The sequence below is a fragment of the Barbatula barbatula genome (assembly GCF_947034865.1).
Source record: "Barbatula barbatula genome assembly, chromosome: 23".
Classification (NCBI taxonomy): Eukaryota; Metazoa; Chordata; class Actinopteri; order Cypriniformes; family Nemacheilidae; genus Barbatula; species Barbatula barbatula.
In genome coordinates, this window is record NC_136786.1 from 10,870,346 (window position 1) to 11,013,102 (window position 142,757).

Consider the following 142,757-nt stretch of genomic DNA (forward strand, 5'->3'; position numbering starts at 1 on the left):
GCATGACCCTGTGTGTTCCATTACACAGGCATGTGTGGTATATATCAGTCTGTCAGAGCAGCAGATTATATATGTGAAGGTACTTTACTTGAGCAGGCACATGTTTACACAGATCTCACATTTCCTGTCCCAGGTCTCCGGGATTTCCGTAGTTCCTGAGCCGTTAGTTTCTGGATCCTGTAACCATTGTAACAGGCTATTCTTCATCACACATAGTCGCTTCTCCCTTCCTTTCTGAGCAGAGAAGGGACCCATGGGCAGATAGTTACCAAACACCCAAAGATTCTACCAGAGAGAGAGAGAGAAAGATTGAATGGCAGCAAGACACAGATTAATATGAAAACCACTGGGAGACAAATACTGGAATTTACTTATTTTATGTGTTGCATTAATATTGGTAAGTAGATACGTTTTTGTTTTTCTAAAACTATAAGTTTAAATGGCATTAATTTGTGGTTTTATATATATATACATACAAACGTATATTTTCTTAAAAAACACATTGGCCTGTATTCAAATTAGTCCTGCACCTTTACAACTCTGACACATAAAACACATAAAGTAAAGGGACGCAGAACAATTCATGAAAATGTAATCGGATTTATTTTATTTATTCTGTTAACCGCGTTAACTGTTGCCATCTATATTTATCCCATGAAAGCTTCAAGTTGAAGTCATGAGATCTTCATCCTCGCGCTTAAGTTTCTCTACGAAAGAACCTATCTGGAACCGGTAAGACATTTTATTTTAATACACATTTAAATTCATATTTCAGCAAACATATGTATAAACATGATAAATATATCACAGTTCGACGGGAAAAAGAGGTATAGGTACAGAGACGAGTTACAAAACTACAATTGCATCGATTAAACTTTACACGCAACTCTACATTTTACCTATAGGAGTCGCACTTGTTACATTGTTACTCTTCATCAGCTCACCAATCAAACTCAATTGATTTATACCGTTACACATCTCACATATACTAACAGTAATAACAATCGGTAGATCAGCAACGTTTCTTTTTAGGAAAACATGTTCTGCCTGGACATGCTGGAAAATCACTACCATTTAAAATAGCAAAGGATGTGTAAGATGTTTTTTCTCTCTGTGAATCTTATGAATAAATTGATTGTGGTATAATATTTGATCTTTCATCTAAAGCACTTCCTTTTGTGTCATACATATATTCCCTCTTATTTAAATACAGTGGTTATGTTACATATGTAGGTAAATTCACTAGACTACTTTTCGTAAAGACAAACCAACCACTGCCCTGCTGCCTGCATGAGTCAATTGAGTGGGTTGTGGGTGTAGCGTCACGCGCTAAGAGGGGCGGGTGGGTGAATGTAGAGCAGAGAGCGAGCGAGATCGTGCGTGTGCGTGTGCACGGATATCACACTCCGCGTTGCGCATTTCACACGATCTGAGTTCAGAAAGCGATCTGACGCTTGACAAACAGCTAGCGGGTCACGCATGCACCGCAATACTCGTTTAGGAATTCGCACAACGACGTTGGTAGCAAACATCACGCGGACGAACATTATGTGGGCATCACTTCACGGCGCGTGCAACTCGACTAAACTCTGAGGGGTGTAGCATCCCACCCCCCGGGACACGCCTGGACCCCAACATAACAGGTCGCGTTTTACAGCATCGTTCGGTGCGAAAGTAGTTTGTTTTGCGCGCACCGTTTGCCCAACATCTCACCACGGCCTCTGAAGTTGTCTTGTTTCGTTCCGTTTCCTGAACCGACATTTCCATCTGTTCTCTGGACGAAACAACGCTTTAGGATGCCAGATCAAATAGCGGTGTCGGAGTTTCTGTCGGAAGCAACGGAGGATTACAACTCTCCCACCACGTCCAGTTTCACCACACGACTGCAGAGCTGTAGGAACACCGTCAGCGTGTTGGAGGAGGTTAGAGACTGCTTTTCTCATTTGTTTACCTTTTGTGCATCTGTTTACATTAGTGTAGCATCTGATACATTCACACAATACATTAAAACGAGGCATATGCAAACTACTATGGTCTATTGCACCTGTTTTTGATCATCTCATCTGTTTATATACTTAGAACCTGTTTACTTTTCTTTCTTTACATTGCAATTAGCATTAGAATTGTACTCTTGTTTACATTGTGTGTTAGTACAATTGTTTACATTGGTACTTTGAATGACTGTAATGCGTCTGTTTGTGTAACAGCAAAGCGTATTTTACGTTTGTGCATTGCATGTTTACTTTGGTACTTGTGTTTGAACATTGCATCTGTTTACATGGCTGGATTCAAGTAACGGATTGCAGATTGTTTACGTGGCTCGGTGAATGAATGCATTGCATCTCTTTGTCATGTATAAATTGTATTAATTCTGTGTTGCATTACAATATCTGAAATCTGAGAGGCGAGAAACAACAGTCTGCAGTGTGGGTTGCAGTTTTGCTCAGCCAGCTGGTCTGGCTTCTGATTCCACTGATGAATCATTTGGTGGATGACCCATCTTGGAGAGTCTTTTCCGGGACGAAGCCGAGTGTTTTTAAGATGAACAACAACTGATGTACAAAACGCTTGATTCATTATTGGTAAAATAGGGATGCACCGAAATTACAATTCTTGGCCCAAGCGGAATAAAAACGAAGGACTTTGCAAAATATTGTGGTGATCTCAAGGTTGGACTCCTGCAATGCTCTTCTTGCTGGTCTTCCTGCAAATGCTATTAAACCACTTTAGCTGGTTCAGAATGCAGCAGCACGCCTCGTCTTCCTACAGCCCCCTCATGTGACACCACTTTTCTTTTCTCTCCACTGGCTACCGGTAGAAGCCCGGATCAGATTCAAGTCACTGATGCTTGCCTACAGTACTTTAACTGGATCTGCACCGGCATACTTTCACACCCTACTACACTCCATCAAGAACCCTGCGTTTAGGGAGTTGTAGTGCCTTCTCGTAAATGCTCATTCTCCTTCACAACTCCTTCCTGGTGGAACGTTCTTCCTAACTCGGTCCGGTCAACCACATCTCTCACAACATTCAAAAGACTACTTAAGAGAACATGGCTTTTTGTATTTCTTCTATTTATTTAGCCAATTTTGTCACTATTGCATAAACTGAATTGTCAAAATGTGCTTTTTATATTTTGTCTGGCTTTTCAATGTAATACGATATAACTTAAAATAAAATTGAGCAAAACACGTATGCTCAATTCATACAAAATATTGAGCCCTCTACCCTCTTGAATAGTCTATATTAGGCCTATGACTGACTGCTGAAAGAATGTACTGTACTCTGTAGCCCTACAACGAAACACTTAATTAAAAAGTGTCATTCAACATTATGAGCTTAAAATATCAATAAACGAAAACTCTCTGATTATTATAGGCCACGTTGGATTTAAAAGGATTTAAAGGGGTGATGAATTAAGACGTGCATTTTAACCCAGGCTTTTGCTATATAAGAGGTAGGCGTATTCAAGCGAACATCCTGTATGTGTCAGAACTGAAAACGCCCTTGTTAATGAAATGACGACTGTTATTGACATCTGGCCCAGCGATCGCGAGGGCCTGGAATGCACCTATTTATCATAGATGATGTTGAACAGCGCCTCCACAGAAGAATATCAACGACTACTTCTCTAGCCCCGCCCACTGTTTCACGAATGACGTACTGTAACACACGTGGCGCGGAACAGCAATAAACATGCAATTGAAAAGATCTCTAAATATTGTGCACTGCCTGGTTGTGGATGAACACAGTCGCTGCACAACCTTCCTTTGGTTTCAGACATTAGGAATGCGTGGTTAAAGGTTATTTTTAAAGACGTTCCACTTCTGGATTTGCTGCGACACTAAAATTAAAAAGCAGTGCTGTTCATTCAATATTGAATCCGACAGGAATGGCGCAGGAATCTTGTGCGAGTAAAACATATTCGTACTATGCGTCACTATTGCATTGTTAGAAAAACAAACAGCGGACAGTCAATGTCCGCTAATGTCCGATTCACAACGTAATGACTCATTTCAATCGATTCATTGTTTTGAAACAATTCTATATCGAACACTGAACCCACGAGACTCACCGTCTGAACCCATCAAATCACTCACTCAAAACACATCAGACGTGGTTAGTAAGATAAAGTATTTCAAGTTTATTTATGACATGAATGTGTAGTAATGTTACTTCTCTGGCCGGGCAAGTAAAATGCTCTCTCATTTGCCCATACAAAACATTCACTTGTCCCGGACAAGCGGATAATGTCGAGCCCTGCAATGTGTAGTAAAGTACATGTATAATATTTTGTAAGTTGGCACGACCAACTGAGAAAGGGAAAATGAGTCTAGAGCCCTGTCCATGCAAGCAATTCTGACTGACAACCATTTCAGTTCACTTCTCTCACCCAAACTCCGCCCACAAAATATGACTGTCACTGTTCTCAGAACATACTTTGACAAGTGAAGTGCATGGAATTGTGCTACCACTATATGATGTCAAAGGATATTGCGAGTGGCGGGGCTATGTAGATAGGTTACCGACCGTTAAAGATGTTTCCTTCAAAAATGTACTCTTTGTGCTGTGTGTATCTCTCTCTCTCTGCGCTGCTTGCTGCTTGATCATATCACACGTTATCTTCAAATTTTTGGTTGTCGAACATTCGGTGCATCCCTAGGTGAAAAGGAAGTTGCACTCTGCCCTGCATATAGACATGTGACACTTTTAAATGCAAATCGGCACAGGGACTTACTGTGGTTTTTGTGGCCGGCCAATCATTACATTGCACTTTGCACATGGTGTAGTTACCAGCAAGAAAACTTTTTATTTCGTTTCTTATGACACCTTTTGTTTACCTCAACCCTACTGATGATGTCACTTGACTTTAGTTGTCTTAAGATTTGTTTGCATGCCTGTCTTAAAGGTCCAGTGCGAATTGCAACCAACAACACCCCCATTTCTAAGCACTATCGTGGCTTGGCATTTAATGATGAAGAAATGCTCTTAAATATTACTGCAAAAACGTTGGAAACAACTGAAAGAGAACTTAAGAAACGGTTAGCTAAGGTTCAGAGAATGTTTCCTGGGCTTCTGAACTACACATAATACAGAAACTGGTAAAATCTAAATATAATATAGACTTTGTAACAACTAAATATTGACTGTATATGTGGATACATCTGTCATGTAGCACTTGGAGCACCATGGTATCTTTGACTCAGAATGGAGCACCACACTTCTGTACCACTTCTGCTCAAATTTACAAGACAGGAACCTGTTCTTGCAATTATTTGAAGACAAAGTAATGAAATACCACTCTGTTCAACCTTCCCTTTTTAAAGGAGGCTAAAGATGGACATTTTCCAAATATTGGAGAAGCTTGGGGTGGATGTATACAGTTTCTTATATAAAGGAAAACAGAATGATGAATTGTAAATGACAGGTAAGGTAAATGACTAACGCAGTGAGCACTGTCTTGACAAGATGTTTTAATAACATGACATAGTAAACTATATCCAACGGGCAAACGCACCAGATTATTGTCCAAGTCTTTCATTGTGTCAGCCTGAATCCCAAGCCCTTAATGTTGACATTGGAGATGAGGAAATTCCAGATGGAGCCAAGCTGCCAGTTGAGTTAGTCATGTCATCTGGGCTACATTGAAGAATTGAACTGTTTTTATGCCAAGGCTTGCAGGTGGTTTTCAACTTAGCATGTCTGCTCTCCAAACAATCAATGACATTGTGTGAAAATGATCTCTTGTCCCTGTAGGGCAGCCAGAATTTTTCAGTCCAAACACAGTCAGGCCCAATATATTACGTTCCACAGTTCAGCAGTGAACAGCAGTTTGTTTTAAGTAAAAATAGTGTACACACTGACGGTTTACTTTATATTGACTATATCTTATAAGCTTCAAAACATGGTCACTAACTATGGTTGTTGTAACGAAACAGTTCTTTTGTAATCCATGGAAAGAACAACACGAGGTTGACTAAATAATACATGGATCATTTTCATTTTTAATGATCTTGCGTACATTGTCTTTATGGGAGCAGTCATGTGTCAATTGGTGCATTACATTTGGAACATTTGTTGTGTTTCTGGTGTTGCATTGATGTGGTGTGCCAACATGTAGCACGCTGATGTTAAAGCTGCATGAAGGGATGTTGTGCTGAAAGCTTCCAGCTTGTTCTGATGCTTCGCTCTGTTATGTAACTCAAAGCCGCCAAACTCTGAGACATAGCGAGGAGACTGCAAGCAAGAGGGGAAAACAACAGTAACACAAAAATGTGAGGGCAGATGGACAAGGACTGATCGAGATTGGTCGACGTGAGGGGAATCAGCTGTACGTATGGGCTTCGGCAGCATTGGGCATGCGTGCCAACATTGGCACTACAATGGGCCGAGCAATTAATAGTCAATGTATTTGTTTTGTTGTTGTTTGTTTTAGAAAAGTTTAACCATGCCACGCTAGCTCTGCAGCCTGATTTATTTAGTTATAAGAAGTATAGAAGGCAAACACCCAAACTGCAAAATGGAATGAATGGAAAATTAATTCATTCAATTCGATCGTCCCCTTGAGTCCCTACATTAAGCATCTGCAACGGGTCTGCAAGCTTTAATGTGTTGGTCAGTTGCATCTGCGCTTGCACAAAGTCTGTTGCTGAGAATTTCAGAGAAATCGAGTGAGTGTGGGGGAGGATGGAAGCGAGGTCTGGCAGCAGAGATCTGCTTCTCATCCAGATTAAGCCTGCATGTTCAGCAGCATACTAGCGTAAACACAGTTTAGCACTGGTGTAGTGTTATATATCGAATGGCCTAATGGTTTCAGCCAGAGCAGATAGACTTCCAGTTGAATGACTCACGCAATTAAGTCACTGTCACGCATGCATGCAGACAGATAGGTCACATGATTCTTCTTACCTCATGTTGTATGGGTGCAGAGAGGGAGACTGGACGCTAATCGGCACAGACAGTGCTGCACTATGGATGTCCTCTCAGCCTCATGCTGTCTTTGTCTCTTAATGCCGTGTATCAGAAGGTTTCAGCAAAAGACAACAATTGTGTTAAAACATTTTAAGAGAGATTTCTGTTGCCATTTTTGAGGTCAGCATACATTTTTTTTTCTGTTGGTCCCAGTCCAAGAGATTTTTTACCATCCACACTATGTAGTCCTGTTCTCGTGCTTATTTTTGTCTGGACCAAATAAGAAAAAATACATTGAGTTCTGGTTAGCTTAGCATTCACACTGACATTTTAACAGCAAACCTGAAGACGCCGAACCTAACAGCAAAAGTACAAAGTTGCAATGTGATTGGACAGCTTTTATGATGTATGTTTTGTTACAGACCTTACCAGACATCCAAAACAATGCTGTGTGCTGGGTTATAAGTGCTTAATGTAGAGATGAACCGATATATCGGCCATTCATCTGTATCCGTTGATAAAAGCAATTTTTCACACTATCGGCCGACACAGGGCCGATATATCCTGTCAGTTAAAAGATAACAGGAAAACGCAATGAATTTGTGTTCTGTATATAGAAAATGTTAAGAAACATGATGTTCAATATTAATAGTCGTTATATGAATGAATAGCTTTCAGAAAGATAAGACGTTTATTCATTTAACCAGAAGAATCGGCAGTTATCACTCTGAATTATCGGCATCGGTGGAGAAATGTAGTATCAGTGCATCTCTAGCTTAATGTATTGGTAACACAATAAGGTGCTATTTGTTAAAAATGTGTTAATGTTTTAGCTAACATGAACTAACAATGAACAATACTCCTACAGCCTTTATTAATATTAATTAATGTCTTTTCAGCATTTACTAATACATTACTAAAAGCAAATATTATCACTCTTAATGCACCATGAACTAACATGAATGACTGTATTGACATGAACAAACATTGACAAGGATTAACAAATACTGTAAAACTCATTTGTTCATTGTTAACTAATGTTCTGCATTTACTAATGTAGCACCTTATTGTAAAGGCGTATCAATGTATGTCTGCGGATATGATGACATTCTTACCAAGCCAATAACTCAAAGACCTCTTAAAGTGTTGCAGTCAAAACAGTGCCAGAATGTCCTCCATAACATGCAGAAACACAGACCGAATAAACACTCGCTTGATTTTCAGGGTCATGATTTGGTTCATTTAAATGGTCCATGTTGCCTTCATATTTCAATCGAACCGCAACAGATTTTTTTTTAAATCGGAACAAACTGTGCACACACCCTATAGAAAGAAAATAACAGTGAATGAAAACTCCAAAGGGTCAAGATATTGTTTTGTCAACTCTAACATTGGCCCTGCAGTCAGTGGTTCAACTGTATAGTTGAGTTCTTGAAACGGCACTATACATTTTAGTTCTTGTAGTTGTTTGTAAAGTTTTTACTTTATAGAATATGGTATACTGAACTACACGGTATACTTTAACATATTTCAGTCAGGGTTGCAGTTGCTTGTAGGTCAATGCTTGCATTTTTACTGTTGCAGCTCTAATATTGTGTGGAGTTCGGTTTCTTCTTGTAGACAGTCAGATTTAAAAACCAATTCAGGTTTATGTACAGTGTGAACCAAAGAGAGCATCTCATTTTATGTCAGTTCATGCTGGTCTTTCTCTAGCTTCTCGTTTCGAAAGATGTTTAGCTAACCAAACTAACATTTAACCCACTGACATCTGTTGTGTTGGCAGACATCAACACATCTGTAGCTAATGCAAGGTTTTTCAGAAAAGTGTTAGCTAATCCATCATGTCTGTGGAGAGTCAGATAACAGTGAATGGAAACTAGTACATGTCATGAGATGACATGTACTAGTTCATTCAATATCATTTGACTCGTTCAGTAAAGGGCGTAATCATTAAATACATTCAACCAATAAAAACGCACCAACACTGCTCACACTGGGACACTATTGGCTCTAGGGATGTCCCGATCATATTTTTTGTGTCCCCGATCCAATCAGAGTCTTTTAATTTAAAGTGTCTGCTGATCCGAGTCCCGATTCGATACTTATATTTTCCTTGTGCTAGGTGCTCACTCCAGGTATATTAAGGTTATTCAAATATTACTCTTGCATTATGCTAAAACTAATAGCCTAACATTTGCTACAATATGTTAATGTTTTTGTTTATCTTATTTAAATAGCAGGATAAGATAACACATTTATAGGGTCCACTTTATCAAGGAACTATAGTTAAAATCCTTTTATTGCTTTTTTAATGCTATTATTTATATTGATCTCATGAGACAGAATAACAGCGCTTCATTCAACTCTGCCTAAACTAAAACACTCGACACAATACTGCAAGTTCACTTTGTGGAATTCACATATCATTGAACTTTAACTTTCTAAATGAAGTAAAATCAGCCTCTCGTTCGTGATAGCGCACAGCCACTAATGCTTCTTATCTGTGTCATCTCGCAGTAATCCATCCGCTTTTTTGAGGATTTGGTATTAAATCGTTGTTATTGAATGAAGCTCTGTTTAGCTAATGCTAAAGACATCTCGCATAAACATTTCTTCAATAATGAATGCAAGCATGTTACATACATGATTCTATCTTTAATTTATAATATAACTAATTTAATCACTTCTATAATCAGAGAAGCACAGCGCTGGTTTCTTTTGGCTTATGTTATATTTCACGTTCATCAGCTTGCGTTAGCAGATAAGTTAACGCTGCACGTTGACTGGCTCTGGCTGTTGTCACATTTATTTCTGCTGTCTGATTGGCTGTAAGATGAATCCATATCGAGTCAAGAACTTAAGACCGTTATCAATATAAATTTTGTTGCGATTCAATTATATGATATTGTTTATCGGCTCAGCACTAAATATAGCTCTGTTTCAAAGGAACTTGGGCAGACATTAATTGTACTGTAAAAAAAATCTGTCAATGTTGTTCAAGACTAGATATTTTTATACTAGAAGATATTTTGAGAAATTTCTCTGTGGTTTTGTGTGCACACAATGGAATTCAATGGGGGCCAATGTTTGGTCAATTAATTTGTCTTAAATTGTGACACAGATTATGATGTTGTAGAATGTATGACGTAGTATTTCTGTGCTTGATACACTCCCCCAGCACTCCAACTTGATATGGAAAGTTTTTTATAAGTCAAACAGGGATCCTATTCCTTTCATTGGGCAATTCTCCCGGAAAAGCACACCCAAGGCAAGGTGAAAACAATAGCCTGCCCACTCGCCAATCCACGAGCGATAGGAAGAACCGTTTATCGAGATTGGCTGCTCTGTGCAATACTCTTGCTATAGTTGAGCTGTGTTTGTTTGTTCATGGCATTTCAGTGATGGATGTTATATAAACTGTGGATATAACACTGGATTTGGAGATTGTTTGAATCTGACAGATGGCGCGGTCGCCGGACATGTGTCTGTGTTGTTGCCAATCGCAGCGTACGTGCATAATGTAAAAAACACGAAGGGATTATAGCGATGATGTATTGTGTGCTCGTCTTTTTCCGGGAATAATTGTACAGCTGTATCTATCTTTTATAAATTTGATCAAACTCAAAGCACACACATAATAAACTCTCTCTGGCGTGAGGAAAAGCCAGAGCTGCATGCATTGCAATCTCTCTTGCACAAAGAAATGCGCTATACGCATTTCTAATAATAATTTGCAACATATATTGGCAACAGCCAACTATCGTCTAAGGAATCAGCAATGATCGATATGCATCGTCAATCAGAACAACCTTTACTGCTGTCTTGTACCATAAACTTGGCAGCTTATTAAAAAAAGGACTTGCTATTGTTGTTTTTGGACACATTGTCATTGTTAGAAGAAATGTAAAACCAGATAATTATCTTATTCTCAGTTGAACTTTTATGTCGGAAGGTTGTACCGTTTTGTGTTTTGAACCTGTTGTTGTTCAGTGCATGCTTACAAGATGCATGCTTCTTCTACAGCAATGTCATACTCGTTTCAACAGACTTGCCTTTTGCTCTCATAGCCCGAACATTAAACATTAGCATTGCTAATAGGACCGAACGTTTCACTTTTCATTGCCATCTCTTAAAGCATTGGCTTAGTTTTTCAGCATCCTGGGCTGCTCATCTTCTGCTGTTTTGGCGTAACATGAAAAGTCAGATTTATGAATCTCCTCCCTGGCTGGCTGCCTCCTCATGCCTCTACGGACTAAATCAAAACCACATGTTGAATTCAGGAGGCCACCATGCGCACGAAGCAGTGACTGTAGGTGACCTGGATTTTGAGCGTGGGGGACTGAGATCACATGGCACGGTCTTTCTGCTTGTAAGAAAAGCTACGGCAAGGCGTATTGTGCTCCTATCTCAAACAATATGCCGCCCCTTGAGGGACTTGGCCCATTTAAAGAATTCATTCTTATCGCGAGGTGAAATGAAATGTATTCTTGTGGGGCCGTTATTGTTTTGTGTAGTTTAATGCTAGCTCTGTATGAAGCCACCAGATGTTTGAGTATTACGGCTTTAATTTATGGCCCCTGACCCTGTAAAGACCAGGCAGAATTCCAGCTTTTATGTGGAATTGTGGAGCTGAACCGGTGAAACGGAAGATATAGGAAAACGTTTTACAGAACATTTAGAGAAGAGGCTCATCATTTTCGATTGCCAGTAAATGCCTTATGGGTGAAAATAATGTGCATCCAGTTAAACTCCACAGTGTTTAAAGACAATCTCTTGACGCTTGATACAAAAACAGTATATGCAAACATGGACGGTTGGTGTGACATGCTTAGATCCCTATAAACCATGAACAAATCTTTGGGCTTCTTACCCTCTCTCTCTCTCTCTCTCTCTCCCTCTCTTATACACACACAAACGCATACACACTTATCTCACGCAGCTGAGCTGCTTTGACACCCATATCTCCCAAAGTATCAAAACTTCACTTCAGCACTTTTATGAAGACATCCTCCTGAAAGCACTTAGGAACACAGCATCTCTCGCTCGCTTTCTCTTTGTCTCTCGCTCTTTCTGAGGACAGCTGTCTTTTAGCAAAGTCATTCTTCTGTGTTGGCAGGGTAAATTATGCAGAGGTACAGAGTGAATATTTAATGCTGTAACCTGAGGGCTGGAACAGGCCCACATGAGTCTCCAACGCCTTCACTGCATCGGCCGGGGCTCTTCCACAATGTACTTGAGTGATTTGGGAGTCGTTTTCCGGAATGGAGAACCTACAAATATCTAAGATGGCAATATCACAAGAAAATCGATTTTCACAAACTTGAAAGAGGCCAAACACCCAATGTCTAATGAAAGATGTAGGATTTTTATCATGTAGTATTATTTTTCCATTTTCCAGAAGGGCAATTGTGAAGTACTGTTAAATGGTCCTCTGATAATCTGTTTATGTCATATAAAGGTTGTAGTAGCTTAAAAGCTTTGCTTCGCATCCATTTGACCCTTTTATGAATATTTGTATGTGTACATTACTCTTATATGAAGTTCTATTCATGAGAAGCTGAATGAAACTGTAGTTGTAAAAAAGGTAAAGCAAAACATTCAAGCGAGATCGAAACCGATAACACATATTTTCTCTCCACGATCAAGCTGGGTCTCATGTTTAGAACAGATTCAGGTCCATACTTGATCGTTTGTGATGCGTCCCAATGTAGACAAGACTCTAATTTACTGATATGTATAATCTTATCAGTTAATGAACTGGTGAGATCAAGTTGTGTCACAAGCCGATAACAATTACATGGCTTGTTAAACCTCTCTTTATAGACGTTTGACAGCTTTTGCTGTCATATTGATAAATAAACAAATTATGTCTGTTGATCTCAGCATCAATTCACACTTTGTGAATGATGAAAATCTCCTTGTGTTTGTTTATCCGGGCATGACTCTCAATCCATTTATGAACAGTCCATACTGTTCAGTGTACTGCCCGCTGTTATTGTGGCTTTCGCAAACAAAAGAGCGACCAGACAAGATCTTGAGATAGGGCACGCTGAAAATAATCCACATCCTTTCCTGGAAGTACGTGATGTCAATAATCTGTAAAAAGAGTCTGATGAAATGGCACGCCCACCCATACTGTTTCCTCATTCCTCTTTAAGTTTCCCTATTACTGGACCACACGTCTCAAGTTAAATGCTTACTATCATATGCTGTTTTGGTACATTGGGAAACACAAAAGAAGATGAAGAATCAGTGGTTTGACCTTTCAGTAGCTGTCCATAGAAATAAAGGGGCCATAGGAACATTCCCTCTAATGGCATGCGCCTATCCCACTAGCTTGTAAAAGCCCATGGAAACGCATTCAGACCTTAGTTGGAATGTTATGAAAGCAGATCCATCATGAGAGAGAAGATACGACCGTGCTGTCCAAGCATTATAGACAACAGTAGGGTTACATATGTTCGCATGAACAACGGCCCTCTGAAGCCTTCAGCAGACAGGCACCCACCTCCATAAACTTGCAGATGCGCAGAGCTGGAGGTCCGTCAGGGTGGCAGGCGGTCCAATGGTGATGAGTGGAGCGTGGCTGCCCTCCAAACTTCACAGCTGTGTTCTGGTCTTTTCACAGTCTCTGCCAATACTACGTGCTGGATAAAAACAGACCCTTGTCTGTGTGATGGAGAGAGCGAGGGATTTCACACATCCTGAGGTGAGCGCAACTGATGTGGTCCACTGGTGCTTGTTTAAAGTAGACGAGGTATTTGTTTAAGCGTTGTCATTACTCATGTGCAGCCTATAACAGATGCTGTCATCTATTGGTGTTGGAGTGGAAACTAATTCAACAAGATTTTACATGCCTGTGCACAATCCACCACAATGGTTCTAGGATGTGCTGGATGAATGGAAGGGCATTGTTATGCTGTTGCTAGGGTGTTCTCCAAGTATTTGGTAAGGTGTTGAGGTGACGTTCCTATCTCATTGGGTGTCCTTTTAAAAAAACTATGCCTTTCAATTACATTGCTTCTACATTGTAATAACGTTTTCAGGATGTTTCAGTGTGGATTTCAAATTCGATTTCACTCTTCTCCTCTTCTTAACCAACGACTCACTCCACCCTTCCCCCCTCCCTTCACGTTTTCGCTATAGGGTTGGGCCGATAGATGATGCCATCGTCCATCGCTGAACGCTGATAGACATGATGTAGAAATGGCTCATTCTAAGGAACTAATAACATAACGCTTCATTTGATATAGTCTTCATAGACCTCTAAAGACATAGTTATGTGTATTATTTTGCCTTTCTGTCAATGGACCTTCCAAAACAGTTACACATTGGACCTTTAAAGACACCATGAAGTGAAACGGCTTCTGAAATTTAAATTTTGTTTTGGGGCGGGGCTTTATTTTGCCCTTCTCTTTCTGGTTGGTTTGTTGTAAGTTGGCCTGGAGGGGAGGGTTAAAAATGCCTGGCCGTTGGACAGTCAGTATAGACCTACCTCTTTTTTTTCATGTGCTGAAGAGTTGTCGTTGAGAGGGGGAGAGGATCTTAACGTTAAAGATTAAAGATTACAAGTGCAAAATAATTTAAAACAAACAATGGTGTGCACGGATAAATCATTTATAATAATCACTGCAACACTGTGTAAAACTCTTAGTGGTCCTGTTATATTGCTTGGTGACTTTGTGTTCTTTCAATCAATGCTTTTTATCATTCATTTGGTTTATCACTGAAGATCGTCTCTGGTAATGTGTTTATTGATGCTGAATTGCAAGATAGGCCAGAACACTGTTTCCAGAAATCATTATGAAGATCTCATCTCACTAACTTTGAAAGGAAACATTACCTTTTTGTGCTAAGGATAATGTGTTATCTATTGTGAAGCGATAACATTGTTCTGTGCCTAAATTGTGTCGAAAAAGTTGAATTGTGTGTGTGTGTGTGTGTGTGAGAGACCATCATTTGAGAGTGACGCAGTATCGGTGTGTCAGCCGCCTCACAGATGGTCGTCTCTATCGTCCAGGCAACCGTGCAACTCAACAACTCCCTCATGTCTGTGTCATTCCACACCACATGCTCCTTACGGCATTCCAGAAGCAGACTGAATCCTCCAGCCACGCTGGAGCCGCACTGTCATGAAAGCCAACAGACGCTATTGTTGCATTTACATTTTACACGAATGCATTTGGCACTTTGATAAGCTTGTGTGTTTCATGTTTTCTAACTTCATTTATGTAAATTTTTCGAATTCGAATTTTGCTTAAACTTATTTAACTGTGTAAACACACTTTAGGAGGATCTCCTGACAGAAATGCATAATATACATAACTATATATATATATATATATATATATATATATATATAAGACCTTAAATAATTAAGCGTTGTTTTTATTACCTTAAAATGCGCTATTTCCATCTACATACACTGCGGTCCCCTTTCATGGAATTCACAATTAGGGGTGTAAATCGGACTGTTCATCACGATACGATGTGATATCGATTGTCTCTGCCAGCGTAGCAATTTTGGACGACACCTTAGAAATGTCTGCTATACGATTTGATTGGAGTCATTTCATTTATGTTTAGACATTACTTTCCTAGTTTACACAAGCATTTTTAACAACTCACGAAAGCAAACTAGATAAGTAAGGATGAACATTTAATTAAACTTAAAAAATTGCACATTTACAACAATAAACAACAATTTTACAACAATAAACTGCAATGTTGCGGATAAGATTTTGTAGAACAGTGGCGCCGGATGACGTCATAGGCTAACTAACATATTTGTGACGTCTTCGCACAGTTTTGTGTGTAGCAACTTCAGACCCATTTTCCTACTGAATGAAAGGTGAGGTTAATCCAATAAGACGTCGAGTTCGGATTTATGCGCGTCTACGCAAAAGCGGGAAAAAAGTATATAGCGGAAACACGGATGTAACAAAAAATACATTTGTATACGTGAGGAATAGGAAGGAGAGTGTTTAAATAAAGGTACCTCATATCGATATTTTATTTGTGTATCATCGTATCATTAGAAATTGAACTGATGCATCGATCCATATCGATGTATTGTTACACCCATATTCACCTTGTTGTTTTCTACAGTAGCACTAAATGGATAAACTGCTCTACAGATTGCGTTTCCTAAATCTACTTTGGCATAGAAGTGAAAATGTGATGATTTTAGTCGTCCATGTTTCCGGACACGTAATGTAAAGCAACCAGTTACACTTACATTTTCACATGTGGTTTATAGGTAGGTTTATCTATTTTTTTAGCCACCCCGTTTTGTTCAATAAGCATCATTCACTCAGCGTGTGGGGAGCGATGTTGTGTGTGGGTGTGCCAGATTCATTTAAATACACAGCGTATTTAAAGTTGTTTTTTGATGATATCATTGCTGAATTTATCCTCTTGAGACGCATTGCTTCAAAATCATCTTTAATGAAATGCTGTTTGTTTGTGATGGACTTTTTTTTTTTTAGATGACTAGAACATTAAACGGAAAACAACCTAAATCTCGTATTAAGTCAAATTCGCAAGTCTTCTTTAAAGTTGTTTAATGTTTGATCGCGTTGGCTTGCTTGCTTGCTTGCGAAACCCCAGACTGAATCGTTAATGTGCTGCTATTTTAGTGTCGGGATGTAAGTGCTCATTATTTTTCAGCTCGACTTGAATAAAGTAAAATGTGCCTGACACACTGTCAATGAAGCAAACTATTTTAAGAACACAACACACACCTCCCTATCATTTCCCCTCTCTCCTCACTTCATTACATACCTCATGATTTGTTTCTGAGGCACGATTTCATATCCGTTTTGTTTCGGTGATATGAGGCGCCGCCGTGCTGTTTTTGGCTTTTTGCCTAACATGACTGCAGGTTTGACCGTAGGGACAGATGTGATGAACTGAATTATTGATGAGTTGAGCGTCCTACGTTCATTAAAGTGTTTTCTTTTAGCACGGCCTCAAGCTGATGTCAAAGGGAGATCAGCGTGTTTTCTTACTTCCTGTCTTCATGTAATGCTGCGAAAAGCTCGAAATAGCTGCTACACAGATCGGTCCTCCTAAAGGTCTTATCATCTATGCTTACCATTTTCGCGATTCTGTTAGCATATAAGAGTGCTAACAGAATGGCAATCCCTGAAAGCCCATTTGTGAAAATGCCAGAGGTCAAAACTGTCAGAGTAGCGTAAGCTTTAGCTGCGACAGCACTGCATTAGAGCTCGAATGATAGAGAGACAAACAGAGATAAAGTCAGACATGCGTGCAATGCTTAATCAGGGTTTGACACGTTTAGACTGCCATTTCATAATGCACACGTGCGCATTCTTATCTGTCCTTAAAACAAGAGTTCACAAAAAATGCAAATTCTGTCATTATTCACATGCCCTTTTTCGGTCCAAACCTGCAGCCGTTTTCCATAGAACAACAATTGATAGCGATCACGTCACATCTGTCAAGTTATGGAAAATACTAAAACGTAATTAAACAAAAAGCGTGACCTTTAGTCACTTAGTATTAGGTTATACATCAATTCATAGGTCAAACGTGAATGTATCACCATTCGATATGAATAGACATTGATGCATTCAAAATTAAGAAAATTATGAAAAAAATCAAGATTATAGGGAATGACAACATTCAAGACGAAAGGTCTAAGTAAAGTTCTTCTACGCAAGTGATTATAACCAATAAGATCTCAAGTTATTATTGATGTGTTGCCATATTTAAGTTTAGCACTGATATGAATTTGTTGTAGGGCTCCACGATAATGGGACAAATAATAATCACAGTCATCTTGCAAAAAATATCGCGGTTAATAATCTTGGATATTCTGCTTAAAAAATGAACAGTTTCATAGCTTATTAGAACAATGTTTTGTGCTTCCTATCAACACATTAGTATCGCAAAGAATATGCTCCAATGCATCACGGGAGGCAGAAATCTTCACCACAATTAAAAACGGATTAATTGTGCATCCCTTGTTATTTCTGTGGTTTCAGTTTTGCTAAATGACTCGCTGCAGTTGTTTGTATTACTTTAATGTTGGATTTTATGATGGATGTAAGTGGTGTTTTTTTTGTGTTTATCCTATGTATGGGCAAGGTTTTTGTAATTTATATTTGTGGCTGAACTATTCTTTTAAACGTATCATGTTGTATGAACGATTATGATGCTTTTAGCATTTGTTCTTTTTAGAGCTTAATAGTCATTGTGTCTATGAACTGGCGTTATATGGAACAGATCTGCGTGAAGATCCCCCATAAGGGGATTAAGGAGGAATTTGACGAGGTATGTGAAGAAGGGGAACACTGAGGGATGTAGGAAATGCATACAGGGAGATCAGGAAGTAAAATCTACACTGCTGTCACTAAGCCGAGATTTCAGTAGGGGTTGGCGCGAAGGGGAAGGTCATAATCCGTGGGATCCATTTGAATACTTGTGTAACCTGCAGCGGTGTCAGCTGAACAGCTGTGCTTTTGTGTGCGTGCACATGCTTATGGAACAGGGATTATTAGTAGCACCCCATGAGCCGGAGAGATCTACAGATCATGATAGCGACTCCAACATCCGTAGTGAAGAAAGAAGGTGACAGGGTTCGGCCTAAAGGTTCGGCGCGTTGTCCTTGATCCCATATTCTGCCAACCAGATGCTCCCCACAGCTGGATAAACTGAAGCCATTTGTGATAGAAACCAAACATTGTTCATTTTATTATGTGCATGCAAACACCACTGGAGGTGTTGATTTTGGCAGTGTTGGAGAAATCACTCTGCCAAGTCTTCATGTGATTTTTCTTGTAATTCATGTGATTTTCATCAAGTTTCTTCGAGTTCCTCTGTTAAGTTGCTCTCAAGGGGGTGATAAATGAATGCCATAGATGGCTGAAATGAAAGGACGGAGCCTGAGGCACTTTCTTTAATATCTGTTTAGTTCAAACACAGCTGAGCGAACCCCCTAGCGTGAAAGCCATTTGCTAGCAGCAGTGATGGTTACAAGGTCATATTTTACAAACAGACGTCACAGTTAACGGGAGGCACAGTTTGGAGCTGTCGTCACTTTAATGGTCTAGGTGGCACTTGGTCACCCTAAACCAATCAGACGGTCCGGTTGTTATTTACAGATGTACATTAACTAACATTGACATTACCAACACATTGCGAAGGCAAGCTAACCTTATTATTCCTTAGAGTTCGGTCATGAATTTGTACTATAAACGTTGATGGGTAACTCACCCCGTACCGCTTGTTCAAATGACATCAATGATGCAATGAATCTTTGTTTGCTTGAAGATAGGTTTGTAACTACTCTTGTAAGCATTCACATTTACTCCTGGCAGTTACATATAAAGTGCTGTGATGCCATTTTTCTCCTGATAAAATGGTCACAAAACCACCACTTAAGAAAATGTAAATATTTGAATGTGTGGCATATGGAAAAGGCCAGAATCGACAGAGAGTTGAAATGCTGATTTGAGTAATAACTTGTCTTTTAAATGTGTATTTTAAATATTTAGAGGTTTATCCCTGCAGCTTTGGTTCTGCTCTGTTTAAGAGGCTTATTGGGAAGCTTGAGAGTGTCTCAGACTTAAAACGTCACATCATCCCCAGTTCAAAAGAGGAATGTGAAAACATTTTGTTCTTTTCTTTTGAATCCGACAGACAACACCAGGCAACCTTTTTGCTGGCCAATATGACCAGACCATTGCCTGACGCTGACCCTTACAGGTTTGAAATAGAACCCAGTTACACTTGTAAACCAAGAGTTAGCCTAAAGCCAGAATAAATGTGACCTATATATTTCAAGCTTCGGTATTCTCCTGCGCTTTCTGTAATAGTCTGTAGTATACATTTGTACCACATATTGGTCCTCCTCAGTATAATAGATTCGGTCAGTGGTATAAAGGTTTGGAATTTAGATGCGTTTTCATTGGTCAGGCTGAGGGACCAATTAAACCATAAGATAACCAAAAAGCTGTGTTTAGCTTTTTATAGCCGGTTAGGCTCATATATTTTTTCCATTCACTGCCCGACACTTCACTTTGTACCTTGTCACTTCTACATATTGCTAATCCTTAATTTAACACAATGATAGTTAGATACCTTTTTAAAATAGGGCTGTGCAATAAGTCAAAATATCGCAATATGCATATCGCAATATTTAGCAATAACTGAATCGTTTTAAAATTCAAAAAGTTAAGCTGCTTAAGTAGCAGCAGTAGTAAAATTCGTCCACTTAATAGTTGTCCTACCACTAAAATAATTTTAGTGAGATTATTTTAAGGTTGAAAAACAGCTCGTTGTTGCTAAATTTCAATAATATATGTGAGATTTACATATTACATTTTATTTGTTTATTCTTTTCTTTTTAGGTTGATGATGCAGATAACAGACAGAATGTGTCTGATGTTTGGAAGATGATCAAATAATCAGAAATAATGTAAAATATGTACATGTGTGTTGGTTGTATAATTTTCTGTTTTTAAATATATATTTTACAAACTTGATATATTTTATTCTATCGCACATCGCATTATTTAGCAAATTATTGTATATCACAATTTTCTTTAATATCAAGCAGCCCTCTTGGTGATATATATGAATATTTTGAAAATATTTTAAAACAATTTAAATTGACCACTTTAGAAAAATAAATATTGCATAGTATATCGAATATTGCATTATTTAGCATGCTATTTCATATTGCACTTTTCTTTAAATTCACACAGCCCTACTTTAAATTTAAACAACTTGGTTAAAGAAAAGCGTAGTATTACTAGTAACACTTTACAAAAGGTGTATAAAGACCTTACATAATGATGCGTTATGTTTTTATTACCTTAAAATGAGCTATTTCTATCTACATACATCTCAGCAATTTGCCATGTTTCTACAGTAGCCCTGAACGGACAAACTCTACGGAGCACATTTCATAATACGTTATGTCCTTCGGCAAAGAAGCGCAAGCATTTGTGTTAAGTCATTCCACTGTGGCCGAATGGCTAGCATTTGGTTGGGTTGGGCGATGCAGTTGTAGTTAAATCTTTTGCTGTCTTGTTAACGCTCAGGGCGTATACAGTGTCCGCTAGCGTTAGCGTGGCTCATGTATGAAGAAGGAGAGAATGAGGCTGTTCACCCTGAGGCTCCGTCTGTGTCAGCCTCATGCTGGATTTAGCATCGGGTGGAGACGCTTGTGGTGACTGTCACTCGCCTTGAGGCTTCACCACAGGATCCAGAAGCGCCAGCTTCCTCTGGAAGACAGGGTTGCACAGCCTTGTTTAGTCATCTCCCTTGTGGCCTATGAGGATCATTCATTTGGCCCTTTAAACCTGAACATGATGCTCTGCTTTACTTTCAAAAGTGTCTGTTAATCGACATGATTCTTAGCAATACATTTTTATCTGATTCATGTTATTTTTAATGCTAGACAATGCTTTTGACAATTTAAAAGAATGTTTCTATGATCTTGTAGCTTCAAATAAAAGCTTGAGTTCCTTTTTGAATGCATGCCAAGCTGGAAAATAAATAATGAATGCTGTCCATGAAGGCCCTACAAGTGAGTTTGTACAATTGGCTCTATAACGAAACCAAAGTTCGAGTGGTCAAGGCACAAAAAAAAAGCAAAGGAATAAAAAGAGACATGCTATTTAGGAAATAATGCACATTCTAGTGTGTGTTGCTCTGCACAAGAATTGACTTTAGTTAGAAATGGAACATATACCCCCCTCTCCATTATGCATGGAAAGTTCAAACGAGGGGTATAAAGAGGATGTTACTGGCCTGCCCGCTGCCTTTTTAAAAGCTGTTCTTTTGTCTCTTCCTCTAAACTCATTTTCTGCACATGCACACAGATGCTCGCAGTCCGGAATGCATGCGTTCCTTCATAAAAGCAAAACTATGCCGTGAACGCCCATAACACACAGTCCAGAGGACTTGACCTTGACTTAGGCCTAAACAAAACGTTTTTCTGGTGTTCTTTTGAAGATGGCTGGATGTGATACAGGAGAGAAGAATAATTCACACTATGATATGGATACATGGTTCTTTTATTACATTTTTACATTCTTATGTCAGCGCAGGATGCCTGCATGTTGGATGAGTTCAGAGATATGTGCTTGGGGTGGAGTGGCTTAGGCTTTTGCAGTAAACTTCCTGATTTTGGAAAAGCGGCGTGCTCTCAGATTGTATCCTACATTGCATCAATTCCCATAAACAATGAGTTTCATTTATCTATCAGGTGTGTTGTGAACATAATTAGAAATAATAAATAATATACATAATAAAATAATAATTTTGACTTTAGCGTTTAATTTTCCTCTAAAATGTAAAACACATTCCAGAAAATGTTTTGTATATTACAAATTTATTTAACAGAACAAAGGTATTCGTCCATTCTGCAAAAAGTTGTTATACTGTTGTTATATATATATATATAAATTACATGTTTATAAGTTTATAAAAAAAAAACTGAACTCAACAACATAACAACTGAAACTCAAACTTTTTTATTTCAAGACGGAATTGCCTCCGTTATTTGTATAATAGCGTGTTATAGGTAGTTCATATTAAATAAATAAGAATATTATTATACCTACAGCACCTCAGCTACATAAGTTTCGTTACATTCATTCTGTTTTGAATTCTGCATCCTGTTTGTCATCTACAGTATGTTGCCAGGCGTGGGTTGGTCCGTGTGCTTATTTCCAGTTCGGGAAGGAAATGCCTTCACTGTGTTGACAGGATAAGAGAGAAAGCAGGATACATGTGGCAGTCTTCTCCAGAACTTTGACCCCCAACAGCTTAAACTCTGTGGTCAGCAGCATGTTCTGTGAGGAATGTCATTTGCCCTTGTTTAGCTCATTCTTTATAGAAAACCGCACATTGGCATGTCACAGAGAAATTATGAAATAATAATGTAAAGTCATGTTTTGCTTACTTTTGAGTACACATTTGTCCCCAAAATATGGTTAAGTAGAAACCCACACACAAATCTGTCACCCTCTGGCAGTTGTCAAACTTGTTCGTTGTAAGGCGCATTGTGTGGGTCGCATTGCTTTGTGGCAATACATATTCAGTTATACAATTCTGGAATATCAATTATTTTGGTTGGTGGTATTATTTTTCTGTTTGATTGCACACAATTTATAAGAAATCTCTATATTTCATAAAATGCCACACAACTTGTTGCCCCCTGGACCCATCTTGGGGCCCCCCGTTTAGGAACCACTGCCCTATGGATTCTTCTCTCTTTGAAGATGCTGAAACAAAGGGTTTCAGTTCAGCGTGGCGAGTCAGATTTTGATGAACTGTGAGTTAAACTGGCCCTGTGCCATCACGCGCTCTGTGTTTCCTGTTTGTCGTAACAGAGGCATTACAACAGTGGGGTTTTAATTGCAGCTGTCGCGAGACAGGAATATCATGCCGTACGTCCCATAAACAAACATCTGCTCTTAATTTGATCATAATCCGACTCCGTTATTGATGGTTGAGCATATTTACGAAGTCTCGAAGCAGATGCATTCATTCATCAGGCATTGGTGTGACTTGTACGGGGAAATTGTGGCTTTTGATGAAGTACAGTTGAAACATGATGATTTGAAAAAGAAGAACAGGGTAGAAAGAAGCTATGAAGAGGCATGAGAAGTTAAATGTGCTTATCGATGCAGTTTTAATGAGGAACGAGTCAAGATACCAGTTGCTTTGAAACTTCTAGTTGAATTGTTTCCTGCCTTGTAAAGAGAATGTTCCTGCAAAACACAACTACAGCAACACACCCATGAAAGCTCTGTGTATGTGCCTATGAGCCAATTTTATTTTGTGTACATTGTACTTTTCTGCATTTGGTAGATGCTTTTATTCTAAGCGCCTTGCAGCGCAAACATTTTCATCCGTGCATATTCCCTGCGATTCGAACCCATGACTTGGTGTTGTGTTGCACCATACTCTTCCAGTGGAGCTCTTGGTTATTTCAGTTTCTGGTCAAATGTTGCTGCTTTACATGTTGATTGCAAAACGTTATTGACTCCTCCGTCACATCTGTATCTTCACAGGCATTGGATCAGGACCGAACATCATTGCAGAAGGTCAAGAAGTCAGTTAAAGCCATTTACAACTCCGGCCAAGGTACATGTGCTACCACACAAACACACACGTTGATTTTCCATGTTAAATGGGACTTCCTATAGACTTAATTGTTTTTATGTTGTGCAAACTTGATCCCCTTACCCTAAACCCAACCCTCGCACAAACCTTTCTGCATTTTATCAAATAAACATATTTAGTTTGATTTATAAGATGTTTTCCTCATTCGGACTAAAAGATGTCTCACAAGGTCAAAAACTACTGCTATTATTATCTTATGCATCATTTGGTTTACCAGGAGCAAACATTACACACACAGACTCACAGAATCGCTGGTTTTGTTGATGCTGTATTAGCATAATGCAAATAAGCAGGCTTATCAGATTCTTGTTCTTGCTAGACAATATCATAGATATGATGTTCTGTTATATTTGTAGCGCTTGTAGTACTTTGGAGGCCGTAATGCTGTTAAAACAAATGGCTAGGTTGCAGTTAATCACGTTCACGCTTCCTGTTTACTTCCACCCCCACACACCCACTCACCTCTCTGTCACACACACATATACACATGCACACTGCTCCCAGGTATAAGTGTTTAAAACATCTTCTATTGAACCAAGCAGCAAAGACCCATCAGGTTATAATCACAGAAACCTTGCACAGATGTACAACAATGTAGTGCAGTACAAACGATTTATTTAGCTTTATTTAGGTGGGTTCAATGATTTATTGTGATTAATCACATCCAGAATAAAAGATTGTGGTTACTTAACAACATGTCTGTGCACTTTTCTTGTTTATTTTGTATTTATAAACACATACACATACAAATGTCTAAGAAAAATGAATACATGTTTACATAATAAGAATTATAAGGAAAGATCAATATGCAGTATACATGCAGCTATTTTCTAAATATATACATGTATGTGGACGTGTATGCGTTTACAAATACAAAATTAATATGCAGACATATATTATTATGTAAACACAAACTTTTATTCTGGATGTGATTAATCATGAGTTATCATTGAGCAGTCCTAGCTGCAATTATAGGTTTGATTATCCAGATTTTATTATTTCAGTCATATTTTTAAAGACAGTGGTTTAACATTATGGGATGGGTATACAAAATACCCATATCGATGTCTAGCAGGCTTCCATAAAGCAAATATACAAGGCAGAGGTTATATTAGCTAAATATTTTCCATCATTTACTGAATGTGGTTGATTGAGTCATTTTGATAGATTTTTATTTTGTTGTTTGTTTGCATGCTCAGCTTTTTCTGTTCATCTGTTGTCTTCATAAATAAATAAATAAATACATGATCTAGCTTTCTTTTATTGTTCTGTGAATTGAGCATTCAAATTGAAAATGCGAAGCTCCAAAATGCGCATAAAGCCATCATAAAAAGAATCCATACGGTTAATACATGTCTTACAAAGCTAAACAAAATTGATGTTGTGAGATTATTTAGTCGTGTTTGGATGTAAACATTATAAAACACTCAAAATGGCCGGCTGTAAACTCCACAAATCCTAACTTTCGAATCTTATTGGTTGTCGTCTGTCTCTTGACCACCAAGCTATGGTATTACTGTTCAATAATTGTTCTCCTTGTTGAAATTAGCAGAAAAGGTGTCATAGAGGTAAAGATATTGCTACTTGAAAATGAAAGATTATGAAAACAAGCATATTTTTGAGTTCTACAAATACACAAATAAATCTAGAATTCAAGACCAACTACTATTAAAAGTAATTTTTTAAAGAAATTCAACATCGAATTGGCAAACTACAGAAAGCCGTGAGAGAAGATGTAGATTTTTTACCCGCATGCTTTTCAGAAACATTGCCGCAGTCATGCATGCATTTTTGATCCCTCAGGAGAAATCTCTGAATACCCTGAAAATATTCTTCAGTTAAGCGTTTGTCCATCTCTCACCCTGCCATAAAATCTCAATTAACTGGACGATTTGTTCATGCTTTTATGTTGTGTTTCCTGTCCAGATCACATTCAGAATGAGGAGACGTACGCCCAGGCGCTGGATAAGTTTGGGAGTAACTTCATCAGTCGGGATAATGCGGATCTGGGCACGGCCTTCGTGAAGTTCTCCACTCTGACCAAAGAGCTCTCTGCCCTGCTCAAGAACCTGGTGAGTCCACTTAAAAGCGTATTTATTTTCCAGGCTCCTGAGAATGATGTGGAAGAGGTTTGTTTGAAATGCAATATTTTATTATGTCAAAGCCAAATATAAACTCATTTAAAGCATTGCCGCATTTAAGATCCTCTTAGACCAAACCAGCCTCTGCGAAAGGTGTTAAAGTGTGTGTGTGTGTGTGTTTGCATGCCTGTGTATGTTTCTGTGTGCATCTACACAGGTTGTGGAGTTCTCTGCGTTGGTGTTGGAGGCGGATGTGTGAAAAGTGTGTGTTAGTGGATGTGTGTGATTAAATGGGGCTTCGTAAGCTCTCGGTCTCTCTTCTGGCACAGACATGGAGACAGAGCCATACATTCTGAGTGTAGGAGTTGCGGTAGCTAGTAGCTACAGCGCGTCTCCTTTTCACCCCTCACACGCACACAAACACACGCATTCCTAACTCGCAGTGTGAATGCTGGCGGCCGCTGGGAAGGGAAGTCATATCCGTGTGAGCGGAGGTTGTGTGTTCCAGCCATGCACACCTGCTCAGCGCGTGCTAGAAGAAGAGGGAAAGTGCAGTGCCTTTGGTTTCACTTCACTGTTGGATTTTCTTTTTAGCAGTTTGCTTTTCATCAACCTAGGTTTTTTTTTTCCTCTTTGCAGCACGAACACTATGTGTGGGTACCATAATACAATTATGTTTTGGATGGTAGTACCGTGGCACTTTTGAGCGATTATTGTAAATATTACATTTAAAGGTATCTTGAAACATAACATTTTCAGAGCAATTTCACAGGGAAATGTTTTTGATTTCAAATTTGTTGGCTAACACAGTTTACTGTGGTTACTAGTATTTTGGTGAGAAATTGAATCTGTGGTTGCCATGGCAGTTTTACTTTACGTAAGCTGTGTGTATGGGATATTTCACCGTCGTGTTAATGTACATTTGTGTCATGCTCTCCTGCCAACAACAGCGTCGACATTCCCCGATTCATTTCCTCGTGTCATCATTATATGGGCCGTTTTACAAAATCAGAGTGGGAAACTTCTTGAATTTTTTTTATCTATGCAAATTGTATAATATCAAAGGTACACATTTCCAGTAATTCTGCAGTTTTCATGTTGTGATTTCGTTAAGTATTGGAATATTCTTCTTCTCCCTTGAAATTTAGGGCTTTTGAGTTCGTGACACCCATCTAGCAATTGAAAGTACCCAATAAATTATGGTTTTATATGTATATATTAAGTTTACTGATACTATAAATATTATCCTGGGTTTCAATAGATGATAGAAGGATCTTGGTAAACAACTTCGATTTGAATACTTAAATGCTTTTTAAATGTGTTTTTTTTATGCGGGACATCAGTTTGCACAAATTCTGTAGAAGGGCACATATCCTAACCGTTTCAACTAGCCCCCTCCAGAAGACCACAGCCCCTCTAAAACGCTGATGGTCTAACATCGTCCGATTACACAGCCTCTTGTCTCGTACATAACAGGCTATCAGCATTCACACTGTGTCTGGAAAGTCATGGAGCTGTTGGCTTCGCCCTGTGTGGCTAATTGGTTTCGTCCTGCAGGCCGGGCTTTAAAGAATTCTCCTGCACCATAATTAATCCTCGATAATGTAGAAGAGAGTTAAACGGCATCATTTTGTGTCTTTTGGTCTGTTGTATCTCACCGTTTCACTGAAGAGTTTATTGTCTAGCTGCTTTTAGGCTCTTTTGGCACCGAGCTCTGGTATTTATCACTGAAACAAAAGCCTCCATTTAGAAACGCCGAAGAATATTGAGGCAGAGGAAATGGACGGAAATACTCACTTTATTTACGGTTTAACATCACAATGTGTTCCCATCACAATATTTTGCATTTGTGACAAGCTTCACATCCATATGAAATACTGACTAAATGAAATGTGTCTGCAGACATAGGTTGCATCTTCTTCATGTGAAATAATTGAAACACGAACATACACGCTTGCTGCATCTTGCTATCTACACTTTGACCTCTCAAAAGCATGCAAATCTGCCCCATGACGAATTCGGAGGGAATTTTAGGAATTGACAGTATAAAACTGCTAGTCAAGACTTCTTAAAAATATGGAGTATTAGTTTTCAACATATTTTAACAATTTTCAACAATGAGGTTTAACTTGATTTAGTTTTGCTTTAATGAAAAGAGAATCGTTTAAAGAGAGAGATCCAGGGTATTAAATGTAGTGGTATCTAGTGAGGTTGTAAATTGCAACCAACCCAACCCTCCCTACGGTGGCTGACACAGAACTAAGTTGTCGTCACGTTTTTGCTTCTTTGCTGACGGAGATAACGTATTTACGAAACACGCTCTGTAGAGCAGTTTGTCCGTTTAGGGCTACTGTAGAAAAAACATGGTGAATTCCATTTAAGGGGAACCGCGGTGTATGTAGATAGAAATAGCTCATTCTAAAGTAATAAAAACACAACGTTTCAAGTCTTTATATACACCTGAAGACATTGTTATGGATATTAAATTGCATTTCTGTTACTTGATCCTCCAAAAAACGACACATTGGACCTTTAAGAACACTTATTGGCTTCCCGATCAGCCAAAATGTCTGTATAGGCGCATTTGTACATAAATATTCATGGAATAATGTTTGATATCAGTTTTTAGTCTATCATTATTCATTTGTCTTTTCTTCATATTATGTACATTTCCCATGAGGCCACTGTTCCCATGTCCACATGGGTTATTTGAGTCTTGCCTGTGTGTCCTCTTGGGCGTAAAACATTCATGTCAAGTAATTTGAAAAGATCTGTCCCAAAGCATCAAATGTCAGCAGATGTCTGCCGATCTTGATATATTTGTGTGTCTCTTTCAACAGACCCTCTGTGCTGATGCCTGTACTTGATATGTTTTCTCTTATTTCTCCTGTGCTGTGCTTATGGCGTGCCAAGTGTCATATTAACACTATCGTCTCTGTTTCACCGTCTCTTCCGGCAGCTCCAGAGTCTGAGTCATAATGTGATCTTCACTCTGGACTCTCTGTTAAAAGGCGACCTGAAGGGCGTAAAAGGGGTGAGAAATATTTACCGACCTTCTAGTTGACCGTCTGCCACATGTTGAGAATGATGCGATGAAATGGTCACAATCTTAATTTACCGTTTACTGCTGGAAAGCTAGCTTTCCTCAATGTTTATACATTTAGCACTATTAGAGTTATCGCAGCACTTCTGTCATTAGATCTTTGTTTAACATCTGCTTTTCATTTTTAATATGACAGACTGTAGCTACTGCACTTGGCTCATTGTGTTCTTCTGTTTTCCCAGGACCTGAAAAAACCATTTGACAAAGCCTGGAAGGACTACGAAACAAAGTTGTGCGTCTGCATGTTTGTTCAATGTGTTTTTGAATTCAATTGGCCTTTTCAGATTTCATACGGATTACATTTGGCCTTTGGGCTGTTTCCATTATTAGATGCCTTTACAACAATGCTCCATCAAAAAATAAAACATGAGCATGGATAATTTCCCCCTGCAGATGTGAGACTAATGTCAAATAAACACAGCACTAACACAGAACAACCCAAATAAGTTTATGCTTATAGATCGTTTCATGGGACGTGCACGCCGGGACTGCAATTAACTTCTAGGCTGTGTTTGGCTAGTGTCTAATAATATAACTATTTATATTTAATTTATATTCATATTCATTTCTCTTATTATTTTATTGTATAATAATTATATCACTCATTTTCTGGCAATCTCATATTGATCTTGAGTGCCTATACAGTAGTATTGCATATGTCGTATCTTCGTATTAAGTTTGATCAAATTTATAAAAGAGAGATACATCTGTACGATTATATCCGGAAAAACACGAGCTGCTAGAGATGGGACTAGTGGGGAGAGTGGGATGGAACTATAGCACGAGCAAGCAACACATCATCACATTAATCCCTTCGTGTTTTTTACATTATGCACGTACGCGCCGATTGCCAACAAAACAGATGTTTGACTTACAGCGCAGTTGATGTCCTGCGTTTTTTAGCACTGGGGCCAGAATGATAAAAACACTTTCCGAAACAAGTTGCTGGGGGAGTTTCTCAGGCACAGAAATACTACATCGTACAGTCAACTCGTTTTTAACAAGATGACCATTTTAAGCATGAGAATCCAGCACGTTTAACAGTGAAAAGAAGTCAGAATGCATGACATAGCATGATGCCTGATCTTTAAATAAACAATTTGTTAAAAGGGTCCTGTAGTTTGTCTCATTTAAAGAAACCGTATGATACATTCATTGACATTCAGCGGTTGAGCTTGGTATCGCAGCTAAAATTCAAAATATTGGAGACGCAAATTTAGCCAAGTAACGGTTCTTCTCTGTTTTTTTGCTTGTTATCAGAAATAATCTACAGGCACTCAATTGTTTGTGAATGTTTATGATCACACGTCTTTCCATCTTTCAGTACAAAGATTGAGAAGGAGAAACGTGAGCATGCCAAGCAACACGGGATGATCAGGACGGAGATCACTGGGGCGGAGATCGCAGAGGAGATGGAGAAAGAGAGACGGCTTTTCCAACTGCAGATGTGTGAGGTCTGTAACATAATATCTACGTGATAGATGCTTAGGGTCAGTTGTTTCAGTTGTTTGTTTTTGTTAAATGTTATTGTTAACATTTTGTCAATTAAACTAAAAAACAGCATGGCATGGTTTTGGGGTTTCTTAGATCAATCACACAGATTATACAGCAAGAGACTGATTACTAAAGACTTCGCTTTAGTTTTTACTGTTTCTTTATAAAGTTGGTATAACATGGTGAATACGAAAACCACATTCATTACCATCAACGGTACTCCCAAAAAACATACAAATATTTTCAAACGTACATTTTGTTATTATTACTCGTAAGCAGAAGTTACAAGGTACTGGCATTAGATTCGCTTAAGCGATATCTCTAAACTCAAAACACCAGTTTAATATAACAGTTTAAAATGATTACTCAAAATGAGTCGTCCAAAACTTCCGAAGTTTACATTTCGCGTTTTTGTCTTTTATGACTAATACTGTCCTCACCAACCAAGTTCCAGACCTTGTCACCCATCATCGCTTCATCCCACCTTCCCTGTGCTACAGACGTTTCTAGAATTTTCTGACAGTGACAATTGGAAAAATGTGTACAGTTTTTGTTTATTTGTAATATGTCGTAATTAATGATATAAGCTAAAAAATGTACTTGAGTTAAATATACACTAAAACCTGGATGCTACATGAAAATTAACAACCACAATAATTAGCACCACAGAATTGTAAAAGAACTAAAGACGTGTTTACACTGTGTAATTTGCTGAGAGATTTAACTTCCCAGAAGATTCTTCATTCGTGACCTAATAACAATTTCAATAATGACATCAGAATTCTAAAACCACACCTGCAGCCAATCAGAGTCCACCATCGAGTCTGTGCCAGTAACCACAAGATGCTTTGTTGTTACTGAGTCACACCACCGGCTGTTCTGATCGATGCTCCTAATATTAATTATAGAAACTGGTTATGTAATGCTAATTGTCTGTTTGCCTTACTGCTGTCAGATGTCTTCCATCAGCACTAGAGCAGATGGCTCACATTATTATGGAAATGTTTATTTAGTGGCATCATTACCATCAATGTCACCATTGTTCTTTAGAGAGAGGATTGCTTTGGGATATACTGAAGGTGAACAAATTGAGTTTGTCACTTTGGATTTTGCTGACTTACTTGACATCAAGGGTTGTTGGGTGCAGAATGCTATACGGTACTTGCAATATATATATATGCATTACTTTAGCCAAAGAAAAGAACACTTAAACAAGGCAGCCAATACCTCTAAGTTGCTTTACAAATGCAGTTGAATGATGGTTAACGCGGCAGAAATACTAATACTCTGAATTATGCTAAATGTTGTGGGGGGGGAGATGGTGTAAAATCATGAGCATGGCCTAAATAACGGTGAGCTGCTGGGACATTACAAGATGTTCTGGAGTTTTCCACTGGGGGATAAACCAGGATTACACAGAAGTTAAATTCATTTGTTTAGTGGGTTTCTGTTTTGAGAGTTGTCATTGCATTATATATGTTTAATATTTCTAATTAAATAGGTGTGAAAAGAAGAGTGCCACGATGAGAACCTGTTTTTGTCATACAGGTTTTTTCCATACAGAAAAACTAACATGTGTAACATGTCTATTTTGCAGTACCTGATCAAAGTGAATGAAATAAAGACCAAAAAAGGCGTTGACCTCCTTCAGAACCTGATCAAGTATTACCATGCACAATGCAAGTAAGTCAATGGACTCATTTGACATTGACCTAATTCTGCATGAATCCAACATGTCGAACTCAAAATCGGGAAGCGCTGATGCACGTTTGATGTTATGAAAGCGTCCGCAGTCAATATCGGAAGTGTTATCGATCCATGTAACCTTACATGTCAGTGACCTAAGGCCCCGAAAGTGATGCGAGGAACCAAAAGTGTGTATCGCTCCCTGTCTCTCTCAGCGTTTGAAGGTTAAATGTTATTCTCAGTTGGTGTTGTGCATCAGATGCCTCAGCAGAAACACGTCACATTGATTTCTGCGAGCTTACCTTGCGCTTCAAGGCCTTTTTATTTGCATGCTTTGCAAAGCTCTCTTGGTTTTCCCTGATGTGTGCTCTGCTTAGATTCCCCAAGGTCACTTAAATGCAAAGTCACGTTTAGATTACGCTCGCATACTTCAGAAAGCAGAACCACTGACTAACATTTGAATCCGTTCAAAACAGTCAGTATTTAAAAATGGATGTTTACTTTATACTTCCCTACACGAAAAGGCAGGTTTCCGCTTGTTAATGCCACGAATGCCTAAGACGGTTAGTTTTACTAATCAGAGACTCCGATTGGGAAATATTTTGCGTTAGGTGTAATGTTAACACGATATTGATAAACTGTTCTTGTCAGTGCAAGTATTTTGCGACAGCCCCAGCTGGACAAACAGTTCTTGAACGGTCACATTCTGACAGAATGGTGTAGTAAAACAAGCTTGTTTAAAAGCTTGTACTAAAAGATTCACTTATGGAATCATTAGGGACAGAGATTACGATCACAGCCAGAATCGTTCAACTCTTTACGATTCTTGTTCCTGTTAGAGACTATAGCAAGACCGTGCTTCTGCAGTATGTTACTGTAGCTGAGCTGATGATATTGTTGCATATCATTAACTCAGACTTTTCGGTTATATAGAAAGTAGAATTGTCCACTCTCGTGGCAGAAATGTGCATGTTAACTGTTTGTAATAGTCAAAAATGTAATATTTTGTGTCTTTTTTTCAGCTTTTTTCAAGACGGCTTGAAGACTGCAGATAAACTGAAGCAGTACATTGAGAAGTTGGCAGCTGATCTTTACAATGTACGTTTGAAACAAAATGAGCGACTTGACTTATCTTAAAAGAGATATTTTGTCACTTCACTTATTAAATGTGTCTTACATGTTTTGGTTGATGTTCGCTTTGGTGTGCCTGTGTTTTTGTGTAACTTTTTCTTTTGTGGTCGTAGATTAAACAAACACAAGATGAAGAGAAAAAGCAGCTCACGGCACTAAGAGATCTTATTAAATCCACTCTTCAGTTGGACCAAAAGGAGGTGAGCAGACAGACATATGCTTTGCAATGTCCATATTCTACAGATTTACAGCCATGGAAAAAATTAAGATTCATATAAAAAGATTATTTTTCTTTTTTCTGAATTTTCTATTCATAGGTATACGTTTAGGTAAAATTATCATTTGTTTCATTCTACTAAGAATATTTCTCCCAAATTCAAAATAAAAATATTGTTTCTATTTGCATGTGTTTGCGGAAAATGAAAACTGGAGAAAAAGGTCAAAATAACAGAAAAGATACTTTTGTGTTTTTTCAGACCTTAAATACTGCAAAGAAAACAAGTTCATGTTCACTGTTTAGCAATACAGTGATATTCTATTTAGGATATAAGTCTGTTTAGGAAAGATAAAAAAAGTTCTGTGATAACCTTGATTTTATCTCAGTTTTCATGCGTCTTGTCATGCTTTCAGTCTTTCACATTGCTGTTGGATGACTTTGTCATACGCTGGACTGGAAAGGCTACAAGACATCTAGAAAGCTGATTAAATGAACATTTTGAATGGTCTCTTAATTTTTTCCACGGCTTTATATATGAAGAGTTTATATCCAAAACTGTTTTTTTTTTATCGTGTTTTTTATTATGTTATCATGGTTTTATTGTGTTTTATTTAGCTTAAACAAACCAGTTGAAGTTTGATCGATGTTCATTGGAAAGCACACAAAAAAACACATGGTTTATGAAAAATGTGAAAACTGATTTAGCTCTTTTGCTGGTATACAGCTGGTATTTTATATATAGGTAGTCGTTTAACACCGTGACGTCTAGCAAAATGAAAGCAGTTCAAGTTTGCGAACCAGTTGTTAATATAATATAGTTATCCATCCTAATGCTTCACCCGAACTGGGGAGAGTGCCCAGTGCTGTACCATGCTGGTAGCCAGTATGAAATAGGGCTTGCTGGTAACCAGTGTTGTGCCCCACTGGTTGCTCAGAGAAAAGCTGCAGATTCTATAAGCTTTAGTTAGGAATTAAGTTGAGATAACTTGAAGATGCAGCTGAGGGAGGCATGTGTACTGTATGTTAGTATACACACTCTCATCTGTTTATATCACGTGCTGGGCTTTACACACTCTCTAATGTCTCTTTCTTACGCTGCCTGTGTGGATTGAAGTCTAGAAGAGTAAGTGTCCAGCATCTTTAACATGTATTGTGTTTTTTGTGACATGCAACAGAAAACATTTAACCTATCTCTGTATGTTTTTAAGTCTTCGTAGTACTTGTGAAATAGTTGTTTTTCTTGTTTTCTTATTGGTTTTATTTTACACGTGTTTAAGTTAGTTGATAGTATACATGTATAGTTGAGTATTTTAAAGGGATAGTTCACCCAGAAATAGTTTCAAGCGTATATAAATGTATTTGTTCTGTTAAACACAAAGCAAGATATTTGAAAGAATGTTAGCAATTTCCATCATCCACTACCATAGTAGAAGAACAAATATTGTATATTGAACACAAAGGGAGATATTTTGAAGACTATGACAGTCAACGATGTCACAGAATTGAAAAATCGCTAACATTCTGCCAAATATATTTCTCTGCGTTCATCAGAGCAAACAAAGTTAGTTTTACAGGTATGAAATGCACGAGGTTTAGCAAATTATGACATTTTTGGTGAACCATCACTTAAAAGTAGCCTGTGTGTTTGTACTTGAGCAGGATTCTCAGAGCAAACAGGGCGGCTACAGTATGCACCAGCTGCAGGGTAACAAAGAGTTCGGCAGTGAGAAGAAAGGATATCTGATGAAGAAGAGCGATGGGTACGACACACGCACACACTTATATAACTCACATTGAGCTTCAAGAAACTGCGCATTTGGAGTTTTGCAGGTATAAATGGTTTCAGGGGGTGTAATTGTTCGTTGTAGGTTAAGGAAGGTCTGGCAGAGAAGGAAGTGTTCTGTGAAAGGAGGAATCCTCACCATCTCTCATGCCACCGTGAGTAGATGAACACACACTCACTCGCTCGGTTTGAACCAGTGTCTTCCTGTCATGCGCTGTGTTAAACGGAGGTCTGACATTAAGACTGAAAAGACGTCATTAGCTTTCTGAAGTAAAGCCGAGTGTCCATAACAACCCAGACACCCTGCTGTAAGCTCTTAAAACCATCTGAGAAAATGAGTAACGGGGTGTTAAACGCTTTTATAGAATGTACTTTTTCCTCATCTTGTCACTTTTCGTACGCCTCAGTTTTGGCTTTATTCTGTAGGGAGACTGCACATTTCATGTTCATGTACTGTACATGCTGTTTTATTACATTAATTAAATCATTTGATTTGCCGATAAAATACTTATTAGATCAGAAAAGTAATTTGAACTTGTATTTTTCATGTCTCTGGTTTCAGTCAAATAGGCAGCCCGTCAAACTCAACCTGCTCACATGTCAGGTCAAACCCTGCGCTGAGGACAGGAAGTGCTTCGACCTCATTTCCCGTGAGTTGGAGAGCTCTTGTGGAAGACAACATGAGTGATTTAGTTTCTTTGTGTAATGTGTCTGTTTAATTTAGTGTAACGATTCTTTAAAGAAAATGATACAATTCTTAAAAATGTTGTGTTGTTGCACTGTTAACATGATTTATGACGTTATGACCCTCTTATGCGGTTTAATTAGTTGAATTAATTGTGTTTATTGAGACAGACGCCTCGTATTTCACTTCATTTTCATGTCATGTGTTTCAGATAATCGCACGTATCACTTCCAGGCCGAGGACGAGCAGGAGTTTATCGTGTAAGGGGTTTTCTCCAATGTTTGTCACAATTTGGTCTTGACTTTGGTTGTTGGTAAACACATGGAAGAAATCTTTATAAATGGAGCATTAAGTACTAGGGTTGTGTGGTATACTGAATACAATGGCTATGATTAGGCTACTTCAGAGGGCGTAGACAAAGCTGGACTTCCAAAAGAACTTCCTGTTCCAGTTTTATAACACTAAAGGCTGGAATACACTACAAGACTTTTGCTCAGTATTGACTTGTTGCAGAAAATCTGCGCTAGTCTGCAGATTTGATCGTGTTGTGTTTGATGCCCTGTTCTTTCAATGCGAACTTTCAAAAAGTCTGCAAGTGTATGATGTCTAGTTTTTTTATCTATTCAAAAAAAGGTGTAGTCCGACTTAATACAAATGCTTGTTGAAGATTTGATTACATATTATAAGATTAAAAATTACACAGAATTTGAATGCACTGTACATTTTAATGATGCGCGGGTCTGGTCTTTCCCAACCCGCGGGTCCTGCTTTTATGAAAGTATTTAGCCCGCCCCGCACCATTGTATCTACTTTTACAACCCGCACCCGCGACCATTACAGAGACATACTAGGCATTGTAATGTAAACCAAAACAGGGTTTATTTCAGCCTAAAAGTGCTTGGAAACAGATATAAGATTACATTGCCCTGTAAACTATACAAACCAGAAGCAATAATACCTAGAAACAAAAGGAATATGGATCTTTATGGATGTGACAATTCACTTACCCAACTATGGAAAACTATGCTAACCATGCAGCAAAATGGCATTTTGGATCAGATGATGTTTCTCAGACTATAAGTGCATACTTATGAATAAGAGTAAAATGAAATCTTCTTATAGTGTAGCACCACAAAATACAAACCCTGTAATCTTAACTTTCTGTATGAGTTCAGAAATGTTTTGTATGCAGAATGTGGGATCTCCTCTCTACAATTTAACCAATTATGAGCAATTATAGTAATCTGCCTGAAACTGTTAAAGTTTTGTATGACCGAAATACCACTTTCCCCTTTTGTGACTTTTGAGATGCTTCTATGCCAAATTAGCATCCTAAAAAACTGTAGCAAACAGATACCACAGCAGGGAGCCTAAAACTTGCCTAAGCCGTTTACTTGACAGCTTTTGTGCGTCTTTGCGGCGAGAAGTCTGTGAGTTGGTGTTTGCTCGTCTCAAGCTGGAAACTACACATTGAGGTCACTGAGACCACATTTAACATTTCCCAGACTTCTGTAAATGCAAACACTCTCTCGGGGGAGTAAAACATCAACCCATCGTCTAACTTTTCTCAGTAGTTTGAACTTTGCAGCAGTTGCTTCTTAACCACAGTGAGCTCCTGCTGTTCATCATTGTGATCAGTAGTGTGAGGTGAAGGCTTTTCTTACTCGGCCATTTAACAGCCAGTATAAAAGGCTCTTAAAAGCACCCAGGCTGATCAGAATGAGACCTGTAACCCCTTTATACATCAATGCCACAGTCCCTTTTGACTGGACTTTCTTTTAACAGGCTCGGTGGATGCGAGCCAGACGCCGGCTCCGTCATTTAAGCGCTGTAAATTTGGCCGAAATGTAAATCTGCTGAATTGGGAATAAATGTCAAGAGGAATCATGCAGGGTCATGGAGAGGGTGCTGGTTGAGGATTTAGCTGTTGTTTTGTTGAGGTGAAGTGCGTCTTGTTGAAATCTATAAAAATAGCCAAAGCTATTCTGGGAAGAGAAAGGAAGTGATGACGGGAATACAAGCAAATCAAAAACAACGAAACAATAAAAGCTGGCCACACTCCAATGTTGATGTGCTTGTGCTGCTCGTCTTTTCTATTTGGCCGTGTCATTAAAAGTATGTGTTGGTTAATGTGTTTCTTCTACAGATGGATCTCAGTTTTAACTAACAGTAAGGAGGAGGCACTTAACATGGCGTTCAGAGGAGAGCAGAGTGGAGGAGATGATGGCCTGGAAGATCTCACTAAAGCCATTATAGATGATGTGTTGCGGATGCTGGGAAATGAAGTCTGTTGCGACTGTGGAGCTCCAGGTATGCCGACGTGTTAGTCTGGATAGTTATCGTGCTTTGCTTTTTGTTGACACAAGTCTTCGTGTCTCATGTTTTTTTTATATTTTCCTAATGAGCGATCATGTTAAATAATCGGGATCTCAATATTGGCCAAAATAACCCTACTGTCAGTAGCACATCTATGCGCGATTGCCATGTCTGCGTTTGAGTTGGCATCAAGTGCAGTATTTAAATAAACAACATTTGAAGGAGAAGTTAACCCAAAAATCTACTTCGTGTGATTTTTTACCTGCCCACATGACGTTAAACATGTTTAGAGAACTTCCGGCATCTTAGGAGCACAAATGATGATATTAAGGTTAAATAGGTCCTTCCGCCATAGTGGCTCAGTTGATTTTTTCTGAAGCGACGAGAATGCTTGATGTGAGGGAATCGATATATTATAAGTGTCAGTGTATGGCGTGCGTTCATGAGAGGACTTTGACGCATGTGAGTCAGAGTGCCGGCGTCCAATGGGACAAGCCCCATGCCCCGTCCTGCGCACATACCTGGTACGCATGTGTCAAAGAGCTCTCGTGAATATATCGGTACGGTAAGGTCGGTATTTTTGTTAGTTTTTCAAACATAAAGCATTCTCGTCGCTTCAAAATAATTCGACTGAGCCACTATGCGCGGATGGACCAATTTAACGATGTCTTTAGTACTTTTCTGTACCTTGGCAAAAACTGACACCATGATGTCTATGAGGAGGCCTGGAAATCTCTTGGATGTCACCTAAATATCTTCTTTTGTGCTCTGAAGATGCCGGAAGTTCTCTAAGCATGTTTAACGCCATGTTGGTGAGTAAACAAATCACACAAAGTAAATGTTTGGGTCAACTTCCCCTTTAAAAATATGGTAATTAACCAGATTTCTGTCCTAACAAACAAATACAATAAATAGTCCTGCTTGGAGCACTTGACTGGCAAAACGGTACCTGGATCTGGAGTATTCTGTGTTTTACAAGGTTTGAACTTGAAAGAGGTCAATGAAAAGGTTGAAAACAAGGTTTTAAATGGACAACTTATTAGGGATGCAAATCATTGCTGGTCACGCAATTCAATTCTATTACGATTGTCACGTCAACGGTTCGATATCATGATACGTTACATCTTCAATTTTTAATGTCACTCCACAAGTAAGTCTGACTCCCTCGCACGGCATTTAAACAATGCTTCAGAGGTGTGCACTATGTTGATAACGTGAGTATCGCTAAGTGAAAATGAGGAGTCTTTTACATGTCGATCGGACACTTTACATTTTAAACCCCTTTCAATAATATTCAATGATATTGGTCATTAAAAAGTCATACTGGTCAACCACTAGTTATAGGCTATTCCTCACAAAGGCCTATTTAATGAGTTCATAGGACAAAATGAAATGATCAAATAATGAACAATCAATATATAATACATGTATTGTGCTTATATGTCCTTCTTTAAACTTGTTAACTACAAAGTTGCAAGAGCATCCCGCTATATTTTCTTCGGTTATTCAGCTTTTCTTTCATTTGAATCTTTTTTTCACTAGTACTCTCTGTATGTCTCTGTGATGTGTTTTCTTTCTATTTCAATCCTCCTCTCTATCTCTCTCTCTCATAGTCCCTCCTCTCTGCTCTACACATTTTCAGCCTACAATCTGTCTCTTTTAATCCCTTGTTTCAGCCTCTCTCGCTCTCTCTTTCTCTCTCTCCCTTGCCTGTTATCAGTCTGTCTGTCTGTTGTGATGAAAACAGCAGTAGCATCAGTAGAGTCGAGCCGGCCGCTCTTACATCACTCTCTTATGTAATTGGCTCATGCGGGCTGTGCTGAATGTTCCGAGAGGGCGGCTGCTGGGAATTATTCCATCGCTCGTTCATTGTGTGCACTCTCTGAAAGAGGATGAGATGTTGCACAGGTCCCAGGGGACTTTAGGCTTGTTTTTATCTGTTTTAGCACATATAAATCAAGTCCTCACTGCAGTAATTCATCGGTTTGAACACAGGATTCATTTGAATATTTTGTTCACACGTATTTCAGAATGACTCAAAGGTTTCTTAAATATTGAAATGAATGCGAGATGTTAGATAAGATTTGTGTCTGTGTTTAGCTTGTGTGTGTGTGAGTGTGTTATCTTTCTCATCACGTCAATGGTTCAGCTCTAGAGATTTCCCTGGTGCTACAGCTGTTTTGTGACACACACACATGAACACACAATAATTACACAAACACTGATCAGACAGCGTCTGCATGCCTGCGATAACACTCTCAAATGTTACACAGCGGCCTGCTTGGCAGTATTAAACAATACTGGAGTGGCTGGAACGGAGATTACAAGTCCCATGAGGACCCCTGGTGGTCATGTTATAAAAAGGCAACTGTGTAGTACTAAATGTGTAATGTGTTGATACCGTTTCTTAGTTTTGCCATGTTTTGATGTCCTAGTTGTTCTGTTTTGATGTCCTCAGATCCAAAATGGCTGTCAACTAACCTCGGAATACTGACGTGCATCGAGTGTTCGGGTATTCATCGGGAGATGGGCGTCCACATCTCACGAATCCAGTCCATGGAACTGGACAAACTGGGAACCTCTGAACTCTTGGTGTGTTTATTGTCTCTCTTATTTACTATATAAACACATTTAAACATAGAAGTTCAGTGTGGTACATCCCTTCTAAACACTTTTTATATAATGTCACTTAAATATATTATAAATAATGTAATATTTAAATATTAATGTTAGAATACTAAAATAAATGTGTATATAAAATAGCATATATATATATATATATATATATATATATAATAGCATTATATATATTTATATAATTTAGTTTGTTTTAAAAGCATCTATAATCTCTTGAATTTATATATTTTTCCACTTTTTGATTTAAGCTGGCCAAGAATGTGGGGAACAGTAGTTTTAATGAAATAATGGAAGGAAATCTTTCCTGCCCATCTCCGAAACCCACTCCTGCTAGTGACATGTAAGTTTATATAAGAGATCCATCTGTGGATGCTTACAGTAAATGTGAATCTCTCTCTAAAATACATTGATTTTACATTCTCCCATTCTCTCACATCGTGTTCATAGGACTACTCGTAAGGAGTTCATCATTGCAAAGTATGTCGATCATAAGTTCGCAAGAAAAACATGCGGTTCAGCAGCTGCCAAGATGAGCGATTTGTGTGAAGCGGTCAGGTCACATGACCTGCTCGCACTCATCCAGGTGTATGCGGAGGGGGTGGAGCTTATGGAACCATTACCTGAAGCGGGACAGGCGAGTCGATCATTAACACTGTATTATGGTTTACAGCAAATTGTACTAGCACTAGAAACTAAGATTTGCTTAGTGAGAATTGCTGTTTATAAATGTAAGTTTAAATATAGATTCTCTTTTTGAAAATAGGCCAACCTTTGCTTTTTAAAAAATGTATTAAAGTGGCACCCCAAAGGGTTTTTACAAGCTTGTTAGTGAGGATTCAGGGAGAAAACCTTTAGGGACAATGTCAGCGTATGTTCACTCCAGCTATCTTGTCACATGATGGATGACCCATCCACATCAGATCCTTTGATGAGCACAGATTTTGAGGTCTGGTGCATATCAGGAGGCAGGACGAGACTTGAATGTGAAGCCTTGATCTTTTTAGTTTCAGCACCGAGAGACTTTTCGTTCCTTCAGCAAATGACTTTGATACCAGCGCTCGGCCGAATTGCAGCGTCTAAGTGGGTACAGGCGAATCTTCATCATTTGAAATGAACTCAATTTAGTTTTTACTATATAGTTTTCATCAGACCACAATACATTGATTTTCTGGTTGGATTTGACTATAGTTTATAGCAGCGGAGGCACTATTAGTAGCCTAATGCCTTTTTAATGGATCATCATTAGTACATCAAGATCACATCAAGCAGTTCAGTGCTGCTCTAACGTCCTATAGATTCCTAACGATGCAAAGAAACAGCATTTGCAAGGCATTTAACTGATGTAATGATACATGTATTTTTGAGCTAAACAAAATATTCTGCAGTAATGTTTCACATTTCTCATTGTGTCGTGGATCTTGGTGTCTTTGTTTGGTTCAGGTTGGTAAATAGGTCTCTGTTAGTTGTTCTCTGATTAGATTTGTGATACATTTTTTATTATTATTACATTTTAAAGAGGCCACTTTAACCAAAATTACAATCAGTCTTTGCAGATCCTTTACATCGGTACATTTTATTAGTTCATGTGTATTCTGGGAATCAATCCCATGACTTTGCCCTTGCTAGCACAATGCTTTATCAAGCTAAAGGGAGGTTTGTTTTTGAGACTCAAGATGCGTTAATATGTCTTCATTGTCTGTCGTTGTCATTCTCTATAGGAAGCAGGTGAGACAGCATTGCACTACGCCGTGAGGACGGCCGACCACACTTCACTACACCTGGTCGACTTTCTCGTCCAGAACAGGTAAACGGCAGTTTAAAATCACGAAGCATTTGTATCCACATTTGAGTCGATCACTTAATTTCTTCAGCAGAACACAAAAGAAGATATTTTTAAAAATGTTGGCAACAGAACAGCTCAGCCCCCCGTTTACATCTATTGTAACCAATGCAAGTGAATGGGGGGCTGTTAACAACGTTCTTCAAAATATCTTCTTGTGTTCTGCAGAAGAAAGAAAGTCATACAGGTTTGAAATGAAAAGAGGGTGTGTAAATGATGAACGACTCCTTTAATGTGTCTTTAGTTTATGATTTAGGATTGCTGTTGTTGGTTGATATACATTTGTATTTAACAACCATCGTGCAGATTATAGAGTTATTTAGGTTACCTCAGTTTGCTTTGTGGATAAAAGCTTGCATAACAGCATTAAAAGATCAAAACTGAGCCAGAACTATGCTTGGACGACATCCTAGTAAGTAAACATTATTTGATTTTCCTCTGAAGTGAAAGACAAAAAAAGCATCCTAACAGGTTTGCACTGACAGTTGCCTTGAAGGAAAACGACAGCAGATGGGAAAACAGGGATTAAGAAACTTTCATCTCGGAAATATATTTTGTTGCTCCATTTTTAGCTTTACATCCTCATTGCTTTGTAGAAACACAAAAAAAGATATTTTGAGAAACGGTTCAGTGGTTTTGTGTCCATACAATGGAAGTCAATGGGGTGTTGTTTGGTTACCAGCGTTCTTCAAAATATCTTCTTTTGTGGAAAAACTCATTAAATGAGGGAAGCAAATAAGAAAATAATTTTTAAGTGTATCTTACTACAGTGTTTAAAATGTCTCTTCCAAAGTAGCTCATTTTTATTTGAAAGTATTCCTATAAGCCGAATGTTACAACACCGTCACGAGTCTGTTTTATTTTGCATGAAGTTACATTTTGGGGTCCAGCAGAACTAGCTGGTAAATCTAATGGTGTAAATCTGGGTCAGTGCTGTGTGGTTTTCATACAGAATGAGGATACGCTGCTGTAGATGTGTAGCTGTTCGCTGGTTCTTCCTCACGCTGTGATTCCCACTAGGTGAACAGAATTGGGTTGAGCTCTTGCTCTCTCTCCCCAGCACACTGTTTGCTCACTGCCAACCTAAATTAATGTAGATCGTAAGATGGCTCATTAAAACACTGTTTTAAATAAATGTGCTGTGAATTCAATAGATTTGTTTTGTTCTTAGCATGAATGTAAAATAAAAAGTAGTCCTCAACAGAGATTTTGTTATATTTTGGTTGTCAGTGGGAATCTGGATAAACAAACAGAGAGAGGAAACACAGCGCTGCACTACTGCTGTTTTTTTGAGAAGCACGAATGTCTCAAACTACTGCTGAGAGGCAAACCAGCTACTGATATCAGTGAGTTTGGCCTTACATTTATTTCTCTTTTTTGAGTTGTTTTTTTTGGAAACGGTGTATTTTAATCGATCATAAACATCACTTAAATTTCGTACTTTCTTCTATTTTATGTTTAAAGATATGTAGAGACCAGTCCTTTATCACTTCATCAAATTTTTCCTATAAATGTAATACTGTCTCCCAAAGATATTAATAAAGTCTGATATTCTGTCTAATATTTCAGCCAATCAGAATGGAGAGACAGCACCGGATGTGGCCAGGCGAATGAGGATCGTCCAATGTGAGGAAACGGTGAGTGACATCTGGATTAGATACACTGTTAACAGACTCGTATTCCTAATGTTATCAGCAATGATATGAGGTTGTGGGTGAGTTTGCAAATCTGACTCATGTTTGTGCGTTTCAGCTGGCGCAAGCAGTCGCAGGAAAGTTTAATCCCAAAGTCCACGTCGAATACGAGTGGAATCTCAGACTGGAGGAACTGGACGAAAGCGATGATGACCTGGATGACAAAGTGAGGCGTTACCCCGGCGCACATTTCAAAATGTTCTCCATGACACGTGACTCAGAGGGGTTCATTTTTTTAATCTTATTTCTAGCCGAGTCCTATTAAGAAGGATCGTTCTCCCCGGCCGCAGAGCTTCTGTCACTCATCGAGTCTGTCTCCTCACGACAAGCTGTCTCTGCCTAGTTTCATCGGTCAGCGTGATAAGCAGCGGCTTTCGTACACCGCACTGACCAATCAGATGTACAGCATGTCCACAGACTGCCCCTCCTCCCCAGATGCCCCGCCTCTTCCCCCTAGGAATGCAGGCAAAGGTAACCCAGAAACACATTGACAGCCAGTCACTAACTACAGAAGTTGAGCAGAGAACATCTGATTTAGCTGGATTCTCCTCATACATGTATACAATTGTAATAAAAGAGTTGCTTTCTGTTATCTTACACAAGTGCAAACAAATGGACTGTTGATATTTTATTGTTCGACTTTCTAATATGACTCTTATATGCAAATGTTTTAAAAATGAACTTTTTCTTTCAATCTTTTTTCTGGTCTCTCTTGCAGCTCCCCTTTTGGCTTTTCTCGGTTCTCATTCACACTATGCTACTCTGGCTAGCACTCGACCATACATCAGTGATTATCTACCTCTTTATTTGAATAGACACCTCCCATTTATTTGATGACCTCATTCTGTAACCCCACGACTGTCAAGAACACGTCCGGGCCCTATTTCCCTTAACATCAACAGAAATATTACCTTATGAAAAACAAATGCTTTATGAAAGTAAATTCTCTTTACGGACACTAAGATTTTTGCATTTTTACATTATTGTGACGACATCTACGCACATTTTCCTTCGTAATTCGAATTACTGTAATGCAAATGTGCAAATATGACCCGTGACATGTTATCAATGGGGTTACAGGGACAGTTCACCCAAAAATGAAAATTAAGTTGTTCCGCATCTGTATAAATGATATTTGGACACAATTGACTACCAAAGTAGGATAAAATACATTTTATAATTTTTCTTCTTCTGTTGAACTAATAGAAGATTTTGAAGAATGTAGGTTTGCAAACAGTTCTGGGGCACTTTTGACTGTAATTTTCCTAGTATGGTAGTCAATTGTGGCCAAGAACTGTTTGGTTACAAGCATTTGTCCAAATTTCTTCCTCTGTGTTTAACCAAATAAAGAAATATACAGGTTTAGAACAACACGAGAGTGAGTGATTCATGATAGAATTCTCAGTTTTGGGTGAACTTTTCCTTCAATACTGTACATAATCTCTTAACACAGCATTGTGGTCACTAACCCAGCTGAAATGCAAACTGTAACAGTCCAGTGAGCATCTAAGACGTCTTCATTTCACTTGAAATGCTGAATTTTACATTCATTTAGTCTTGTATCCATTTGTATGAATTTTTATGTTGCACTATTTCTTCTACAGTATATAGTTAATAAACGGTTGACATACTGTATGGAGAATAGTCTGGAGTATGCTTTGTTTTATGTGCGGTGTGATGGTAATTTAGAGTATGTTTACATGGTAAAAAACTGAAAAAAAATTCCTTTGCGTTTTTGAAAAGTTCCACGTACACACTTCAGCGTTATCAAAAAGGTCTGCATTTACATGGATCCAGGAAAATGTATAATATATTTATGCAGGCCAGTGAACAGCGCTATTGCGCTATAAAGAAACCCTACGTGCTTGCGCGCATCTGCATACACTCTTTTAATCTAAAAGCGATTTTAAAACACTTTTTTGGAGTATATGTGTTTATAATAGTGTACATATAAATAATATGTCTCTGCTGGTTGTAGGGTTGCAGTAAATGCAATGGAGAAATGATAGCATGTCACGCGGCACAAACATGCAGTAGATAGAGTCGTGATTGTCTAGTTCATTTTCAAAGGGAAAGATGCGGTAATCGGCTAAACGGGGGCTGTTTCGCTGGCGGAGGCGGTGTGCAAGTGGTGCCTGTGCATCTAGAATCCAGCATCTTCCATGTGCACAGCTCTTTGCGGCAGGCTCAGCTGAAGATAAAATATTTATATATCTTTTTGTGAAAGGAACCGCGTGAATGCCCATTATACGCATGCGTATGACATCATCGTTTTTGGAAAACGCCACCTTCAGAGTTTACACGGAAACTATAATGCCGTCGTTTTCAAAAACCGTTTTTCAAAAGTTTGCATTTTCAGTACACCGTTTTTACATGTCGTTTTTGTGTAAAATGCATAAAAAGTCTCGTGTAAACGGCCTCAGTCATCAGCAGGGACTGTGCATGTAAAAGTGCATGTCACCTGAGCTTGTGCATGCACATCTATATGGTATACGAGGGCCACAATGCTTTAAAAACAAAGTATACCCCAGGCTTTAATATTTGTTTGGTTAACTTGCTGTATTTACAACACAACACACATCTTTTCTGGTTTTCTCTGACTGAGCTTTTCATTGGCTGCTCCTCTCTCAATGCTGTCCTCCTACTGGTAAAACCAAATGTCTTTGGGGAGTTAAAACACAAAATAGATTCCTTTTCACTATCCGTCAATCTTTATGTGGATAATGTTCGTCAGCTTACACTGAAACTCCTCGAAATTCTCCACTTCCAAAAGTACTTACCTCACCTGCTCTCGTTTCAATAACACATGAACTCCCGTCCCTTTATTTTCTTTCACTTTTATTTATGTGTGATGTTAACTCTCCATTCTAAATTACGGTGTCATTGCATGTTGGTATTTTTGTTTATTCTCCCATCAGCCCCTCCCTTGTCGAACCCGACTCCCTCCACCCCTGCCTCGCAGAGCCCCAGTAGTGGCAGCTCCACCCTGTCTAAGAAGAGACCCCCACCCCCTCCCCCCGGACACAAACGCACACTGTCTGACCCCCCCACCTCGCTCTCACACACCTGTAAAGGTGGGCTACTGTAACTGCGGGCCATGGGCCACCTGTTTACTCTGGATTTATATTACAATATACAATTTTTCAATCTGCATTTCAGTCTTTTTAGATTTGAGGTTTTATTCCTACAAAACTGGGTTTGATAAAAACATAATTTGAGTTGTTGTACAATAAATTTAAGGCAAGCAGTGAGGGTCTTTCACGTGATCCTAGGTACCTATTTTTAGAGTTGTTAGAAAACACAATAATATAAGATAACATTACAAACACATTGCATTACATTAATTCTTTGTTGCTTTACTATGTTACACTCCATGTCATCTTTGATATGATCACCCACGTAAAGAGGACAGTATTGTCAATAAAAGGCTCAGTCTAATGAGTCCATCCTTAACCCAACCCAGTGGTTTGCATGGTGCTTCATTTCTTTGGATCAGGACAAAGTACTTTGTAGTTACATGTTTTGAGAATGTTAAAATGTCATAAGTGCTTCTGTGAACCATTATTGTGCATGGCTTCGTTTAAACGTGATTTTAAAGCTTTGTTACTTAACAAATTGGAGATACGTTAAGAAATGTGTTTATTTGGTAGGACGTTTGGATGATTTAATATAATAAAATACTGTTGAACAAACTCTTTTTTTTTCAGGAAGCGATTCAACGCCTCATCCTGTCAACAAGATGTCTCCTGTGACAAACAGATTTGAGGGCATCCCACAACAACGGTGAAGCATCATCTCAAATGCATTTTGTTGAAAAAATGAACCCATCGGAACAGCTCATTTATTGACATGTTTTCTTTACAACACATTCAAGATACACATCTTTTATCAGTTTGTATATCAAAAACTGTATTGTCGCTTATGCGATGCTCGACCATTCGAGCTACAGTAATGCTAATTCAAAGGTAGCAAAACTAGGTTTGAAGTTTTATGGAGCACATTTGAGTTATATTTAGAACGTTTATATTTTATATGTATTTGCGTTAGAAAGGTCACTAAACATCAGACTGCAGTTTTATATTTGGTCATCCATGTTTTATTTGAATATGTCCTTGTCAATGTGTCTGTGTTGTTTGCGAATGCAAAATACAACGACTTTTCTTAAATGTGATGCTGTCAGACACTGCTTTGAGATATACGCGTGTTCTTTATTTTAATCCTAGTCTCAACACCAATAAACCCACTCTTGGACCACGGGTTCTTCCCAAACTACCTCAGAAGGGTATGTGACATGCTTTCTACGCGTGAACTTTACATTAATAGGATTGAATATTATAATGGTCAATCTTCAGATAATTTGGGATTGGGATGTATTTAATGATATAATGTTATAGTTATTTGCTTTTTTCCGGAACTGAAGTGACCCAGAAACAAAGATAAGAAAACTTTCAAACATAACACAGCATTCATATCTGAATTTGCATTCTTCGTTACCAGTTGCCTTGCGTAAGATTGACAGCATCCACCATCCATCAATGGATAAAACTAACCAGCCTCCTGAGGCAATCATGTTCCAGAAGACCCTGCATAGTTCAGACACCCCGCAGAAAGTCCCGCTAGCCGACAGACCTCAGCCAGGGGATGTACCTCCTAAACCACAGCCTTCAGAATTAGCCCCCAAGCCAGGAGAACTTCCTCCTAAACCTCAGCTGTCTGACCTCCCTCCCAAACCCCAGCTGGGTGACCTTCCACCTAAACCTCAGCTGAAAGATCTCCCGCCCAAACCTAACCTGACCGACGTCTCTCCACCCAAACCTGTGTACACTGAGGTTGTTCACAAACCTCCATCCGGTGATGTCGCTCCCAAACCGCAGCCATCAGATACCCCGATGGTTATTCATCAGGGAGAGCCGTCACCTCAGCCTGTCCAGTCTAGTGAAGACACAAATGGAAGTCCAACCTCTGCACAGGAGACGCCTGTACCATTACCTAGAAAAATTAATCCGGTGAGGATTTTGTCTCGGAAATATTGGGGATTCTGCTAATATTGAAGCAATGAGGTTTTCTGTAAGACATGCTAACATTCTTTTTTGCTTTATTCTTTGAGATTAAGAGTAAGATGCGGAGGGTGAAGACCATTTATGATTGCCAGGCTGATAATGATGATGAGCTGACGTTTGTTGAGGGTGAGGTCATCCTGGTAACAGGGGAGGAAGATCATGAGTGGTGGGTGAGTGGAACGTAACCAAAAGTTCCCGAAATGAAAATGATGTCACTTATTCCCTCTCATGTCTTTCAAACACTGTATATGACTCTTTGTTTAGTGGAGCACAAAATAAGATATTTTTGAGAAATGTCAAGGTGGTTTCGTGTCCATTTAATGGGGGAACCATGTTGTTTGGTTACCAACATTCTTCATATCTTCTTTTGTGTTCTGCAAAAGAGAGAAAGTCACGGCCTATTTACTTTTATTCATCATTATCTGACCACATGATTTGTCTTTATCTACAGATCGGACACATCGAGGGTCAGCCGGAGAGGAAAGGCGTATTTCCCATGTCTTTTGTTCACATTTTGTCTGATTGACACACAGACGTCCTTCGCCGCTTACCTGGCTATGGGACATACTTAACCTAGCTGCTGAATCCATAATGCAAGTTTAAGGAAAATGCAACCGCAGTGGAAAACACATCGCCACTAAAGACAGACTGTAAATAAAGTATCCAACTGTACCGCCGTTTCTCTTATCCTTTATACGTCATCCAACACTTTTTCTCTCAAATACTGTTACTGTATCTTTGTATATAAAGTTATACATAAGTGTGTGTGGGGTTTCACACAAGGACGTGTGCGCCTTTGTGCAAAAGTAAAAACTTGTTTGTCTGAAAAGTACTCCGCCTGCCAGCACGTCACGTCTGGGGCCAGTTTTATTGTATTAATGTGGCTACGGTTGACACATAGCGGTCCCTGGCATATCTTCCAAATGGAATAACTGGACTTGTAAGTTTCCTGAACATCAGGAATTTTAAGTTTTATCTTTTCCTAATAGACCACTAAAGCATGTCTAAGAGTGAAACAAACGCTTGCTACCTGTGTAAAAATAACCCGTGCAATGCATACATTTAACTGGTTGACTTTCACCCGTTATACCATATCAGTGTTTATCTTCACAGACGTAGCTGCGTGAAGGATCTACTTCTACAAACACAATGGTCGCCCAGTCAAAGTTCTGTTACATTTCCTCATTCAGCTTTAGTATTGTGACAAGCGTTTGATTTTGTGATGGATACTTGAATACTTTGAAATGTTTATTCTGCAATTGTTTAGATGTTATATTTTTATGTAATAGAATGTACTGTATTACATTTACGAGTTAATGCTGTTGTCATCCATGGAACTCCCAAACTAAGTTTTACTTGCACTAACTCCCATTGAAGGACAATCGCCATCAGTGCAGTTCATATCACTAAGACTTAAGAGGGCATTATGAAAATTTACATTTAAATGACCAAGGATCTTATGAACGCAAGCTACAGTTGCGGTTCACGGACTGCATTCTGTCAGGAAAGTGCAATCCTTGCACATACTCAGCATGGTTGTATTTAAAGTGGTTTTTAAAAGTTGAGTGCAGAGTCAGAGGACTGTGTCCACTGTCTGAACATGGCCATCACTTACCATTCCACCATCAATAAAAGATGTTAAACTGCACTTGTTGAATGTGGATTGTACATTTCAGGTTTGGGTACCAAATAAAGAGTGCAAGCACAAGAATTTGTCAAACACACTGAAGTGACAACTGAAATTTATTCGCAGTCCAGCAACATACAAATTTAAATGGATCTACATCCATACCAATCTCATTAGGCCCACAATCAAATCCAGCCATTACAACAGGAAGTTAAAATGAAGCTGCTTCTTAAAGCCAACATAAAGTGCCATGCTATAAAACTATACACAGAAATGTAACTTAAACAGAACCTCTTTGGTTCGCATACCAGACTGCTGGTAAATAAGGAATTATAAAAACAAATGATCACTTCATTTTGATACTTTCGTTTTTTTCGATTGGTCCACCTTTTCCACGGACTTAATGACCCCAACAGCGACAGTCTGTTTCAGATCCCTTGCTGCAAATCGACCTAAGAAACAAGGACGGGCCACAAATAAAACTATCACTGGAGTAGTTCACTTTAAAATAAGCACCCATTGAGGTTCGAAACATCACAACGCTGCTTCTTACCCAAAGATGGATAGTTGAAGAAGCTCTCCACACACATGGGCTTGTTAGGCACAAGTTTGACTGTAGCAGCATCTCCAGACATCAGATACGGTGGAGAGTCCTCCAGTTTCTTTCCTGAACGCCTGTCTAACTTCTCCCTCAGCTCAGCAAAACGACATGAAACGTGGGTTGTGTGGCAGTCCAGAACCGGAGCGTAACCAGCCTTGATTTTACCCGGGTGATTCAGCATGATTATCTGCCAAAAAGACAAGTTTATGATCAGAAACGTGTCCTTTTTGTCCGATTCCAATCAGGAGCAATCCAGTACCTGAGCAATAAAACTGCTGACGTCTGATGGTGGATCCTGCTGTGAATTTCCCGCAACATCCCCCCTCCGTAGATTCTTCACGGCCACGTTCTTGATGTTGAAGCCTACGTTGTGGCCCGGGAGGGCCGTCTGAAGCCCCTGGTGATGCATCTCAATGGACTTGACCTCTGCGGTCAACTTCGCTGGTGAGAAGGTCAGAACCATCCCGGGCTTCAGGACCCCAGTCTCAATCTTGCCCACAGGGACGGTGCCAACACCTAAGAGATCAAATAGATTGGAGATCGATGTAAAAAAAACAAGCGTTGAATGAATCTTGACGCATACCACCAATCTTGTAGACGTCCTGCAAGGGTAGACGCAACGGCTTGCTTGCATTGCGCACTGGAGGAAGCAGAGAGTCAAGGACCTCCAGTAGGGTTCGGCCACTTGAGAAACCTTCTTTCCTCTTGAGCTTCCACCCCTTGAACCATTGCATCTGAACAGAAGCATAAGGTCAATGGACACCAAACATCCTTGAGGTGAACGTCTCGGCCGCATTACCTTTTGAGTCGGCGCTATCATGTTCTCACCGCTCCAACCGGAAATGGGCGTGAAGGGCACCGCACCGATCTCGAACCCGATCTTTTTGATGAAGGTGGAGACGTTCTTCACCACCTCGTCGTAACGTTTCTGGCTGAACGGTGGTTCTGTGAGGTCCATTTTGTTGACGCAGACCATCAGCTGTTTCACTCCGAGCGTGTAAGCCAGCAAGGCGTGCTCTCGCGTCTGACCGTTGCGAGACACGCCGGCCTCAAATTCACCTTTTGCCGCGGAAACAACCAGAAGAGCCGCGTCAGCCTGCAGGGCACAAAATGTGACATTTAAACAAATCCACACCTTGAAGCAAAGCCGAACCTCATACCCAAGAAGCGTGACGTACCTGTGAAGTGCCCGTGATCATATTTTTAATGAAGTCACGATGACCAGGTGCGTCGATTATGGTGAACGTGTATTTCTGCGTGTTGAACTTCAACAGAGATATGTCGATTGTGATGCCACGTTCTCGCTCCGCTTTCAATTTGTCCAGAACCCAAGCGTACTTAAAAGAGCTCTTTCCCATCTTCAAAAAGAAGTCAAGCGTTTAAATTGCAGCATGGGATATATAAGTTGAAATAAGGACTTAAACCCTGACCTGGGACGCAGCTTTCTCATACTTCTCGATGGTTCTGGGATCAACTCCCCCACACTTGTAGACGAGGTGACCGGTCGTCGTGGACTTGCCACTGTCCACGTGCCCGATTATGACCATGTTTACGTGAATCCTCTCTTTTCCCATATTGTACGTCGGTGTACGATTTTCCACACACAAATCGAGGCTTGTCTCACACAGCCCTCCCTACGCGGTTTGAATCTATGGTAAAGTTAGTGGTCCAGGGGTCACTTATGTATCGATCTTGATGATTGAGTCCTGCTGACATCAATAATCCCGAGGCTGATGGGATAATGACCGACAGCGCCCATAATCAACCGGATACGGCTTCTTTAACAGGTACTACATCGAACATACAGTGGTAATAAAGGTTTACCACACTTTTGGGGTTTTTGAGGTAAAATTGGGAATCTTTTTGTACAACGCGTAACAAAAATGTGTTTTTTGAACGCTTTGGGTTTCCTGTAGCTCAGTTGTAGAGCGTTAACAACGCAAGGTTGTGGGTTCGAACCCGGGGGATTGCAGATAGGCTACCTATGTAAAATGTATAATAAAATGAAAGTCGCTTTGGATAAAAACGTCTGCCAAATGCCTAAATGTAAAAGTAATGTAGATGTAATGTCTGCAAAGCGATGTAGATGAATATGCACATGTGACGACAAAACAGTGGGTCAGTTTTTCCAAATTGGGATATTTACGTAAACTGAAAGATGCATAAACGAGCTTTCTGTTGATGTATTGTTATGATATGGCGATGATATCTGGCGGAGGTACAATAGTTTAAACTCTGGAATCTGAGGGTGCAAAAAATGCCTTTAAAGTTGGTAATCGGAGGCTCTGTAGTAGCACGTCATCCCCTCAACAAAAAGAAAGTTTTTTTATACTTAGTGCAGGAAATTAACATAATACCTTCATGAAACTTGATATTTAAAATTTTCGACAAGAAATAAGGTCATTTTTAACCATACAATGTATTTTATTTTTGCTATTGAGGCTGGTTTTGTTATCGAGGGTCACATATTATTTATTTATTTGTTCATTTTACGTGACAGTGGCTAATACCAAATGACAACTTTTACTGTAGGCCAAACAAAAACATCCCTCCTAAAACTGGTTTGCTAGATCTAAATAAATCGACGTTTTATTGTATAGGTATTTTTGAACATCAAAATGCATGTATATTTATTCATGATATATCAGCTGGTTTCTCGGAAAGTGTGTCGTCAGTCACTATAACTTTTTGCACCGGTTTACATAACGGGACTTTGTCCGTCAGGTGTGTCGCTGATGCGCAACAGCAGGCGCTGAACAGCAGGGGGCGCATCGAACGCAACCTTATAAACTTCATACATTATTATTATAAAGATCGGTGTCAACGGTAAACGCATGCCGTCCAGTTATCGTCGTGTACTTGAATCTTTGTCGCATGACATCACTCCAGATGCTTTAAATTGAGCAGCGGGGCGTTTGGTTGAAGTGAGCGCGAGGAGCGTGACGTTGTATGAACCCGGAAATAACAGTCAGTAAAACAGTGAGAGAGAAAGAGCGCTACTCATACTGAGAAGGAGAGAGAGAGCGAGATCTTAACCTTCCTCACTGGAGCTTATAGCGTGGACTCCATACGTGGTTTTCAAGGCTTTGGGATAAGGGTGAGTGCTCGAGGTTTTCGTATGTCGATCGCCAGCGTTTAATCTCTTTATTCTGTATGTATGGGGCTTTACTCGGCATGCATTAGTGCGATAGTCCAGCATGTGAGTGGTGTGCTTTCGGCACGATGGCACCCTTAGCCATCCACTGTTTAAAAGGACATAGGCTACATAGGAACACATTAAACATTTGACAGTCAAATACATGTAACGAGCACGGAATGAAACCGTAACAGGTCATATAGTGCATTGCAATGCAGGGTTAATGGGACTGTTCTCACTGAGTGCAAGCCTTGTGCAATATTTGCAAGACCTGCTCTTATATTACTCTTTTTATTTTTATAGATGAATACATATTTCTGTAAATATGCTGAGGGCTATGTAGGGGTGTCCAAACTGGTGCCGTTGCACACGTATGTGATCCTAAACGTGTGTGTTGAACGCTGTGCTGTACAGAAAATCCATGTCTCATGGCACCAAGAGGGGTATTTGTGTGCATGTAATGTTATGAGAGAATTTGCTAAACATTTTCTGGTTCAGAAGCTCTTTAGATGCGAGATGTGAGTTTTATTGTGCCTGCTTCTGTATTTGCCTCTGTGCATCTACAGATAAAAGTCAATGGTTTGCTATGTATGAGTGCAGTAGCTTGAACATATATGCAAATCTAAATTGTGTTTCTAAAAGCAGTGTAACTATAAGTGTCAGGTTCTGCAATCAAGTTTTGCAATTTATAGCACTTCCCTTTTCAAGTTTTTCTGAAAAGTCAGTAATGTTACAGATCAGGCGTCATTGCTATTGTGGCACAGAGACAAATGACTATATAGTTCATCCATAGCTTATCTATATCCGTTTAAGATAATATATAATCTGTGTGTAACATTAAACACAGGCGAATATTTCATTTAGCCGGCACTGTACACAATAATCCATCACTTCTATATGAACCTCCCACTGCAGCCATTTTAAATTATACACCTTTAAATAAATAAAGCCATCACAGTCATTGACATGCACCAGCTCGGGTTCACACAGATCGATTAACATCTCTCTGCGTGTCCTTCCTTCTCCTTTTATGGTATGTAGGTGAGGTCTGGAGTCAGCATACAGGAAGACTTTGACGTGGTGATTGCTGACAATTGTGTCGGGCTGTATGCTTTCAGTCATAGATTAAGTCGGGTTCCTAATGTGGTTGCCGATTTGTTTGTTTGAGCGGATGCTGCGTACTATACACTATAGTGTCTCTGTAGAAAACATCAGGAACATTAGAGTAAAACGACGTTTTAATGGCAGTTAAAGGGAAAATGTAACAATATTGGTGATCATAATTATAAACCTACATTGTATCAACAATATACTGTATATTAACTATAAAGAACATAGACTGTTTGCATAAAAACATCTTTATCTGAGCATCCGTGTTATATTAGCTGGGAACTAATACTGTAATTTAAATTAAAATGGTGATACATTTTTTTTCTGTAGAAACGAATCCACGATTGTTGAGGAAAACAATTCCGGATCTTCCTCCATAGAATGGATTTAATGGGGGACAATCTTATTTCCTTACAAATATACGAGAAAGGTTGTGTGTCAATTTTTTTTAAATTAAAACTCACAAACAAACAAATATTTACAAATATGCACCTACAAATGGTTTCAGATGAAGGGATGTACTATACTTCTAATCTTCAAACTTATACTTTGGATCATGGCAGGCAATGCACACATCATTTCTTAATGTTTAACCGTGTGTAGGGCACACATTGTGGGTCTGTTTGCTTTAAGGACACATCTTAGATCAAGGTACTCAGTCAGTCACCAATGTGTCGAATCCATCAAATGGTAAGTGAGATATCTCACGTGGACGTGGTCGTTGTCTGCATCTGTTTGATAGTTTGGGAAATAGGAACATTTTTAAACCTGTCAGGAGCTTTCTGCTTTTATCTGGAATGACACATTTTATAAATGGTTTATAACATCAGCTTTCAGTTTGGTTGGTGTAGGTTTCACTATGTCAGATGATAATCCACACACCGTGTCGAGAGGATGTGGTCTTTGCTACTAGTTCAACAAGTGGAATTTCCTCAGAGAAATACCTCTTCATTTGGACAATGTGAAGTCCATGTTCACTGTTAAAGACCCCATGAAAATATTTGACAGGTTTCTTTCTTGTGTTGACATATTTTAAAACAGGTTGGTGCCAACATTTTTAAAAGACGTATCCCGTAGTCTTTAGTGTACACAGCCAACACAAAGCCACTTCCTTTACAATAAATCGATGGTTGACAATGGAAATAAAGTGTTGGTGTGCAAGCGAAGACAAACTGTACCAACAAATCATGATTTTCTGTTAGTCAGAAAGATGTGTTTTTACAGTAAAATGTAAGGGGAGGTGACCGATAATTGTATATGCCCATGTGTACATGATGAGTCATTCAGTCGTACATCATGAATATTAATGAATTGGTTTTCCCAGGAAAAATATTAAATGTGTTTGTGTGATAAAAGCGTTTTACAGAAAAAAGTTAATTTGGGGAAATATTTTGTATATTTTTAAAGAAATTGTTCACTTTCAACATACATTTTCATGATAATTTACTCACCCCTGTTGTCAACCAAGATGTATATGTATTTTTTCCTTTAGTCGAAAAGAAATTAAGGTTTTTGATAATAACATTTCATGATTATTCTCCATATAGTGGACTGCAATGGACTCCAAACGGTTGAAGGTCAAAATTACAGTTTCAGTGCAGCTTCAAAGGGCTTTAAACAATACCAGACGATAAATAAGTGTCTTATCTAGCGAAACGATCAGTCATTTTCTAGAAAAAATACAAATGTTTATGCTTTATAAACACAAATGGTTGCCTTGCTCTGTTCTGCAAGCGCTATCACGACTTGACTTACTACGTAATTACGCTGAAAACTATGTCTCGCTTGATGTAGGCAGTACCGAGTCAGTGTTTACAAATGTGGAGAAGGAGGACCGTTCAAAAGTTATTCAATGACACATAAGAAATTTTCTTTGTGTCAGTGTTTTGTTAAAAATGGTCATTTCGTGTGCGTATCCTGGATTCTGCCTACTTCAAGCATGACATTTTCAACGTGATTATGTAATATGTGAAGTGGTGATTGCGCTTCGCAGAGCAAGGCGAGCATTTGTGTTTATAAAGCACATACATTTTCATTATTTTTAGAAAATAACCAATTGTATCGCTAGATAAGACCCTTATACATCGTCTGGTATCATTTAAAACCCTTTGAGGCTGCACTGAAACTGTAATTCTGACCTTCAACCGTTTGGAGTGGCTTGGTTGACAACAGGGGTGAGTAAATGATCATGAAAATGTATGTTGAAAGTGAACAATTCCTTTAAGGTTAGTGAATAATTTGTGCGGTTAAAATTCACATAAGTGTTTACATTTGCGGATGATATAGTATTTGTACCGTAAGAAATCTTTATATTGTCTGTATGTCACTGTATGAAATTTAGCGGCATCTAGCGGTTGTGAATTGAAACCACCCCTCCTTTTCGAAGCATTACAGCAGCGGACAAGGATGTTGTCACGTTTTTACTTTACCGATGGAGATAACGTATTTAGTATGCCTGTCCCTATAGTCCATTTACGACTTATCGCACGATGTATAAACTTGACGTGGGTTGTACTATTTTACTAGTACTATTTTAATTTTTGGGTTAACTATCCCGTCCAAGCCGTCTTCCACTACAAGAGCAGAATTTATTTACTTGAACCATACATTTTAGATTCTTTAAAGAATGCAGAATTACATGTATGGCTGGTTAGCGTTTGGTTAGTAATTAAATGTAAATAATATGAATAGCAAATGAAGTGCACTGTTTAAAGAATGCTAATCTGTAGATTTTGCTAATGAAAGACATAAGGAAGAAGATTATAATTGTTAATCTTCACTTTGAACCAACTCACCAAGCAAACTGATTTACATCACTTTGACCTTTACCACAATTAGAGGACATTCCATTGAACTTTACCTCATATATTTAATATATGTCTTGTTGAAGTGTGTTTGAGTTTATTCATTCGATTAGTATGTGTATTACTTCTTTGCGAGGGACATGAAGAACAAACAAATCAATTATTTGCAGGTTGATAAATCGTCACCCAAATTGTACAATGGTGTCAGTCTTATTAAATGTTGTGTTATTTAAACCTCAGAAGCACATATGTTTCTTTGGCCTGTAACTCGGCTCAACAGTGCCGTTCTTTATTTTAACCTCAGGTGATCTGTGCACTCTCTCATGCAGCTGCATGTAATGTTGTACATTCATAATGTCATGTCTGCACATGTTATTCACTTACACAGTTGAGCTGAGCAATGGGATTTTCCTTGATTGCTTTATCATTATTCTAACGTTTCAATTGTGTTAAATCTAAACAAAAAATGTTGCAATTTCTGTTCTACTTTAGCAATCTTAACTTCATATTTACGTGATATTAATCCCTTAACATAATCCATCATGTTATATAATCTTATCTACCTCCGAAATGATTTTTTTCTGGCAAAATATTATAAGCAAGAAATGATCATAGCCTATTTCTCACAGTCCAGTGAAATCTTAATAGATCTACCCTTGTTCCTATCTAAAAATTCAGTTTCACTCAAAATCTTGTCACGTTACAGATATTAAATGCCTTGAAAATGCTTCAAAGTAATTTTATACATCTGTTTTTTATTTTTTAAAGATTTTTTTTTAAAGATTATATATTAAAAAGAGTGATCATATGACAATTTTCAGATTTCCAACCGTAGCTTTTTTGTTAGGGAACAAGAAGGCTTTTTTCAGATTTCACTTCATTTGTGTCACTTTGACACTCCACAATATCGTCATATACTGTTCCCATACCCAGTCGTTGTCATGGGGAGGACCGCTGAACCGGGCAACAGGCACAGATGAGTTTGGAAGGAAACCCAACAATATCCATCTGTTACCTTTAACATGCCAATCTTCAGTCAAGCAGAAGGGTTACACAGAGAGAAATGCTTGTAAATAGAACCCACAATAGAGAGAAGGACAGTTTATTCCTGTGAAGTCCCCATAGTAGTGAATTTGGTTGGTTTGAAGGTGTTGAAGTGTACACTCACAGAGTCTGTGTTAAAACCAGGATGTGAGTCAAGCTTTTTTTGTCTTATTAGTCGCCGTGACTATTCATTGGTAAGGCATGGACTGATTTCACTGTATTTAGTCCACCTCATTGGCTTAACATTTTCCATTCAGTCCAAGAGAATGTTTTACTAATCTGATGTAAACCAACTGCAGTGATGTAGTAGGTCTTTGCACTGTGCCTCTAAGGTAGAAAAAGAAATGCACTGTACTCCTGAAATAGCACACATGTCTCTAGTATGACAGCACTACACTCCCTTCTTAATCGTATGCAAGTGTTGACCTACCTACTGATCTCAGAAATGCTTTTTAAAGGGGTAGTTCACCCAAAATATTTGTCATGAATTACTCAACATTCTTCCAAATATCTTTCTTTGTGTTCATCAAAACAAAGACATTTATACAGGTTAGGAACAACTTGTGGGTGAGTAAATGATGACAGGATTTTCAATTTTGGGTGAAGTATTCTTTTAAATGACCACTGACTGTAGCACACATCGGGTTTATTGGTCTTCATCTTTTTTGCCTCAGACTAAAATCATAGAGCCCATTCAGATTGTGGCATGGGTTTTGACCACCCAGTCCAGTTTCGTACTGCATCACCATATCATTTTCATTTGACTAAATATTAGTTTTACAGAAATTACTGTTTGGATGAAACCAATTGCTTTAGTTGTTTAGAAGCAGGTTTTCTTGGTTTCGAGTGTAACATTTCCATGTCATAGGAAATATCATGGCCATGTTTCAGATTACCGTCTATTAACCAAGTTCTAGGGGTAAATCCATATGTCCTGCCTTCCAACCACATTTGACCAGAAATAAGTATAATTGTTTTAAAAGGTGTCTGTGTGGCCACGATCGTAAATTCAGCGAATGTCAATTACATCGACAATGTACTGCACATTAGGGGGTCTTGTATATTCGAGATTGGTCAGGTGGGCACAATTGTTTTAGATCTTGCTTTGGTCAACTGCTTCTCTCCGGCCCATCCTCCTGTCTTATTTTTCTGCTTCAGTTCACCGCCACTGACTGTAATGCATCTCTCTGCTTCAGATTTGCGTTTGTGTAGGAAAGGGCAAACAGTGCAGTAGGGTGTGGGGGTAAATACAGGGGTTGAGATGGCAGCGTGGAATGTTGTTAGATGACTCAACCTGCACTCAGTTTGCCTGGCATTTATGGTCTTTTAGACAAGGTCTGTTATGGGTAATTTAATACTTGCAGTAAGTATAGACCCATGTACTGTACATGCACCTCTAATGGTGTCTACAGCATAGTTATGTTACTTTTACTTGTATCATAAATTAGATTTTATTTTTAGATTTGTATGTTTAAATTTCAGCAACTTTGGTATATGCTTGTTATTTTATCATTTGATTTGTTTATATTTTGCTATATAAGATTAATACTTTACTTTTTTATTTCAGCTTTTTTATGATTATAATTGTAGTGCTTTCAGTTTTATTTTTTGAGGCAACATGTACATTTTTCATTTAGTTTTAAGTGTTTCCAATAATTTTTAGGTCAATATTTTATTTGATTTCAATGAATTGAAACGTTTTCAAGTTATTAATTTTAGTCAACTAAAATAACATTGGTCTACAGAAACATAACTGTGCAAAGTTGTTATTTTGAGGAATGTCTTAGTGGTTTCCTGTCCATATAATGAAAGTCAATGGGAGCCAATGTTTTTTGGTAACCAACATTCTTCAAAATATTTTGTGAATTGTGAAGTCATTTTTTTCTATTCTTACAATTCTTTCAAAGATTTAGCTGTTTCTGTTGGAGGTGTGGCCTAGCGGTTAGTTATGTGATGCGATAAAAGAATATATTTAGTTTTTTAGAATTTCTACCTATTCACAAATAATAATAACAGTAATGCCGGAGCAAGCAAAAAAACAATAACATCACTTGCCATAACATGCTATGGTATATTTTGCTAATGAATTGTCTATTGCCGTATGTAATGTTTAACATCTACACTGAAAACAGAAAGGCTTACACAAGAATCACTTTGCTAAATAAAAGACTCCGTCATTTCCATCCTCTCCCAGAGCTCCAGCCTCTCGCAGCACGGGGTCCGAGCTGTTGCCGTGGTGACGTTCTAGGTTTCTGAGTTCTGAATTCTCATTACGCCCTTTAGGGTGTCAGTCATTGAGATCTCAGCGGCTGCCATAGTAACACAGCATTCCCAGGTTTAATAAAGATGTGATTATAAAGTCATGCACAGGAATGAGTTTATGCGGTAATAAAGATGATTCATTCAATGCCCTGATGGAAAACTGGAAAAAAGAGACCTGTTTATTAGTATGAGTCTCTTTGGGTGTGAACAGACACCATGATCTCTGAAATGTGCCTTGTTCTTGGGCAAGACAGAACATTGGAATTTGATTGTGAAAAATATGCTATAATATTATTGGTAAAATAACAATTTCTCCATCTGCTTTGGTAACATCATCAGAAAAGACAAGATATTGGATTTTTATGAAAAAAAAATTAAGTGTACTGATAAATCAAAGCATTTTTATGAGAATAACCGGAGCCGATGTTGAGATCACTTAGGGCTTAGATGACTGATGTCAAAGCAGATCAAATTCTCATGACTTTGGTGTACATATACTGTATTTGGACAAGACCCCATTAGTTTTACAGTAAAGATATGTTGAACAGTTTATAGGTTACATTTAGGGCAGCTGATGGATCTGATTTGCACTCAAGCATTTCCCAATGCTCTGCTAATTGCGACCGCTGCATCACTGCAGACTTCTGCTCTTTCACATCAAAGTTGATAGGAATTCTGAACAGATGTTGGATAACATTCGGATTGTGCTGGATGCCTGGCTTATCTGAAACAATGTGGGTCAACAAACATCAGCAGGCTTAAAAAACCCCAGTACTCCTTTTTGTTCATTTCTTTCTGCAGCAAAGTTGCAATGCTGATTCTTCAAAAAGATGAACGTGATGAACATGCTAGAAACAACGTAAAACAACTATGTTGGTTATCATTTTCAGTGAAAAATATTGAATGTAGTTCAAAAAGATTTACAAATCTGTAAATCCGCATTATTATTATTGCGTTATTTAGCAGGATATTACGTGTTGGTAGCCCAAGTCCAGATGATGGAAAACACATAACAAACATGTGCGCTGCAACATGTAGTCGCATAAAACCGAAGTTAATTTTTTTTCCTCTTAAAGTGAGAGCATGCAGGCAAAGTTAAAATGTAACATCCTTGATGTGTTTTTGTTAGGCCAGGGTACATTTCCTACAGCACAGGATTAGGCTACTACACTTAACCAAAGCCCCCACAATGGCAGTTTAGCATTTTAGTTAAAGAGATAAAGTCCATTAGGATAATCCAGGTCAGACTTTCTTACATGCCAATCTCTTGCATGCACCAGAAAAAGCGGGATGAGTGAAGATGTGCATCATCATCCAACTGATCCTGATTCATTTTTTAGCTTTTATGCTTTTTAATAGTGATTTAGAGGGTATTCATTTATAGATGCAAGACTGAAGTTTGTAAAAATAAATCTTTAAAATAATAAATCTTCTGTAGGATCAATCCCTAGATTTTGATAGATTAAGAAATCTCTGGTCAATTACGTTGAGGTTATTACATAGCCGAGAAAGTTTATTGAAGTATTTGTGTCATCCCTTGGGTGTAGATGTTAAACTGTTAGATTAAAACAGCCTTCCCTTCACAGATATTCATCTCTTTGTCTGCGGAGGATACAGTCATGTTATCTTCTTTTGGTGGTTTGTTTGCTAAATGTAATGCAACATCGGTGTCCAGCTAATCCGAATTCATTTCTTATCTGTGTTGGGCTCCATTTAATTAAAGATTAAAGATACTAAACCAATGTGTGTTTTCACACAGAGCAGCTGTGTCATACGTTACTGTTTGATAAACTTGCGATCCATTTCTTCTCAATGTTGAATCCGTATTGAGTAAGATTCAAAGACTCCTGCGTAAGGCCTAATGTTGGGATTTCTTGTTCAACTGATTTGAAACCTTAAAAACATAACGAAATAACTTGTGAAATCATGTTTCAAGGCCGTTCGGCAACATCAGAAACAGCTTTGAAGTCACCATCTATTGACCCGTTGCCTTTGAAGAGGATGGAATAATGTCACCTCTCAAGGAAATGCGACACTTGTTCAAGCAGAATTTTAACTGCTTTTGTAATCTGACATGATGGCCAAAAGCTGTCGAGCAAAGTGTTTTTAACAGAGTAACATTACACACTGTCAGGAATTTGCAGTTTGCAAGGTTTTGTTAACTTTTTAGGTTGTCGTGGTTTTTCATATGTCATGTCGGCCTTTCACACTGCTCGGAGCACTGTAAAACTTTAATGGAGATTCAAACTGTGAATACAGCATGGATTTTTACATTTGACATTGATTGAATTTTGTGTCCTTGTAGTGACATTTTTATTTGCATATTGTTTTTTTCTCAAGATGTTGGGGTTTTGTGTGTGATCTCTAGCAGGGAAGGAAATCATAAGGAATTCCAACTGCACTGGTTTCAATTCCGATTTCCATTACTGTCACAAATTTCATGCGACTGTGTTTTTCCACAACACTGCCACTCCACCTTAAAGGTCCAGTGTGTCATTTTTTTTAGAGGATCTATTGACAAAAATGCTAATTCTATATGATATACATAACTAGGTCTTGAGAAGTCTATAAAGTATGAAGCGTTATGTTTCTATTACTTTAGAATGAGCTAATGCTATCTACACCCCCTTACATGGAATTCGCCATGTTGTTTCTACAGTAGCCCAAAACGGACAAACAGCTCTACAAAGGAAGGGAGCATTTCATGTTGTCAGTAAGCTAACAATGTGTGCAGTCTACAAAGCCATGTTTACAAGAAGGAACATATTTGATGCAAGGCAGGGATGCACCGATACCACTTTTTAAGGATCGAGTACGAGTACCGATATATTTTTTCCCTGGTACTCGCCGATACCAATGCCAGTTGTACAGTTTTTATTTTTATGTGGCGATTTTCTAAGAACAACAAGATGAGACTAATGAACATATCAGCATCTTTACTTAAAAAAAATCATTCTTATGTGCGTATCACAAATTTTGTGGGCCAAACCAAGGACCTAAGCATGCAGATTGCCATGTGTGGGTCGTCAGCATTGATTTTGAAATATTTCCACACTGATAATAGAGTGATCACACCAAACGCGGTAAATCACGCTATTCGCATGTAGTTGGACGCTTGAACATGAGTTTACTCGCTTCATTCGCGCGTGGAATTCGCTTCATTCGTGCGTTAAAATCACGTCATGGGAGGGGCTTCTGTCAGACAGCTCCCGTCTAATTGCGGAATGGCGTACATGGATTTTGTTGAGAGGGTGGCTGCGCATTATGTGCTATGGAAGGCTGAAGATTGACATAGACTCGTTCGGCGCCATGTCTGGGTCCATCAGATCCTGTCTGGGCCAAAGTTCAGATTTTTCAACAATTCACGCGATTCGCACCGCAAGTAGGTCTATCGCATCTTTGCATTGATTTAACATGTAAATCATTCGCGCTTTGTGTGAACACACCATTGTGTCTGTTGCGGCTGGTGTCTCTGTGTGCACTGGAACGTTCTGTCAATTACGTCATGTGAGGTATCGGTCTTTGGTATCGGGGAATTTTTACGAGTACGAGTACATGAGCTTGGTGTTGGGCCTGATACCGGTGCAACCCTAATGCAAGGAATGGTGGTAAAAAATATGACCATGCATCTATCCAGCAGCAGTGCACAGAGTAAAGAAAGATGAGGGTAAAGTGAGCACAATGGGAAGCTGAAGTCTGCTGTGAATGGGAGGAAGTGTTGCACAAGAGGAAGTTGCCAGAGCACCTCCCACACATCACCAGCAGACCACTTGTGCAGACTACAGGCACTACAAGATGGACTGAAAACTGGGTTGAATATTAAATCATAATTAGTATTAAATAAACACTGGTTGTATTTGATGACTTTGGCATTAGTACACTGTTTTGATGGTAAAGGACAAAAACGATAAGAATTCAGGCTTCAGTGTAGTGTGGCATGATTGGCCAGATTTACTTGGAAGGACGTCTAAAGCAAGTCAGGAACTTAAACGGGGAGAATCGCCTCCCCGAACAAACTAGGGTGAGATCTCCTTCTGGGGTTTAGATTATGTAATAATGGGGAGAAAGTTTGTAAGAAACATGAAGGGGAATTGAAATGGGGAAATGTTGTTCGAAAGCCATCGATCGGTACTGTTGCAGTGAATTGAATCTTTTGAATTAACATATTGTTAGTGGGTATTATAAGACTGACTTTATTTTGTATTTTCCCTCTCTCTCTCCACCTCTCATCTGTTTGCAGACTGTTCGTTTTTTCGGCAGGACTTAAGACCTCGGCCGAGCGCCTGGGTAGGCCTCACGTGTGACACTTCTGCTCTTCCGTTGGTAAGAATCTCTACCACATACAGCACATGCAAATGCATTTTAGTCGCATTGCAGTTATTTTACTAAAGCTCTTGTGAAGTCACTGTTCTATTCAAATTAGAAATGAGTTTCTACTTTCTTACCATTTGTTGTGATGTTATTACTTTCGTATTTCTTACTAGTTCTGTCATTAGTTTCTTGTTTCTACTATTAGTTGCGATGCCATTAGTTTCTAGTTTCTTACTGTTAGTTGTGATGTCATTACTTTCTAGTTTCTTACCATTAGTTGTGATGTCATTACTTTCTAGTTTCTTACCATTAGTTGTGATGTCATTACTTTCTAGTTTCTACCATTTGTTGTGATGTCATTAGTTTCTGACTTCTTACCATTAGTTGTGATGTCATTACTTTCTAGTTTCTACCATAAGTTGTGATGTCATTAGTTTCTGACTTCTTACCATTTGTTGTGACGTCAATAGTTTCTTTTTTCTTACCATTAGTTGTGATGTCATTACTTTCGTATTTTTGTTCCATGGAGTGGCTTTGGTAGTACTTTCCTCACAGTCGCTCTGAGGTTTCAGTTCGAAGACCTCACAGGTGCGATAGGCAGGCGCCCAGACTTTAAAAAAGCTATTTCGCTTTTACAATATATTTGATAAAACGATAAAATGGCGACGATGTAACGCAGCTGTTACGTATAGTTACATGGGCATGGAACTATAATCTAATTACTATTTAAGAAATTATAACGCTTTAAATTACTCTGTTACCAAAAATTTTATCAAACTACAGAAATGCGCATTTATTATTAGTTATGATGTCACTGCTTTATAACAGTTAGAGTAAAACAACATGCTATTATTTATAACTCTGATGTCATGATGAGCATTCACAAAAGAACTCTATTTTATGCTAAAAACTAAAATCACATATTACAGCTTCTTTGATGTTGTTGTACAACTTTTGACCAGTTACAACACATCCGGGGTAAAAGATGCAATAGATGCTACTTGTAAACGGCATGAAGTTTGCTTATTAATGTGTGTTTTGCTGTATTTCTCCTTTATAAGCATTTCTCACTAGTGTAGTTTTCAGTTCTGCATTTGTCTGATAACTTTACCGAGCCCAAGCTATCATCTGATTTTGTTGGATTGGGGTGTGTGACATTCTTGATCAATGTTTTGGTATGTGGAGTCTTCCTGCCCTTGATGTGTTGCAGGTGCAGCAGTCTTTGTGTTCATCATTCCTTTTAGCATTTGCAATCGGTTTAAAAAGGAATCCAAAGAGCTTGGGATTCTTAGTTTTGTTTAATTTTTTTCTTCAGACAGTATTGTAATTACTTGAAGAGTTTGTTTTAGTCACGTACCCTTACACTAAACACTAAATAATTCCTTTTCCCAGAAGTGTACCTCATGTTTTTAGTTGATCATGTAGATTTCTTTAGTAATTCTGCTTCTATAAAAGAAAAAAAAGACTTTGCTTTTTCCCTCTCAGTGTAGAGATGTGAACCCAGATTGCGTAACACAGCCATTGCGGAAGTGAATGGCATTGTGGGACATAAAGACTAAAGAGTACTTGAGTAATGAAGCTACCTTTTCCTCTAGGATGACAGCTTATGTAATCGTAGGGTCAGAGTTTATAGAAGTGATGGAGGGCCATCTGAAGCCAAACGAAAAGCTGTTTTGTTGCCTCTTACAATGGACAATGGATGTGCATCAGCCTTCAGGTTGCAAAGCAAAGCTTGCTGTACATTAGAAATACATTATCTTGATAATGATGAAAAAGAGGACTAGGACTTTGTCTGTCTAGACTCTAGAGCTTCTAGAATTATTGCGTAACTTAATATGAAAGGCTTTTTAAACTGCTTTCATTTAATGCATTTCAAGACTTATTTGATTAAATACAGTAAAACTAATGTCTGAGATTTCAACCCACAGAAACAATTGTGGATTTAACATAAAGTCTCCGCCCGCTGTTAATGCTTCAATATATATTTTTTAAACCATGTATTAAAAGCATACAGTGTAAATTATACAAAAATGCATCAACCTTCATTTATTCGAATATAGTTTTGCGTTTTGTTCTTTTGATTTTGAGTTCAACTATGACCAATACATTAAAAATATAAATGTAATTGAAATACAATGATATACTAAATATTTAACCCAAAAGCATTTATTTAAAATTTCCGAATATGTCATTTTAGATGATGCCATGCCGTCACTCTTGTGACTCTTTATTGATTTCTATTAATTTTATTATTTTTGCCCTTAGCCACTTATGTTTATTTATCCTTTGTTCCCATAGATACCATGTCAATCTGGTACGCACTGCCCACTTTGAAATAAAGGACACACCTTTGTGTCTGACATCTCTCTGTAAGCTAAAAGCTATTGCATAAACACACGCAGACACAGTTTCACGATGCAGTGCGTGGCTAGATATGCGTTTGGATTATTCTAGTTCTTGTGACTGCAAGCCAATGAAAACGCCTTGTACTTTTGAGAGGAGATGATGGATTATATTGGTATAGCAGTGCAGCCTGAGGTCATATTTTGACAGCGTCAGCCCCTCCCCTGCATGCCACTGTCTGGTTATGCTGAACATTGCCTCTACAAGAGGATTCTTGAGCTTAATGGGATTTGCTTGATTTCTCTAAACAATTTGTTGTTGGGGATAACTGTATGATTCACGGGTGATTATTTTGAAGTGGCTGAAAGCATCATGCAATATTCCTTTTATTACATACTAAAGTAACTCAAGTTTAAACATTTTTATATGAGTAAGTATATTATTAAATTATTGATATCGAAAATACTATTTCTGGTTATAAGTAAATGTGTGTTGCTGACTTTACAACTTGTTTTTTTCATCTGGGAATGTGCATTGTGATCAGCCGGGCAAACCTTTATGCCACAGTTGCTAACATGTAATAGTTGCTGAAATGTAATGTCCTAAAAACCTTTGGGTCCGTCCATTTTTTTTATTTTATTTGATATTTTATTGCCTGTTAGACAAAAAAGATCACTTTAAAGCCAGTTGTATTACTGTTTGACGTAAAAGGAAGCTGTTATAATTGTATTGTTTATTTTATAAAGGCAATGGGTACATCACAAAACTGCTCGGTATTATCTACTGTGAAATTACAGTAACTTTTTATATACTGGTTTATATCCATTAAAATAGAACATGACTATTTGGTCTAATGTGGTTTTTCTGACATGGTGTTTCTATACTAAAATAGACACAGGTGGTGGGTGTTTATGTTAACATGGTGTGGTATAACAGTGCAGTGGTATTGCTTATTTTGTACAGCAGGTGGCACCATCTGCCAATTTGTAGTACTGAATGTGGATACGTTTTGAGACGAATACAATTGGTGTGTTTTAGGCCTTCCCACCGGTTTTTACTTTATTTTAGTAACTGAAAACCTGATCTGAATCAGACTGCGAAATGGTGTCATCGTCTGTAAAATGATTTGGAAACTCTTGACTTTACACTTGTGGCAGGAAGACGTTGTGAATAAAGCAGTCTTAAACAGCAGCTTCAGAGGAGGCTAAATCTGGAAACATTTGTGTTTCAATATTGGAAAATGATAATATTTGGCAATAGCTGTGCTTTTATGCAACAACATAAAGGTTTATTAGACTTAAACATGAGATGAACGTCAATGCATTTCGTGAGCCAGTCAGCACACTAGACATGTCGATGCAGCAGAAGGGAGGGGAAGGATTAGTTAAATATTTATTGGGTTTTCTCCCCTTTCATTTTGACTGGGTCTTATGCACAGTGCACTTATCGACCATGAATACCACAGGGACAGATTCTTTTAAAGATGGTGTTCATGTACACAGCTCAGGGCCAGAGTAATTCTCTGTTATACGTCTACAGGTTTAGTTTTACATGCTTCAAACTCTGTGGTCCTAGTGGTTAGTGTCACTTCAAGTTCTTAATGACCCTTTCCGGGTCTTTGAAGCAAAAATATTATGGGAAAAAGTTATCTTACCAACTTTGAAACGTCATGTTAGGCTGATATCATCTAGGCCAGGGGTTTCCAAAGAAGAGGTCGGGTGTCGCAAGAGTATTTCCTGAAATCATTTTTATTATTAGGAATAGCATACAGTATTTAATCAATAAGTGTAACAAAACATGAAAATAGTAGTAAAGTTAAAAATAAAACCATGCAAATAAAAAGCCATCAGCCTTTGGAATTTGCTCCCCCTCGATTTTGACCCCTGAGGTCACATTAGCAACCGCATTAGGTTAGTTTGGTGCAGCAAGGCAATTTACAGCTACACGTTCTCATGTGTACGCAGACTATTTTCATGGCTTTAAGTTTAGGATATTTTTATTTGTCGAATTGAAACATTGGTTAATATCGACCAAAGGCAACGCAGGGAGGCCAGCGGAGAAGCGCCGCAGGCAGAAAGGCCATTGTTCTCAGGTACGAAAAGAGGACATTTGATGAAATTTGACCATCTGTAGTTGTAGTTCATGGTTTATGTATGACAAAAAGTTAAATAATGAGTAAATAACTATAAAGTCATTTTATGTGTTGTCATCATGCACTTGCTTGGATAGACCTAATAAGTGCATGTGTGCAGTTGCATGCAATGTTTGTATACTTTAACCACCTCCAAGCAAAGTGGGGGTCTCAAGTCATTGACACTGTTATTTTGGGGTCGCGGTCTGAAAAGTTTGGGAACCCCTGATCTAGGCCAGATATAATGTTGAACTTAAAGTTTTTAGGAATCATTTTAGACCGCTGTTGGAGGTCATGCAGACTTTCTAAACTCTTAAATGTAGCCAGTTTTTAAATTAATAAGTGATAGAAAAAGTCTCCTCAGTCTTTCGGTTGTGGTGTTTCAGAAGGAGAGTGGTTCTTCATAACTAAACTGAATTTCATTTAAAGGTCTTATTCATAATACATTTCCCACTTTTTTGCTTAATTTTTCATTTTCTTGGATTTATTCATTTAACTGACACTTTTATTCAATATATGAATATACATAACTTAGAAATGAGGGAGGATTTAACGTTGACGTTTTTTCACTCAGAAATGTCACATTACATAATGATAGTGGGTTGTGAATCAACTTCATGTTGACTACAAAAATCATTCGGAATTTTAAGAAAGGATCTGATATTTCTCCTAGTTTTCTCTACTTACCCTATTATGACTGTTCATTCTCCTAATATGAGATGATGCTAAATGCACCCTTATTATGATATAAAGTAGTAATTATTTAATTTTGTTTTGATTATTTTGAGTATATTTGTAATGAAGTCTATTTTTGACATTTATATTAGGGAGTGGCACTCTGTGTATGACCTCACTGTCAGCAGAGGGCGCTCTATGCTTAAAAAATAATCTGCTGCCTAGCGCAAACCCACTGCGTGCCATACACCCACCAAAAGATCCAATCTTAGTTTGACAGCGCCCCACCCCTCACGCTCCGCATGTACAGTCATTCTGCATGCTAAAGACTCACATTGAATCAGGAATTTTGAAAGATGCAATGAGCTTTTGATCTTTTTTATGATGCCGAGTACAAATACATTTAAAAAATGTTGGATCTGATAGCAAGCCATCAATAAAAAGTGTACTTATTCGTATCAGTACATGTACATGCGTGTCCCCAATTGTGTTTGAGTGTCACAGCTTCTGTTTGGTCTGTATGCACAGACTAAACCTTCTGTGCCAGTTCTGCACCAAAAGCTTATAGATCTTTGCAGTAAATGGCATCAATACAAATAAAAAGGTTTATTTATGCATTTAATTATATATAATTGATAATTACATTTTCTCGGATTATAAACCCTATGCGCTGCTATTGCAATGCACTACCAACCCCAAAGTTTCATCTGTTGTGTTGTCTAGTTTCACCTGTTCCTGAAATGAATGGTGTGTATGTTTATGCATTGGCATGTACGCTGGTTGTGACACAAACAAACGCTTGAAAGCAGGAAGTTGTGTCACTCCATTCTGTGTTGTGAACTATAATCTTTCCTAAAGCAATCTCGTTCAAGGTTTGACAGAACAAAGACCTTTGAAAGATTACAATAATCTTAGCAGCACCTGAAAGCATCGCGTGTTTGTTGATTTAACAGACTTTGAACAGGCTTAAAATTCCCTCTCCCACATTTCAGATGAGGTGCCCTGTTTTGGCTTACCATATTCGGTTGCCATGGTTTCTAGCTTTGATCGTGAGTGGTACAGTGTAGCCCAAGAGGTCCTATTGTAAGAGAGATTAACCAAAAATTCTGCACTGAACCTCACTTTGGTGTCAGCGTACCACCTACTTGTAAATGATTAAAATATATACATATATAAAGAATGAAATTGTAATCTCAACATGCAGTATGATTCGAGTCCAAAGACTAAAATACTGCTAGCGTGTCTCAAAAATGCTGACATGAAAGCTAGTTTATGTAAAAAAGTCACAGTTGCTATTTGACTGTGTTATTGTTGCAGTAACAGTCAAACCGTCAGCACCAATCATCATCATCCTTCAAAATCCACGCATCCTCATTGGCTATCCTGCAGGTTGTTTTGATGTTTTTGGACATGCCAGAAGAGGACATCACAGCGGCTGTTTACTTCAATGTGGCCAGTGTGGGCGGAGCTACAAATCACAAACAAACACGCACCCCCCACCCGCAACTCATCAAACTACACACGCTTCATTTTAATAATGCGTCACCTCGGCTGGGTGGGGTCAGGGAGGTCATGAATTAAGTGTGTGCCAGGTTTAGGGGTAGATGAAGGATATTTGCTTCCCCAATATTTTGCTGATTGGTCGAGTGTCAGAGGACCGGGCGTGACCGGAGCACAGCTTCTCGACTAATGCGATCTGGCGGCGCGCCCCAGGAAATTTAGGTCAAGTTTAAAACCGCAGACAGGGATGCGAGGTTGCGAGAGACTGACACTGTATGATGCATCACACACACCGATTACTCATACTTACGCAGCGTGCCGCTTTGCGTTCGCTGCCATTTGTGTAAACGACACTTGTGTCAATAAATATCAGTTTAAAGCACACTTGCGTATGTGTTTGGGAGCTTCCATAAATGTCATTTTAGAAAAGTGCTTTATTTATATCCCTTCTGTTCAATTCGACATAATATTTCAGGCTTTATCTCATGCATAAGGGGATTATTGCATACACTCAAATAAGCACACAAAAATAAAAACACACACGCTGCCCTCCCCCTTGAAGCTCCCTGCAGCCGGTTTGCCACTCCACAGCCGTGTCCACGAGGGAGGGAGGGTTTGTTGTTTTTTTTCCCATGGTGCCAGAGCGAACGCGTAGTATAGCCAAGCACGTGTATTACCATGCTGCAGTGCCCCGGCAGAATTCCAGCACTATTTCCAGACTATTTTGTTATTTTGCTTTATTGGGGCACGGGTGATGCATCTCATGGATGTACATTAATGTGTATGGATTTGAACACAACATGTTACTGCCATTTAATGAAACACGTTTCATAATTTGGTGATTTATACATTTAATTTAATTTACAACTTTTTGGTTCCTATCATGAGTACCACTTAAACCACAGGGATTTCATATTTTATGATATTCAAATAATTTATGATTATGCAGTGTAATCTTCCAAACTGGAATGTCAAACATGCACAAAATTCCTCATTAATCAGCATGTTGTGGTTTTGGCGCATTACCTCATCGCAATTCATGTATTCGTAAATCGGACTACGGCTCCAGTGCCCCCATCTTACCTCCACCCCCCGCCCGTCTTCTGATTGGCTGTCGGCTTGTTTTTGGTAGCACCAGCTTTTTTCAACTCCATGGATACAGTGAAGTGCAGGAGGACTTGCGTGCAGCCAATCAGGATGCAGTAGTGAATTGTAAGTGCCCAGCGGGCTTAGACAATCCCCCTCGCCCCCCTCCTATCCCATATCCCATCGTAGCTCTTCTCCTCCAGCACGCAATCTCCCAGTAGGAGGCTTCCAAAAGAAAACAACCAGGTCAGAGCCTCTCCTCTGTCGGAAAGAGCTTGTGAGGGGAGCTCGCGTGGACCCTTCATGGGGCCGCTGTGCATGAAGCCAAAAGGGAAATACTCAGTTCCTAATTTTATCTGCACCTCTGTAGGCGTCGCTCTTAATTTAGTAGGTCCATATAGCTGGTTGTTGGTGGAAGAGGTTTTTGGGGGTAAATACTAGTACCTTGATACAGATCGCCTTTTAACATTTGCCACTGTTAGTACACGCAGGAATCTATAGATATTCACGCTCTCAGTTCATCTTTACCGTACACGATTTCTTTCTCTGTCTGGTAGGTGTAGATGACAAGCCAATTAACTGAAGGTAATCCGGGATTGAGCGAGCGCGTACAGGTCGGCCGGGTTCCTTGCGTTAAATCTTTTTTCCAAAACAATCCTAGTCAGTGAGGGACCTTAAATTTTTTCTAGTCATTGTCAAAAAGCAGGCAAACAAAATGTGCTAACGTTACCTAGCATTAGAAATGCGGTCAGGAGGATCTTTCTGCCTCCTTCTAAGATCCGCCCACAAAAACGTGTCACAATGTTTACTAACATTAAAGGCATCTCTTATTATATGTTCTCCCTATTAAATTTAATTTCAAAATGTATCTGTATCTTATTTTTATTATTTTACGGTACATAAACAGTATGAGTGTGTTGACATGGCTGTCCTTGGAATGACAATGTTGTAGGGAGCAGTTAGGTGGGATATGGGGTTGGCATACTTTACAGCAGCGGGCACGCGTTGGCATGACTTGGATTCAGGTCCAACAGTGAACAAGTTTGCACACGCAGTACAGATGGGTGCAGTAATATACACCCTTTATATTTTAGATTTACTAAAGAGAATGTAAGTGGTGTTCTGGGTGGTTTATAGGAGAAATTGAATGACAGCTTATACAGTGTTTTGGGTGGAAACTTATAATGCTAAAATCCTTTTGTGGCTTAACTGGTATTGACAGCAAAAGCCTGTAATAATACAGTATATACTTCTAGGGTGTTGATCGTCACATTTATATATCAATCTCAACGTCTTTTGCTTGCCTGCCACACCTAAACAAATTTTTTATTTTGCTCTTCAGTCCAGCTGTTTCCATTAGATCGGTCATCTGACCTTGAACTCAAATCGTGATCTCAGCTAAACCCTGACCTCCAGATTATCCTCAGAGTGGCTTTAACCTGTCGCTGAACCTCACGTGTGTTCATCTGGATTGTCTCTCTCAGAAAGAGCCTGGACAGATCTTTGCCCCATCACAAAGATGTGTGTTAGAATGCTTTTGATCTGTGATCTTACTATCAGCAACTTCCTGAACCTGATCAAGACACACACGGTCTCGGTTCCGAATCGTACCTGTATGCAACCTCACCTGTGTCACTTCTCTTCAAATCTCTCACGACTTATGTCTCTACCTTCACTTTCAGACACACGCTCTTTCCATCTGTCTATTCACCTGTCTGCTTGTTCACATCTTGACTCTCCACCTGTCATCAGGTTGTCTTCTGTCGCTGCTCATGTATGTTACTCTCTTCATTCTGTCGCTCCCGGTTGCTGGTCTGAACAGGAATCTACCGGAGATCATACACTTGGAATTGTAACCGCCCGTCGTCCCAAAACAAAGCCTGAGAGGATAGTTCGTCCATCTTTTCTCCTTTATGTTGTTCGAAACCTGTACACGACTTTCTTATAATTATAAGAAAGCTTATAATTATCATTAAATATTCATAACGCACTAACATTATATCCTGTATATAGGTCTTTTAATGTTGAAACGATTAGCAATGTTGGAAATATAGAAAAATACATAAAAACTGCATTTAAACCTGTGTGAAGCGAAATTATACAAACACCAAAGAAACAAAACAAAACTAACAAAACCCAACATGTATTGACAGTCTTTGATATATGGTTATCTTGATGTTTAGTTTGACGTGTTCTTGATAAGAAAAACAAGCATATGAGTCTATTTTACTCTGGTGAAAGTCTGTCACCAGAGTAAACAAAACCCAGATTTGACAAGAATATCTGGCTTTATTGATTATAATGTTGATAATAGATAAGGTAAACAGGCTTGAAACCTCAATGCTGACTTTTTATTGATCCTATAAACAAAGACACAGCCATTGTAGTGCTTGTTGTCCTGTTTATTACGTGACCGTCATCTGAGCAAGATATTTACCAATCCTGCTGATCAGTGTCTCTCTGGTTTAGCTTTGCATTGCATTTGCATCAATAAATAAAATCAACCGAGGTGGCCTGAATTACAGCGCATTTAAAAACAAACAAAAAAAAACATTACAACCCTATTTGAAGTTCTTAGGAGGAAAATGCAGGCTTTAGGTATGGAAAAAAGTCCCAGTCTTATGCTAAGGCCAAACTTATTAACATTAGATGCTGTGAAATGTACATTTTAATATTTCAAGATGTTGAAATCAGCATTAGTTAGCCTAATATATTTCTAACGAACGAACAACCCCCCCGAACGTTAGGGTAGTAAGTTTATGAATCATTTAATACTACGTTGGTATTTTTATATGAACTTATACTATACAAGTATTGTTAACGAAATATGAGGCTCGTGTTTTTAAGACATTTTAATATGGTGATGTGAGCCGAGCATCATACGTGATCCGACAGGCCGCCGTGTGTGAACTTAAAATATTTAAACTAGCTTGTGATTTGACTGAACAAAGATTTAGGAACACATACAAATCATTTTTTATATTTTCTGTATAATAAAAAGTCATTACAGATAAACTGAAGAAGCGTTAAATGAGACATGGCAATTTTAATCCTGTGGTGCAGTTTTTTATTCTTATGGAAAATATAAATATCCGATTAGCATTTTTAATTTTCGAATGATTATTGCGGATTGAATATTCAAACATTTGTGAACATCCCTAGTTCATACAATGAAAGTAAATGGGTTTCAGTGTTGTTTGGTTACCAACCTTCTTCAAAATATCTTCTTTTTGTGTTCTGAAGAAGAAAGAAAGTCATAGATGTATGAAACGACATGAGGGTGAGCAAATGATGAAAGAACATGATGTTTATATTATGATTTCCATAAATTTCAATAATTGGTGGACTTGATGATGTCACACTCCCAGTGCATACAACAATTCTGACTCCATCCTCTCTGGATTATTACAAATATTGACAAAATGATCTGTAAACTGATATTTTGTACTGACACACACTACAGCGAGAGATATAAATGGCTATTTTTAAACCCAAAAATGGTTTGAAACCAGCTAAGGACTTTTGCACAGTACTGTAATTTAATATTAGTATTAATGCTAAATAATCATAATAGTCTAGTTTGATATTTTTCGTCCTAGCGCTACTTGCGGATAAATGAAAAACACTGCCAACATAATTCACTTTAATGTTCACATTCGCGCACACCTGCAAAAACAAGCGACACTCACATTCATTATAATAGTGAAGGGGTGACTGTTTATCCTGCACTTTCTAGATTTGCATTTCTTTTAGTGTCCCATCTTACCGCCATCCATGATTATATAACACCCGCACACAAACAAGTCTGTGACCCACATCTAGACGCCTGCATGCTCATGCATGTGTACTCATACCCCTCTCCCTTTTCACCAGAGGCATTATGGGTAATGCACGGCTGTTTGTATGGCCTAGAATGACCTATCCCTCTCGTTTGCACTCTGCTTCTTTCATCATCTGCTTCCATGAGCTGAATGTAAACAAAAGGCTTTCTTTTAATGTGTCTATCAGCCTTTTTCTAGGATGCAGATGTCATATAAATAAACAATAGTTAATGTTAACACACTGTAGGGATTCGTGTAGCTGTTTGTTATTTAATACATGGTATTTTGATCTCACCTGCTAGATGTAGACAGGGTGTGGATGATGTGACACGCGTGTAATTCGTATTAGAGGTTAAGGAGGATCAATCGCTCTCTCTTTCATGTTTTTATCTCTTTCATTCTGTTGGACTTTGAAACGTTGTTTGCTTTTATGAAAAATTCTGAGTTTTAGTAAAGGCAAGTTCAAGTTGATGATGTTTTTATTGTGTATTTTTCAAGATGTTTTTCCTCTGTAGCTTGTTTTCAGATAGTTAGGTTCCTTGTTCATGGCATTGCTTTAAGATGTAAAAGGGATGCTAGTGACCTCTTATTTTGATTGACAGCATCTCAAACTGTGGTTCATGAGGGCAGGTGAAGCTGCTGAATGCTGAAGAGACGTTGATGTATTAATGTGGGCGGTCATATTTATTATCATGTTTTTGAAGCACAGGTTTCATAAATATCCTGGGTGGACTGGAGCGAGAACGCTGGCCATTGTGAGTGTTATGAGAGCATGTCCACATATTTTGGTACATTGGATCGTTGTTTTTTTCGTTGTAAGTAAGGGAAATTCATTTTACTGAATTTTAGTGAAGTGAACCTGACTTTTTAAAGTTTGCATTTATAGAAGAGCGTTTTGACCCTTTGACCTCATGTCTGTCCCAGTGACTTCACTAGCTAGCTTTTCTTTACCCTTAAAAATGCGCAAACTGAAATAGCCCAATGAAAACACGTCAATTTCGCAAAAACTACCAAATATCGCATGATGTGTATTTTCAGGCACTACGATAAAGGCACATTTCACAAAACTGCAATGAAAACAACTTTTGTCACATTTACAAGTCACATGGCGTACGGAAAAGTCACATGACCATTCGCGAAACATTTGGAAAAATAGCATGTAAAGAATTAAATTAAAGGGATAGTTCACCCAAAAGTTCTGTCATGAATTACTCGCTGTCTAGTTGTTTCAAACCTGTATACATTTCAAGATATTTGGATTAATGCTTGTAACCAAACAGTTATTGGACCCCATTGACTATCATATTAGAAAAAATACAATGGTCAAAACTGCCCCAGAACTGTTTGCTGTCCTACAGTACATTCTTCAAAATATCTTATTTTGTGTTCAACACAGTAATTTTTCTATTGTAAATAAATATGGTTTGGTTGTTTACAAGAATTCTTCCAAATATCTTTCTCTGTGTTCATTAGAACAAAGACATTTATACAGATTTGTAACAAAGCGAAGGTGAGGTTTTATTTTTGGGTGAACAATCCAGTTATATCTTATATGATGGCCCAAATCTAGGAAAACAAATGAGTGCAGTATAGAGATTTATTAGTTATTTGACATTGGGCATCTTCCTCTGCTCCTCTACTGTGACCTCTTATTGACGCTTAGAAAATATTGCTTACGTTTTTCACAAATCTGTAATGGAAACCTGGCTACTGTTATTTGATGAAACTAGAAATGCAAAAGACACTGTTGACACACTGTTTACCCAAGTGTATTGATGGGGTTTTTACCCTCTAGTCTACTTCCTTAATCTTGACTTTGAAAGCCTAGGGCCCCTCAATAAGGAACTAAACGTGAGCGGTAGGCATGACATGCACAGTTGGCATTGGTCACCAAAGCACAGGGATTCCGGTAACTCTTTGTGTGTGCCGAGGGAGGGAGGGAGGCTACAGAACTGACATCTGGTGGTCCGGGGCCTTGCACAGGAAAACCACTACGTCTGGAGAGTGAAAACTGTGGGGTAAACTGAACAAGGGAGATGCTTTCTTGACTGATACCAGGAGATTACTACCCCCATGATTAAGTCATTTATCTCCACCATAATCTGACATGAATCATTTCTAATTGTTTTAGCTAACCTTTATCCCTCTCTCTGTTTCAGGTACGTTGTCATGGGGAACCTCCTTAAAGTCTTGACATGCACAGATCTTGCGCAGGAGCCCAACTTTTTCCTCGATTTCGAAAGTAAGATATTTCCACCCATCTCCTGAACCTTCTTCAGTTATCTACAGTGCATAAAAAACATTGTTTCCCTTGTTTTTCAATTTAGTCAACAGTAATAGTCGACACAACCCTTTTCTGCGCTGCACTGTAAGCAGGGCTCCCTTAGGGGGGTTTCACACTTGGGTCCTCTTTAAAAGAACCAAACTCAGACCCCTTTGAGTTGGACCAAGAGGTGGACCAAATGAAAAAGGACTGAGTTCTTTTTATGTTCACACTGTCTCTGTCCCTGAAAGAGGACTAGGATCCTTTCGTTCCACTTAAGCAGTAATGTGGACTCAGACCTCTTTACGTTCATACTTTATGTTCGAACATTTACCATGGGTTTATTGTAGTAAATATAGTATAAATTAAAATATAGTAAACGTTAGCAGTTAGTAAGAGTTTGTGCACTGTGAAAATGGACTGAATGGCGAATTAACTAAAACTGCAATGCTATATTGAAGATCATGTGTATAAAAAACAGACAAATATGTACAATGAATAAACACAGAGCTCTGCATTCCAGCCTGAACCCCAGAAATAGGACCGGCCTTCGGGACAGTTTGTTAAAACGTGAGCCGGGCATCGGGCATTTTTCACAGTGCCATGCTCAATTGACATTGTCCCCACTCCCAGTCGTATCACTTTAATATCCAGAGTGTTTCTGAGTTAAACAGCACAGAGTAATTTTAAGTTTGCGATTTATTAAGTTTTCAACTTTATGCGCGCAAAAGCAGCTTATGATATTAAAGTAACACCAGAGCAATTAACAAAAGGCACTTTCTCCCAAAGTGCACGCCAATAGGTCTGTGCAACAACAACAAAATCTCAAATAAACAGATGAAAAACTTTGTCAATATATACTCAAAACTTTTGTCTAAACTAACGTAATAAAGAAACGAAACAAAATATAATTAACTATTATTAACAAAACCATTTTAATAGTTTTAATAGTCTCATTCACATCATTCATTTAAATCTGCGCTCCAGCAGAGTTGTTAATCAAACTAAAAACATACAAAAAAAGACTTCTCACAGTTTTCTAGATTAACTTGATAAAGGAACTAAACGAAATAAGAATAATTGCCCTTAAAACAAACACTAAACAATTTTAATGACAACCTGTGTTATGCAGATTAAAAGAAGAAAAAAACCCGATCTGTCGGACTCGGTGTGAGAATTCTGATAAGCATTGTTGGACAACGGCCGTTCTAGATTCTACATTGGAGGCCCGTGCAGGGCTCTACACTTGTATATGACAGACGGATCTCTAGTGATCAGATTTTAAATGTGCGATCATAGATGCTTTAAGGATTTACGCAGCTCTCTTTCAGTTTTATTATGCGCTCCTCCGACGCCCTTTATTTCTTTATAAGCATCATTTGCACTTTGAATTAGCGCTTTACATCTTTAACATTTCTAAGAGCTTTAATGAGCTGTCCAAGATAAGAAAAAATGTGACAATTTACACGCGGATCACTTTACGCGTGCGCTGTACTTATCAGGAGAGAGGGAGAATCGAACAGGAACAGTAAGGGAGCCTAGAGCGGTTTGTGTTCACATTGCATGTTTTTAGCGAACCGTACCATTAGCCAAAAGCTGACCGTACCCAGACCACCTCTTGAGATGGTCTCGTTTCGCTTTCAGGGGGTCTGAGATCGTTTGCAGTGTTCAGATATGGGCCAAAAACCCAGCGAACCGTGCTCAGGCCCCTGAAATGTGAAAACTTGGCTATGACTTTTATAGGGGGATTTATTAACTTTGTGGGGACTTACAGAAAGACTACAAACCTTTATTTAAGACAAACAATATGGAAAGAATATTTAACACAGAAGATTAATTAACATATACGTTAATATCGAGAGAACAGCTGTATATATAAAACAGAGACTCACACTTTACTGTACAGTCAAAGCAGCGCGTCAAACCTGAATTGCAACTCGCGCTTTACAACTGTCCAGTCCCTGTAGAACAGCTTTAAACAGAGGTTCAAGTTCAGAAATAAACAACTGCACATAGGCTGAGATGTAATCCATATTTATCGATAATGTATTGAAAATGTGAATTAAAATATAGAGTTTTTTATTTTCTGTGGTGTCCTGCACCACCGGGGGTCTCTTCAAGTACCACTAGTGGAACGCGTGCCACAGTTTGAGAACCCCTGCTTTAGAGAAAGAGTCTATCTCACGTCTGATGTTGGAATGTTTAACCACAGTACCATAAAATTGAATTCTGAGAGACTTGGCGTAGGCCATTTCCCGCTCGCCAAATAAAATGCCAGTTCCCCTTGGGTGCACAAGTGGTGGAAATCTCAAGTTTTGGACTTGATACGATCTTAAACTCTCTTTCCCTTGGGAATAGTTTGTGAAGCACACATAATCTGCTGCCATCTCATTTGTTTGTGCCAAAGGTTCATTTCGGAGCAAGGAAGGTGAATGAACCAAAGGGAAGTATACAGAGAGTGTTGAGAGAGTGGAAAACAAAAGTTTCCAGGCTTTTATTACCCCTGCCCGCAGAACATCTCCACCCTGACAGTGTTTGCCTCCGTTTTTAGTCGCTTTGCAGCTCTTCTGCAGAGACACAGGGGGTGATATGGAGTCGAGTTCAAATTTTACATTGGTGTCCCCATGAATCAGGTTGACCTCTATAAGAACCGTTCCTAGGGATTTGTGCAACGGTTATGTGACGTTCATAGAACAGGCGGGAGAGCGAAGCAATACGAGAGAAATGCAGCAAACGTATGAGCTAAACAAGACTCTTGATGTGTGGCATTTCAGTGTGTAGTGTGAAAGGAGGTGGCTCTTAATTTCGTAAATTGCTGTAGTTTAAAGCTGCCAATGTCTCATTGTGGTTTCTCTTTAGATGTGGGCCTGAAGTTTCCACCATTTAAAATTCCACATTCTGCCTTTTAAACATATGAAAACAGCTGTGGAGTTGTGAGTCAGATGCTCTCTAACCTCCCATTAAGGCACCGTTTAAGTGATATTTAGGTAACACTTTACAATAAGGTGCTATTTGTTAACAGTAGTAAATGTATTCGGTAACAATGAACAATTTAGTTTTTCGGCATTTATTAATCCTTGTTATTGTTATTTAATGTCAATTTAGTTATTCATGTTAGTACATGGTGCAAAAACTAATGTTAACAGACACAACGTTTGATTTTTAAAATGTAAATACTGAGATTTACATTGAGTCAGATTAATAAATGTCATAGAAGAATTGATCATTGTTAGCTAATGAATAAAAATAAAAATTGGTCGACTCCAAACTGTAACGCTTTTGTCTTGTGTGGAACAAAAACAGAGATGCTTGGCAAAAGTTTGACTCTGTTTTGACATTGACAATGGAAAAAAATCATAAAAGTATCAGAAAGTAGTCAAGAACATCAGGAACAGACTGTATTTAAATTTATAAGCTAAAAAGATTTTAAAAGACCAGTTCCTGAGTTGTATCCGCCTCAGACCTCACGCCCATGGACCGTTGGCTGAACGTCTGATGCATAAGGCACACTGTGCTGGAAACACTTCAGCAAGTTCAAAGTCTGCATCTGATTGGTTGAATTCCACAGGATTTCCAGTAGACGTGCATGTCGTATTCTTTAACGGTCAGCTCGGAAAAACCCTGAAGCCGTCTGAATGAAGAAGCTGTCGTGTTTACATCAGTTGCAATAAGAATTTATCACAAACTTAAATTCTTAAAAGTATGGACAAAGGCATAAAAGTAGTTGTTGCTGTTAACTTTTGACAGGTTCATGAATGTACAGCGGTCTGTTTGGGACATTTTGGGCTTCTAAACATGAGCCTACACGTAACAAAACTATAAGAAATATGATCCTGAAAATTCTTTTATTCAGTGTACCGTGCAGAAAAATGTATAGGTTGATAGAAAAGTCACCCAAATGTTATACTATCTAGTTAATAGATCAAATGATATCTAAGTAACACCGTTGAAGTGTCAGTAGGTAGAAAGTTTCTTTGTTCTTTCCATTTATTCCAACTGGGATGTTATTTTGAAAGGAGGAACGCTCAGATCACATTCATGAGTAGCATTTATGCAGAACATTTGCTCTTCATGTGTCAAACACTTAGGTGACCTTGTAAGACCTTTTGATTAAAGACCTTGAAGCTCCTCGATTCATTTGCTTTTTTCTTTCCCTCTCTCTCCAGATGCCCAGCCCACAGAAGCCGAGCAGGAGACGTGGGAGGAAGTGGATGTGGTCCTAAAGGATGCGTTGGGAATACTCGACGAACTACAGGCGTATAAAGGCGCCGGGCAAGAGATACGAGAGGTACACACGTGTTCTCGTGATATCAAGAAAAATACAGAGACATTTCTGATTTCATATTATACTATAGTCTTGATGTGCATATTCACACAAAATAAGTTGAAAGGGTCAACATATGTACATTTTTTTGTGCTTGTGTGATTGAAATTCTGTATTTTGTTCAATCACGATTCACTATGAGAGTCAGGGTGATTGATGCCGTTACTACGGATACTGTTGCTATACAGAGACAGTTGCCATGGTGAGGTGTCCTGTGCAGAATGAAAGTGAATGTTTTTGGTTTCCTTTTTGTGATTCACTCAAAAGGATGTGGCGCATTCCTTTTGATGTCAGAACACTCAGTAATTATTTTAATGATCCGTGTTTATTTGAAAACTGAACTGAAGAGCGCGCCGAGGCACCAAAAGTAAACATTGACTAGATGTTTTGTCCGGTGTCATAGTTGAACGCAAAACGAATAAACCAAAAACCTCACATCATTTACATCCGCAAATTGCTACCCTTTACTGAAAGAAACACATAAGTTCAAAACCTCCTACATACACAATTGTAACACAAACTCACTCTGTTATAAAATATCACGTCCTGTCTTGACTGTGTGTTTATAACTCGCCAGATGTTGTATTATGGTAATATTATGATTTTTTTTTGCAGGCAATCCAGAATCCCAATGATGAGGCGTTACAAGAACATGCGTGGGCTGCTGTAGTGCCGCTTGTAGGCAAACTGAAGAAATTCTACCAGTTTTCACAGAGATTAGGTACATTTTTGTTTAATAATAGTTATGAAAAAACATTTAAAGCCATATTACACCCAAATATGACATTTTATGTTTTAAGCCAAAGAAAAATCAGATACACAATGAGAAAATTTGACAAACATTTTATCAATTGTGTTATTGATGTGACAATTTTGGGCAAAAATTATAGAAATAAATTCTCAGATTATGTATTTTTCACCACTATATCTGTTTATATTGTACAAAACACCTAATTATAGAAAAATGTCAGTATATGCTTAAGTTTAGAGAAAACATACTATAGGATTTCTGTGAATTAAAATTACAAACCAGAAGCAATAACACCCGACAAATGGAGAAGTGCTCTTCATAAAATAGTTATTTTATTAAAATTGTCACCGTTTATACACCATTATGGATGTGACAATTCACATGATGCTTTTAAGAACACAAACAAATGCTTTAAAAACTTCACATGAGTATTTAAACCAACAAATATTGACATCTGACCTAAAAAATCACTAAAACCTTGAACGTTTTCAATTGAAGGTTGACATCCGCATGGAATTGCCAATTTACACAAAATATAACTTCAAATGTCATTTTTAGTCAACTGTTTCTTTAAATGCGCTGCGGTGAAAAATCAGTTTTCTTAACTGTGAGCATCTGACTCATTAAACACGCGCACTGACACATTGTGTACAAACACCTGAGCGGCCCCTGGGAGGCCCCACAGCTGGTCCTCTCATAAAAGCTCTTAAACAGAAACTGCTGATGAATAGACAGTTCAAACCCATCATTGTTGTAAACCGTCCACTGACATGCGGAAAGCTTTGTGCTAATAAACATCTTAAATACTTCAGCGGCATTAGCAGCTGATCTAGACGCGGCACTGAATAAGACTGACTGGATCGAATTGGGTTTTGTCTTGCCCCGAAGCCCAAAGTCTTTAAATCTCTGTAATGGCTTTTGAATGTGTAGTCAATGAGTGCCCACCCCACGCCGGTCGTCTATCGCGCGTTATGTAACCAGCTGAACGGGGTCATTCAGCTTTCCCGCACTTTCCGCTCCAGAACATTAAAAACGGCTTTTGGCGCGAGCGCTCATGCTTGACGTGCTTCGCCAAACTGCTCTGATTGCTTGGCTTCGTAATGTTCTGTCCTGACCGTGACCCTATCGGTGGATATCAAGTCAGTTTGGGGTGTTATGGTTGTTGACAGGTTCACAGAGTGACAAAGGCACGCGGCTGCAACATTGTGAGGAGTTTCACAATGACATGCTTGGAAATAGAGAGGAAAAATGTACAATTCATGTTTTTAAGAAATTTAACAAAAAGTAAGTCAAATGCATTTAGGTCACTTTTACTATGCAACTTCAGAGTCAGAATTTTAATTTTCTTGTTTTAAATTTTCTTATTTGTTCCCATTTTTTCTTTTGCATTTCACAATTTGTGAAAGCAGTTATTTCCTTGAATTTCCTTCCACCGATTTCCTTCCCTTACGAAAATGAACCATGTTTTTGGTGTATTGATTACTTATTGCAAAACCATGTTTTTACTACAGTAACTTTCGTTTTCCATAACCATAGTTATTTTGTGGTAACCGTGGTTTTGCTGTAGTAAAACCATGGTTAATTTTCAAAAGGGATCCTTAAAAGGATCGTTCACCCAAAAATGATAAATCTGCCATAATTTATTCACCCTTGAGTTGTTCCAAATCTGTATAAATATCATTGTTCTGTCGAACACAGAAAGATATTTGCAAGAATGCTTGTAACCAAACAGTTATATGTGTTGGTTATGTAAAACTTGTTTTTCTTGCTTTTTCAAGGCCAAATGGGAAATTCTGGGTTGGTTGACAAAGCTCCACTGTGTCTACCGTTCTGACTGCATTGATTGGTGCTGCATTCCATCAAGCCAATGAAAATTAAGCAGAGAAACCCAAAGATTATATGGACCTGAATAGTCACTTGTTTATCAAGCGTAGTCGATAGATGGATTCAAACCCCCCGACCGCTTTTACTTTCCGTTCCTCTGTCGCTTTATGCCGTATGATTTTCTCGAGCAATTTCTCAAAGCTAACAACAGCAAAGCACAGAAGCACTCTGTTCGGTTTTGTTTATGTGTATATTTTAAGGGCCTAATTGAGACTGGGATTGAAAATGAGTTGCATGTCGGGTCGGTGCAGTCGGGCTGAGATCATACCGAACTCAACCGTAAACTCATTTATGGATGCCTGGCAGACTCCGAGTTATATAATGTAATTGCTTGAACATGCTGCCTCATACTGCATTGCATCAATAGGTCAACGGAGAGAATGAGATCCGGATTTGTGGGTTAAAACAGCTTCTTGTACTATGAAAGGGTTTAATCATCACAAATCATGCTTGTTTTTAGCATGTTTGACTTGTATCAGCAGTTCTAGTGTTTGTTTATTTGTTTATTAGGTATTGACATTGTTTCATTTGTTTAAAGATATCTGTATAACTTTATTTCTTTTGCAGAACAAAAAAGAAGATATTTTAAAGAATGTTGGTAACCGAACAACGGCAGTACCCATTCACTTCTATTGTATAGACACAAAACCTATGCAAGTCAAAGTGAACCGCTAACAGTTACAGTTAACAACATTCTTTAAAATATCTTCTTTTCTCCCAATTCTCAGTCCAGCTGATGTTAATGTTGAAGTCGATGTTGAACCTTTACAGTGGCAGTCCAAGAAAACTATTGTAAATGTCTGTAAATGTCCCGTAATGTGTTTCTACAGAAGCAGCGCTACACAGTTTGTTAAGAGCACTCACCAGCGAGAAGTACAGCGACCCCATGCAGCACCTGGAAAGAGAGCAGGCCCTCGCCAAACAGTTTGCCGAGATACTGCACTTCACGCTGCGCTTCGATGAGCTCAAGGTGAGGATCTTCCCTCCAGATTATAAATCTAAATATACAGCAAATGCCTTTAGAAAATAACTTTAGATATTACACAATATGTTATTCCTCTAGGGAGCCGATACACTTCAACGGTCTGCATGTAAATCTCGTTTTTTTGTGTTACTGGAGACATTTGTATACATCATAGTACATTTAAGTCTGTTTAGTCCTACGTTTAGAATTAATACAAATGCAAATAGGCTTACAGCCTAAAAAAGAGATCATTAATTAATTTTGTTATTATTATTAATTTATTGATTCATTATTACTATTTATAGGTACGTGTTATAGGTAAAATGATCATTTCTGTTCCATTCTGTGAAGTACTAACAATCCCTTTTTTCGTTTCGTCTGAATTTCAAATACAAATGTTGTTTTTATGGATTTATTTGCAGAACATGAAAACTGGAGAAACAGGTCAAAATAACAGAAAAGATCATGAAAAGTGTTCATATTTACTTTTGAGCAATAAAACAGGGATATAAAAGTTCAAAGGTTATATTATTTATGGCATAACCTGGCTTTTGGATGACTTTGTCACTCCTGAGGTTTGATTTTGTCAAAATTCAACAGACACTGGACCGGAACGGCCACAATACATCTAGAAATGTTGATTAAATGGACATTTGTAATGGTCTCTTATTTTTTTATGCAGCTGTTCAATGGAATGATTATTTTTCAGTCATCAAACTTGATTTAAGGGGTCATATGACACAGCTAAAACGAATATCATCTGGGTTTTTTATGTAATGTAATGCAATGTGTATACTGTACACGATTTAAGGTTGAAACACGCTGTATTTTCCACATACTGTGCATGTTTGTAACATCTGTTATCATATTTGGAACATCAGGTTCCAAAGCTATTGTACTGACAGGTACGCCCACCTTACTTGCGTAAACATTTGGGCGGTCTTGGTCAAATCATACCTCGAACTGACGTAGATTTGTGGGGGGCCGGTTTCACGAGGCGTTTCATGCAGGTCTGGATGAGCTTTAATTCCGACCCTTTTCCTAGATTTGCTGCTATGGACAGTGATTCTACATAGCCGACCAAGCACAGATCTAGGTTGACAGTGAATTTGAATAAATGCACGCAGTACAGATTCCAGTCTTCTGTGACTACAGATGATTCATTAGTTTAATGTTCTCTAGAGAAATGAAATGGCGTGCTCATCTTGTAAATCAGCAACATTTTATAAACGTCGCTTGAGATAGATGAGCCCGAGGAGGATGTAATGCCTTCACAAGCTTCATCTTCTCACCAATAACATGCTAATTGCGATTAGAGACCAGCTAATGAGAAAATAATTACCGTGCCATCGTCCGATATCGCCGGCCCAGGTGTGCGCCCAACCTTTTTTGACATTTAAGATCACTAACAAATAGCTTTTTAACCATCACCCGCCATCATCCTTATCTTTAACACCCACTGTTTATTTGTATCAGAGTCTTCATGCAAAAGCAAAATATTTAAAGACATTAACTCACCCTCATGTCATTCAAAACCTCAATGACTTTCTTCCTTCCGCATAACACAGAAGAAGATATTTCGAAGAATGCTGGTATCCGAACAACATTGACCCCATTGACTTCCATTGTACAAAACCACTGATACATTTCTCAACATATCTTCTCTTGTGTTCCACAGAATGAAGAGTCACATACAGATTTCGAACTTCGGGGTGAATAAATGATGAATTTTAATTTTTTTAAGAAATCATCACACTGCTATATTGTGTTCTTACACCCTGTCTGTAGTTATATAATCTCCTTTGACAACGCATGTCATAACCTCAGACACACAATGTTCACTGGCTAGACACTCGACCTCCTTATTTGTCCCAGGTTACGTGTCCAAAAATATCAAGTGATGTTTCGTCTAGTCGTTTGTTTTCTCAGTTGTCTCAAGACCAACACTAGCGCTCCACTTTGCTCTACTCTAAACATTCGGCACGTTCGCCTAAACCCTGTCGCCTGTGGCATAGAACGGGGATGTCCCAATTAAGAGATGGCATTGCTAAATGTGGGTAGGTAGGGGGTGTATGGTGGCATGCCAACCTCCATCTACCCATGGCCTCATCTCAGCTTGGCGCAGTGACCTACTTCAGCCGGCTAATGCTGTTGAGCCGTACGCTGCAGGGACACGACTGACTGTCTGGGCAGCCGAGGGTAAATAGACTCCAGACCAGCTCTCAGATGCAACGCAGACACGCATGTCATTTTGAGGTGTCGTGTTGATTTTGTTTGCCTGTTTTCACAAAGCATTAGTTTATAGGTTTTCGTTTTCTGCATTGCAGTCGCTGTAATAAGCTTATGTCTGTCAGTGTCTCTGTCTCAAAATCACTGAGCTGGTAATTTGGCATCATTACAAGTGACCTTTGCTCCTGTAAATCCTAAAGGGGTCATTTTTCACCCGACCTTAGATCTCGTCTTGTCACTATATATAAGCCTTTTCATCCATCTGTCATAAGAAGTACTCAAAGAGTAGGGTTCAGTTTTGAAGAATACTGCTTTTAGGGAACAGACATCACCCAGACTGTCTAAGGTCTGACAGATATTTTCTCTAAGCTGACAGATTGTTGTGATTATTCAAACTGGTGGTTTTTAAGTTCGGCTTTTGCTAATCCCATAAAGTCCACAGTGCGTTTTAATGCTTCTATCATGTCACTAAAACCAAGCTAAAAACATACTGCCCGAAGAGTTGATCCTTTTAAAACACAAGCATTATTTTTGACCCATGATGCTTGCACAGACCTGCTCAAGTTTCAATGTTAGAATTGTTCATACTTGCTGTGTTTTCAACAATACCGATATGAATGTTTCTTTAGATTTTCTTGTATTAATTCTCTAGATATCTGTTGTGATTTTTATTTTGGACAATTAAATGTGCGAAAAAGCAAAACCTTTATATCACAGAGATTTTGGGGTGGAGTATTTTCCCTGTTCTAGTTTTGTAGTTTATACTTACAAATAACATGTTTGTCATTGCAAACCTGTGTGACCTTAGTATGTTAGTGTCCAAACAATGCTGACCCCCATTGACTTTCATTGTATGAACAAAAACACTGTGGTAACAGTGTTAAAATAACAAAAGTAACATTGTTAAAATAACATGACTGTGAGTAAATGTTTTTATTTTTGCATGGACTGTCTCTTTAAGGCACTACCCAGGACCCTAGCAACCATATGGCAACATGACAAAAGACCACTCAGGTGGCAAACTCCCTTGTGTTGTAGTGCCGGACGGGTCATTTTCTTGAAAACACGTACAAATCTATACTGACTAAATTGTTTGTTAATTCTTTTTTTAGATGACAAATCCTGCCATTCAGAATGACTTCAGTTATTACAGGAGAACCCTGAGTCGCATGAGGATCAATAACGTTCCCGTAAGTTTTCTCAACACAGTCATCTCTCTATTCCTATGATTTCCTACAGTTGAATTTCTCATTCTGTTCTCCTTTTCTTTTACTTTCCCCTGTTTATATTTACTCGGCATCTGTTGGACACAATTTCCTCTCCGCATAGCTCTTCTCATATGCATCCCTTCTTCCCCACCTGTTTTATCCTTTTAAAGCAGAGACCGTTTTAAAGGGGTAGTGCCAATTTTATCTAAGCTCATTTCACACAACTGACACACTTTTCTTTCGCACACTCGCATACTAGAGCACGCATCCACTTGCACACACTGGCCCTCTGGGGACTACTGAGGACCCAAACAGAAAATGGTCTCCCACTGGGAGAGCGAGTGAGTTCACACTGTTGCCCACCATTGAGGTGCACCAATATAGCGTGGCACCTGATCTGTGGTCAGCTTTGTGCATGTTTTCCCGTGAGAAATCGTGCCCTCCTAGGACTAAATATCTGATCTGAGAGCGGGCCTTGCTCATGCCCCCGAGGGACACCGTGCGGCCCAGATACCATGCTTAGTGAAGTGGTGCTGGTTTTCCCCTTATATTCTCTCAGACTGAACTCAGTAGCCCCACAGTAGCTCCCCTGGGCCCCGCTGCTGTATAACAGCTAAATAAATCACTCCGGCTGGCGCCTTTCACATCTGCCACCGGCCCAAGTATAGGCTATTGTTTAATGTATGAATGTATTTTTAGTCTTGGCACAACAATATGTGCAGGTGTATGAAGTTTACGGTAAGATGAAATAAAACAAATAAGATGTTTTTTTGTCATTTTGTTTGGATAGCTTTGTCAGTTTGAATAAAATTCAGCGAAATGGGGCCGTGGCTGTGCGTTGATGTAAACAGCTTTAATAATGTTCATATTCAATAGAGTATGTTTTATGTAAAATAGTTTTTCACTTTACCCGTATTTGACCAATTAATTGTTCCTCTGCTAAGAATTCATCTCAATCAAATAAACTAGCACCATCCTTACTGACGGCTCATGCCATAGAAGTTTGCCCGTGTTGTGGTTTCTGTGGCAAGCCCAAAATTTGACACATTCCCTACCCATCTAAGCAGAAAGGCTCCGAAACATCCATTTACATTTTTTTATATGCAGTGCATCTATGTTGCATTTGAATTTTGACTAATTGTCACCCTGAGAAATTAGTTTGCAGCGAAAAATTCCTCTCGTAAGCATACCCGTCACCTTACCACACTTTTTACTTCCCAACATCTTTTCCACATAATTTTTGTATTTCATTCATCTCTCTGCACAGGCCGAGGGAGAAAACGAGGTTAATAATGAATTAGCCAATCGGATATCTCTATTTTACGCTGATGCCACGCCCATGCTGAAGACATTAAGCGATGGGATGACAAAGTTTGTATCTGAGGTAAACAAAATTGTTTTAATATTTCTAAATGAATCTCCATAGTTAGACGACAGCTAACCTATCATCTTCCTTCGCCAAACAGAATAAGAATTTGCCCATTGAAAACACCACAGATGTATTAAGCACTATGGCAAGTGTGTGCAAAGTTATGTTGGAAACCCCGTAAGTCCTCTTTTTTTCTTGTCCAAGGCACAGATTTGAGAGAAATTATACTACAAATAAAATAACATGGGGAACTATTCATAAGCAATAGAATTAAGTAACATTATAATAAAGTACTGCATTTAATATTTACTACATAATATGAACTGATTTTATCATTTGGATTCAGCGAGTATCGGAGTCGTTTCAGCAGCGAGGAGACCGTGTCCTTCTGTCTGCGTGTCATGGTCGGGGTCATCATCCTCTACGACTATGTACATCCTGTCGGCGCTTTCGCCAAGTCCTCCAAAATAGACGTGAGTGAAACCATCAGCTCTCTTCACAGTCTTCTCACTTCCACCCGGCACAGGCTTATTATCACGGAAAATAGAGCGATGGTCTCACAGTGTGTTGACTCATGAGGTTAAGTGCTCATTATAGTAACCACGGCTGCTTTTTCCCCGAACAGATGAAAGGCTGCATTAAAGTGCTTAGAGATCAGCCGCCAAACAGCGTGGAAGGTCTTCTGAATGCTCTCAGGTACTGTATTAAACAAGGCGACATACAAAACCTCATCATGGCAGATCTAACATTTTAATGTTGTTATATGCAACTGCGATGGAGATTCCAAAACGATTTTTTACAACACCACCAAGTGTCAGTTGAACGGAAAAAACTAAAACAAGCTTATTTTTGATTAAAGCTATTTACCAAATGTATTAATGAAAAAATTTCCGATATATTTAAGGTAGTCAGATGCGTAAAATTGTTTCTCAGTAGATTGTTTTAGTCCGTGCAAACCCCCTCCCATGTTCCTAATAAAAGTTATCCATCACCTGACGAGTTTCATTTACATGCCAAAGCCAATATTTCCGCTCATTAAGCAAGTGTTAATGTGCCACCCTGTTTATGCTTTATTCCTAAAAAGTGCCCCATTATACCGCTGTTAAACAGTAATCCACAGGAGATCATAGTTGGCAACACATACTTGTTTGGCAACAGCTTGACTTGTTTGTGCTGCGACACAATACAGCAGGTCAAATAATTAACATTTGATGGTTGTTTTTGTGCAGGTACACAACAAAACATCTTAATGATGAATCGACCACTAAGACAATAAAAAGCATGCTGCAGTAGCAACAAACTCTGGGACACGTACCACTGGCCTCAAGTTAATGCTCAGGAGATGCACACACACACACACACACTCTTTCTCTCCTGGACTCGAGCGATGCACAGAATGTTTTTATATTAAAATCAGACAAAAGCTTCTCTATTCTTTTGTTGTGTTTTTATAAAGGAAATGCTACTGGCTTGATGTGTGGTTTTCTGTGCCAAAATGGTTTTGCTGAAATCCCTGTTTTTAACATTTCTGAAATTCAGCCATGCTACTGATGGCAGCTATGAAAGCGTTGTTAGGTTATATTTGTGGTTATTGTATTCATTTAGATCGTTTCCCGATAAAGGGAGGGTGAGTGTTTTGACTTGAATATAAATATATATCTAAATATTGTCTGTATGATATGGATAAGAACAGTATATTAAAAAAAAGAGAAATATATTATTTTTGTTTGAATTCATATTTAATGTTACATTCGCTGCATGGCAAAATGATTGCATTTCTTCTATTTAAAAGAAAACTAAAAGAAATGAATGTTGTCACGGTTGTGTATAAAAGATAAGATGTTTATGTTTTAAAGCCGAAATGGTACTTTGAGATTACAAATGGAGATTAAGTGATAGAAAATTTCAAATTGTATATTTTTTATAGGTTTTGATTTGTGCGTTTGTTTTTCTTTATAGGTGTTATAATTCTGTTTAGCTTTCAAGAACTGTGATAGATTGTAATTTGTCGAGTGTCATACAGTATGTGATGACGACGTGATTTTCAGAGGAAATAAAATGCTTTCATTTTTATAATGCTTTGCTGCGTTTTTAATTCCGTGTTACAGATGGTTTTAACGTGCAATCTAGGATGAATCCAATTCCTAGAGAGAGCAGGGTGTGGTCACGGGCAGTAGTTCTGCAGTAAATAAGGACAGGAATCAAGGTCAGAAGAGGAGGAGAGAGAGAAGCCGCTTTGGGTGAGGCACTGCAGGTCTGTCTGCGTTCTACTGCTGTTGGAGCTCTTGGGGTTGTGGAGGAAGAGAGAGAGAGATTTAGGGTGTGTCCTGTATCCATGCGGCTCTGTTGGATTAAGGAACCGGAATGCAGATGTTGAGAGAGTTTAGGAAAGCAGGTCATGTAGCGGGACGGTCTGTGAGCGGCAGCACTAAAATGTGCTGAAGAAAAGCATTTCAATGTGGTATTAGCTTTAGGGTTGCGACCGGAACATATGTATGTACTCATCTGCAGAGAAAACAAGTCATTCATATTTGATGATGTTTGATTGCTTCACTCAGGGGTTGATAACTCTGAAATTATGATCAATGGTGCATTTGAAACAAGCATTTTAGATCCATTTGTTGATTTTTCATTTCAAAATGAGCATTCTGCACCGTGCATAACGGACACCTTTTGTGGGAAATCAAAACGTAAGATGAAAATGTTTTACATGTAATATATATATATATATATATATATATATATAAAATATATGCACTGTGTTATGGTCATTTGTCTGTTATATAAATGCTGTCACGTTCGTCGCTCAAAAGTTGAGAGGTACTGTTGTCTTTTTCTTGCATTTTTTTGTAATTCTGCTTTGGATGTGTTTCGGTCAAAAGTGCTAAAGTAATGGATTTCTATTAAGGTCTATTAATTTGTTGGCAATTAAGAGAGATTAAAACTGAATTTAACACAAACTAAGTGCGAGTGTTAGAGATCAGTGTTGCATTATTTAACTTAATGGATAAACACGGTAATTTTCAGCACATTCTTTAGATCGGATTATCACTTTCCTTTTAGATTCCTCTTTCACTCGAATAGCTTTGTTAGGATGTAGAGAGAAAACATTCTTGCTGTTTATACGTCTAAAATAGCAGTGGAAATTACAATAATATCTGTTGATTATTTTTGAGGTGACATCTGCATATCTTCGGCAGATGTATGAACCATTTTCTACATAAATCAACTCGATCTCAGGTACGTTTTTTCTACTTTCTTAAATCAAGTAAAGACATAAATATTTATTATAGAATATAATTCTCAACTCATTTTGAATTCATTGATAGCATTCTGTCACAGACTGGTGCGGTGTCACATGGTCAGTGGGAGGGAAGGAGAAACTGTAACTATACGGTTCCTGAGAATTCACAAACCCAGGCAAACACTCAACACTATCTCATGACACAAGAAAATGGTAAACCACAAGACTGTTACTTGCCAACTCTCACAACTTTTGCATTTATTAAAAGACATTGTAAAGAGGAAGGTCTTGTTACACAAGTCACACGTTCATTTGGCACGCATTCTTGACATAAGACATTTAGCTGATTGAAACGAAATAGACCAAAATTGTCCTCCATATTGCTTTGTGTCCATATTGAATTGTAGATGTCATATACTCCTGTTAGGTGCAACACATGTGCGCTCCTGACGCTAAGATTCCTCTGGAACAATTGACAAATGATTAATATTAACATCATGCTTGTAACAAAAATGTATTCTCTCATTTGTAATGAATGCAGACCTTCTGCAAAGGAAAACCATTTACTTTTGGTTTTAAGTGAATACACCCAGTTTCAGATAAACGCGCTTTTTTGTTTAATCATTTGTATATATAAAGTAATCTCTAGGGATGCATGATAAATAAACATCCGTATCGTACGATAAATGGTCATTCTTAATGTAATCTGTATCAGCTGATAATAAATCATATATTATCGCAGATAAATCAGATGTCATTTTCATCTGATGAAACTTCTTCATCTGCACGCTGCTCACAGTTAAATACTATACAGTACTGTCGTTCTGTCGTGATCATTCTCTTACTGTTGTTTGCAAAACATTGTTGATGTAGGTACAGTATCTATGAAAGTGTAGGTTATAGGAACAAAAGCATATTGTTTGATTCAGACTGCTGTCTTGAGACCTGTTAGACACTTGGCTATTAAGAACATGTTTCAGGGTTGCTCGGGAAGAACATCTATAATTTGTTTGGTGAATAAAAAATACACGAGAACATTTTGAAGGTTTAATAATCTTTAACTAGTGTAAAGTAGGCTTGGTACATGATTTTAAGGGGAAAAAGTTACCTTTTTTTCTGCAGTGAATGTTTTCATATAAAAGCAGTTGTCCACTTTTTGCCTTTTGTTTCAGTTTTAGGAAATGTTATATTAATATCTACATACGGTTCATCGGCCAATATATCGGTCATCCGCTTCCGATGTTAAAGAATCATCAGTTATAGTTATCTGCCAAAATTGACATATCGCTGCATCCTTGGTAATATCATATAGATTATGTTGTTTAAAAATGCATGTATATTGAATTTATGAGTAGTATGAAACTGCATCTGTCAAATTGACTTGCAGTACCCCGGACGAACATTTTGTGCAGTCCTGACCTTGGAATGTCACGATTGGCCTATCAGAATCAAGTATTCCAGTGCACCGTGTAATAATAGTGATCCAATGGCAACATTTTCAATGCCATCAATAACATTTTTTATCCTAAAATATCCTTTAAGGGATGTTTTTGTTTAATGCGACTACAACCAATGTGAGTGCAGAAAGTGAATCTGTTTGATGGCTGTCGGTGTGAACACATCTTCAAAATGCAGGTGCACATGAAGCCTCACTACAGCAAGACGTCTCACTAGAATTTGCGACAGAGCTCCTGTCTGTGTGTCACCTCGGTCGGATATTCAAGCATGTTTAAGTCCACCAGTGACGTGACTAAGACTTGACAAGGTCTCTATTGTAGTAGACAGTGAACACCATAGAGGATGTGGTTGAATGTGGGGCCTCTCTCAAAGTGTCGGCCCTGTCAGCATACAATTTACACCTCGACAACTGCAGGACTCTCTTTTTCTCTCTCTATCTCTCTCTCTTTGTATCTAGATACCGGATTCCTAAAGGGATAGTTCACCCAGAAATACAAAATCTGTTATCATTTATTCACCCTCAAAACTTGTAGGCCTATATGATTTTTATGTTTTTTTTATAATGATAAATCAGGGGAATTGGGCGGTGATCATTGGCTGCGCTGCTCATGACAGGCATCAGTTGGAACCTTGACGATTTGGTCCGTACATGTGGAGAACGCTGGAGCTTTTGTGCAAAAGAACATAGCACTGCTTATTTTCAAACTGCTGAATCCCACCTCAACGGACGACACGATGAACTAATAGAAAACTGTATGAGACTGTGGATGACTACTGTTCACAGGAACAACCCACATAACCAATAAAGAGATTAAATTCAGTGAAATTCATTCGCTATTGAGCAGAGAGAGAGAGAGAGAGAGGGAGAGTTGAGGGGTTTGACTGTGAGAGCTCAAACCACAATGTCCTTACACATTGCAACCCCACCTCTCCAGGGTTTACTCTTCTAAGAATGACAACGGCTATCTGCTGATACCCCCTCAACGCTCCCACACTTGGCGTCCCACTTCCTGTCATCCGTTTTCTTAATCAGTGAAAGTTTCCCGCAACAGTTAATCAATTATGTCACATCATCTAACGGCTTTTTTACAGTACCAGTAAGGAATGGCATAACTGTGGTTTGCTTACAGCAGATAATGGGGGTTGTTTTGACGATATATTTCTAATATACTGTTGGAAGGTTCGTCCGAGGTTTGTCTTGCTTTGAGGGATGTGGTATGATTTGATCTATTTTCTATGTTATATTAAACAGCCTTCTTTTGCTAAAGATCACAGTTATCACTGGTGGCAAACCCAGAAAAATTCTACTTCATGTTGATTAAAACCTATATGACTGTCTGTGAAGCACAAAAGAGATATTTTGAGAAATGTCTCAGTGGTTTGGTCTATACTATGGAAGTCAAATGAGTTTCTTTTTGTTTGGTTACCGGCATTCTTGAAAGAATCTTCTTTTGTGTTCTGCAGACGAAAGAAAGTCATAAAGGATTAGAACGACATCGTGCATGTGGGCAAACATCTGATGTTTACCTTTAGTCTTTACGAAAGTCACAATGTTAAACACTTTCACTCTATTATTTTACATTCTCCGCTAAAGGTCAGTAGATATATATAACCCAAGCTGCAATTTAGTTGAGGCCTTCATAAACAAAGCGATAAGTTAAATGGCTATAGATAGTCAATCTCAAACTTGACATCTTATATTAGTGTCGGCCTGTGCGGCAGATAACTTCTCCTCTTTCTTCAGAAAACGAAGGATCAAACCAAGGTCTTTCCCATCATCCATCATGCTCAAATATGAGTTTTCCTCAAAGACTTCAAAGAGCATTTCCGTCCCAGAACATCCTTGGATGAGTGATCTTAGCAAACCTGGCCCGACTCAAGCAGTCTCAGTTCAACCCTGCCTGACCTCACATTGCTTTCTTCACACCAGCTGTTGACACACACGCAAACGCCACAAAAGCTCACCAACAGGGGTGTGTGTTCTTGCGTGCCACATTGATTTAGATGAGACAGGAAAGCTAAACCGTCTACCTCCCTTTCGTGGGTCAGGGATGTCTCTCATCCATGACCCTGAGAAGGTCTATCATCTTTACAGTTGCTTCCACTCCCATCCAGTTTACGCTTCATTCCCGGCCTGTAATCTAACCTTGATGAGGCCCACTTTTGTCAGGAGGGAAAAATATGGGAGCTTTGACATGGGCACTTATCACACCCACCATACTTCCAGTCTTAGATGAGTTGGTAAGCATCTAAACTGCAGAAATATAAGTGGTAAAGTAAAAGGAATACCTAGCCCAAATATCAATATTTGTACTTGTACTCACATTTCACGAATGTGCCACGATGTCAGGATCTTCTCTGATTAATGATTTTTATTTTGACATTTTTGCTTCCTCACTATTTGACAAAATAAAATGGATCCTTTTTTTGTAAGTTGCTTTGGATAAAATGTAATTGTAAGCTATTTGTTTGGCTTTAAAGATCATAAATGCTTCATGTTGCTATAAAATATTGCTTTTGAATCCTTGAAAACTTTTGACGGCTTAAAAACTTCCGCCCACCATGCATTGGAGTTGCATGGAGAAGAATAAGCAGTAGTCTCCGGAGTTTCTTGTCCCACATAAGAAACAACTTGATCTCACGTAAATTCGTACCTATTTTACTAGGTGGCCAATTCGTACGATGTGAATTGTACAGCAATGTTACAAAAATGGCATATTAAAGCCCCTCCCCTAACCCAACACCTAAACCTGACGTCACTGATGCGAAAGCAAATTGTACTAAAATATACAAATGAGTTCGTATAAATTCGTACAAATTTTGTATTTTTTTGTGTGAACTATCCCTTTAAGAACCCACATTTAAACAAAAAAAGCTATTACATGCTAACTTCATTGCTATCAACATTAAAAGCATCCATTTATTGTTCATTGACGCTCTCGGTTTGTTTAATGCAAACAGTTTCATCTGAGTATTTCTTCACTCTGCGGTTCAGAAGAGGGCAGAGGCAGTTACTCGTCTGTCAGTGGCCTATAAATCTATGGAAGACCCCCTGATGACTGTGCAAACCATGTCCTGTGGTACCGGGGCAGCCATCTTGGATCTGAGTTGCATCCGATTTCATGAATGGGCCCGTGTAATCAATCAAGGATTTGTGAAATCAGAGAAAAGACAGCTCTCTAGCCGGAGAGGGTCTGGGTTGTGGATGAATCTTCCTGTTTGGTGGTCGTCTGACTTCTTGCTCTGTGTCCTGTAAGTTAACAGTTACTGTCAGAAAAGAGGATGTTAGACCGCAGGGGGAAGTGTGAAAAGGAACTGTATCATTCAAAAAAAGCGAGGGAAGCTGATTAAAAAAGTGAAGCGCAAGCATTGTTTAATTGTTTTGCATTATTAAAGGCAAAGAATTGTGAAATTCAACCCTATATGATAGCACACTTCCACCTTATGCTTCTTTTGTCCGCAGTAGATTTTGAAATACTGTATCGCTATGACCATTCATGAACCATCATGCAATCAAACTCGGATGTTTCTGCATTTCCAAAAAACATGTTCCTACAAAGCAATGAAGCATCTTTTCATTAATAAACTCGATACATCACTCATGTTTTGACTTGTGATGTTTTAAAGGCCCTTTTTGTAAATTGTAGACCTTAATGTTTTTTTTATATATTAATGTTTTTTTGGTTGCAGTATCAAAGTGTGCTATAAATCTTTTGATGAAAAACACTATATGTCCATAAATTTAGAATTAAACTTACCAAGAAAATATTATGAACTGACAGTTTTCTGCCACATAGTTAATATGATAAACTGCACCTGTGTTTACCATTTTGGTAGATCTGTGTGAACTTGAGAGTAACTGACATTGCATTCATTAAAACAACTTTGTGACCAGTAAGAAAAAAAACATCGTAGTCACATAACTGAAGAAATTTGACTAGGAAAAGTGCAGATAGTTCTGAGAAAAAGCACCAGATGCTGCTTGGGGTATTTTGTTATCTCTACAATGACATTCATTCATTTTTTTTATGTGTGTCTTAAATGTCAAAACATATCTGGCCACTGTTTGTAAGGTGCAATGTACAATGAGTCGACCATTAATAAACCCCAAAAGAGTGATTTGGACACCCGAAAAGTGGAAGCATCATGTATCACCCCCATAGGGTGTTATAATGATCGACTGTCTGCACTTTATCCTGCTTATGCAAGCTACTAGACGGTCTCATCTTCAAAACACATTCACAAACAATAGAGCGCCTGTAAATTATTTCTGATAACAATCAAAGGAAACGAGAAGAACCGTTACTTGGCTAAACTTCCAATATTTCGAATTTAGACTTGATACCAAGCTCAACCGCCAGATGTCAATGTACCATACAGTTTGTTTAAATGCGACCGAACTACAGAAACCATTCAACAAAGTGAACATACAACAAAAATCAATTTGTGGTGAGCAGGGCGGGACGAGAGCCGTGAGGGAAAGGCACGAGGCCGGTGACGAGAGAGACAATGAGCGTCAGCTGTGAGTGCACCGGTCTCGCATCCCTCACGGAGGAGAGCCAGAAGCATAAGAGAGGAGCGACAACAGGGAAGTGCGAGAGAGGACCAGGCCTGGATAACAAGTATATATGATGTTTAATTATGTTTGTGTGGTCTTTTACTTTGGTTTTTTTGTTTGTTTATATGATTACAGTTTTTCTCAATTGTTTACACACATTTTCTGAAAGCATGCCTCATACTCTCAGAACTCTACACACAAATCCAAAAACACAAACACAATGGACAAAACCCCTCAATTCTCCTGCAAAATGAAACTTTACATTCAAAACAATGTTCTTTCTTCTCAAAATGGTATTTTGTTTTCAAATGACACACACAAACCATCATGTGAATAGACATTTATAAGAACCAGTTGAACACTGATGTGCTCTATATAAAACACTATGATGTATGTAAAACACTTCTCCATTCATCATAATGACTTTGCTCTTTATATGATTCAGTGTTACACACAAACACAAATACACGGTAACACATTTATTTTATTTTTCCAACAAAGAGAATGTACAGTGTACATCCCAACCAACGCAAAGTGGCACATACAGTGGTGTACATACAAAACAACAGAAGAATTGACTGTATACAGTTACAGTAAAAAAAACTATGCTGCATCTTCTTTCGGTTTGGGTCTGACCACAGCACCTTATCCACATCACAAGCAATGTTTTTCAGTCCAGCCATGAAAAGCACAAACACAAACTGGAAGTTAACTGGGGTCAGGCGCGTACACGTCCGATGAAACGGTCTATAGGTGGCTATGAAATATTGACAGTTTAAATTTGTTCTGCATAAGAAGAAGGGACTATGGAATGATATGAAAGATATAAAACTAGCACACCAAGGTAGAAAATTGGTTGCCTGGGGCAATGGTAAATTATACATGCACTCCTTATAATATTTAAACAGAAAATGCTTTAATAGGCCAATCAGATTGTGAAGTGTAGTTGAAACATGTGTTTTTAATTTGTATTTTAATTACAAATCTTTCATTAAAGATGGGCCATCTTTCCAGGACTTTCGTTCGGTTCCAGAACTTTGTGAGATAACATACACACACTTGCACACCCTATAAATATACATATACTACATTTACAGTACATATGCATATACATATAGAAATATACATTTATCTAGATATTAATTTGGGGCCTGTAGGTGGAGTAGTCGCATCAACTTTATTCTCTCTGTCTGTCTCTCTCTCTCTCTCTCTCTCTCTCTCTCTCTGTCTATCTTTTTAGCCTATAGGGAGTACATAGCTGCTTACTATGACCCTCCTGCAGAAGGAAAACACTGATTCAGCGCTTACACACACACAAACATACACTCACAGTCTCAACACAATAGCGCACCCAAAAAACACAAACATGTTGCACACAATATTGTGAAATCGGCAATTTGATCATTTACAAAAATAGGGTCAGCTCTCAAAGTATATTGAAGGGATGAGCATCACATTTTAAAAAAATTGTGGAAGTTTAAAAATGTCTGACTTTAAAAAAGATCTTTCAAGACTTATTGTATCATGTCTAGGCTCTTATTGTTGGCACCTGAAAGTTTTGGTGTTTGGATTTGAGCATTTGTTGTTATTTGTTGCTGGAGAGAATATTCGTCTCTTGATATGTTTGTGGAATATGCAAAAATGCGATAGACACTAAAAAGTTAGTCAAACAGAAAGAGACAGCATGTGAGAAAGAGGGCGAAAGCAACAACGAAGACACCTTTTATAGACTATCATCTCTGCCACAACACCATCTCAGCCACACCTTATCCCTGCATCACACACACACCAGAGCGAGCATGAATAATGCAGTCAATGCTGCGTTGACATGCTCATCCCATGTTTTATTCATCGCTGCCGGTGATGTCGCAGGCCAAGCTCCGTCGTAACCGCTTGATTTCGTCTGAAACTGCAGAGCCTTATCGTGCATCCCGTACTGGAGACGGGGGGCTTTGACCTCAGTGTCCCTTTGTATTTCTCTCTGGAGAGATTTGGTGTGACTTTAGTGTCCCTTTAAGCACGAAGGATCATGGGCTTTGGAGGACAGAAGAGTCATGCATGTATTTGTACAGCAAAGCTCAAAGTCAATATCTGCTGAGAATGTCACTCCTTTCAAAGTTTATGCCCTGATGGAACATCTATTGAATCTACTCTGACTCCCGGGTCAAATCCCAATGGAATATTCTGGAATGCTGGAGACACAGGAGTGAAGCTGACAAATAAAAATATCCTAAACTTAAAGCCTGAAAAATAATCTGCGTGCACATATGGGAATGTTTAACGTGTAGCTGTAAATTGACTTGCTGCACCGCTCTAACCTAATGCGGTTGCTAATGTGACGTAATCACCTCAGGGGTCACAATCGAGGGGGAGCAAATTCCAAAGGCTGATGGCTTTTTATTTGCATGGTTTTATTTTTAACTGAACTACTATTTTAATGTTTTGTAACATTTATTTTTTTAATTCTCTATTCCTAAAAATAAATAAAAAATTCTGGAAATCATCTTGCGTATTCAAAGCAAACCCACTGCCATTCGATTGATTTTAATTGGGTTAAACAGGGTTTTTTTAGCAAACATGTTTGTTTTCTTGTGACTGATCTAATATGACTTTTTATATAGAAACCTTTATAATACGAAATATAAAAAATAAATAATCTGTGATGAACCTGTAAAAAGCTTTTTAGAAAATAAGAACCATCCATTTCTGTGCTGCGGATATGAAAACAGTGATCAGTTCTGATCTCAAAACAAACAGCCAGCTGTGCTTTATTCCGTATTTTGTACACTTTACGTCTCCATGACCGATTTCAAAACACACCTTTACCTTGTTGTAAAAAAAAGCACACGTCTGGCTCTGGCTCATGTCGATACCGTGACAACAGGTGTGAAGAGCATGCTGTGCACACACCAAGCCTGCACACAAACTCTCACGCATACAGTTCTGCTCCTATTTACGCAGTCATCCCGAAAAATGCCTTTGTGAATGAATGTCTTCGTAGTTTTTTTTGCATTACACAACATGTGCGTGCGCTTTGTTTATGTTCAACACACGCTGCCAACGATCCTTGACCTTAACCGTCATACTTGATGTACATGCAAAACACCAGTAGTGTGTTGTCTGTTTGTTGTGAGGATCAATTACTATAGATTTTAAACTCCTGGACATCAACGTTTTATCTGATGGATGTGTCTTGTCTCCACAGCTCCTGGTGTCAATAGTCATTTATCATCTCACATCATACCAGAGCCTCGCAAACACTAAGCTGTCATATTCCGTATTACCGCACTCCCTTCGTCCTACTGGAAACTAAACGTCTTTAAACAGCATAGAGTCTAGATTAGTGCCGTTGTTGAGGTGTCGTTTGTAAAGCCGGAAACTTGAATGGACTGATAGTGAAACTAGGGCACGCAAGTTTGTATTGATAACAAAAGAGCGTTAATGGGATCCTGAAGTGATAAAGCTCAGGCAAGCAGACAGATTCTGTTTACAGTACAAACACCATTGCGGAATCAAACTGACAATATTATGTAAAGAGAGTTAAAGGTAATTTTATTTTAGAGAGACTTTATTTGGACATTGTGTAGTTTACGGTTTATTTGACAACAGAAGCAACCGAGCGAGTTTTCTGATGCACGTGCTGGTTTGGTGAGACAAATGAGAAAGGAGGGAAGAGAAACGAAGGTGAAAGGATTGAAGCGATATAAACAGGTAGAAGAAGAGGAGAGGAGAGGAGAGGAGAGGAGAGGAGAGGAGAGGAGAGGAGAGAAGAGAAGAGAAGAGAAGAGAAGAGAAGAGAAGAGAAGAGAAGAGAAGAGAAGAGAAGAGAAGAGAAGAGAAGAGAAGAGAAGAGAAGAGAAGAGAAGAGAAGAGAAGAGAAGAGAAGAGAAGAGAAGAGAAGAGAATATTATATAATATAATATACTGTAATATAATATAATATAATATAATATAATATAATATAATATAATATAATATAATATAATTGTAAATATATTGCTGTACAATGAAATTTAAGCTTTCTCTGTATACATAATGACAAATGGACAAACACATTGTACTCATATTCACATATTTACATACTAAGTACACATATTTACATAATAAGTACACATGTTTACATAATAAGTACACATATTTACATAATGTAACGAAGTAGGCATCCTCAACATTTTCTTTTCCCGTAAGTGTTAAAGGAACAGTTTACCCACAAATAAAAAAGAAGTCTGGCTCATTGTTTCGAACCTTTATGTTGTTGTTTTGTGGTACAGGTTAGGAGATGTTTAAAAAAATGTTGGCACCTGAGAAGTCACTAAAACAGAAGAGCGTCACAAAATTGATTTGAAATAGCATATTGGTGAAAAGATGACTTCCCTTCAGAGTGAACGTCACAAATGTAAGCTTTTATAAAATGATGGCACTTGGAGAGAAAGATTATACCATGTGCTTCAGTAAGAAAAAGACTGTGTGGGGTATGAGTTAATGTTTTGGCATTGTATATTATTTTTTACATTATATTTCAGCTGCCTATCTTATAGATAATTTGTTTTTGTCCAGCCATTGCAAAAACTCATAATTTTCTTTCTACCATTGTTGAAATCAGCCATTGAAGGATCCCTTCAGCTTTTAAACTTTATCTGGCAGGTCAGATATAAGCAACACCGCTCTGTTCCCTTTGAAGGTGGATTCTTTACCTGAGTCAGTGGTTTCCAAGGTGTCTGAGTTATCGCCACGGTATGAATAGATGCCTGGTCTGAATAGTCCTTTTATTTCAGCTTGTTATCGGGCATTATGAATGATTCTGATGATAAATGTTCTGCTGCAATGATTCATGAAAGTCTCAGCACAGCACGATGTGTCTTCTAAAAGCTATTGTGACTTTGCATAACATATAAATAATTCATTAGAATGAATCTGGCCCCAAAAGGGCTGAAAACAATTAATCAATAAATGAATGAATAAACAATGAAAACACATTCAGCTATTATAGAAGTTAGATATGAAATGAAGTGCCTTTCAGATGTTTCATGTTTACATGTTGCATGTCACCTGCATGCCGTTTTATGTTGCATGATGCACTCTTTACTGTCATCACCTACGGATCGTTCAGATCACGTGACAGCGCACATTTACACTCAATATCCCCCAGGATTTATTCCCCACATCCTGACAAGCTCTTTTAAAAGCAGGCAGCAACCCGCGTGAGAAGCAACAGAGAGAGAGTGACAAGGAAACGGTTCTCTCCCACTTAATTGGTGTGAAAGCTTTATGACGGCAGAGATAAGATCATGCCTCCGCTAACCCTTTTCCCCTCTCGGTGATCCGGAGGCGCTGAGGGCTCGAGTAGAGTTTGAAAGGCGTTCTCAGAAGGGTCAGGAAACGGGGCCTCCCTCTTCGCTAGATTTAAGACTCTATACACTCAGAGCCTCATTCCTGGAATAACAGCCATTTATCAAAGTGTGAGAGCTACACATGTGTGCAAAGGGAAGCGAGAGAGAGGTAAAGAGGAAAGCTGTCACTTTATAAAGAGCCGAAGCATTGATGTTCACATAGAAGTGGGAGCCATGAAGAAAGTAAGTGAAGGAGAGAGATGAGCACATTGAAAGATAAAACCTAGGAAAGCTAAAGAGCAACACAATAGGTTTCCACACACAAAAGAACTGAAGCGTTTAACCCGACAATGAAAAATGTATAAGAGGATACAAGCCAATGATCTGAATTTAAGATGACCTGAGCTGGCACAACTCAAGGGAGTTTTTTGGGGACCTGCTTGCCATGAGTGACCCACATATCAAAATGTGTAATATATCTAAGAAAATAATTGATTTGGTTAGGTTTCAATAGTCAAAAAGTTATGTGTAATGGCCTGTAGTTTATTATTATAACATGTTATAATTGAATGTTGTCCAAGACAGTGGATTTATCACATTATATACTGTAAGATATTGTTTCACTCAGAAGTTCAATTTTTTCAGTAAGGTCAAAAAAAGGTGCTTCATGATGCCACGGAAGGAGCTTTTTTGTCTAAATGGTTCTATAAAGAACCTTTAACATCCAAAAAAACTTTCTGTTTCACAAAAGGTTCTTCAGATTATAAAAAGTTAAGAAAGAGATTGTTCTTTAAAGAACCTTTGACTGAATGGAATCAAAAATGGTTGTTCTACGGCATAGCTGTAAAGAACCTTTTAAGAACCTTTATTTTTAAGAGTGTACCCTTTCAAAACGTATCATTTCGAACCTAAAGAGTGCATATATTGGTACCAAAGTAAACATATCTTTACCTCTATGGGACCTACTTCATTAGGACCTTTTAAAAGGGTCCCATCCTAGTGACCATTGTTTTCTAACAGACAAAGATAACCAAAATAAAATGTGTCAAATATTAAGGAATTTGAGATATTTAATACAGTAAAATAATATTTGTCTAATTACTTACAAACCTCAGCTTTCCAGGCACTTAATCCACCCTGTTAAAAACAAACCGCATGACAGTCACAAACATCACACAAAACAAAAACAATGATCATGACCAAATATGGGCGCAATTGCGTAATTCCAATTCCGATGGTTGAGGATTAAAGTCTAATCTGAGAAACACACAGTAACACACTAACCCAGTGAACAGACTGCCAGTCTTTACCACACACTTACACGCCCTGTTCTCACTGCTTCATTATTTCAGACGCAACACGCCTGCGGCATCTAATTTGACTTACTTTCACTTTTACGTTCGGTCTCACTTTCAGCATTTTATCTGCCCCCCAAACCCCCATCTCGCTCTGTTTCTCTCACGTCAATAGGCATGGCCTATTTTCTGTTCTCAGCACCCAAACATCCTTGTCAGAGTAGAAACCAGTAAACAAATACTGACTGGTCAGCCCTGAGCTCCTATATTGGCACTGTTGCTAGGAGACTATCGACCTTCAGATGGCTTTTAGATATGCAAGTAAAGTGACTTGAAAGTTATTTTCAGTCATTTTATCTGACGGTTTATGTGACTCTTAAGACTTTATTTTATTGAAATAATAACTAAATGCTATAGATTAAGTTATAATAAAAAATTATAGTCTGTTCTGGAAGTTTTAATCCTATGTAAGAGTTAACACGAATACTAGTTTAGCTTGTGTTGTTTTTGTATAAATTTGGAATCAAAGAAAGTGTTTCTTAGAGATCCATAGACAGAAATGCAATATAATATTCATAACTATGTTTTCAGAGCTGTATGAAGACCTTACATAATGAAGCATTGTTTTTTTATTACCAAATGAGCTATTTCTATCTACATACACCGCGGGTCCTCTTACATGGAATTCACCATGTTGTTTCTACAGTAGCCCTAAGCGGACAAACTGCTCTACAAAGCGCATTTCGTAAATACGTTATTTCTAAAACGTCACAACATCTTATTTCTCTCTTAGCCACGTAGTGCTTCGAAAGGAAGGGGTGGAGTGAGCAGTTGGTTGCAGTTCTCGCAATCTCACATAGATGCTGCAAAAAGGGACACAATGGTCGTTTAACATTCATAAAAATACACTTTATCAAAATAAAAGAAGAAACCTAAACCCAGCTACGTTTTTATAATTATACAGTAGGCTACATGCAATGTGTTCATTATTGTGGAATATGAAAACAGAATTGTGATTTATTATATAACCACATTCTTAGACTGTATTCAAGCTGATGCTTAAAACTGACCCTGTACAAAACAGTACAGTACAAAAGAGGTATTTAGATATTTTTAAACTATTTTACACTTTATAAAAAACATCCTGCCTACATTCTAATCTCTCGTAACTTCTTTGACCTGAGTCTGCATGCTAGTGTCGCATATTACTGGATGGAAGTGGTCTCGCAAGGTGCAGTATGATTACTGGCTATGTCTTTGTGAGGACTATTTATGTATGTGCATTTCAGTGATTGATGATCCATTGGTCTGCTTTCATGGAAACCATTTTGCCTTTGTCCTGGTTTGCTACTGACTCCAAACCAACACATTTATCTTTCTAACAATCCCATTTCACATGGTTAATGCATAGCTCTTTGTCCCTGAAAATAAAATCTACCAGCAGTGCCTGTCACACACTTTATAAGGACATAATGTAACCTCATCCCTGCTGTAAGCAAATCCCTACTGTACATTATCCATATTTTGACCAAATAGTAAGTCAATGGGGCATTTTCTCCTCAAAGCCCTGTAAATTCAATCAAAACTATTTTCATGATTTATGTTATTAGCTGTAGGCAACTCCTCAGTCCATCAGGGCCATTATTAACATTTTATCAGCCTTTTGATCTACTGTGAGAAAAATCAAACACGCCTCCTCAACTGCAGAAAGAAATGAAGAGGCCTCTCATTCCTCAGATCAGTTCAGCAATGTGAGTGATCTGCAAATAACTCACCCCATAATTTACAATAAAACCACATATTTGTTATATTTGAAGTGATTTATGAAACAGCTGCACACGATTGACAACAGGAAAATAGTTGTAGAAAATAATTACAGTTTTCCGGGGTCACATGGGGTGGAGATGTAAGTTATCACAAGGAAATGTAGTACATTCAAAGACACGCAGAGGAATTCAGCAATAAATAAACTAAATGCTAGATAAATTAACAAATAAATGGATGCATTGAGGGATGGTAAAATCTGGCAAAACCGGAAGTGATGTAAATAAACAGCGGAAGAATTGAAACGGCTATGTTTTGATATGGATGAGCTGCGTCGCATCGCATGCGGCTGTCAAATGCGTTAATTTGGCGCATGTTTACACAAACTAATAAAAAACGTCTTTTGATGATTTTAGAAAATCAAGGAAAGAGTGACTGAGGTTTACTGTAATAGAGTTGCCAAGTCAATGTGGGCTTTTTCCGTATAGATTGTTTATGAGCCCAAAACAGCCGACGACAGAGGAAGATGGGACCGACGGCCAGTAAGTAAGTTCACGAGTTCATGATGTTTTCATGTTACAGTAGTCCAGCGTTACTCTCACTGGTGGGGAATAGAGACAGGTGGGGCGCGCCAAACGGGAGGAAATGTTCCTTTTATGCCTTATATGGAAACGTGAGATCAAATGTTCCGGAATTTTGTATTCATGGTTACAAATGAAATTGTAGTGAGGTTGGCGGGGTGTACGCGCACCGTCTCACGGAGGAGATTGTGAAGCATAAGTGGACGAGCGACCACACCGCGTCAGTGAGAGAGGACCGGCCCGGAAATTGTGTTTGTGTCGTGTCTTTTACGTCCTTGTTTATTTGATTTGATTAAAGATGTTAAATGTTCGCCGGTTCCCGCCTCCCTCCTTCTCTTGATGGAACTTTGTTACACTGGTGCCGAAACCCAATAGTACGGTGCGCGTACAGCTGACGCTCGTTATCATTCACGCACCGGCCTCGAATCCCGGCTCTCGTCCCGCGTATCTCGCTACAGAAATTTTTTACCTTTTGAGCGGTATCCGGTTTGGTCCCATATATGGGATATTATTTCCGTGCCCCTGAGAATACGGTCCCGGATATGAGATTAAGAATGTTCAGTGACGTAACTGCCAGATTCAAATTGTGCTTTCACGCGTTGGTTTGCGCTGAGCCAGAGACGGACGAGCTCAGCGCTGTCATATATCACAACTATGCAGTGTTTTCAACCTAATAATGTTTATTTTAGGTTTCAGCCATCTAAATACACATAAGCACAAGTAAAACAATACATTTGGTGTTTGTAAGATACACACTCGTGTCTGTGGAAGCAGCAATAACAATCTATTCAAATATAATTTGACAACGTGTGTTATTCACATCAGACAAACATAGTGGAAGTAACTATAAAGTTTACAAGAGTTAAAGTTCTCGGAGTTCACCGGCCACTTTCTTGCATGTATTTCGGGAGAAACTGATGACAGACAAAACTCTCTGAACTGCGTCGCAAAGAAACATGGTGGCACCCGTCTCACGTATAGATCAAGATTATTTATAAATGACCAAACACACTCACTTACACATTTTTGAGAATCGGAATATCAGATAGTTGATGACGTGGTAAGCAAGTTTGTGAATATTTTGAAATAAAAAAGGAAATTAAGGCGATCTGTCATAAGGTGTGGCTGCGGTGCGTCACGTGACAAATATGACGCCTCGCCATGGAAACATTAAGGGGGAATCATTACTAGTCTACATGGAGTCTATATTAAAAGAACATTAGATATGAGCCCCCGAGAAAAATATAACCTGGAACCGAAGTGCCAAAATAACGTGACATCGGCATATTAATTGTAACGGAACAAACTTTCGCGGCCATATTTAAATGTTTTTTTTTACAGATTTCAAAATGGCACTTTTATATCTTTTCTATTTTTGAAATTAGTAGTGCACAGCTGCACTCTTATTTTCTCTATTTTTTATTTCATGAAAGTCATTATGACACAGCTGCACTTTTATTTTCTTTATTTTAGAACTTTCTGTTATTTGATGTATATAGTTTGTATTTTAGATACAACTTGTTACTCTGATACTACTTTTTAGTTCAATAAATTGGAACATGTTAAGCTTGTTGCGCATTTCATTAGCATTGTGTTGGGGCGATGGGGGCAGGTGGGGCTTGAAAATTCCCCCTTGTCTAAATCTGGGAATGACCAAAACAGTTTGAGAACCACTGCAGTAGTCTATATGGGATGTGTGTTTTGTCACTGTTCCTTCTGTTGTGCATCAGTATGTAATGCCTAAACAGACTGGTGTATTCTTTTATTTGTGGTTGTGAAGCTGTTTCATTTCCTTTCAGTATGGTTCACAAAGGCCTTTATGCTTGAATTCTCGAACCGGGTGGTATTATTCAGCATAGTTTTGTCAAACAGTTTGTCATGTGTTGCGTTATGGCAGAAAGGTTTTTTCTAGTTAAAAAGTATTTATTTTTCGACATTTAGGAATTTATAATTTTTATTTATATAGCACTTTTCACAATTTGCATAGTTCCAAAGCAGCTTTACAGGGGAAAAACGAAAAACCCAAGAAAGGGTAAAACACACTACATGGTGTTTTATATAATAAATCCAATTATTCTAGTAAATAATATCTAATGTCAGCATCTCCTGGTGGTTTATTTAGCATATTTTGCATTAAGTGAATGCTTGGCTGAAAAGATGCGTTTTTAATCTAGATTTAAATTGGGCGAGTGTGTCTGATCCTCGAATAATATCAGGGAGGCTGTTCAAAGAGTTTAGGTGCTAAGTATGAGAAAGCTCCACCCCCTTTGGTGGATTTAGTTATTCTAGGTATTATCAAAAGTCCTGAGTTTTGAGATCTTAGAGAGCGTGATGGGTTGTAGTGTGATAGAAGCTCTGTTAGGTAGGTAGGGGCTAAACCCTTTAAGGCTTTATAAGTGATTAAAAGAACTTTAAAGTCAATACGATACTTAATGGGTAGCCAGTGAAGGGTTGATAAATTAGGGTTATGTGATCGTATTTTCTGGACCTGGTTAGAACTCTGGCAGCTGCGTTCTGAACTAACTGTAGTTTGTTTATTGATGATGCAGGACAACCACTAAGTAGCGCATTAAAGTAGTCAAGTCTTGAGGTCATACATGCATGAATAAGCTTCTCCGCGTCAGCAACACACAGAATATTTTGTAACTTGGCAACATTTCTTAGGTGGAAAAAGGCTGTTTTTGTGACATTTGAGATGTGATTTCGAAATGACAGGTTGCTGTCTAATATAACGCCTAGATCTTTTACTGTATTTGTTGGAGTAACAGTACATCCTTCAACTTGCAGTATATAATCAGAAATATTTGGTTTGCGTGTCTTTGGTCCGATAAGTAATATTTCTGATTTATTAGAATTTAAAAGAAGGAAATTACAGGTCATCCAATGTTGTATATCTCCAATGCACTCTGCCAATTTGGATAGCTGGGGGGAATCATCTGGTCTTGATGAGATATATAGCTGAGTATCATCTGCATAGCAATGGAAGCTAATTCCATGTTTTTTAATAATGTTTCCGAGGGGAAGCATGCATATGGAGAACAGCACGGGTCCCAGAACCGATCCCTGAGGTAATCCATAATACTTGCGTTAGATTGGATGATTCCCCATTTTAATGGACAAATTGATGTCTGTCTGACAAGTAAGATCTAAACCATTGTAGTGCCTGTCCCTCAATACCGATATAATTGTGAAAGCGATCTAGAAGTATGTTATGGTCTACGGTATCGAACGCAGCACTAAGGTCAAGCAGGACCAGGAGTGAGAGGTTACCTTTATCTGATGCTATAAGCAGGTCGTTTGTAATTTTAACGAGCGCAGTTTCAGTGCTATGATGCGATCTAAAGCCTGACTGAAATTTTTCGTGCATGTTGTTATTTTGTAAGAAAGAGCACAACTGAGTGCACACTACTTTTTCTAGTATTTTAGACAGGTATGGGAGATTTGAAATCGGTCTATAGTTTCCAAGTTCATTTGGATCAAAGTTTGGTTTCTTGATTATAGGCTTAATGACGGTCATCTTAAAGGGTCCTGGGACATGGCCTAGATTAATTGACGAGTTGATAATGTTATAAATGGGCTCAATTGCAACAGGTAGTAACTCTTTTAATAATTTAGTTGGTATGGGGTCTAGTAAGCAAGTTGTAGGTTTAGAAGATGCGATAAATTGAATTAAATCTTCCTGTTTAGACACGAAATTAAATGTTCATGTCTAAGCTGAATTTCCATTAGTATTTAACGTGTGACATAACGTGTGACATTTTATCAACTTTTATAGATCCGTTCCACCTGCACGATCCGTTCTGAGCATGCGCTTAATTACGTATTAGAAAACGATCATGCAGTGTCGTAAATCGCCGCAAAACAAAATCACCATGAGCGGTTTCTACAACGTCGTTGTGCGCATGCGCGAACGGATCGTGCAGGTGGAACGGACCGTATACTGACAGGTGGTTTAGGCAAAGATGAATTACTGTGTTTATTCGCCAAACAAATGGGAAAGTTAAAGGACAAAAAATGACTTGTTCCTGTGTGGCTTCCAGTAATAGGAATATCCATTCACAGTGTTAATGACACTTTTAAAGATTACAGAGCGGAATTTCAATATGTATTTCATTTATTTGCACAACAAGCAATTTATGTGCCGGTGAGATCAAATACAGATTTACCAATCTTTTAAGCTGTCAAGGCCACTTCCTGTTCGCGTTTATTTTATTGCCTCTGTAGAATGTCATTATTACCCCTGTTTTATAGATAGTAAAACACACCACATGCTTTCTTGTGAGATATCTTTGGATGTTGGGTTGGCAATACAAGAAGTCTACAGGAAAGTTGTGTAATTCAGGTTGCGTATTAAAGAAAGAAATGAGAGAGAATGGATTTAAAGTTTTTGAGCGGTTCTGCTGATGTTACTGAAAAAGGGGTTAAATAGATAATTAATATTTCAAACTTAAACTGCCGAATCTCATTGGATTCATTGGTATCATATAAAATGGCATTTAATTAAAGATGGCAGAAGCTCAACAATTAAACTTTGTAATTTTGATGAAAAGTTAAATATAATATATAAAAATCAATAAATGTTTCAATATAATTTTAATTATATATAAATATAAATAAATACATGTACATTTTTCCTAAATCTATATATCTGTGTGTGTTTTTAAATACAAAATGAATATGCGCAGTGCACGGACATTATTATGTAAACACAAACTTTTATTCTGGTTGCGATTAATCATGATTAATCATGATTAATTGGTAACCACTAAAACCAGCACCGTCATTGGTTTTAGGTACGATGCATAACCTGGGTCTGCATACAAAATTTGTATACAAATATTACTAAATACAAATGTTAAGCATGTAAAAAATTTAAAACAACAAATCCGTTCTTTCCTTGAATGAAAAAATGCCTCTTCACAGCTCTCTTTTCTAGAAATACTGCACTTGGCATGAGTGCAGGGAAATTGTAGGTTCTCCTGACGCGTCCATGTACGTGAGCAGAGTTGATCACTGTTATTTAGCGGAAAGTATAGCAGGCTATTGAACATGCGGAGCTAGGCTTAGAAGATTATCACACACCATCTCTGCCTGATCAGCAGCCGGAACAAAGAGGTTTATTCAACATTTGTGCACCCACCCGACCCCAGTCACCCTGCTGAAGCTGATCAACGGATGGCCCTTTATCGCTCACCGACTTTGCTACAGTCACTGTTTCATTTGTTCCTCGGTGATTGATCACGTGTGATGGCACTTTAAAAACTCAGGCATTTTGCCAGAACCTGGCACGCCTCTTGACTTAGTATTCGATTGCCAACGATGGCATGTGAAGGGAAACCAGGATTGTAAATCCGTGTCCTTTTTCAGGATCTACCGTCACACTGCCATCTCTGCAAATTCCACGAGTGCTTCAAGGGTCACCCGGATGATATCATATTTCACTTGTTAGATTAAAAACCAGTCAGCTGGCTTTTTATAAAACAGGAAACCTTTGATATGAATGCAACACTTATATTAATATACTTATTAGTTAAACAATGAGGTGTAAGAGGCAGGGGTGCCAGATTTGTGTAACGGGCCCAATGGCCAGACCAGACGATCCTAGGGTTTAACCTTCATAGAGAAATTTGTCACATTTCGGGTGTGTTCCCAAAAACACTGCGAGTATTCTGTCAACAGACTGTCATTTGTAATTGCAGTTGCGGCATTACAGCACAGAGGAGGCGCTGTTTCGTTATCAGCCTAGTGAGGCGCAAGAGCTAATAGGAGCTGTTCAGATGAATATTGTTTGCTTTACGTGCAAGTACGTTCAATTTCTCATAAGGTCTCTCAAATTAACGTGGCGTACATCATTGTGATGTTTTATGTTTTGCAGTTGGCTCACTAAAGCCGCGTTGTACTGCCAGTACGAACGACTCAGAACGACTCGCAAACAAATGACGATTCGTTTGAACTGTTGAAACTTTAAAAAAAAAATCATTAATTTTCAAGCATTACACTTATAATTAAACACTATAAAATAAATAAAACATTAAAAAGAACAAAATAATTAAATAAAAAACATACAGATTTGCCAGGGTTACATCTTAAGAAGACACAAAGCATGAATACAGAGACACAGTTTTCATTGCTTTCAAATTAGTAGAACTTCGGATAGTTTCCACAAGTCAACTTTGAACAAAGAAAATAAAGCTTTCGAGCCAGTCAAATTTTGTTTATGAATATGAAATTTAGCTAACAAAAGCCATAAATTATGTAAAATTTTCTTGTAGTAGTCCAACAATCCTAAGAAGGAAAAATAATAACGCCACTCTCATTCCTAAATACATATTTTACAGTCACTGATATGCATTACACACATTTTCTTAAATAATTGATTGTACAGTATTAATTGATAATAAATTTGATAATAAATTCTAATTCGTAAATGTTGTGTTAATTTGTAAAGAAGATTATCTTGACAGAAAAAAATGTTCATCAAAAAATATTTTTGTGATCCCATGGAAAACAATCCATAGGCTTCTGGTCGAGGAAACAAGTGTGGCATAAACTTCCAGTTTGACCTGCAAAAATCCGTCATCTCTTTCAGCACTCTATTGTAAAATGGCTGAAATGCTGTATGAACCAATCAGCATACTAGAAATATCTGTTATATTAGTATATATGAAAAATCATGTTTTTTTTTATTGTGCATTCCAAGTAACATGCCTATCAATCAAACTTCAGTTGAGTTGTTTTGATTAAGTAACAATACTGATAACCACGTTAACTAACACAATTCAATCTTAACAACATCATAAAAACATGATTTTACAAAATGTTTATTTATTTTTGTAAATAAACTCTACATATAGTCTTTAGCAAACATTTCAAGTCTTCGTGAGTTTTGGTTTCCAACCATTTCCAAAAATGGCACGCAACCCAAACTGCAAAATGGCCAGTCTGTTCTAATATGATATGAAGATTAAATAGATGTTCATTGTTAAATTACAATCGACCGTGCCATGGACTCTCGACACAAATGCAAGGCTTGGCTTGTGTTGCCATGTCAACACCAGTGAAAAGTCAATCAGAGGTAAGCTTGCTAATTGGCCCTGGTTAGGTGGCTGATTATTTCTCTTGTTGGGTGTAATGTGGCGTGGCATGTTACAAGCTGCTGATGACCTTTGGCTTCGCCACCCGCCCCACAAAGCAAGCTACATGTCCTAATGCAATTAGCGAGATTGTGCAGTGCACTTCTCACAGTCAGCCTGGGCTGCTTTGTCACAGATGAATTAACATCATCTTTGACATCTGAATGGCAAGACAGAAGCCGTAGCGCATTATCTGTTCTGCTTAATTAATTTTGAATCTGTTACTTTTATCGGATGGCTGACATGAAATGCTGACTAATATATTTGATGTTCTGAAAATTTGCGAATGTTTCCAAAACCAAAAGATGTTGATGAGAGACAAGATATGTTAAGGACTGTGAAGAGGTGAGGAGTTTCCCCAAGCAGTCATTTGTCAGAATCGATTAATTCATTTACATCAACTTTGCTTTGGTGTTAAAAGACTTTTCTTTGTCTAAAGACAGCTATAATTAATATGTCATCTGTTAAAAATTCTCCAGTTAAGTTTATCATCAGACATTGGACAACATCGGTTCGAGTTTAGGGCACTTTTTGTATATCAGAAGGTGAGTGTTCTTTAAACCTTTATGAAGATGTCCATAACTTTTGTCTAAAGTTCATGTAGTCATGCAGAAATCACACAATTTAGATTTTTGACGGATACTGTATAGTCAAGTGTTTTTTCTGGAATTATATTTCAAAGAAAAGTAGATCAGCCCATCAAAGACTAACAGCCCCATTCCATTCACATGAGATGATCCACTTACACAGAAACTTTTCTGACAGGAAACACTTATTTTTAGGCTTGAAAGGGGTAGAACGATAAATAAATGGGTATAGAGACAAGGTCTGCATTTCTCATGAGCCTGCTGTCGGTCCTCTTTGAAAACATTAGAATCAGCTGGCCTCCATATCTAGAGAACCCTATAGTGGTAACATTTTTATTCTGGAAGAAAATCACAGCTGGTTTATCACCAACACATTCAAAATCGATAAGCCGTGACATTGGCGGTTGAGCAGATGGACGTTCTTGGAGACAAGCCCATATAATTTTTGAACCATATGCCAAAGTTTTAAAAATACATTAGGGCAGCAGAGCAAACATGCAACGAGATGTTAAGTGAGCAAATGGCCCAAACAGGAACGTGAGCTGAAAAGCAAATGCTGGTCAGCTGAGAATGTTTCTGATATGCTTAGTTAGGTGCCAAGCCACCGAAGGGACAATGGCAGGTACTGCTTCTGTTGGTATTCTTCTTCTTCTTAACCAATGGGAGTCTATGGCAGCCCTATGAATCGTAGTTTGGAAAATGATGAAATTTGGTCCTCGATAATCATTTGACCAACTATGGGGGCCCAAGCACTCCCTATATAGTGCCACCAGCAGTTATAACAATCACTTTTCAAACGGGTGTAACTTTTGAACCCATTGGTCTACAGTAATTCTACTCAGCATGTGTCATACATTCCTCACGCTCATCGTATTCCATGTGTTTTTCTGAGTTGTTCAAACGTTATGAGGTCGCAAAATCTTAAAGTTGACTCAAAAATGGATCTGAGGCTGTATCTCTGCCATTCTTCGATAAGTTGATACGAAACTCAGACTTGGGGACACCTCAGACTTGGGGTCCTTGCCAAAATGGGGAACCGTGCCACCTAAGGGGTGCGAAATTTGAAAAATTGCTCGTAACTTTGGAAATGTTTTTCAGAAAATTGTGATCCTGTGTCTACAGGTTCCTCGGGTTATGCCGGATTGTATGATTATGATTTAGTCACGATTAGAGGATTGGCCTGTCCGCCATTTTCAAGTTTGTCATAAATCATAATATCTTTTGAACTTTATGACTTATCGACAGAAAATTTGGTGTGCTTCTTTGAATTACTGCCCCAAACATGCCCGTGTAGTTTTAAGAAAGAGCCACCTCATGTTCATGAGATATAATGCTTTTTATATAATTTCTCTTGTATGCTTTGTTTGAAATTCATTTTCTGATAGACATTATTTCTCCTGGTCCGTGTTGAATCAATTGACAGGACGTTGCACTGTGGAAACTTTAGTGTAAAAAAAGCAACAGCACGTCAGTTGTGTAGGACTATTTTGGCTGTTTTGTGTGGATGAAGCTACGCAGTGTCAGGTATTGTGTGTACTAACATTAATGCTACCTAAAGGGGGAATACTACTAACGTCATGCAGCACTTACACAACAATAAAAGACGATATATAAGATAATACATATATTAATAGTTTTATTTTTGCTTATTTATTTAAAGATTGTCAAGTTAGTTAACAGATAGTGTTTAAGTGCAATCAACATGTTTATCATATGTTTATTACAGTGACTCTGCATTATCAAATGAATGAGTTTGGTTTTATAGCCACAGTTATGTATTTATGTAATAAGCCACAGTTTTATATTTATGTAATCTGCACTTTTGTTTCTGTGATTAAGGACTTTCATGTTACACCAAGTTTATTTGTCAGTGCTTTATGTCATTACAATTATGACATGATTACATGGCTAGAAATGTAACAAATCATCAATATATTTGTATGATTGGTGTAGTTCTATAAAAATATGTAAATCAATTCATGCATCAACTAATATCATCTCAAGCCTGGCCTTTAGTTTATGGTTGATCTGTCTAATGTTGCGTTGGTAACCATGATTTATTGATTTCTTTATTAAACAATACAGAAGATTAGGGGCTTTATAAATAATCACATATTAAACCCCAATCGCAATATTGATTAAAATAAAACCTAATTTTTCAAAATCTTTCAGCCTATTTGCGATTAATAACTTATTGTAGAGCATATGAAAAACTTTTTTGCTGCTCATTTGACAAATTGTATATTTGACAAATGCTTGTATAATCTTTGCATCGAGCTGCACAGAAACGGCCGAATAAATGTATTTTGTCGGCCATTTTTCCGAGAAATACCTCTTCAAAGTGGACTGTGCCTGTGACATTTTATCTGGTTGTAACGTTTTGTGCATTATTATGCAAAAAAATCTTCTTGAGTCCAGTCACAATTTTTCTCAAATACATTATATTTCAGTCTTTCTCTGCACATTTCAGCACCTTCGGGGATTGGCCCATATCATCAGCTGGTTTGCATAAGTCACGTACACACTTATTTGTTGTGTTTTTTTTTACAGTACTAAGAACATGTTGCACTTCTGGATGTGAATACTATAAGCAGTCTTTGTTGAATTTATATGATATGATGAGCTCCAGAGGTCCATGACACAGGTTCTGAGAGTCAGACATTTGGATTACTGCCATTACTGGATTTTACTTTTAGGTTCTGCTCTGTTAAACTGATCCAAACCAGTCCTAATACCATTCCCAGTTTTTGTCTCCACACCCGTGTAATCCCAAGGAAAATTCCTCAAAAGCACCTCCCGTGCTCTTAAAGCAATAGTGTGTTTTATATGTTTCTCATGTGTGTTTGAGCATGTCTTTGCTTCAAGATTGCGAGACTGTGTGGGTCAATATTTATGGCTGTAATTACCCCTCACGTTCAGACTATTTCCTCCACTCCTCTCCCGTCTGACCGGTTCTCCTCAAAGGTCTCAGTGACAGTCCAACTGTGTTAACACCGTACCTCCTGTTCACCCTCCCTGAACAGAGTCGCTGTGACACGGTCATCAAATCCACTGATGGCCAAACAAGTGGTTTGACTTTACACAAACCGTCATAAAGCATGTAATGAGAAAGTGCACAGGATGGAAATTGGGGTTAGTCTGGGCAAACACATGTGACTTTTATAGTTCAGGCTGGAAAACGTGGTCGGTATGGGAAGGTGGACGCTAATTGACTGTGTACGCTTTCAGATCTATTTGATGTGAATAGTATTAAATTGAGCAGAGGAAAACTTTATAAGGATGAAGATAAAAACAGAGGATGCTTTTAAACGAGTGCAATAACTGGATAAGTGTGGAAGGAACATAGTTTCACCATCTGTTTAGCTTCATGTCAAGTCATTTGTGGAATAAGGAGTTTGGCTCGAATGTGTTTTTACAAAGGTTCGCTGATCTGAGCTCTCAGCAAATGATCGATTATTTATTTATTTCAAGACTATATTTGATGAGATCCACACTGGGAAATGCTGATGAGGTTCGCTGAGAGAGCACAGTGCATGAATATCAAACTGTTGCTGGAAATATTTCACGGTTATTATGCCGAATAAATGCTAATAAAATCATAACAAAATAAGTCAGGAGCAGAAGCAACTTTAATTTTCCCGGCCGGTTTTTACAGCACTTGACTACAAGACTGGGTATTAATTGAAACCTTGACCTCGTGCATGTAGTAGTTAGATCTCCGTAAACATTTTACACTTGAAGAATGTGTGGAAAAATCGTATTATAGGATACACTCAGAAATGGGAAGACAACATAGCTTTAAAAATGCTACAGGCTTTTAGATGAAAAGGTAACACCGCACGCCGCACCACGAAGTGAAGACCACAATTTCAATAGCGCTGCAGCACAAAGCATGCATGCTTCCAACAAAATCCTCACTAAAGCTCTCCACTGCAGAAGGATCACCATATAAGTACTGTTACCTATTACTGAAATCTTTCCAGCACAACGAGAGTGAATAACCATGAAAGCAGAGGGACAAAGGGCTTTGATATTGAACAGCAGCGAGGGGATCTGGAGATCCAGAACAGAGTGTGTTTCTTATTTTCCGGGGCCGTGCTACATTTTCCCATCTTGTCCACATATGGTTGAATCATATTAAGTCTCCCATCATTCCAGCTGTTTTCTGGAATTTTTACTGTCGGCAATCCTCTTGTGGTATTGGGTCATTTACAACAGTTATGTGGCCCTCAGGTGGATCATTCTCTGCCAAACTTCCCTCATGTCCGGCTTGAGGTGGTATAGGACAGGTTTCTGATTGAGGGTCATTTATAAAGTCTAATTTAAAGAGACAGTCCAATTACGATTGTGAATATATGCTGTTTGGCAGGTACTACCCCTGATGCCTCTGGCGATATCGTTCGCTGTTTATTGCTCTTAACTGTGCTCACCTGCCGGCTGTAAATGACAGCACTTGGTTATAAAACTGTAAAACATTTAAAATACTTTTTTGCAGTCGGAGTGGAAGATGTTTTATAGGTGTAACTCCATTTTGTACAATCAATACCAGCACAGTGCCAGTAGATATACAAATATGAGTCCATCAAAGTCTATTTGGATATGCAAACAAGTGCTAATGTAAGTTATTTTAGGGATGGCTTGGGAATGCTTTAAAAATTATATTTAAACTACCTATGTCATTCACTTATTTGTTGAAGTAGCAATTGTACAAACCCTTGGGGCTTTTAATATTTTATGCTTTCTTGTACCACAGAACAACTAATGTACATTTATGTCTTTTTACTGTATATTTTACAGTTCTTCAAAACTTAATCCTGATAAATCTTAAATCATCTTAATGTTAAGGGGTTCATTTTGTGATGATGGCCAACTGACTAGGCTACCAATAAGTGAAGCGAATAGATGAGTGGATGGACATTAACCGTTAGATAACTATTTCATGCAAATACACTTCTAACTGCCCGAGGGTCTTGAAGAAACCATATAATCAGTGTTATATAGCCTCTGATGTTATGTGTACAGTAGGTTCAGACATGATCTCACCACACACTGTAAAATAGTAACGGAAAATGTACTTTATCCGTTTATTTCACGGACATCCGTTATGCTAAATCAATGAAGTGCAAATATTAAAATAAAGGTTAAACAACTGTAAAATGAAGATGAAAATTCCTTCATGTTACTATATATTGTGTCTACCTAGTCCCCCTAAAATAAGATTGTGTAATTTGTACATGAATCAGGATCGCTTAAGTCCCTTTTAAAACTCTTATTATGAAATCGAAATCGGCATCAGGCATCAGTTATTTAGTGCATTCTTCAGTCCATAGCAGCACAGACTGGAGGGAACATCAACAAGGGGTGTGCATTAATTCATATATACTGTGTGTATTCTCATTGGGGGCTGAGTCTCCCTAATATTGAAATCCTAGAATCGCCCCTGGCCTGTACGCTGATATATCCCTTGAAGTTAAGTGAGTAAAATTAAATTCCTTTAGCCGAAGTGATGAAAATTGTGTTTCATTATTCACATACCTGCTGCCGTCAAATATATTACTTTTAAAAAATGATTAATGTTCTAGGGTTCCAGCCTCAGTATCATTTCTGAATGTGTATGTGTGTGTTTTTTCTGCGCACTCAACCGATAATCCATCAATTAAAACTAACACTAATGAAACCAGACAGTTGATTTGGAAAGGGATAGTTACCCAAAGATGAACATTCTGCTCTTGTGTCACTGCAAACCTGTATGACCTTTTTTCTACTGCAGAACACAAAAGAAGATTAAGGAGAAACAACATTAAGCCCATTGGCTTCCATTATGGACTCAAAAGCACTTGGACATTTCTCAAAATATCTTCTTTTGTGTTTCACAGAAAAAATGCCATATACAAGTTTTTTTATGACGTGAGGGTGACTAAATTGTTTTTTTCTTTGTCGGCCAAACGGCTAGGCCTGAATCATTATGGATTTGGATTGTCAGTTATTGCGTGTGGTTTTGCTTTTTGTCTCTGTGTGTGAGGCCGGACTGAACAACAAGGTTCAACAGCGGCAGATTATGACATGAATTGATTAGCATGTAAAGTGTTATAAATATGCTGAAAAAAACTGTTAACGATTTTCTGGCATGTTGGCCTTTTGAGTGTTTAGGCATCTCTCTTTGTGTATTAACCATATTAGCTGATAATACCACATGACTTTTGTTTTGTGTGCTCTTATCAACCAATAATTGCTTTCTGTCAGTTAACCTGACACCATCATTATGGCTCACTTCCCCAACCGCTCTGTTTCCGTGTTAGCATGTAACAGTAGCTCACGACCTTGCTTGATCAAAAAGAGACTTAACATTAAAAGGCAAAAAAACTGTAAACCCAAACCACATGTGTCTCTCCCTTGGGTACCTCTTCAATCCTCTCCCTCTCTCTTTAACTCACTCTCTTCTCTTTGGCTCTCACATGCCCCATTACAAATATGCTGAGGGCTGTGGGGTCAGCAAATTCATTGCAACGGAGGTGCTGGAAGCGGCCGCGACCTGTTTGATCTCAGCACCCAACTTGTCTCTAATAAATTAACCAGCAATCGAGGCTATTTACTTTGGTTGGAGGCTGTTTGAGCAGAGATTGTTAAATGGCCCAGTTGTGTCGTTTACGTGAGAAGTGAGAGCTTTTCCCTTCATTTAGGAGAATTCCACTGCTTTATGAAATACAGGGGTCTTTGCAGGGGGCTCTGCTTAAGGTTCCCAATTCTGCGCTCCTGCTTGACGAAGAGTCTGAGAAGAAAAGCATATTGTGTTTTATAACTATATTGCGGAGGGGAAGGGTTGTAATACATCAAAGGAGTTGGTTTAAAGGTAAATGCGAAAGGCCCCTAAAGTACTTATTGCAAACAGAAGCCATCATGTAGCGGTCAGCTAGAGTGCATATATAACTCTTTGCAGCCCTATATAAACGGATGTTGGTATAGGAGGTGTATAATGTTTATTTCAGGCTTAAATTAAAGTTAAATGGTTGACTATTGTTATCTACCAAAAATTAAATAAAGCATTATAAATAAATATAAGCATACAAAAGGAATGCATGAAAGCACTGTATTCAAATTCATCCTATATTCTGGTTAGGAGTGAACCCTGAATATTAAACTTCTGATTGTAATTCAGACTGAACCACTTTATCTTAATTTTGTGGATTAGTTCAGCCTTAACTCTTTCCCCTCCATTTACAAGATTTTCCCTCATTTATGACACACTTCCCCATCAGTGACATGTTTTTCTGGCTTTCCATGCTTTTACTTTTATACATTTGATAATCTTTGTAAAAAACGTATTTATACAGTACTGTTCAAAAATTTGGAATCAGTTGCCTGAATGGTTTCTAATAATCTTAAAAATCTTTATCGTATGCGTAAATGTTTGAAATTACTTAGACAAAAATATTATTGTGGCAGCATATCAATTTCTTTTATTAGGAAACAAAAAAAACTTGGACCAGATCAAAAAAGAAAAGCAGCCAAAGAGTCCATCTTAGATGGTAATTTCTTCAATACACTTGAAAGAGCTCCCCAGGGTGAGACCTCAAGAAGCTGGATGATGAAATGCCAAGAGAACGATTATGCAAATTATTGTCAAAGGGTGGCAACTTTGGAGATGCTTTAATAATAATTGTAAAATAGCAGATGCTTTTATGTGCAACATAATTCCCACAGTTGTGCTACTGTATAGTTTTGAGTTTACTTATGTTCTTTTCCAGTTGGAAAAAAAGTGTACATTCAATATATTCGTATAAAAGAAAATATCAGGGGGCCATTAAAGTTTTATGACAATTGTCAATAATGCTGTAGCTGGCTCACAAATGTTTAAAAACACTGGGGTTGGGAAGAGTAAACTTAAATCTGAAATCTCATACCTCGATATCGCCATCTCTGTTTGAAACATACAAATGCAAGTAACTTGGGAAGTTGACAGATAAACCAAACCATGTGTCCTATGGTGTAACTGTTAATACTATTAATATTTTTATGACTATTTATATAGATTTATATCGTTTTTTTCTAAATGTTTGCCATCACATCACTGGACACATGGTACTGTTTATTTCCCTTTACGTGGATCAAAATGACATCAAAGTGACGACATTCAATCAAAACTTTTTTTGTACTGATATACAAATTTTTTTCTTAATCAGAAAAAAAAGTGGTTTGCAGCTTTGTGACGTTAAAAAATACATTGCATGACGTTGATTAGAATGTTCGGTATAACCAACCAGTATAATGTGACATTGTAATAAATTTAGCATATTCAATAATTATTAGTCTTCTATCTTTCATCTTTGTTTGCATACCAAATTACGTTTGGCCTTGTCTACTTCATCATTAACTATTTTATATTTATTGACTTTCCAACATGCTGAGTGTCAAAATGTGAAAGAGTCTGTATTCTCTTCTCTCTGTTGGACTAAAACATCATCGCTGTTCTTTTGCTATCTTTTGGGCACTGGTATTTCCTTCTGGAAAATAAAAAATCTAGTCATCTACTATAAAATAATTTAAAAGATGCACTTCATTTGAGTCACCCATCGAGGATCCCTCTTGCAAGCAAAAGTCAACAGGCATCACTCAGTTGCCCGCTGGGAAAGATTTGAGTCACTTCCCGCTACCTTTCCTGTGTAATTTGTATTACGGTATTGGTTACTAGGACACCAGAAACTGCTGTCCGTGGCACTAGCGCTGTTATTTTCTAATTAGCGATAAAGACATTTCCACCCTAAAGACCCTGCGTACAGGCGGCTTAGCTGAGTGATGTAGTTTTCCTTTCATTCACTGCCAAATCAGCTTTTTTTCATGGCCGAGGCTTTGCGCTATACTCAAGTCCTCAGTCGACACCTCATTAGCATTATGCTAAGTGTCTGTGGTTCAGGCTCGTACGGTGGTTAGATATTGACATAAAAGAAGGAAGGCCTTTTTCTCTTTTATTAAAATCATTCCCTGCGAATCACCTAAGTTGGTCCAAAGCACAGTAATGTTATAATCACGGTTCACATGTGTAATGAATTACAGCGTTCATGCACAAGGCCGGTTTTTAGAACGTAGTCACGCTGCATTACATTATTAGTTTCTGGATAAGTGAGGCTTTTGACAACGGCTACTCAGATAATTCCGAGGGGATATTTACCAATTGTTTAAGGGGTTTCCCAACATGGTTAACTGCTCAAAATATAGTATGTGCGCGTGATTTATATGTGTCATAAATATGTGTTAGTAATATTTTGGACTGTGAACGTCTGTCATTGAACAGCAGGGCCTTTTAAAAAGATCCAAAGTGGTCTTTTTACCAAAGGTTTTCACAATATTAAGCAGAATGATCAAAATGATGTAATATTTGATGGTTTAAATACCCAGGTGAAGTCTCAAAGTTTTGGGATTTTAAAGGATAGTTTTCCAAAGTCAGGTACAAGTGAACTGTCACATCCATAATGGTCCATATTCCTAAAAAAACATTAGTCATGCTCATACTCTTGCTGACCCCGCACTGACATTGGTACCATAGCATACCTCTACCCAAAAATCTTGGCAATACTACATCACCAAAGCGTAGGCTGAGGGTGCCTTTTGGGACAGTGCCAGCGAAAATGATTCCTGGACATAAAATGTTCTCCTCCAAAAATGCCCTAAGCCATAACACGTGAGACAGACCGGCCGTGTATGTGTGTGTGAGAATAAATGACATACAATATGCGTGTTCAATGCTGGCCACTGTGTCCATGTCTGAAACATGTTCCTTTTCAAAGAACTAGGAAGGGGGCTATAAGTGCTTCTTGGAATCAGAGGAAGTAGCGTAACTTGCTATGTTAGGACACATCTGTCGAATATGACACAGGCTGATTTATTGAAAGAGTGTGAGAAATGTTGCGCTCACTAGCTAGAGCTGCACACACATTCATTCACACCCCGGTGAGAAACACACACTTACACACAGCTATATTTCAACACCATTACAGAAGGCACAAACAGACTTTTCGTTCTATACACACAACAGAACGAGTCTAAAATGACTTCATTTATTGAGCCGTCTGGCACATCAATGAGGTCAACTCTATTTTAGTTTTGCCAATTCAGGTCATGCGTTTAATGCTTGGAGCTAATTTGTTACTTTAAATCTCCACAGACGGGGACAAATGTGAATTTTCAATTATATATCAGTGCGTGCGCTGGATTAGTGTTGCCATTCATTACAATTGCCCTCTAAACGAGTGACAGGCTGACGCATGGCTGACTGCTGACCAGGGAATGTGTGTCTGTGTGCCAACCATCATTTTTCTAACATGGGATTATATATGTAAATGTCAGTATATGAACTCGGGGAGAACTGGCTCTTCTGGTCGAGTCTGGTTTTTTCAAAAAGGTTTTTTGATGAGAAAGTTGTGACTTTGTGACATATTTGGGTGCCTTATCCCTGAGAACACGAAGAAAATAAAACACAATTTTCACATGCTCACTTGTTTAATTAATGTTGTTCATCAAAATGTCTGACACTTGATTAAAATGCATCACAGGAAAATTCTGTCATTTTCAGTCACATTTGAACCAACTTTGGTATTTTTATTGCATCTCAAATTAGGGCTGGGGAAATTGAGAATTTATTAATTTATAATTTAAATAATAAAAAAGTTAGAGATTATATTTAATACTGAATGTTGTAGAAATTACATTCATGTGCCAAAAACAACACTTAAAAGCAATTCACTCCCTCATACGTCTCATAGTGCGTACAAAGTCAATGTAACTTGCCTTTAAAATGATGACAGCAATTCACACAAGTGTGGAAAGAGCCACTCGATGATGACTTAGATGATGAATGTTTTCAGAAAACAGATGCTAAACAAAATACCATAGCTTGCAATGTACGCAACAAAAAAATGGCGGTAGCACAATCTTATCACCGTAAACAGCATTAACTTGCTAATTTAATAATAAGTTACATTTTTAAATAATTACATGAAATTTCGACTATTTTTGCACTAAACGTTTGTTTTTTGGGGGGCTGTCAAATCGATTAATCACGATTTAATTGATTCCAAAATGAATGTGCCATTATGCTATATATACAGCTGCGGAAAAAAGAGACCATTCCAAATGTTCATTTTAAATCAGCATTTTTAGATATATTGTGGCCATTCCAGTCCAGCGTCTGTTGAATTTCAACAAAATCAAACCATGTCATCCAACAGCAATGTGAAGGACTGACAGCATGAGAAGACACATGAAAACTGTAATGATAATCCTGGTTATCACATACAAATATTTGTTTAGCCTTTTTGCTAAGTACATGTACAATATTACTGTACTTAAAAGTGAACATTAACTTGTTTTCTTTGCAGTATTTGAGGTCTGACAAAATACAGAGCACCTTTTGACCAGTTTCTCTAGTTTTAATTGACATTTAAATTTTAAATTTGGGAAAAGTGTTGTTAGTAGTTCACAGAATGCAAAAAAAATGACCATTTCACCTAAACACATACCTATAAATATTATAATAAAACAACTTTATTTAAATGTATGTTTGTGTAGACACATACAAATATTCATGGCAAACACACATACAGATGTGCTCAGATTTGTTGGTACCCCTCCACAAAAAAAGTAATTTGCATCCATCATTGTTTATTCTGTGTTTAACAGAAATCAGACTTTGCTTTAGATTTTTTAATAACATAATATTGTAAATAAATCAAATGAAAATGTCATGGACAAAAATGATGGGACCCCAACCTCATATTTTGTTACACAACCTTTAAAGACAATCACTGCAAGCAAATGTTTTCTGTAGCTCTCAATGAGACTTTTGCACCTGTTAACAGGTAGTTTGGTACACTCTTGCTGAGCAAATTGCTCCAGGTGTCTCAGGTTGTCCAGACTGCAAGTTTCAGGTCTTTTCATAGATGTTCGAAAGGATTCAGATCTGGACTCATAGAAGCCCACTGTTTCTTTTCCTATGTTTTGTTCTTATCCATTCTTGGGAGATTTTCGCTGTTTTGGGTCATTATCGAAAGCAGCCCCGAAACATAACCGAGGGCTCCTCCATTTTTCACTGTAGGTATGGTGATCATTTCTTTGAAAGCTCGATTTTTTTTCGTCTGCGAACATAGTGCTGATGTGACTTGCCAAAAAGCTCCAGTTTTGACACATCTGTCCGTAGGACATTCTCCCAGAAGGATTGTGGTTTGTTAACATGAATCTTGGCTTTTTTATGTTTTTATTTCAAAACTGGAGTCTTCTTCCATGGAGCCCACTTTTGCGACGGATGGTGCGATCAGAAACTGACGTGCCGTCACCTTGGAGTTCAGCTTGTATCTGTTTGGCAGTTATCCTTGGTTCTTTTTCTACCATCCTTCTGTTCAATCTGTGGTCGATTTTCCTCTTGCGGCTGCACTCAGGGAGGTTGGCTGCAATTCCATGGACCTTAAACTTCTTAATAATATTTGCAACTGTTGTCACAGGAACATCAAGCTGCTTGGAGATGGTCTTTGTAACCTTGACCTATACCATGCGTGTCTATTATTTTCTTTCTGAGCTCCTCAAACGACTCTATCCTTTGCTTTCACAGCACATCGACTACTTTTCTCAGTTTAAACAGGCTGAATGACTGATTATAATGTGTATGAATGTGTGATACAAATTAAAGAAACCTATTAGTTTGAAAAATCACTATACTCCAATGATGTATTATCTTTTCTAAGGGGTACCAACAGATGTGTCCAGGCCATTTTAGAATAAGCAATAATTCATCTCTTTCCACAGCTTTCCACAGTAGATTCAGCTTCCACAGGCATGCAAGTAGACAAGTTTACATGATACAATAGCTTTTAATTTCTATGTTTTGAAAACTATGTTTTCAATGTATTCCCTCTCAACATTATTTGAGAGAAATTGAATTTCCTCCAAACCTGGAAAGGCATCGAAATTAACGTTTTGTTTTAGGTACATTTGTAACCGTGTGTCAGAAATTTGTGGAATAAAATGACAGACTTCTTTGTCTTGCCTAGTTTAAAGGCATGGTTTTTAATGCGATTCATAAACGCACACATTTTTGTAATAATTCTGTTAGTTTCAATAAACATAAACCCTTGGGAAATTAAAATGCCCATACTTCAAGACAAACTCGTATAAAAGCTGTTAAGTGTAGAGCTGGCTAGTGCCGGGGTTGACCAGGCCAGGCGTTGGCAACAGCCTGGAGCTGTGGAATGTGTTGACAGGGTATGAGCCAGTCTCTGGGGATCTTGTTCTACAGCCAATTAAGGTTGGAAGTCTTACATTAGAGTCTGCTTGATAAAGTTACATCATTCACACTATGCACTGGCCACGAAACCGCTGAGCTGGACTTTGATTGTCAATGAAAGGCCTATAAACATTGTTGGAATTGAAAATCGCTGACATTACTATATGGTTTTCAACCCTTTCAACTGGTTTACCTCAAGCTAGTTCATTTTGTCGCGAATGAATTGAAGCAACACTTTATCAATTGTGACATGCGTAACTGGCTTTCAGGCTTTCCTGACACTAAAGCCCAGTTTATGGTCACGGGAGGAATGACACATGGCTCCTGTAATGCTACTCGTTTGGCTTCCGGGAATCCCTTCAATATCCAACTGTGTGGAAATCCAATCCACAATATAGTGTTATATCTGAGAGCTGAAGCCACACACTGTATCTCACCCTCTGAAGGAACAGCTGTCCTTTCAAGGACAGTAACACGATACGAAGCAGAAAGGATTGTATATTTCTTTTGACACAGCGCATAAACTTGAGGATTGTTCGAATTACACAGGACGTTACTGTGCTTTGTCCACTGCATTCCTGTTTGTATGTTCTGAAAGGCCGTTTCATCTTCTTCAGCTGTTTGGACAGGCATCTCTTCATTTCTGTGAAAAGAAAAAGAAGTTATTCTGCTAAACCAATCTGGATGGATTCATTTTTAACAACAAAAAAGGAATTTTATAGCATGACGCCACTAGAAAAACTTAAGTTGTGCTGTACAAAGTGTATTCTTCTGTAGTTCTTTGGGAAAAAAGTTTTATTATGAATTATTATGTAGTTTAATAGATTTCTGCTTTATTTGTATTATTTTAGTATTATTAACAATACTTATTATTATTATTATCATCTGTTTGTTAAAAATTGAATAAAAAAAGACGCTCCATCCTCCAGGGAAAACATCTTTAGCAGCATCTAATAAATTGAGGGCGGGAAAAACATGTATAATTCTGCTCTCTCTGTCTTTCCATTCTATTTTCCCGACCCCCTTGCAGGTGGAATTTACACACAAAAGCTGCCAGGCCCTTTCTATCTGCACATCTGAGTGGACGCAGCAGTTTTGAAAAGCTCTAATAGGATTAAAGTCAAAACTGTTGAACCACAGTGGCTGCTGAGGTTACAAGCCCCTCCCACAGTTCTCCTCCGCATCCCCTGATCACACTCACACAGAAAAAATATTAAACATTATGGCAAGGTCTAGAAATTGTCATTTTATTTGTTTCAGGTGTTTCGAAAAGCCTAATGTTTCGTACAAAGACTGGAAATTAGTTTGCACTTCCCCGGCATGTATGAATAAAACGTATGAATATCATTGCTACAACTAATTGTCAAACCAAGTGTTATCTATTTGAATACAAACACAAACATTTGTTTTAAACCTAACCTTTTTTTCAGTATCGTTTTAATAGTCATTCTGAATAACTTTCAAGCTGCTGGTGTTGTCGTCATTGAAAGTAATAGTTCACCCCAAAATGAAAATTCTGTCAAAACCTTTATGACTTTTCTGCTAAACACGCACCCAAAGAAAGATATTTTCAAGAATGTTGTTAACTGATACCAGTTCACTTGCGTTGGTTTTGTGTCCAAACATTAGAGGTCAGTGGGTGCCGCTGCTGATCCGTAAACAACTTCCTTTAAAATATATTTTGTGATGTTCAGAAAAAAGAAAGTCAGATCAGGGTGAAATATGACTGTATGGATTAAGTTTGATATCTCATATGTTACGTTTATCGCATTAGCAACCATGTTTGACTTTTGACCAAGTGTCCAATGTGTGTCAATTTTGAACGGTGTTTCTTTTCAAATGTACTTTTGTGATGCACCAATGTTGAAAATGGCTCTTGGTTTAATATTTTGTCATTAATGCAGTGACTTTCAAGAATGAAATTACTTTTCGGGACCACTGTATATGTAAGCGTAATACTTACTGTATATAATAGATATTGTTAAAGTTTGCTTGTGTGTCCCTGCCTGCCCAACACAATCTCACAGGAATTGGTAACTTTTTTACGATGTGGCAGTTTCAAATAAATGTGTACTGTACGATTTGCTTTTGCACCAGTGATGGGTAGGCTTATGGGTGTGGTTAGGGGAGAGTCTTCAGTATTGCTTTATTCTAATAATAATTAAAATGATATGGATTCATACAAATTGTACAATCGTAGATCAGGTTGACATCGTTGTGTATAGTTGTGCACAGTTTTCTCGCTCATTTTTCCGGCTGTGTTGTATCAGTGATGTTTGACCCTGTTCTGATGCACACTTTGACAGAAGACCAAGCATTTGAAAACACTGCTGACACAACAGGATCTGTTAGTAAAAACAGGCAATGGTTCATCACGCACAGCTCTGAATGAGGCAACCATGCAGGTCTGGGATTTGCTGTCCTAACCCATAAACCAGGCATGACCATACACAATATATTAAAGACTCTGATTTGTAAACTCTTGTCTAGACTCTGCGTTTGATCTTTGATACAGAAAGTTCACATGTAGCCTGGTTGATCCCATAAGTAGGAGTTTCGCCATGTAATACACCATTGGTTTGCTTGCAAAACATCCTACAAAGTGAGTCAGGTCTACCTTTTTAAAATCGTTCTTTCTATGGCTGAATTACAACATGTTCTGCAATGCTGGACATCAAGGTTGTAAATTAGACTATTTTTGATAAAAAAGAAACACCGAAGAGAGAGTTTTGAAATCCTGCTTAGCCGCATGCATGTAGGCTTAAGGTTACACATGAGGATTTTTGTTTAACATTCTGTTTTTTAAGCAGCAGTATTCAACAGAGACTGTTTTGGCGTCTTTGAACACTCATTGATTTTTTTGAATGTGGCATCTATGCATACATAGGTGGACCATTGGGAAATCGAAACTCTTGAAATGTTGTCTGTCAATCAAATTGAAGGTCTGAACATAACTGTCATGATAAATAATATTTTTATTGGCAAATTCCTTTGCAAGAGCAACACTCCTTTTCATCTCATTTTCTGCTAAGAAATGTTCATCTTTTACAAGCTTGTTCATCCTTTACCCTCCAGCATTAATGCTTTTCACTTTCCTTGCTCACTCTGTCATCTTTCTTTCAACCTTGTCAGCAAGTACATAACTAAGTCAAAAACCTCGCTCAGCGTGATTGTGTAACAAAACAGTAAAGATCACCTATAGCAGATGGTAGGAAGAGGATAAAGAGAGAGTTCTGGGAATGTTGCCCGAGGAGACTGCACATTAGGTCTCTGTCTTGCCCAACCACTGCATAGCTTTAACACCCTCCCAATGGCCTTATGCAATAACATTAGTGCAACACCGTCAGCTCACAGCTCAAGAGTTCGGGGGACTCTCATTGTTTTTGTAAGCAGAACGGTGGAAGGCACATTAGTGTAGATTCATCTTTGTGTCGTAATCATCTGGGATGCTTGTCGAAATCATTCTTGAAACAAATTATTCGATGGATGTCTGTGAAATACAGAGAAAGATGTCAGAACGTGTTCCATGAAAATAACCCTTGATAATTATAAACGGGAGTGTAGGCCTACTGTTGAATGCCATCACAACTAAACTAAAGGTCTTTTGGAAAGGAAAAGGGTTTTCAGATTCCAAGAATTATGTGTAATTTTAAACAGAGGAGGGAATATACAGTGTGCCATTAAAAGAACATTTTGTCAAATAACCATTGTCAGTATAAAGCAACATGCTTGTTTGATGGGTGCCTTACAATAGCATTTTAAGTATTTCGAAATTAATTTAACGTCATGTTTTTAACATTTCAGTTTCATTTCAGGTATTAGATATTGTACAGTTAAGGCACTGTATATTATACAGTTATTTTCATCCACTGTCCTATACAGCATATACAGTATACTGTATACTTGCATTAAACTATTTTCATGTGCAGTTTGTGCTGTGACCATAAACTTCTGCCGCTTCATTTAACCCACATGTACAATGTTCCACTTGTCCTACATACAAATATGATTATATTTTGGATATGAAAACGTCCACGTATGTACAGTTCAACAATCCTTAACAATGACACTGATATGATATCTCCAACAAACATCTTTAAAAGGCAAAAATTATCTTCTGGAGTTAAGCTAGCATGTGAATGAAGCCGCTTATAAGCCAAGTATAAGCCGTCCTATACTTCCACAAATACGCTAGTAATGAGGCTCTTTTGCTCTGTGTTTAAAACAATCCTTTGACCAATTGAAAGTTTACACTATTAGATATCTGATATAATTTTTTTTCAGTTTTGTAAGTTGCTTCAGATAAGTGTATGCTAAATGCCTAAGTGTAATGTAATGTAGATGCAAAGCACAAATGGATTCCATGTAAACACCCATTTTTAAAATACACTGTACAAACAGATAAGACTTATAATTAAGAATTATAATTATTTGACCTTTGCCCCAATGGATGAAATGAATCAAGCCTAAATGTAATGTATTTAGTTATTAAAATACTTTAAAATAGTTTAATCAGAGGCTTTATTTTTACTCAAGAGTGCAGTGACATATAATCTGTTGCAAAGAATCTTCTGCATTTGCCTGTACCTTTAAGCCCCGGTCACACTCCATTGACTTCCATTCAAACGCATTCGATAGACCGGAAACGCAAGGCCGTCCGAAGATATTTAACTTTTCGCTGCGTAGCAAAGTTCAAGTTTGGTGAACTCTGACCTGCGATTGCGCATCACGTGAGTGTGTGAAACCAATAGAAGATCAAAACAGCGTGACCTCTCACTACAAAAATGTTAAGGATGGAGGAATCGCTCCCGCCTATTTTTGCTGCACCATCCAAACTAAAACCATTCCAATACATTCATATTGCTTTTTTTTCACTATATTCCCATCTATTTTTGTCGGATGCATCAACTTACAAACATGCTTAAATAAGTATCATGATCTTCTGGTAGTTGTTCTATTAATTAAAAGCTTATCTAAATTCTGATTTCTTGCCAATATAATTGAAAATATTAACAATTTTACTGTGACATTTTCTACTTCAGGTTCATTTAAGTCAAACTGCTCATTACATGCTGAAGGATGTTCAAGCCTTCATGTTACATCAAGATGAGATACTTGAGAGCCCTGGACACTTCCAATATGTGCCACACTTGTTGAAGTAATTGTTGTTAATTTGTTGGCCTGTCACCTCTTCTAATCGCCCCCCATTACGTTTATTATCAGTTAGTAAAGAACCCTGTTATCAACACTCATTACAACCTTTAAAACTTAGTCAACTTAGAACATAAAACTTGCAACCTGTAAAAGTTTCTAAATACTTGGTAATAAACCAAAACTAGCTAGTAAAACAAGAATGCCTACTTGCATCACAGCACAAGCGACAATCACTACTCTCTTTATACAGTATTCTGATTTGGCCATGGGTGGATGGATGTTGTACTATACCCTTGTGACCGTTCTGATAAAAGGTCTCCCTCGGCTTATGTGCTGTTTGGTAATTGTAACTGTTATTGTTCCTCCGTCCACCTCAATTAAAGCACATCTTAAGCTGCCACATTTTCTCTGAGAGGCCTGTGACATGGTCATTTGTTGGAGTGGTACCAGGGGAAATTCAATTAGTTCTGCTGTAGTTCCCATATAACAAAAGACTTCAGGGTATTAGTGGATGCCAGTGTATCTGTGCAGTAGGTTCAGTAAGTCAACACTAATAAGTTCAAAAGCACCGGATAGTCAGTCGACATTCATGCCACAATCTAAATGTGCACAGAATCAGAATTTACTGTACAATACACTCAAATATGATATAGTTTGGTTTTCCTTAAGATATGATATACAATAAGAAGAAGCCTTTTGGTGTTCACAGCTCTTTTGATACTGCATATGGCTGTCATAATCAGATTTTCACAAGCATGGTCCAAAGAATTCACAATAACATTTTTATTTTGATATAGAATATACAAATAAATAAACAATAGTTTCCATCAAATTAAGTTTTTTATGCGTGTTTTCTTTTTTTTGGCCAAAGAATCATACAATACAAGTGTAGACAGCCAGAGAGATTTTGTAACCATTGTGTATCTCAAAGGCATAGCTTAGCCAAAATGAACATTCTGTAACCATTTACTCAAAATTGGTTATTTTGAAGAATATGGGAAACTAAATAGTTCTGGGGCACCATTGACTACCATAGGAATTTGTTCCCTACTATGGAAGTCAATGGTAGCCTGAACTGTTTGGATACCTACTTTCTTCCAAATATCTCTTTTTGTGTTCAGCAGACCATTTTACTAGGGGTTGTGTAAAGGATGACAGAATTTTTTATTTTGGAGTGAGCTATCCCTTTAAAGCAAAATGTTAAATGGTTCCACCTAGTTACTAAATACTTGCATTGCATTGCATATCACGAGTAGTATTAACACGTAGTATTAACAATACTCATGGTTATTAATTTCAAGAGCAAAGACGGACTACTTGTCACATTAATGTTAAATTAACAATATTTGGTATTTAATGTTAAACTTGCATCACATGACAGCCTTTTTAAGATATAGCAGCGATCAGTTACATAATGTCATTACTATTTTCCCTGCTTATACCCTTCCTCTTGATATCGATCACAAAATCGTTTCAACAAATAAAATTTCCTATATCACAACTTATAAGCTCTACCTATTTCTCATAAACATTTACTCAGCAACTTTTAATCAAAGTCACTGAGTGCAGCTGTGACACTTCAGAGGAGACCTGGCCCTCCCGGTTGAGGTTTTTTATCATTGGAGTTTGGTTTTCTCACCACAGGGCCTTGTTGGCTTGCTGACTCAGTGACTGCATTTATTAGATATTATTTACTAGAATGATATTGCTTGTTCTATTAACACCATGCACTGTGCTGTGCTTTTCAGTTTTTTCTTATTTTCTCCCGTAAAGCTGCTTTGGAACAGTACACATTGTGAAAAGCGCTTTATAATTAAAATTGAATTGAATTCATATCAGGATTATTGTCAATAATGGTGACACTTGGCATTCAAACAAAGGATCTTTTGTTTTTATGTAGAAATTTGGCCATTTGGTGTGATCATTCCCGACCCTGTCCATGGCTAACACTCCCCATGGTGTCTCCATTCATTAGTAATGTGTGTAGCATGATTCAACATTATTGATATGTTCGCTGTGGATTAAACTAGTGGGAGTTGTCATGATTGAATGTGACAGGTGGTGAATCTTGCTCCAGGAAGTTCACTTGACTGATGCCGTTTTGATCCAGGAGCTTTACAGCAGAGATTGATTAGCATGCTACTCAGGGCAAAACTGGCTTTGAGAAGCCGCATAACCCAGTTTGCCAAGGGCCCTTAACAGCACTACAGTAGCTCTAGATGAACTGAGGGGAGATTTACCTATCTGTGGGGTATACCGCATATCCTATGAAGTGCTATCAGTATAGGCTATGAAGAAACGTTTGAAAAAATGTTAAATAATAAATAACGTTGCGCAGGGTGTTTTTAGATCCCCATTTCAATCAAAATTAACATCGATTGCAGGATACAGATTCTCTATTATTCATTTGTTTATTTATAGAGAGTTATGGTTTGCACTATTGGCTACTTGTGCTGAGTCAAAGCCTACATTTGAGTTTTCATTCAGTGTTATAGGCATGACATCACGCCGTTGTGGAGAAGGAACCCTGCACTTACCTGAATATGGAAAATTAAAAAATGCTTTAAAAAGATTAACAGACCATTATGGGCATTAAGCCACCAAATATTGAAGTCCGAGCTATCAGGATGGAACAAAACTTTGTAAACATGTTTTAATGGTAAAGATGACATTTGCATGGAATTGCTCCAAACAATCTGTTACTAAAAGCATGTGACTTTTAAAAGCTCAATATGGCAGAGAGGCGATTGAACCATACGATCTAAGTATGGAAAGGGGCTTGAATATTGATGAATATTGATGATTACCCACACCCCCCAAGTCTGTATGCTGTTGGAAAAATGTTATCAACTGAGATTTCTGGGACTACCATAGCAGGCAAAATTAAAATGGTAGACCTAAATTTCAAATGCATAGGTATAGAGGGGAATTTGTCCCAAAACAAACTAAGGTCAATAAGAATAAACTCAGTCTTTGTAGTCTCAGAAGATGGGAAATTACTTTCACTTGTGAAACCAGTGTCTCACTGAAATCACGGCTTCTCCGAATTCTGGGAAATGGGCCATCATTTTGTTTTAATTAAATTTTTTGTAATAATAATGTTAATGATGGTGGTAATGATAATAGTAATTTTTGTTGCTGCTGTTATTAGTAATATTATTATTTATTCTGTCTAGGTGGAGGCTTTATATAAGCCTTTTGGGTTTTTAGCCTCCCCCTGCACAGTATGGATTGTATTTTTTTCTTGTTTTTAAACATTAATATATTTTGACATTGTTTACTGAACTTAAAATATAGTGCGAAAACTTTAACTTTAAACTTTAACTTTAACGGTTGTTTCATAATAATGAGTCCCTTTTGAGTTTGGAAGCTTTATGAGTAAAATCTGCGGCTAACGCACAGGATCGGATTTAGTTCGGTCTAATACCGACCGATACCAGTTCCAGCAAAAAGGTCTGTATTGACCCTGATCAAAATATCGGATTCTCCATTCTTGTTATGATGAGTAAAATTATATATTAGGCCTACTTATTCATGTTATACATTTATTCTCAAAATTCAATAACAAATGAATATCTCTGTTGACTTTGTTCTTTAAATATTTTAATGCGCCTTTAAAAGGGAATTACAGAATCCCAATGACTATTTTAAGGTGGCTAATTTGTACGAGCTTATTCACACGATTTTGTATGCTTTGCTTTGGCACCAGTCACGTTAGCTTTCGGGGTGAGGTTAGGGGCTTCAGAATGCCATTTTTCAAATAATCATACATTTTTACACGATTCACAATGTACAAATTGAATCTGTAAACTAGTTATGAATTCCTGTTAGATCAGGCTAAACAAAAACAGGCTAGCCAAAGCCACTCAAAATGTAAATGAGAAAAAGTATGTGATGTTCTGTACACAATATCTCATCTCAGTGAAACCTACATATCACTGCGTGCATTTCTAGAGCCAGAACAGCAGATTTCTACAGCTTTTTCATCCAGATTTTGGCCACATGTAAACCGAGGCCTCCCACAACACAGCACCCAGCAGGCATTTCCTGGCCAGAGAGAAATGCCTATGGTTGGCTCTACTGCTATCTTGCCCAAGTAGCTTTCAGAGATCAGACACACATGGCCACCTTCTTGAGCAAGCTATAAAACAACACACTATTTAAGTTTAACCTAATTACAGTCTAGACAAGTTTCTTTAGTACACCCAAAGAGTTGTGGATATCCATCTGCATTCACATACTTAGTCACAGGCATTCATTGGGTTTGTTTAATCCGGACCGCCAGCCAGCGAAAAGATGCTTACTCACTGGGAAACTCATCATGCCAATAAGAATCAGCTGCTTTTAGATTAAAGGGAACATTGCGTGGGATGTTGCTCTACACAGAAGATTAAAGCATGCAAAAGAGCTCAAAAACATCAAACAAACATTAAATATTACTCAAGTATTGTTTGAAAGAGATGTCTGATGTGAGGTATCTGTTTGCTATTTTAGTTATTCAAATCTGAATGAATACGGATAAGTGTGGAGTGTATGAGCTGCACTTCTCAATGTGATACAAGACAAACTGTCAAAAACAAAGGGCAGCTCCTCAGCTTTAGTGTGCTATTACCTGCTATTCAGTTTGTATTTGAAATACTGTAAACACGTTTTCTGTCATTTTTACTGTGGAATATGTCAATCTTATTGACGTTGGTAAGCAATAGCATTCCACTGATGCCATTCGTACACTGTACTGTACATTAAGCTGTAAACAGCCTTGAATATTTAATGTAAGTAAAGGTCAGGTAATACGGCATGCCATTATTTCTTATTGATGTACTTTAATGGTTTTGGTTCCTGAGTATCATTTAGTCACACTTCGATGTTTTTACCAATACCGATGTTCATTCACTTCCGTATTCGGCCAACTAAAGCGAAAGTCAGAAGGGGAAGGGCAAACTCTGTTTACATGGCTGCAGCGCTGCACGCGACCGGCACCTGAGCTGAGCCTGCATGAGCGGCCCTAGAAGGAGATTGTCGCAGTTATCGGGTGATATGACTCAACATTGTCTAGGGTGGCCATACGTCTGGATTTCGTCCGGACAGTCAGGATTTTAAGCCCCCTGTCCGGGGCAAACTCAAACCGGACACTA

The 142,757-nt window shown here is 38.2% G+C and overlaps 3 protein-coding genes across 6 annotated transcripts; 2 read left to right on the forward strand and 1 right to left on the reverse strand.

The window, feature by feature from the left end:
- Window positions 1-676: 676 nt before the first annotated feature.
- asap1b (ArfGAP with SH3 domain, ankyrin repeat and PH domain 1b) lies at window positions 677-51,453 on the forward strand (the record flags this gene model as incomplete). 3 transcript variants are annotated; one of them, XM_079488360.1, is made up of 29 exons in its annotated part: window positions 677-732; window positions 1,796-1,922; window positions 23,967-24,039; window positions 26,005-26,150; window positions 29,119-29,193; window positions 29,445-29,494; window positions 30,587-30,716; window positions 32,354-32,439; window positions 33,465-33,540; window positions 33,687-33,773; window positions 35,450-35,550; window positions 35,659-35,728; window positions 36,136-36,223; window positions 36,470-36,518; window positions 38,405-38,568; window positions 41,033-41,166; window positions 41,460-41,551; window positions 41,659-41,845; window positions 42,930-43,015; window positions 44,282-44,397; window positions 44,621-44,688; window positions 44,804-44,911; window positions 44,997-45,216; window positions 47,664-47,819; window positions 48,453-48,528; window positions 48,969-49,027; window positions 49,243-49,751; window positions 49,853-49,975; window positions 50,257-51,453. In XM_079488360.1, the coding sequence occupies 29 exons, from the start codon at window positions 677-679 to the stop codon at window positions 50,329-50,331; spliced, it is 3,387 nt and encodes a 1,128-aa protein (XP_079344486.1). In that variant the 3' UTR covers window positions 50,332-51,453. The 3 variants fall into 3 exon arrangements, with proteins under 3 accessions (XP_079344486.1, XP_079344484.1, XP_079344485.1); XM_079488358.1 differs by lacking the exon at window positions 677-732 and having other exon boundaries at window positions 1,326-1,922; XM_079488359.1 differs by lacking the exons at window positions 677-732; window positions 47,664-47,819 and having other exon boundaries at window positions 1,327-1,922.
- A 66-nt stretch (window positions 51,454-51,519) lies between these two features.
- Window positions 51,520-55,174, reverse strand: eef1a1l3 (eukaryotic translation elongation factor 1 alpha 1, like 3). Its single transcript, XM_079488361.1, has 7 exons — window positions 53,464-55,174; window positions 53,212-53,391; window positions 52,833-53,129; window positions 52,617-52,767; window positions 52,293-52,549; window positions 51,986-52,220; window positions 51,520-51,884 (listed from the first exon to the last, which is right to left on the reverse strand). Exons 1-7 carry the CDS (start codon window positions 53,605-53,607, stop codon window positions 51,784-51,786), a joined length of 1,365 nt encoding a protein of 454 aa, XP_079344487.1. The 5' UTR covers window positions 53,608-55,174; the 3' UTR covers window positions 51,520-51,783.
- On the forward strand, window positions 53,777-95,327 carry fam49bb (family with sequence similarity 49 member Bb). 2 transcript variants are annotated; one of them, XM_079488363.1, is made up of 12 exons: window positions 53,777-53,820; window positions 66,630-66,712; window positions 80,416-80,498; window positions 84,686-84,807; window positions 85,459-85,564; window positions 88,309-88,448; window positions 91,784-91,861; window positions 93,147-93,263; window positions 93,346-93,425; window positions 93,595-93,721; window positions 93,874-93,944; window positions 94,478-95,327. In XM_079488363.1, the coding sequence occupies exons 3-12, from the start codon at window positions 80,426-80,428 to the stop codon at window positions 94,539-94,541; spliced, it is 978 nt and encodes a 325-aa protein (XP_079344489.1). In that variant the 5' UTR covers window positions 53,777-53,820; window positions 66,630-66,712; window positions 80,416-80,425; the 3' UTR covers window positions 94,542-95,327. The 2 variants fall into 2 exon arrangements, with proteins under 2 accessions (XP_079344489.1, XP_079344488.1); XM_079488362.1 differs by lacking the exon at window positions 53,777-53,820 and adding an exon at window positions 54,781-55,130.
- Window positions 95,328-142,757: the final 47,430 nt, after the last annotated feature.

Coding starts and splice junctions, on each gene's coding strand:
- eef1a1l3 (XM_079488361.1), bottom strand. CDS start 53,607: ATGGGAAAAGAGAGGATTCACGTAAACATGGTCATAATCGGGCACGTG. Junction 52,550..52,616: donor GGACGTCTACAAGATTGGTG/GTATGCGTCAAG, acceptor TTGATCTCTTAG/GTGTTGGCACCGTCCCTGTG. Junction 52,221..52,292: donor TCAGCAGTTTTATTGCTCAG/GTACTGGATTGC, acceptor TCTTTTTGGCAG/ATAATCATGCTGAATCACCC.
- fam49bb (XM_079488363.1), top strand. CDS start 80,426: ATGGGGAACCTCCTTAAAGTCTTGACATGCACAGATCTTGCGCAGGAG. Junction 84,808..85,458: donor CCGGGCAAGAGATACGAGAG/GTACACACGTGT, acceptor TTTTTTTTGCAG/GCAATCCAGAATCCCAATGA. Junction 88,449..91,783: donor TGCGCTTCGATGAGCTCAAG/GTGAGGATCTTC, acceptor TTCTTTTTTTAG/ATGACAAATCCTGCCATTCA.